Source organism: Trachurus trachurus (assembly GCF_905171665.1).
Source record: "Trachurus trachurus genome assembly, chromosome: 18".
Taxonomy (NCBI): Eukaryota; Metazoa; Chordata; class Actinopteri; order Carangiformes; family Carangidae; genus Trachurus; species Trachurus trachurus.
The window spans coordinates 10,708,499-10,830,394 of NC_139909.1; the positions used below are offsets into that span (position 1 = coordinate 10,708,499).

Below are 121,896 nucleotides of genomic sequence, written 5' to 3' on the forward strand. Positions count from 1 at the left end.
TAGCTACAACCCCATCCTGCAGACACTGGTGTTTATTTACAGGAAAACAGGAAGAAATCATAGGCCACATATGGAGTGGATGCTGATTCCTCCTCCACCTCCTCCTCCTTCTCTTCCTCCCTTGTTATTTAATGTGAAACCTGTTTACGGCCAAATCCGATCACGTTACTACATCATCACCACCACCATCATCATCATCATGTTTTAACAGAAGAAGGAGGAGGAGGAGGGGGAGGAGGAGGAGGAGGGAATACGTGTCCATCCACACAGCATGGCAGCGTGGAAAACGCAATCCGCTGCAATCCGCACAGACAGAGCAGGAATAATAAGAGGCCATGTTTGAACAGATGTGAAGCGTTTCTGGCGCATTAAGATCCTCATGTTCACGTCTCTAAAAGCTTCTAGATGATTCCAGGAGGAGTAGCCTATGGGGAGTCCGTGTTGTGGTGTTGGTGTTGTTTATGATCCACACTGTACTGTATTGTAGCCTACTGTTGTTTGCTGAGTAATGAGTCATATCTGTAGCTTGTTGGGAAATGACACGATGGGCTACTGCGGCCCCCAAACTCATAGAAACCATTGGTGCATGCATGGTGATAGTGGTGAGTTGTGCTGTTGATCATAGTGGTCACTGCTGGCTGCAGATGTGTGGAGCCAACATCTGTAAAACTAGATACCTATAATGAATTTGTGCTGGTGTTTGTCCAGTGAGAACACAACAGTTATGCTGCTATAGACTTTTACTCAATAAGATGATCTCAGTCGGACTTCAGAAGCAGTTACAGATATTGGATTTTAATCCTGTTATTCCTGTAGAAAGGAAAATACATTCATTTTCAATTTAACACACCTCTTTACAAAGCAAAATTAAATTTCCGGCACTAACATATCTGTAGTCTCTGCCACATCTGGGCAGAATCTGGCTTGTTATTGTTTCATGGCAGCAAGATTTTCTTTATGTGAATTAGTCCAGATGTGGTAGACTACCATATGGGCCAGATTTGGGCCGTGGATCCAGGTGTAGCCTTCAAAAGAAAACAAGCCTCTGATCCAAGTTAGGAACCAGCTAATATTGCCGAGCAAAACACTACGTTGCTAATATTAGCCAGTGTTGTCTGATCTTACAGTAAGATATCTAGGCTTTACTGTGTTAGGCTATATTACATTCCTTGTTCAGTTCATTGGTTGTGCTGGTTTTCTACATTAAAGTACCAGACTAACTTTAAACATATCAACAAATGCAGTTTATTTACAGTTAGTGTCTCTCTGCAAAGGTATTGAAACAATATAATCGGGTAACAGATAAAAGATAAACACTCTAGTAGTGGTACTACTTATTCAACAAAACAAAACAAAAGGATATCAATATTCAAAGTATTCATAAGATCTATAGCATTGGCACCAGTAACAGAGTAGCTTGTAAATAGTAGTAGTAGTAATCATAACTAGATAGTTTTATCAGCAGTAGTTAGCTCAGTTGTAATAGTGTAGTATTACTAGGACTTAGCACAGGCAGTAGTAGCACACTGAGGAGGAGGTATTTTAGGGTTAGCTAAGTTGGTAGCTACTACATCATTTTCTGTGTCTTAAGTGTCTTTGGTTACAGAACCAGTAGCATGGTACTTCGAATAACTGGTGATATATTTCGGTCATTGTTGTTATATACAAATGTAAAAACAACCTGTAACAGAGGAAACTCAAGTTTCAGAATTACTGCTAAACCCAACATAGGAGCGCTAACCTCCAAGTAACAGACAGATACACAACAAAAGCCTGCAATGGAGACAGTTTGATTGTGAAACTGCAGTAAGTACCGCAGGATGATAATAATCTCCAAAACCACAGCTTCAAACCTGAACTTGTGTGTGTGTGTGTGGTAGTGAGATGAGGTAACACAGCAGCGGCCCACCTGTCAGGCTCTCACAGAGCCTGGGGTCAAACTGAGAGGAGGTGAACCTGCAGCAACAGAAAGGGGAAATTCAAAACAACACGAAAATAGTTTGGAGCTGCTGGTGGAAAAAATGTTGTTGTGAAGTGGCTCCTTGAGCTCCGGTTCAAACCTGTTTCAATAATATGAAGCAGAGTCAAGTCGGATTCAACTTCAAGGGTTGAAACTGAGGGAAAGGCTTAGAAAGGTCCCTTAAGGCTTACCTAGAAAGACCGCTGTTTGTTTCATATGTGAATGAGGACATTGTACTGATGCTGACCTCAACTAAAACACCTGATAGAAACATGCATTTACATGTAGCATTACCAAGACTTCACCCTGCATCGTGATTGGATGTCAGTAGGCAAATTAGGTTGGCAGACCTGTCCGCAGCCGAATGTGATACTGGTACAACATTCAAGCCAACAGCAAAGTAAACTCAGGCCACGTGTTTGTTTACTTTTGACCCAAGAAACCTGTGAGTACTACTTGTGCCAGCTCAGCTACACCTGTTGGTCAGGTAATCGTCTTCTTGGTCCCACAAGAAGCATTACTGCTGAACAACTCTACCTCTTAGAGACAGCTTGAACGAAGCAGATAGAGGCAGAGTTAGGTGGACCTTTCCTTAGAAATACAATCAGTCGATAGTCAAACAGGTTGTAAACAAACCCCCAGGTTAGCCAAACTTACTTAGAATAGTTCAAAGGAAATAAAGTCCAGTTATTACCCAGAGTTTGCATCCAAAACAGATCACAGAACAAGTCCTACTTCAAATTTGACCGAGCGCAAGTTCATCTGAGTTGCAAATATCCTTTGAATTACATCATTGAGTATGATGTAAGATTTGGTTTTGTTTTTTGGCCAGATGTAAACATTTCACACCAACTCTCTGTTGTTTCAGTTTCCATGAGGTGGATGTTACATCAGCCATTGTTTCTGTTTTTAGCCAAGCCTTTGTTTTTCTGGAGCTGCACGGTTCAAGATGCTGACTTATTTCCAGTCATCATCACAATCACCAACTGCGATGCTCTGTGAGGCAGCTCACGAGCTGTTGTCATACTTGATGTTGCATGGCAACAAGTATGATGTAACCATATGGCGTGTCACCCGAGCCCACAGCTGAGCTTTGGAGTTGTAGGATCTCAGCACCAACCGATCGTTGGGTCACCAACGTCTCCCACGATCCTTTGGGCTACAGGACGAAGGCTGATTTTCACTGCAAAAACTCAAAATCTTACAGAGAATATTTGTCTTAATTCTAGTCAAAAATGTAATTTCTAGTCAAAACAAATCTCATTATACTTAAAATAAGACTCATCACATAAAAAGTAGCTTGTTTTTAGGCACTTTTTTACTTTTTTCAAACATATTTTCACTTGTAGAAAAATCTGATAGTGGAGCAAGTTTTTCTTTCTTATTACAAGCTCAAAAAACTGCTTCCACTGGCAGATTTTTCTACTAATTTCAAATAAAAATTAGTTTGAAACAAGTGAAAATTATCTTAAAAACAAGTTCATTTTTTAGGTGATGAGTCTTATTTTAAGTGGAAAGAGATTAGTTTTGACTAGAAATGAGACATTTTGTCAAGAAATAAGACAAATATTCTTGGAAAGATTTTGAGTTTTTGCAGTGTACTATTCCTTTTTATTCATGTTAAATGTCGGTGGTGGTGACCTTCAGGAGGCCGTGATGGCGGCTCGTTGGTGTGGGTGGTGGGTCGGACTCTCTCAGCTGAAGGGCAGTGACGGGTGCTAATGTGTAGAGGAGAAAACAAAGGTGGCTTCCTGTCACCTCCGCCTCCACTCCCAGGGTGAGGCCAGGCAACAAACAGGGTCATGTGATCTGGTCTTCTGGGATGTTCAGGTAGATCTAATGAGAGCTACAAGTGCAATATCATCTCTCTCTCTCTCCTTCCATTTCTTTTTCTTCCTTTCTCTCTCTTTCTTTTTGCATTTCCTCTCTTTTCGTTCTTGCTCCCCCCCCCCCCTCCTCATTTTCTACGGGCTTATTGCGCCTCAGACAGCAGGGATATTTAGGAGCAGACAGGACTGCAGGACACATACTCCATCACAGCACCGCAGCAGACACACACACACACACACACTAATATATCACCACCGTTGCCGGCTATATAACACTGGATGGGTTTCTCATCACAGAGAGGAAACTTCTGGATTGTGTTAATTTCTGTCTCGAACACACAGATCACAAAAGCACATAATTAACATGCTGCAGATATGATCGTTATCTTATGTAATATTTATCCATTTTGACTAAATATCTTCAAAACCGACGAATTCCCATCAGCCTCAGCTCCAGTCTGTGTTTCAGTGCTAATTAACAGCAATGCTAGCACACTACATGGTAAACATAGCCTACCTGCTAAATATAAACATGATCTTCAGGGGCCACATCCTTGTTGGTGTGGTTTCACCATCGCACTGCAGAGCGCGCCGCCTGTCGCTAAGCAACCTTGACAACATGCACTTACCTTTTTTTCTTGTATAACTTGAAGTTATAAGGTCCCTTGGTTTTGTGCTGTTGAACTGAGCTGAAACACAGTGTTTTAATTTGAACGTGTTGATCATCAGACTCTCTGTTGGAGGTGTTGTTTGCTTTTGTTTCTGCTGTGCAATCAATCTTGTGATAGTTTGTTTGTAATCTTGGGGTTAGAGGGTCAGGGTTGGCTAGGGAACCAGTGCATTGTGGGATGCTGCAGGCTGTTAGCATAGCTATAGTCTCTCTATCTAGTCTAATGACCTGAGCAGCATCATTTACAAAAATGAACTTTTTCAATCTCAAAAGTCAGCGTAAAGCCACCATACTATTCCTGCAAAGGACAAATAAAGTTGAATCTGAATCTACTTTCTGCTAACTTTGGTAGATGGTAGAGTTCAAGGCTCGAGAGCTGGTCTGTCAGGTCAGATGACCAATCATTTCAAAATTTCAGGACAGAGCAGCCAATTGGCATCGCACTCAAACGTAACCTTATCACCTTATTCCCACTTTATCCCCAGGCCTCCTTTGCGAAACCAGACCCTGATGGCAATGAAACTGTTAAAGTGAACCATCAAAGTTGGAAGAAATATCCAATCACCATAAAACAGAGGTCTGAAATTTCTATTTCCAAGGCTATAACTGTAATTTTACACGACAATAGTCATAATATTGTAAGAATTGTAAGAAGAGTCTCAGATTCTTCGCAATCTTTTCATTGTCCCGATGCTACTGGTGATGATGATGATGATGATGATGAGCTAAAACATTAAGGATCTCCGTCTTTATGAATCATGTCCTAATCCTAACCTAGAACTTCACAGGAGGCTCCACATACGTTCCTCGTTTTAAAGCTTCCGATATTTAACCTCTAAATCAAGACAAAGCCCAAAATTAAAAACTTTATTCTCATCATATTACAACATTTTTCTTGCGAAATTGCTGCTTAATTCTCATTTTAAGACATAAAGTTCACATTGCGAACTTTAAACAAAAACTTTTTTGCTGAAATTTAAGATTTTCCTCCATAAATGTGACCCTAACTCTGTCGCTGTGTCATGTGATATCATATAATATGATACAGAAATGCGGATTATCAATCATAATTTCAGAAAATCAGTGATCTAACCACAGCTAGCTCCAGTGTGGAGGTTGATAGTTTTAGTACCATTACTGTAAGCTTTGACCGGTCGACACCAAACCTCTTCATATTGAATTTAACAATAATAATAATGAACTGTATATTCGTCATACAGGAAATGCAGCCGTGAGGTTTTACAACAAACAGACAAAACGACCGGCACCAACATGAATGGACATCAAATGAAGATAAAAACATGAATCAGAGGTGTGGGTGATAGCGAGGGTCACATTCATCCTCCCCAAAAATAACACGACAGGTGATGTTAAAGAGAAAAAAAATAATGAATGAAAGGAAAAAGTGAGCAGGATAAATGGTGAGTGGAGGCTGGATGTCACGGTGGGGGAGGGGGGATGAAAGTTCATAACTCCAGCCTGTAGGATTTGTACAATATGAAGAGTTACATAACGCAGAGCGCTCTGATCTCTCTCAAACATGAAAACACATCATCCGTGTGCCGTTGAAGACACAGCGAGGCTCCGACGTCACCACGGAGACGCTGGAAAATCTTTATTGAAACAGGTTGAAAGGGACAAATAGTGTTTTGTCACAAGGTCATAATTCACAGCGCAGTTCATTTGTCAGCCGGAGTATATTTAGCTCTCTGTTCATTTGTTTCTGGGAGAGACAAATTTGACTCTCTCTCTCTCTCTCTCTCTCTCTCTCTCTCTCTCTCTCTCTCTCTCTCTCTCTCTCTCTCTCTCTCTCTCTCTTTCTCTCCCACACACTCCACACTCGCTCGCCCTTCCCCTGGAGTGGGTGGTGAGAGAGTGAAGGAGAGGAAAGCCATAAAAAGAAAAGAGAACCACAACCATCCAAAATTAAAAATAACATCTTTTTTTCTTTCTTTTTTTTAAACAACACAGGCTGGAGAGAGAGAATATGGAAAACCATTGATAATATCAATTCTGGTTTATAGACGTAACGTTTGACTGGTTGTTTAAAGTCAACAGTTCATCCGTAAAAGTCAAAATAAAACTTGGTGAAACATGGTCACGAGTCTGTTTGTTTAAAGCAACAGTTCAAAACCAAAACAAATTGAATCTACTTTTAGAAAAACAGCAAACACTGCTGGAAAGAAGAAAAAAAAATCCCCTGAACCAGTGAATCTATTTTTACTTGATTAATGATCTTTTTGCTTTCAAACTGAATTATGTCGTGATCTTAAAGATTTTATGTAGCTGGAAATTATTAGCATCGATTTTCCTGCGCTGTGTTTCCTCAAGTTTTCAACAGCAGATACTGTAATGGATGGAGGAGCAGTGGCGTTGGCTCGGCCGCTCCGTCAGGACACAACTACATCCTGTGATGTCACGTGTTGGCTTGTTAGTCATTAGCAGACAGGCTAACAAGCTAACAAGTCCCAAGCTGGTTAGCATCCCCACTGCAGTATACTGTAATGGTTATTACAATAATGGCACCATTTCTTCACCATACTCCTATGCAAATGTAATACATGTAGGCCTATATACAGTGGATTTGTGTTATGCACTTGTCATAACACAGTATGTGATGATTATATAGGGCTGCCTGCAACTAACGATTATTTTCAATATCGATTAACCTATCAATTATTTAAATGATTATTCGATTTGTAGTTTGGTCAATAAAATGTTAAAAAATGTCAATCAGTGTTTCCCCAACCACAAGGAGACGTGGTCAAATGTCTTGTTTTGTCCACAAACCAAAGAGAGACTCAGTTTATTGTCATAAAAGAACAAAGAAACCTGAAATATTCACATTTACTGTAAGAAGCTGGAAATCAGAGAATTTGGACTACCCCAAAACTACCCAAACCGATTAAACGATTATCAAAATAGTTGACAATTAATTTTATAATCGATTATTGTTCGATTAATCGATTACAGTAATTGTTGCTGCTTTAATTATATATGAAGCCTATTAGAAACTGGAACCATTTACAACTGTAAAAACATATTATATATTGACATTTTATTATATTATGAAAGATATTGCATATGACAGGAAGTGTGGGCCCAGTATAGCTATTAGTTTTACCCTATAACGAAGAATGACACGTGTCTGTATGTAGCGTGTATGTAGTGTGATAGTGATGTTGCATTGTCTGACATGAATATGAATATTGCATTATAATAGTAACGATGTGCTGTGTAGTGACACAGGTCGTTGCGTTGTAACGTTGTGGTTCAGTGTGTATGTGAGTGTTGTGGTCCTGGTTGGCTGGTTTTGTGTAGTTTATACAGGGGGCGGTGTTATATGCAACTGTGTGTGTAGTGTGTATAGTGTGTAGTGTGTGTGTGTGTGTGTGTGTGTGTGTGTGTGTGTGTGTGTGTGTGTGTGTGTGTGTGTGTGTGTGTGTGTGTGCAGACCCTCCAGCCACTCCACTGTGCTCCTATGGACTGAATTCTCTTCATCTATTTCTTTCTATTATCCTCTGCTTCCTTTGTCTTCCTTTGTCAGACAGCTTTTCTTTGTTTCACTCCTCCCTCTTCTCACTCTCTCCCTCCTCTCCCTCCACCTCTCTTCTCTCCCTCCACCTCTCCCTCCTCTCTCTCTCTCTCCACCCCCAGGATGTGGCTGTGGGTTGATTAGAAAATGCGTGGCACAGAATAGGCAATCCATCACCCTGCCAAAGCTCGCCACTTCCGCACATGCGCCGCCGGTCGACACACACACACACACACACACACACACACACACACACACACACACACACCATCATCTCACTCTGCTCTTCCTCATTCCCCCTCATCATCCTCACAGATACCTTCCTAAGTGTTTGCTTTAATGTTTTGTTTAATGTTTCCTTCACCTCTTTTCGCCCTTCAAACCCTCTCCTCCTCCTCTTTCTCCTCCTCCTTCTCTTCATCCTCCTCCTCCTCCTCCTCCTCCTCCTCCTCCTCCTCCTCCTCCTCCTCCTCCTCCTCCTCCTCCTCCTCCTCATCTGCATCCACTCGTTCACCCCTGGCAGCCGCGGCTCTTTTGTTTTTATGGATTATCCCGGTGGTAATTTCCTCACTTCGATTATTTACAGTGGAGAGTCGGGAGGAGAGAGGAGAGAGGAGAGAGGAGAGAGAGGAGAGAGGAGCGCGGCCTCATTTACAATCAAATATTTATTAAGCTCTCGTATGTTCTGACAGGAGGACGATCATCATCATCATCCTCTTCATCTCTGCTGTTCTGCTGTGCTACAGGCTTTTTTCACCAACAAATCATCTTTATAGTGAAAAAAAAAAAAACTACTGAGACCACAGAGGAAATCTGTACTTTGTGTTCTTCTCACTGCTGCTTCTTTTAGACCTACTGTACAGCAAGGTTGTTGTTTTTTTCATATGAGTTGCGTCAGCCAATCAGGATGCAGGATGTGCAGCTCCACAACACACACCTGTGATTGTAGCAGTAGTATGTACCTGCACTTCTAGGATATGTGTGAATAGGAGGAGGAGGCTGATTATTTTTGTATAGATAAGGAGATTCTCATCTTTAGTCTCATCATAATCATCACATTGAACAGACTGTGCAACAAAAAGACCGATTCAGCTGTTTGATTGGTTGTTGTGATATTCTTGAACTATACAGCGTTTTCTCTCGAAATATAAAAAAGTTAATTTTTGTAATTTCATGACTTCACTTTCTTACAGTAATAATGTGACTTTATTCCTCTAATTTCAAGAGTTTAGTCTCAAAACTTCAAATTATTCCCGTAGATTTCTGTATCTGTTATGTCACTCTGTGTCCTTTATAGATTTCAGTGGTAATTTCAAAAACTGTAAATCCCCACTTACAAATTTTATCTGAAATATATTCAAACATTTTATTTATTAGGGATGTTTTTTCTGCTCAGAGGCACAAGAATCTATGTAAACACTAGGTGTTGTATATGTTGTGGTTATCAGGTTAAATCACTAAACTTGACTTGTCCAAATCCAAAAGCCAGAATATTAATACCTCAAACTCAACATTATGGCTTTTTACATTTTTAATAATTACTGTAATATTATGACTTTATTCTCCTATTATTATGAGTCTATTCACAAAACTTAGATCTCATTCCCTTAAATTTCTGTATCTATTTATTCATTCTTATGTCATTTTTTTATCCTCCATAGATTTCAGTCGTAATCTGAAATGCTGTAAATCCCCATTTCTTTTAATATTATGACTCAATTCTGACATTATTCTCCAAACATTATGGGTTTATTTGCAAAACTTCCATCTTTTTTTTCCCTTCAGTGTGACATTAACACTTCATCCTATGATAGGATGGATCCAGTCAGGACACAGGGGTGTTTTTATGTCTTCTCAGAGAAGCACTGATCGAATGCAGCAGATTGATTTAAGGTTCAGTGCCAGTGGATAAAACTCAGTGGGTGAATGATCCTCATTAAATACAGTTTTTGTTTTCATCAGCGTCATCAGCATCTGGACTCATGTCATCGGCTTTAACTGGTAAAACAGTGAGTTGACCAATAGAGACAAAAGACAGAAGATAAAAACCCAGTTCCTTCTGTCCGCTCGTCCTCCCATGAGTCCATTCTGCATCACTACCACCGCTCGATATCCAGCCGGGGCAACAGAGAGCTCCGGGTAATGAAATGGCCACCGGCCGCCTGAATCTGCCTCCTGCCATCCATCATCAGCTGATGACGAGGTCTTCTCCTCATCGGGCCTCGTTAGGATTCGATCACCTCTAATGATGACACTTCATTTAACGGGCTGTGAGGTTTTCTTTTTTTTCTTTCTGTGCGGATGCTGCTGACACAGAGATTCGAACAGGAAGGAGGAGGAGGAGGAGTGAGTCCAAACTCGGGACAGTGTTTTGAGTATTATCATGTTTACGCTCCCGGAGTGATTATCTAATCTGCTCAAAGGGAGAACAAAGCTTGTAGGGCTTTGTCATGCTTTTGCACTGCTATAGCTCTCCACTGTGTGGGTGGTCTCGCCCACTTTTGATTAATAATAGGTTTGAGCATTAAGAACGGGCTCAGAACCTGAGTGCAGAGACAGGGACTGAGCTTTGTTTGACTTGTGTAAAATGAATGTCAAAATATCCACACAGTGACTCAGAGGTAGAAGTGATCCCACTCTTTACAGCATAATATCCACATCCAGCTGAAAAGCATATTGAGAGATTCTCTGCTCGGTTGCCAGGTCCTTTTAATGCTTGTCTCCGGGTGTTTTATCGGTGTATTATGAATTTCTTAAGATCGTATGTGTTTTAATGCCAGGCCTTTTTTGTCGAATGTGACAGTTTGTGCTCTATAGGTTCGACACGCTCCTGTAGAAATGAAAGGCAGCGATGGTGAACCGGTTTGGCGGCTTAAAGGCTGCACAGTTCCTCTGCTTTTGTTGGGAAATCGGAGACGTGGCAGTTTGTCAATTGATGGTTATCTGGTTGTTAACTGTAAGAGCCCGTGAAGAGGCCGTGGCCCCCCCTGAAGTGCAATTCATCACCGTGGCTAAAATGGTGCATCGCATCATCACATCACCGAGTATTAACAGGGGGCTCAGAGATGCAGGTATCAGTTTATCTGCACTCGTGCAAACAGCTTGATCACTTGTGCCCATCCAATCCTATTAGGACGGGCCGGCCGCTCCGTAAAGGCCCCGGGTCAGCAAATAGAAAGCACTTCAGCTGCATAAAAGAGGATGACAATTACAAGAAGAGCCAACGACACGGAGACCGCGGAGCTGGCCACCTGCTCTGTGCTGCAGGAACAACACACATCCAGACTGATAGAGCTGGATTTGACTTTATGGAGTCAGATGCAAACACAGATGCAAAACTGAAGGCTGTAAATGATGAGGTGAATCCCATCATTGTGACATTGCTGTGTCCAGATGACAATGATGAGTTGGCAAAACAACAGAGGGAAACTGTTAGCTAACAAACATGTGTTGCTAGTTGCATTTGATGTTTCAAAAGATAGCAGAGTACCAGACTTATTTGCAGTACAAAGATCAACAGAGGTCAAATCTGTCCAGTCCAGTAACAATGATCTATCTGTTCTAGCAAGACAACAGCCAGTGTTTACTGAGAGCTAATGCTAGTAGGGGAGAGTGGGGTAATGTGAGACACCGGGTAATGTGAGACACCCCCTATATCTAGAAAACGGAACACATTTATGCTCATCTGACCATTATGTTTTCAAGCCCCTTCCATTTCCCCATGGTCATGAAGGAGAGGACCTCATGATGCTGTGGAAAGCATGTTTTTTTCACAAAAATATGATTTTTGCATGTAAAAGTAAATTTTCTTGCTGTCAACTTAATCAACTGTTGTGCCAAAGCAAATTGATTCACGTAAAAAAACTTATATGATACATGATGATGAACTACCAACACATAAAACCATGTGATGATGCTGGCTGAAAATTAACCTGAATTTCTAAGAGAGGTCGTTTTTTCTAAAATGGGGGTGTTGGGGTAAAGTGAGACAAATGCTGCGGGGTAAAGTGAGACCATGGATGTATTATAATAAATCCATGAGTGAGCACACCACACACAAGGATTTACACTAGAATCTCGTCCCCCAAGCCAGAAATCTCGCGTGATCAAACATGATCTGTAGCCACACTGCTTTGTTATGCCATGTGCTCTCAGTCAGCTCACTTCTTTATTGGTTACATTCAATTTTAGTCACATTCCACTTTGTCGGCTTCCCCACACACAAGAGGACTTTTGATCAAAATGGTCACGATTGTCGGGGCCTACAATCTGACCCCCAGACTATCTAAATGGTTCTATCTGTCATTTGAATGTTAATTAAAACATTCTGTGTTGTATTTGATTTTGTTCTTGAGTCACTTTGTGTTTAGAAAAAAAAAAGTGCTTAATTGACCAATCCCCATGATTCTGTTACTAGTCCGACATTAGTTTTGGGAAGTGTGGTTGACAAGCTAGCTGTCAGGACTCTAGCTGTTACAACATGTGTTGTTATGGTAGTTTCAGAGTGGAAAAAGTAAGTGGATCAGTTTACCCCATTGATTTCTCTGGTTTGTCTCAGTTTACCCCTGAGCTGGGGTAAAGTGAGACACGAGACCACTTTTTTTAAAACAATCATATTTTCACTGGCCTTCGTCCTGAATACATTCTGATAATTTCCATTGCTAGGAAACATCCTGAATTAATGGGAAATGTGTAAATTTTACTGATAAATCATTTTAGCTCGCTTAGAGGGGAGCAAATGTAAAAAGTGTCTCACTTTACCCCACTCTCCCCTAGTAGCAACTACCAGTAAACAACAAGACTCCCTATATGTTTGATGATGCAACTACAGTATGATGTAATGTTTCAACGGTCTGTGGTTGCTGATGTAAATAACAGCAGTTACAAGCTCACGTGCAAAACTGAGCTTTACTTGTCAATGTATTAGTTTGACCAAACATGGGAAAGTTAGCTCCACACAGATCCAACATATCATAGGAGCTCTTTTATTTACAGAGGACGTGACTACAAACCAAAATCTTGGTTTTATTCGATGTTACGTCATCATGTCAAGGTTAAATTTCTTCATCTACTACTGTATATCACAATATCTCCTCTCTGTCTTTCTCTTCCAGCAGTGAGCCCCAGTTGTGGCCGGTGGGCATGGTTTTGGAGGGCAGCTCAGAGGCGCTGTGTCCCCCCCCATCTCTGGAGCTGCGCCCATCCTGCAACAAGAGCCAGTCCTCGCCTCCTCTGAGCACAAGCTCGCAACCGCACGACGGAGTCTTCCCTGAGGACAAGGAGCCCGTCAAGTACGGCGAGCTCATCGTCTTAGGGTGAGATACCGAGAGTGTGTCCACTGCTGTACATCGTCTTTACGTTATGTTTGGATGGTACAAGACTGGGATGGTCAGTTCCTGGTCTTTGAGTCAACCTCTGACTGAGTAGGGTAGACCTGGTCCAGTGAGATCCAGTCTAAGTTTGGCTTTTGAAGAACTGAATCTACAAGAGTTCAAGTGTCCATTTGATTCCCATTACCTGAGATTGGACCCAGGTCTGCAATCAAAACAACATTGGCAAACAAGGCTTTAATAAAAACAGACCAACCCCAATCATCCATTGGTGGATCTCTGAACAGGCCAACTATGGACAAGCTCAAGGGTTCAAAAGGCCCCAAAATGTTTTAGCAAGCCTTTAAACCTGTCCAGCATCCAACAGATTGTCCAACCTCTTGACCCGTGATGGCAATTTATTGATTTTAATAATGTTGGTTTACGTGCAAGCAGGAGTCAAGCTAACTATGAGTTGCAGGCCCTTAGCTTCATATTTACTGTCAAACAGTAAAGATCAATCTGTTCTATCTCTTTTCATACTAAGGTAATCACACCCTAATTTTAGCATCCTATTTGAGCTGTCCCTTTATGGATCTGCCTCACCAGTTGGATTTGAGATGCTATGGAGAAGCCGAACAGATGGATTTCTTGGCTCAGAGAACCAGACCATTAGTTTGCTGAGTAAGTTGCCCACAATGGACAGTAATAAGAAAAAGCTCTTTAGTACTTATCCACTGCTAAATCTGTGGCCGGCTTCAAGGACACCAGCTTCTGAGTAGCCTCTTAATATTCTGGATTAGTGTGACAATAACGCCGTAATCACAATAAGCCCTTTCATTCCTCTCATTGGGCAGACTGGGCACCAGTCAGGTGAACGACTCTTTGCCCAATCAGCTGTAAAATACCTTACAGAAGACCGTTATCTCAGTCAATTAGTCTGAGGGAAAAAGAGCTAATTCGACTCCAAACAAAGATCTTCATTCACACCGAGGCCAATTTAGACCTTAAACTCCACGAGGAACAAACAAAAAGGCAGACGAATGGATGTGTTGTATAGATTGCATACAAGTGTGAAGGAGGGATATCTCTCCCACAGGGATGGTGTGGTGCTATTCCAGGCACAGAGACACAGACATATGCTGCCACTCCTCGACCTATTGATCCATGCACTGATGGATGATGAGAACGACTCGCTTGTCCGTCCATGTGATTACAGAGAGAGGGGGAGATTACCTGTCACTGACGTTTTACAGCATCTGTCCAATCATGGCTTCTCCGGGTGCCACTGCAGGACACGACTGGAGGGAGCGGGGGTTGATTATTAAAATGAAACACTCATATCGCTGATAACCAGTCAAGACAAAACGTGTTTTATTTGGACTTCTCGTGTCCCACCGACCAGGAACCAATCTGGGTTTATGAAATCAGACTCAGCCCTTATTGACCTGACTGATTGAATCAGGTTCACTATGGACAGTGGGTTATAAACAGGCACATAATGTATTAAATCTGTTCAATATAATACAATAAAAGGAGGATATTGGATTCCCTGATGTAGTCGTTTGGTTTAAATGTTATTTCAAGTGATCATATTCGGAGCGCAAATATTAATCTGGAGCATTCTCATGTTTAGTGACCTAGTGGTTTCCAGTAAGACTAGGGTTCAATCTGCAAGTCTGATCTTTCACAAGAGGTTGTGACTGTGGTGTTTGTGTGATTTGTACCACTGAAGTTTTATAAATCTGTGTCCAGAGTCACTGAAGAAAATAGGAAATAATCAGTAGATCAGATACTGGTGATACAGGAGATACTCATTGTAAATGAGCAACTCCACATCCCCTCTTGTTCGACCTCCTTGATCTTCTGATGAACAAAATACCACTTACTTGATAAACACATCACCATCTGTCTCAGTTCTTCCTCCTTCTTTCATCTTCTCTACATCACTGTCTGTTTGAGGCTAAAAGAATAAAGTCTAGGGCTCATGGTAATTTGACCTGAGGTGTTACACAGCAGAGCTTTCAATGCAAATACCGTTGGTCGTCAATGTTTGACCACATCCAACCCTTGGTTCACTTGCCCGCCTTTTCATGTCGTCCTGCTCTTCCCCTGCTCTGGAAACCAAAAACCCTTAATTAAGGAAAAGAATTATGGGATATCTAATGCATACTACTCATAACATATCCTAGTTGGGATATATAGGAATGATATAGGAGAGCTGTATCATGTGATGTTTCTGAAACCAAGGCACCCTAAAGGAAACATAGATGTTACTGGGATAAGTTAATACATTAAAACTGTAAAACTGTTTAATTCAATTGATGTGACAGTTAAGTGCATTTTATTCTTCTGATTCACAGGCACAATGGGTCTCTGGCCAATGGGGACAAGGGTCGCAGAAGAAGTCGTCTGGCCCTTTACAAGAGGCCGAAAGCCAATGGGGTCAAACCGGATGTTATCCACAATGTGTCAACACCTCTGGTGTCAAAGGTGAGCAATCAGAGTACAGTTACTATAGTGCAAGAAAATTATACAACAAAGTTCATCTGTAATGGAAGTATCATCATTTCTAATGAACAATGAAATCACAGTAAAGGATATAAAGCTGAAATTGAGCCGATGAACTTGGAGATAACTACTGAGCATTAAAGCAGTGGGGTATTATGGCGTTCCCCTGCAACAGGAAATGTTCTGTGGGTAGATGTTCCTGGAGGAAAGTCCTTCATGTCTCCTTGTCATGTGACCGGGGATCATGTTTTTTTCCATCGACAGGCACTCAGCAACAAAAGCCAGCACAGCATCTCCTACACACTGTCACGGAGCCACTCTGTCATTGTGGAGTACACCCATGACACCAACACAGACATGTTTCAGGTCAGTGTATGTGCACACACACACACACACACACACACACACACACACACACACGTGCCAACTCAACACTCTTAACTGTGACCTACTGTAGAAATAGAACAGCAGGAGTGACAACAGAGGTGTGTTCAACGTGACCTGGCTCATTGTATCAGCACGTGAAATTAAATCAGATTTACATTTATTAAAGCAATGGATGATGATTCCGTCTATTTGTTGGATACAGAATGTTTATTATTGATGCAGGTGGTGAAATTGTATCTTTCTATCATGTTTAATTGTGGGATTTTAGATGTTTAGATGTTTAGATGCTAATTGAAAGACTTAATTGTCTGTGTGGGCTGACTTCCTGTTGGAGACGCACTCTAGTGGCCAGTTAGAGGAACTGCAGCTCGCGTCACTTCAGTGTTTCAGATTTTTGCTAAAAATCACATTTTCCCATCGTCTTTTTTTAGAAACATTGGATTCTTGGAGGTTATACATTTGTAGGACTTTCTCGTGTTCAGTTTCCATGACAACATCACAATATTTTCCATCCAAATTGGAGAAACACTAATGCACACATGCAAAATCTAAGTAGGATGTTTCTAGCTAATGCAGTGAGAGAGCTTTTTGACATCTTTGAAGTCCAGTATTTAGCTCTTAGATGCATCCACATGCCAATCAGTTGGTTGTTTTCAGAGATCACACAGCTAGCTTGTTTTAAACCTGTGCTCTTTAGCGGTCCGAGCTAGGCTAATGCAGTAATTAACATCCAGATGAGGTCAGCATCAGTCGTCCTCTTGCTTCCTTCACCTTTATTTACCTTCTGCTGTTCCTCGGAGGTGCCAACAGTAAGTGAACCTGTGAGCGCTGCTGCAGAGAGTCAATGAGCAGAATAACACACAGAGCTCTGAGGCAGCACAGAGGTAATCTGTTGGCAGATTTGTCAGACGACTGGAGAATGCAGCGTCATGAGAGTAAAAGAGAGAGAGAGCGAGGGCATCAGAGAGAAACAGAGGGAGGAGAGAGAGTCTGAGCCAGGAGGGAAGACAAAAAGACTGAGGAGATAAGATACACAAGAGAAGATGAGTCACACATCGTCTGCTCTCGGCATCTCCACCACCTTCTCTCATCATCAAGGAGATCCACACTGACGCCCAGTCCGTCCACGTCTGTCTGTGCTGCATTCAGGGCCTCGTTCACCTATTTTACAAACACACACACACACACACACACACACACTCCTTCACTTAACCTTTAGATTCATCTTTCAATGCACCTGATACGGTTTTGGTTGATATATCTGCAGCGGTGTGAATAACACAGTACAATGACAGTTCGGTTTGACTTTTCTTAAAGGTGAAAATGAAACCAGTTCAGTCCAGGTTAGTGCTTCAGTGAACTTACTGCTGCAGTCTGAAGGTGTTTTCCTTGTTAAAGTAAACTGAGTGTAGTTGTTAAGAGCTAAAGTTGACTTGTTTTCAGTTCTTGAAGGTGTTGTACTTCTCGTCCTAAAGGCTTCTTCGTTTCTAGAAACAGATGAGTCCCAAGTATTTGACCTTTGTTGGGGTTGACACCTTGGTGGTGGTACGGAGAGTCATTGAACTCACCATCATGTGGGTTGTTAGAGTCACCTGGGCCGAGGTCTGACTCATCAGTGAGTCATTGCCCTCATGTGGCGTCTAGGATCACATGGGTCAAGGTGTGAACACGAGTTTAACACCATTTGTTAACCAGCAGTCGCTTGCAAGCTGCCGCTACAATCCAGATTTTATAACCACAGCATCGTCTGATAGTTTCACCAAGTCAGAGACAAAGATTGAGCCATTACTGCAGCTCAATTTACTGTAAAATGGTCAGGTAGTTCATAATTAGAGACGGTCTAGACCATCTCTTCATGAAATATTCACAAAGACCCAACAGTTCCAATGGAGAAAATGGAAATAATTGCAGGAAAAACGTCTTTTTAAGAGGCAGAAACCTTGAGACGAACCAGACTAATGGTGGAAGGACACTTGACTCGACCGGTACTGGAGAGTTTTGAAAGTTGGAAGTTGCTAAATATAGTAACATCAAGCTTTAGATATGGTACGGTCCTTTTTAGGGATGTCTGAAGTTACATTACAACCTTCTTCCAAGCATGAATATCAGGATATACTGTACTGTGATGTTTGCAACCACAGGTGAGACGGATATGGTTGTTCTTGCCTCTTTTAAAGGAGGTAATCTTAAACAAGGGGGTCTCATGGTCTCAATACAATAATAATAACAGACAATAAAACAATAGTAAAATACCAGAGGAAAATGATAAAACAGTTAAGAATTAGTTTAAACCAAAATATTGGGTAAAGAGGTATGTTTTAAGACGGGACTTAAAAATGGGCTTTATGCACAGCTCCACTACTTCCTGAAATAAGCCAGCTCCTTTATTTCCTTACATTATTGGACCAACTGATTAATCCAGGTGTGTCTGACCTCACAACACTGGTCAGGCACACCTGGATTAATCAGTTGGTCCAATAATTTAAGACAGGAAATAAAGGAGCTGGCTTATTTCAGGAAGTAGTGGAGCTGTGCATAAAGCCCATTGCAGTGGATGTAGCTTCTTTGATATTTAGTGGGAGGCCGTTCCATAAAAAGGATTATATTGTCTGACTACATCCGTCCTCTCCTGGTTCCTGCAGATCGGCCGGTCCACAGAGAGCATGATCGACTTCGTGGTGACGGACACAGCGGGCAGCGGCAGCAGTCAGGGTGGAGGTGCAGCCGGGGAGGGAGGAGGAGGAGGCGGAGGAGGAGGAGGAGGAGGAGGAGGAGGAGGTGGAGGTCAGTCGGCTCAGAGCACCATCTCCCGCTACGCCTGTCGCATCATGTGTGAACGCAGCGCTCCCTACACGGCCCGCATCTACGCCGCCGGCTTCGACTCCTCCAAGAACATCTTCCTGGGGGTGAGTTGCTCCTCTCTGCTGCTCACGAGGGTAACCGTGGCAACCGTAGTGAGAGCGACAGCAGCAGGGACACGACTGTGTAGTGCCCCCACTGCTGCTGCCACTGCCGCCCACGGGTGACATCATAGCTGTGAGGATGCATAAGTGTCAGTGCACGTGACCTGGTCTGAGGAAGTGTGTGTGTTTGTGTAAGGGATGTGTGTGTTAGTCATGTGTGCGTTATGAAAGATCTTTGTGGCCCTGAAGTGTTGCTTCTGTTTGTGATACTGTTTGAAGCTGCAGATTCCTACATTTGTAGTAGTCAGTGAACGTGACACATGTAAGAAGTCTTATAAACTATATATATAGTTAACATTTTATACCATATGTAAATTAATTCATTATAAATATGACAGCTGGTATTTCATAAACATTCACATATAGAGGATGTGTATACGTTGTAATTGAATTGAATTGAATTGAATTAACTTTATTGATTCCCCCAAGGAGGGAAATCTGTTTGTACCAGCACCACACAACAATAAAAAGCAAATACACAATATACACTGCTCAAAAGAATAAAGGGAACACTTAAACAACACATCTTAGATCTCAATTAATGAAATATTGCAGTTTAAATCATTATTCAATATATAGTAGAGTGTGTTGAGAACAAAATAACATAAAAATGATCAGTGTAAATCAAAATTATCATCCCAGGTTGATTTCACACAGGTGTGATATACTTGGAGTTATAACGTGTTGTTTAAGTGTTCCCTTTATTTTTTTGAGCAGTGTATATAAAAATAGACAGATAAATACTCTCGGCACACACACAACATTCATTCATTAAAAATATTACACATCAACCTTGTAAGTGACATAGTATATGGCGACATAATGAGATGCAGCGGCAGTATACTGTATCTCATTTATATTTATGTAACCCGTTTTTACCGAATTATTAATGAACACATTTTTACTTCAGTGTGTTGTTTTGGTTGTGAGAGTCTCCGTCCTTCGGCTGAAGCTGCTGGAACAAAGTGACTCTGAGTGCAGACCAATAAAAACCTCTTCTCATGACGACATGACGTCATCTAATGCAACATTCATCAGGACCTCGACAAGTAGGCCAGCAGTCAGAGAGATGACGTCAACAGGCAGAGCTCAACACACACTAACACACACACCAAAAACAGTGGATACGTGGAACAAATATTTCCTTTTATTAAAAACCAGATCTTTGCTGTTTCTCTGTGGTGTGACTTCTGACCTCTGAGCAGATAAAGCTGTCATTGTTCCATAAATAAATAATATACGCTTAAAGAAGCAGTGCTGCAGATTCTCCATTATAACAGATCCACTTATCTTCTTTATGGTCTGTTGGTTTTCAGCACGTCTGCATAGTAGAGTCTTGTTAATGGCTGTTTTCCCGACTCAAACTGCACAACAACCCAGACTCACGTTTGGTTTTATAAGATGGATGAGATTTACTTTGTTGCGATTTAAAGGGACGACCCATGTACAGCATCAATATCAAGACTAAAACACAGCAGGATTTCTTTTAGATTTTAAATTTTAATACCATTTCCAGCTGAAAGCTCGTCCCTAAGCGTAAAAGCCAAAGAATGAACTGAAAGATGTTTTTTTTTTTTAAAGCATCCTGTAGAGCTGATGCCCTGTGGATTCATTCGTTGCAGAGATTAAACTCTTACACGTCGTAATTCAAACCAATTTAAAGTGAAACACTGATGAGTACAGCAGTGCAGTAATTCTTGGTCTGAAAAACAACAATGAATTTTCCTCCAGAGCAACAGAAACCTTTGCAGAGCCTCATCGTGCAGTGTCCTCCCGATCCTTTTGTGTTGAAATCAGGGTAAACATGCCAGAAACCTGCTGTTTCATTTAATGAGAGCTAATTTGTGTTCATAATACGACACCCCCAACTCCTTTTTCTCTCAGGAACAGGTTTATTCTTATGCATGGGTGTATCTCTGCGCATTAGTCAGTACAGTAGTCGTTCTGTACCGAGCTAAATATAGAAGCAGAACAAAAGCAACGTTGGCTGTTTTTCCTCTGACATCCACCTCCACTACATCCCCGTGTGCCTCCCCATCATCCCCCTAACCTCTGCATCTGCCTGCTCTGTGTGTGTGTGTGTGTGTGTGTATCTGTGTGTGTGTGTGTGTGGTGGTCTCTAAGGAGCGAGCTGCCAAATGGAGGACGTCGGACGGCTTGATGGACGGCCTCACCACCAACGGGGTGCTGGTGATGCATCCAGCGGGAGAGTTTGTGTCTGAGCCGGCTCCGGGCGTCTGGAGGGAAATCTCGGTTTGCGGCAACGTCTTCGCCCTGAGGGAGACCCGCTCGGCCCAGCAGAGAGGAAAACTGGTAAGCTGAGGCGCCGTCGATGGGAGACGAGTTCTATTTTTGGTCACAAGACTTAAGGCTGTTGACCTTGACTTGACCCCGAGAAGTTGAAGCTGCAGGGATGAAAAATGGTCCATCACATGTAGAAGAGATTGAAGGATGTATAGAGGCGTGTTTCCACTGCAGGAACTTAGGGGTAATTTTATGGGGCCGGTGGAAGGCAACTGGACGTCGTTACGGGTCTTGAAGACATCTCGCCTCTAATACATGAATAAACCTTTTGGGCCAGAACCAAAACCCCCCAAAAAAGTTCAGTTGCCTTCAGTTGCAACGCTTAACTTTTTGATTTTTTTTTTTTTTTAAACAAATTTTAACATTTTTCTCTAGAATTAAAAAAAAAAAAAAAAAAACCTTGAAATGTTATTCTAGAAAATTTTTAACTTTTTTTTAAAGAAATCTTACCACATTTTTCTTGACCTTTTTTTTGAAATTTTTTTTACTTTTTTGGAGAAATTGTAACACTTTTTCCCAGAAATGTCTCTATAATCTTTCCAAAAAATCACGCCATTGGCCGTAATTTGAACATACATTGACTAAAAAAGTAACGTTATTCAGTCTCAGAACAAATATTTGTGTATTTCTGGTGTTTGCTTCAAAATTTTATCCAATTTGTTTCAATTTAGGGGTCCTTGATGTAAAAATAAGTTTGAGAACCACTGCTCTAGAAGATCCAGTCAAACACCTTAGGTGTGAAAGATGTTGAGGTTACTGGTCGTGCCTTGATGACGACTCTTATCGTAACCTCAATTTGGAAACAAGTGAAAATCTAATGAAAAGACAAATATCACTGAGCTCCTCAACAAAACATCGGTTCTAGGTATCAGTCTCTTGAGTTGGAGGTTGGATCAGATACGCAGATTCTCTGATAATAACTGTGATTCTTCCCTCTTTCCTCTTCCCCCCCCGGCTGTGTTTCCTACTTCTGTGCTCCTCTTGAGGTTGAAAATGAGTCCAACACCCTTCAGGACGGCTCTCTGATCGATCTCTGTGGGGCCACCCTGCTGTGGAGGACCCCCGCCGGACTGCGCCACACCCCCACCCTCAAACAGCTGGAGTCCCTTCGCCAGGAGCTGAACGCCGCCCGGCCGCAGTGTCCCGTGGGCTTCAACACCCTGGCCTTCCCCAGCCTGGCCCAGCGCGAGATCGTCGACAAGAAGCAGCCCTGGGTCTACGTCAACTGCGGGCATGTGCATGGCTACCACAACTGGGGCTACCGCAAAGAGAAAGGCCCCGCCGGCCCCGGGGGCACGGCGCCCGCCAGCACCGGGGAGAGGGAGTGCCCCATGTGCCGGCGAGTGGGGCCCTACGTGCCGCTGTGGCTGGGCTGCGAGGGGGGGTTGTACCTGGATGCCGGACCGCCCACTCATGCTTTCTGCCCCTGTGGCCACGTATGCTCAGAAAAGACAGTGGTGGGGTGGAGCCAGATCCCGTTGCCCCACGGCACCCACGCTTTCCACGCTGCCTGCCCCTTCTGTGGCACCTGGTTGACGGGGGAGCAGGGCCACATCAAACTCATCTTCCAAGGCCCCGTTGACTGAAGCCCCCAGACCCTTCGGAGCCGCCGCCACCACCACCACCATTGGTCTGGACGGGAGGTAGAGCTGCTCTAATTTCTGTGTGCTAGAACAAACATCTGAACACTCAAAGTGTGAGTGAGTTTAAAGGAGGAATCACTGATGCCAAGTACAGAGAAAGGACTGTTGATGTGACGAACTGAGAACGACATGCAATAGTAGACGCCAAGGCACATGGACTATGAGGTGTATGGAGAAGATGTAAATAAACTGTGTTGAAATGAACGCGTTGTTTAGTTCTTTTATTGACTTCTCTACGAATGTAGCTGGAGAAACATCAAAGGATCATTTAGTTTTAGACCGGTTTTCAAACTTTAGCTGCAAGGCGATGCAACATTATCCTTGGTTGTTAGGAGTTCCTAGTTTGCTGGACTGGCTTCTAGGGGAGACACAACGATTGGTTGGTTGTGGCTAGATGGCGTACATGAGCTGCAGGAAGTGACGTCCTAGAAAACATGCATTCTTTACTTAGCTGTGCCTAAACCTAATCAATGGCTTCCCTTACTTTTTGTTTTTTTCCCCCTATTTTACACCTGTACATGTCAGTTTTACTAAACTTAACCAGTCGGGAGTTCTCAACGAGATTTGGTACGATTCTATGTCACTTCCTGCTGCTCATGTATGCCATCTAGCCACAACCGGGGGGGGGTTACGCAGTATCGATAAAACATCTCTGTGCTGTCCTGAGATCTCAAACGCGCCATCTGTGCAGTGCTCAGAGCAGATCTGTGACTTTTTAAACAGAGATAACGAGACTCAAGTGAGGGTTATGGCTTAACAACTCGACTGCAGCGAGTCGTCCGTGAACTCTGAGAGAGTTTTGTGTTAATTTTCTAAAAAAAAGTGTCCAAATGGGAACAAAAGACAAGAGCAGTCCAGGGAACTGCCACTATCAGTTCTCCTATTCATTGAGCTGTTTGTGTTTTGTCTCTTTGCAGGAGTGCATTTAGCTCTTTAGGACCGTCGTGGTTTTACCCTCATGCAACCAACCCCCTTATCGCCTGACTCGACCGGTCCGCAACACTGGTGGAAGGGGTTTACTGTACTATGACATTGTTGCAGCAAAGGCACTTCACGCTGCGATTGGCCGGCTGCGCTGGAGGTTGAGAGGTTGCTGTTTCTGCTGCTGTGTGCAGTTAATCCCAACATTTACACCTTCCAGTATAGCTGCATAAAAGCACGAAGCAGAGACCGACCACCTGGTACACTACAGTACCTGCGTAAGTAAGCCTCGACACTCGAGTAGGCGATCCGATCCGATCTGATCTGCACCCACACGTGTCTCCATAAACTTGCAAGTTTTGCTTTTTTTTCTTTTCTTTTCTTTTCTTTTTTTTCTCCCCTGCACAAACATGAAGGCCCCCTGTCCCTGCTGCGAGACGCCCTCCTCCCTCCGTAGGTGCAGCAGCCGGCACGCAGGTCACGCACTAGTAAGCTGCAGACTCCACAGAGTGACTCTAAGCCTTGCTCCCAGTTTGCAGCGCCCCCATTGTGCTAAAAATAACTCAAGGTCATCAGCAGCCCTGTGAGGAGAGAGAGGCAGAGGCAGCTGTGAACGGAAAGCACATTACCTTTTCAACACCCCACAAGGATGTTCCACAAGTTGCACCTTTAAATATGTTTCAGCAGCAACCATGTAGATAAACGTGGTGTTTTTTTGTTTTTTTTTGGACTGGATATGAGCAGATAAGGTTTGTATATCTCATCATGTCTGAGCTCTGACTGCAGGCGACAGCTACAACCACTCCACGACCTGCCACAGGATTTTAATATCAGTGCCAGAACCAGAGCCCCCTAACAACAACAACTGGCACTATTCAATGTCAAGTAGCCTATCTCTTCGTTTTGCCTTTCCAGCGTTTCCAGCTGACACGGTGACGTAGCGGAGCGGAGCTGCCTGCACGTACAGACAGATCTTCACTGTGTGGGTGTATGTGTGTGTGTGTGTGGTTATTTAAAGGTCCAGAGGGAGAGGCAGGGGTACAAACCAAGGGCGTCCGCCATGTGGACGAGAGGAAATCTACAGTGTGTTCGCCGAGGCAACAGTGTGGTCGGGATTCAATTACAGTTCTTCACTCAATGGGATAATGAAATGGAAGATATAATAACGTCAACACATCCATTCATCAGCTTAAAAATAAATAAACACTAATCTAATAATGTTTTAATGGTACATTCACCAACATCGGTGCAATTATTTGTACTTCTCCAACCATACAGGGGCCTCACGTCGAGGGTTATAAGCAGATTCATGTGAATCAGCAGCAGCAGCAGCATCATCACTCTGTGTATTCTTTGATGCTGCCACTAGGGGGCACCAATATTTTCAAATACATAGATACTAAAGGCTTCATTTGTCTGATCAAGGTCCAAAAAACAAGAATTTAAAACATCTGAATTAGAAAATATTAATAAATGCTTGATAACCTTTTACTATGCATCAGATCTGAATTACACTGACTCTCTTCACAGATGTTTATGTCTCTGTAACCGATGGCAAATGTGACGATGGCCTCAAGGCTTAAAGGGAAACTATACTATATGTTAAAAATATTTTTAACAGTGAAACTTTACAATCACACTCAACGATTACAAGCACCACAGAAAATCACATTATTAAACTGAACAAATCCACATTGATACTGACTGGACTGATCATAACTGTCGATTAGCAGAAAATCAGTTTTGTCTTGTCTTTGTAAATAATATTTTTTTCTATTATCATTTGTTTTCTGTTTAAAGTTCAGAGTCATTTTGAGGACAGCTGTTTCAGGTGCTTTTAGTGAGAAACATAAACATATTTATTTTGAGATCAGTGGTTTTCAAACTTAAAACGCCCTAAAAACACACAAATTAAACCACAGACCTCAGATTTGTTTCTGTGTGTTTTATTACATGAAGTGTTTGAAAGCTACAATCAAATTTTCCGTCAAACAATGTGTTACTTATGGATGGAAATATGGTGAATATTATTTTTTCCTGTGGACTTCCGGGAACAACTTCAAGCATGGAGGACTCAATCTGCCATAATAAGAAATGTAACATATAAAATTAATGATGCAAATGTTACACTGTTCCATTTAAGGACAAAATATACTAAATATATTTCTAAAAAAAATAATTAAGTCAAAATAAAAGACAATATTTTAACATTAATCTAAACAGAAGTTTCAGTGATGGAGCTCATTATTGGTAAAAAAAAAACAACAACCAAAAAAACCATTGTACCAGTTTCATGTCTTCAGGTACAGGTGAGTAAAAACACCACAGCAGCTCTCGTGTTGATGTCGATGTTTTTCATCATTTTATTATATAGATATATATATATTTATAATATTTACAGAAAAAAAAGAAGAAAAAAGAAAAGAAAACATGATCAAACTGAGCAGAGACAGCGCCGAGCAGAAAGAAGACAGAGGGTGAGTGACAGGAAGTTCTCGCCCAGTGCTTTTTTTGTTGTTGCTGCTGTTGTAGTTTTTTTTATTTTAATCATTATTATTATTATTAACAAACACCTGGTGAGGGTCTTTATTGAGCCAATGAACAGCGACGAATGAACAGGTGTGCAAACGACGAGATACAAACCCAAACCGATACAAAAAAAAGAGAACTGAAGAGAAAAAAGTCAAGCAGTTTCATCAGAATCACATTCAAAAGCAAAATACCCCCCGATAAACCCTCCCCCAACTCCCACTCCCACCCAGTTGCCCCCTCCCCCAAACTCCCCTAGACCAGACAACACAGTAGAGTATTCAATGACACAGTAAAATCAGTAGAACATCAAGACTCGTTAAAAAAAAAAAGGAAATAAATCAGTCATCAAAATGTCCAGTATACGTACGTACGACGTGTGTGTGTATGTGTTTGTGTGTTAAAATGCTTTTTGTTCTGCATCTACTCAAGTGAGACCAACAACACACGTCTTGAAAAGCTGGGGAATGTTACACACGACCCCCCTCCCCGCTATGTGAACACACACACACACACACACACACACACACACACACACACAGACACACACACACACACACTGCCTCCCTCTCGCTCCCCCCCCCCCCTCGACTGTGAGTTTCTACTACTACAGCGTTCGTTCCAGTTCAGCTCGAGGAAAAGTTAAAAATAAACGTGTAAACCGACGCCGATGAAGCTTCTCTGACCAGAAGACACACACGGAGGAGGAGGATGATGATGATGATGATGATGAAGATGAGGACGATGATGAAGAAAGAAAAAAAAATTTGCATTTTATCGCAGCTACATTTTTCTTGGTGGTTAGTTACGTCATCGAGTCGTAGTACCTGAAACACTCAGGTGAGAACAAGGAGGGAGAGGAGGTTCACGACGACGACGTTGGAGCAGGGAGTTTCATATCCGGTCCGAAAAACCTTACGACCAGTCAGTCCCTGAACGTCCGGACGCCTTTGAACGCAACACAAACACACAAACAGACACACACGCAATAGACACGATCAGACTGAGTCCAAAAAAAAAAAGTCTTCAACAAGGTCCTGATGCTTCTTCTCGCACCGTCTCAGGTTGATAAAAGGCGTCGCCGAGCTCTGACGTCAAACTAAGACGAGTCCGATCGCTAAAGGGAGAAACTAAGCGGCTCTAGTTTGATCCTACTGGACTTCCTCCTCATCCTCCTCCTCCTCCTAAACATCTGAACTCAAGGTCCACTTACTGAGCCTCCTCCAGAGCTTTCTGCTGCTTATCAGAGGACAAGTTTCCGTTTTTTGTTTTGTTTGTTTTTTTTTCAGCTAAACCATCATGAAAGCTTCAGTCGGCTTTACTTCACGAAAAAACGTTACATCTGCTTCTCGTGGCTTCCTCAGGCCCGTGTACGCAAACCGAGACCGAGACAATCGGAGTAAAACAAGAGGCACAAACCGGACGAGCGACGCGGAGGAGAGAAGAAAACGACGACCTCCTTAAAGGAAGGAAAGAAGGAAGCAAGGAAGGAAGGACGTTATTCGTTAAGCCCCGCCCACTTTTGAAACAGACACGCCCCCCCACCCAACACGACACCACCACCGCCACCACATCTCCATCCCGGCTTCATCTGCACACAAATCAAATAAACGATAAAACTACAACAATAATAAAACAGTAATTATAAGATCAATGCAGGATATTGCCAATTAACTTCTATTACTACACACACTCTCTCTCTTTCTTTCTCTCTCACTCACACACACACACACACACACCCCCTCCCCCCTCCTCCCCCTCCTCCCCCTCCTCCATCTGCCCTCTGACTCCTGTCATGTGTAGTGTCACGGTGGTTGGTGGAGGTCACGGCGCTGAATGTTACAGCGTTTTGTCACATTTCATCTTCTTCTTCCTGCGCACGAAACAAAGCTTTTCGACGACTGAAAAGACAAACTAACAGTTCATGTTACAGCTTCTTCCTCCTCTTCCTCCTCCTCCTCTTCTTCCTCAGCTCTAACACCCCCATGTGAAACTAACCGGGCCTCCTCCTCCTCCTCTTCCTCCTGGTGTAACGACGGGGGTCACACCGAGGTTAGACGACGACCCTTCACTAACATTAACTGGCTCTGAGCTCAGTCTGAGTCAAAGAGTCTGAACACATTTGTACTTTTTTGAGAGCTTCAAGGTGTGTTCACACAAATAAACACAGGTGTATGTGTATGTGTATATGTGTGTGTGTTTTTGTGTGTGTTTGTACACAAAGTCAACAACGGAGAGACGAGTCGGAGCATCGTCGACGTACAGAGAAACTCTTGAGTTGCTGTTAAATCTGTACAGATGAATCGATTTAATGTGAATAAATGAGGTTAAGACTTAACTGAAGAGCCTGGAGCAGAGGAGGAAGAGGAGGGAGAAGAGGAGGGGGGAGAAGAGGGGGAGGAAGAGGAGGAAGAGGAGGCTTCCCCTGGATCCTCATCAATAAATGGCACCGATGAGTCAGAGCTGCTGCTATTCAGGAACACAGGAACACCTCCTACTGTTGTACACTGCACCTACAGCGCACCTGTGTGTGTGTGTGTGTGTGTGTGTCTGTGTGTGTGTGTGTCAACTCTAAACTTCATCTTCTCCTCTAAATCATCCCCCCCTCCCCCTCTCTCCATGTGTTTTCTCTCTGTCCTCTCAGTGTCTCCCTCACTGCCTCCTTCTTCTTTTTCTCCTCCACCACTGCAAAAACTCAAAATCTTACCAGGAATATCTATATCTTATTTCTAGTCAAAACATATCTCATTATACTTAAAATAAGACTCATCACATTAAAAAGTAGCTTGTTTTTTAGACACTTTTTCCTTCTTTCAAGCAGATTTTCACTGGAAATATGTAGAAAAATCTGATAGTGGAGCAAGTTTTTCTTTCTTATTACAATGCACAAAAAACCTGCTTTCACTGGCAGATTTTTCTAGTTATTTCAAGTGAAAATTAGTTTGAAACGAGTGAAAATTATCTAAAAACAAGTTAATTTTTAGGTGATGAGTCTTATTTTAAGTGAAAAGAGTTTAGTTTTGACTAGAAATGAGACATTTTGACAAGAAATAAGACAAATATTCTTGGAAAGGTTTTGGGTTTTTGCAGTGTCTGGTGTTTGACGAATCATGATGATGAAGGAGCCGGTGTGTTACAGTGTGTTACGATGAGGTGATGATGATGATGGTGGTGGGGGGAGGGGTCACAGAAGGAGAAGACAAGGGGCCGATGTCAGTGTGAAGGTGGTGGTGGCGGTGGCGGTGGCGGCGCAGCTCGTCCTCTCTAACAGCAGCCTCCTCCCGACTGCCGGACGGGCGTGCTCTCGATCTTGAGGTTGGGCTTGTCGCCGCCGGCCGTGGCCCCGGGGCCCATGCGCTTCTTGATCTCGGCGGCCATGGTCATGAAGGCCTGCTCCACGTTGGTGGCGTTCTTGGCGCTCGTCTCCAGGAACGGGATCGCCAGGGAGTCAGCGAACTCCTGAAATTTTAAATAAAAGGTTTGATTGAAGATGAGCTAAATCAGGGTTCCTACAGCTTAAGCCAAGTTAAATTTAAGACTTTTGAAGACTTTTTTAAAGCCACTTGAAATTAAATTTAAGACCGACTTCATAATAAACACAAATGCAGGAGAAAAAAAAGAAAAACCCCACATCAATTACATAGGGTTAGGGACAATTTTACCCACTTTCCTATGTGATCCAAGGTAAAGTGACTGCTACATGAACATTGGATTGTGTCTCTTTCCAGCTGTCCTTTCAAAATAAATGCATAAAAAGTCCGGAAAAAAAAACACTGATTCGGGAGCTGGTGGCGGTGAGAAATTTAGCGTTGACGGCCGCCACTAACTTCTCTATGTCGGAATGTTACCAATTATTTTGAGATTTGAGACTAATTACAACCATAAAATACCACTTACCATGTGTTAACATTTTTAAGACTCTGGAAAAATTGATTTAAGACATTTTAATGCCAATGAAGGCCTTGTTTTTAGATTAATGAATTCAATACCTTTTAAGACTTTTTAAGGATCCGTAAGAACCCTGTAAATGTAGCCTGTTGGCGTTATATTATTATGAATTATGAATTTGTCCTAATTAACAGAATCATGTTCTTGTAACTGTGACACAGGAAGGAAACGCCCACTTCCTGTTTGTTCTCTCACGCTGACGCAGCAGTCCTACCTTGGCCGTCGTGTAGTCGACCACCTTCTTAGTGGTCAGGTCGCACTTGTTTCCCACCAGGAGCTTGTTGACGTTTTCGCTGGCGTAGCGGTCGATTTCCTGGAGCCACTGCTTCACGTTGTTGTACGACTCCTGCACAGAGAGAGAGAGAGAAGAGATGACGGCGTCAGTATCAGACTCAAAACTGGAGCTCAGCACAGTTTACCAACTGTTTAACCACATACTGGGTCAACTCTGAGAGACAGCTGACAGCTGTTACAGCTGCTACAGCTGCTACATCTGTTTACAAGGCTTTTCTTTTTAAGGTATGGTAAGGTTAAGGACGGTAAGGTGAGGGATGGTAAGGTTAAGGACGGTAAGGTAAGGTAAGGTAAGGTAAGGTTAAGGACGGTAAGGTAAGGTTAAGGACAGTAAGATAAGGTAAGGTAAAGGACGGTAAGGTAAGGTAAAGGACAGTAAGGTAAGGTTAAGGACAGTAAGATAAGGTAAGGTAAAGGACGGTAAGGTAAGGTTAAGGACAGTGAAGGACAGTAAGGTAAGGTAAGGCAACGTTAAGGACAGTAAGGTTAAGGACGGTAAGGTAAAGGAAGTAAGGTAAGGTTAAGGACGGTAAGATAAGGTAAGGTAAAGGACGGTAAGGTAAGGTTAAGGACGGTAAGATTAAGGACGGTAAGGTAAGGTAAAGGACGGTAAGGTAAAGTAAGGTAAAGGACAGTAAGGTAAGGGACGGTAAAGTAAAGGACGGTAAGGTAAAGAAAGGGACTGTAAGGTAAAGTAAGGTAAGGTAGGGTGAGTAAGGTAAGGTTGGGTAAGGGACGGTAAGATAAGGTTAAGGACGGTAAGGTAAGGTAAGGTAGGGTAAGGGACGGTAAGGTAAGGTAAGGTTGGGTAAGGGACGGTAAGGTAAGGTAAAGGACAGTAAGGTAAAGGATGGTAAGGTAAAGTAAGGTAAAGGACAGTAAGGTACGGTACGGTAAGGTAAGGTAAGGTAAGGTAAGGTAAGGTAAGGTACGGTAAGGTAAGGTAAGGTAAAGGACGGTGAGGTAAGGAAAGGGACTGTAAGGTAAAGTAGGGTAAGGTAGGGTGAGTAAGGTAAGGTTGGGTAAGGGACGGTAAGGTAAGGTTAAGCACAGTAAGGTAAGGGACGGTACGGTATGGTAAGGTAAAGGACGGTAAGGTAAAGTAAAGGACAGTAAAGTAAGGTAAAGGACAGTAAGGTACGGTACGGTAAGGTAAGGTACGGTAAAGTAAGGTAAGGTAAAGGACAGTAAGGTAAGGTAAGGGACGGTAAGGTAAAGGACGGTAAGGTTAAGGACAGTAAGGTAAGGTAAGGACAGAAAGGTAAGGTAAGGTTAAGGACAGTAAGGTAAAGGACAGTAAGGTAAGGAAAGGGACTGTAAGGTAAAGTAAGATAAGGTTAAGGACGGTAAGGTAAGGTAGGGTAAGTAAGGTAAGGTAAGATTGGGTAAGGTAAGGTAAGATAAGGTAAGGTAAAGGGCTGCAAAGTCTTTCTAAAGACGTGACCTCACCTGATCTGTGACATCATAGACGACGATGATGCCGTGGGCTCCTCGGTAGTAACTGGAGGTGATGGTGCGAAACCTCTCCTGACCTGCAGTGTCCCACTGAGACACGGACACACACGGAGACAAACACAGGGACACAGGAGAAGACAGAGGGGATCGAACATTAGAGTCTGTTCCTCAGCACAGACAGAACAGACACATGGGACAGTGAGAGGGAGCAGGAAGTCGACATCGGACACAAGTTCACAGGTTACGATTTAGTTAAGAGGAAGAAATTAAACTCAGGATTAAGATCAAGATAAGGGACAACAGCTATTAGAAACAACTGTGGAGGGTTTTTAATGTGAAATAATTAATAGTAATAGAGTTAATAACAGCAGCAGAGTGGAGTTAATGTGAAGTTGAACAGTTCGGTTCAGCCTCAGTGTTTCTGTTTCTGTTCGTTTGGCCCAAAAATCTAACGAGGGAATCGTCACTTTTCTATTTTGGGGCTTTTATGACAAATAAAAACAGAAACTTTGATGTGATGTTGTTGGCAGCAGCTCTGTGCCAAAGTCTAACAGCTTTATAGTCATTAATCTATTTCTGTGTGTGTGTGTGTTTGTGTGTTGGACGGACAGATGGACTCGAACCTCCAGGGTCAAAAAGAATAATAATCCAATATAAATACATTCACTCTGACTGACAAATATGATTTTGTATTTTTATTATTCATGTTTTTAGAATTATTATTGTTAGATAATATTATCATGTATTATGTTGTTGTGTAAAATGAATTCTATCACTATTCCTCTATAAAACTACAGTCATATCATTATACATGTGGGATGTGATATTAAATCAATAATGTAATTGAAACTGTAAGTGATTGATCCAACAATAAAGGTGCAAAGGTGCACCGTCAGCAGCGTTGTGTCCAACAAATCATATTCACACAATGTAAAGACACTCAACAAAAATCACATCATCCATTTTGCACAGAAGTGAAAGTGAAATTTACAATTTTTGCCCATATAATATATATTTATCACATCGATTAGCTCTATTTTTCCCCAATATATATCAAATCTTTAATTTTATAATACCAATATTAGCATATTTAGGTTCATACTAAGCGTATCTTTATTACATTCTCCATATATAATAAGGGGGTAGTATGTATTTAGCTATATCATTCATAACTACTCACTGTGCTCTCTGGTAAAAGACCGATGCATACAAACCTAAATCACACACATCATATTCTCTGTATTTGTGTGTGTGTGTAACCGTTTATTTACATGTCTGGTATTAACGTGCATCATTTGTTATGCAAAGTCACTGCTCACATGTTACACAACAGAAGTATCACTGTTAGAGCCACGGTCACAAAGAGGCCGGTGTCGTTCACTCTGGTTTGGTCAGTGAAGGAGTTATGATGTGGTGTCATGTGAACTCAATCAGCCTCGTACAGCCGCTTCCTTCTCATGACATAAAGCTCAGACATCCCAGTTTGTAAACGGAGAAGAAAACACAAGGAAAAGACTGTGTTTTATCGGTTCAGGCTGATCTGAGAGCAGCAGTATACGTAGGTCTCAGTCTGTTCCCTTAACTACAACCGGCTCCAGTTACAGCTCGGCCTCTCTCCTCTCTCTAGTGTGTTTTCATAACAATGGTTGGACTTAAGCCCTGGCTCAGGTGAGGCTTGTGTGTGTGCACTGCAAAAACTCAAAATCTTACCAAGAATATTTGTCTTAGTTCTAGTCAAAATGTCATTTCTAGTCAAAACAAATCTCATCACATAAAAGTAACTTGTTTTTAGACACTTTTTACTTCTTTCAAGCATATTTTCACTTGAAATAAGTAGAAAAATCTGATAGTGGAGCAAGTTTTTCTTTCTTACTAAAAGCACAAAAAAACTTGCTTTCACTGGCAGATTGTTTTACTTATTTCAAGTGAAAATCTGATTGAAACAAGTGAAAATGATCTAAAAACAAGTTCATTTTAAAGCAGAAGTGAGTGATATATTTGTGTTAATATAAGTCTTGAATAGTTATATCTTCCGACAGCAATCACTTACATAGAGTGTTTGGACCGAAACACGGGTCTGTCAGTCACTCTGCTCTGCTCTGAGTCGAGGAGAAAACATTTATCGTATCCTACAGTTTTTATCCAATGAGGAGAGAGAACGGCATGCAGGGCTGTGTGTGCAGCCAAGGAACGCCGTGAATGTGGTGACGTAGGGACGAGGACTGTTATGGTGCGTTCAAGGAAACTCGTTTTTTTCCGACCTGTGACGTCGTACCAGTTCGATCTGGTACATAGACTGTACAAAAAGACGTACTGGTACGATTTCACGGGTCGGAAGTTACGAGTGGCCGTTATAGTGACTTTCACCGGTAAAACAGGTCGGAAAAACACGAGTGGGTTGCCTGGAACGCTACAAAGTCGTAAGTTGTGACTTGAAGCTGTAATTTATGATTTCAAAAGCCTACCTGGAACGCAGCATTAGCGAAAACGACCGGACCACTTACTTCTGCTTTAAGGTGATGAGTCTTGTTTTAAGTGGAAAGAGATTAGTTTTGACTAGAAATTAGACATTTTGACTAGAAATAAGACAAATAGTCTTGGAAAGGTTTTGAGTTTTTGCTGTGTATGCATGTGTGTGTGTGTGTGTTCTCACAATCTGCAGCTTGATGGTCTTGCCGTCCAGCTCGATGGTGCGGATCTTGAAGTCCACTCCGATGGTGCTGATGTAGCTCTCTGTGTAGGTGTCGTCCTGTGAGCAGAGGGAGGAAGAGAGGGGTCAGACCAGATGTTAGAGGTCAGACCAGATGTGTGAGGTCAGACCAGATGTTAGAGGTCAGACCAGATGTTAGAGGTCAGACCAGATGTGTGAGGTCAGACCAGATGTTTGGCGTTCAGAGAGGCGGAGGGAGGACTTACGGCGAAGCGCAGCAGCAGACAGGACTTCCCTACTCCAGAGTCTCCGATGAGCAGGAGCTTGAACAGATAGTCACTGAAACACACACACAGCAGTTGGTTAAAGTCACACAACCTGACACACACACCGACGATGTCACAGGTCAGACTGCTACACACACAGATGAACCAACACATTGTTGACGATGAGAAGATGTGACTTCCTGGTCCTCACAAACGTGTTGCTTAGCTACAGCTGCGTTTTTTTTTTAGGTTTTTTTTAGACAGCGTCACTCAAACAGGAGGAAATCAACGAGCGTTTGTTGGGACTATTTCCAGCGGAGGATTGATCCACATTCGGAGCTGACGACAGTAGTGTGTGTGTGTGTGTTCACTGGTGTGTTTGTTGGTGAAACAGGCTCTGATTGGTTTAGAGAAAAGTATTGATTACTGACAAGTCGATGTCGGATTAATGGGACATTTTATAACCGATCATTATCAGAAACGTGTGTTCTCCCTCTCCACACTGAGGCTGCATCATCTAACACCACTCTAGTCTGTACCTGAGATCATCTCTATTTAAATCAGTGTAAACTTAGTGCAACACGACTTCATTCATAAACTATGAGCACGATAAGGTTGTTTGTTTTGCTTTCGCATGACTGTAACTCAAGATAAGGTTATCAGAGACTTTGTGGTTCACTAAAATGGGACAATTTTCTGTTAGGATACATTTACTGTATATGCTCGTTTTTTTTAAATAATCTCTTGTTTCATTGTCCTTCTATTGGCCTTTAAAAACCTACTATCTGAGGATATTACGCTTAAAGGGATGGTTCAACATTTAGGCAAATTGGCCCATTGCCATAATCCCTATAGTCATAGCAGTAGGTTCGTTACCTTTAATTGTCGGTGCAAGCTATTTTTAGAACGGCGGAGCAGAGCCGCGAGCTGCTCAGAGCTACGCTACGGAGGCTAATGGGATTTCTTGGTTTCCCTCATCAAACTCATCAAATACACAATCCAACAACTCCAAAATGCTCTGGTGGACAAGTTGTGACCTGCACATTCACCACGCTATGAGATAATAACAGAATGTTACCAGACAGAGTTGTTTTAGAGGTAAATGCAGAGACTGCTTGCTGCAAAACTGCCCCCGACGGGAACGGGCATCAGTGGTTTTGCATGAATTTACCTCTAAAACAACTCTGTCTGTGGTGAATGTGCAGGTCACAACTTGTCCACCAGCGCGTTTTGGAGTTGTTGGATTGTGTATTTGATGAGGGGAACCAAGAAATCCCATTAGCCTCCGTAGCATAGCTCTGAGCAGCTCACGGCTCTGCTCCGCCGTTCTAAAAACAGCTTACACCGACAATTAAAAGTAACAAACCTACTGCTATGACTATAGGGATTAGGACAATGGGCCAATTTGCCAAAATGCTGAACTATCCCTTTAAATATTACTTAAAAATCACATTTCTGCCGCATTTTTCTGATTTGTTGTCAATAACAAAGTTTTATACGTAAATAAAAGTATAAATCCCACAGCGTTAGGGAGGTTGTGGAGCAACAAACTGTAAACAAGAGGTGAAGCAGCAGCTGATCTGATCTGGAACCTGCAGCAGGTTGATCAGGTCGTACCTGAGCTCAACGGGCGTAAACACGACTTTCTGTCCTCTGATCCTCACTACCGACACTGACACAGACACAGACTGTCCCGACAAAAATAAATAATAAATAAATAAAAAACAACCCCTCCGACCCTCCGACCAACCACGGGGCAGAAAACAACCTCCCCCAGACAGCTGTAGAGAAATTACCCAACACCACCCGACCAGGGCTATTCTTGTGTCATAGGAAACTGAGACTGTGTGTGTGTTTATCACAGCCCGACACTCAATCGACTGACAATATGTCACTAATGTTGCAGCAGCAGCAGCAGCAGCAGCGTTGTTGCAAAATCAGCCCAGGTCACATTTCCACACGGCTGCGTGTTGATGTGGTGCGATGCCGCCGCCGCCGATCCTCGGCCTGATGTGGCAGCAAACGTGACAACACAATCACTGCAGCAACAGCATCACTGAGACAGGATGTTGTGTGTGTCATGTGATGTGTTCAAAACTTGTGCCAAAACACTTTTACTTTGTAGAAGATGATCAGGTTTTTCTGCTCACACACGTTCTCCTCTCACAAAAGATTTAAAATGTTCAACGACATCCTGAAAGTTGTTCAGAGATAAAAACTATCAACACACCAGAGCTGAAACTTCTGGTATTTCTGACAATAACGTAAAAACACCAGTGCAGCTAAACTTCCACCACGTCTAATAAGGAGGAGGAGGAGGAGGAGGGTGTTTGGAAAATACCTGACAATCTGGCACCAGATGATAAACCCCCTTTTTTAACTCTCAGGTTTCACATCACCTGACTCATAACTGTCCTTGTTGAGATTATAGTAAATAACCGGGTTTCGAAATCAGTCCACCAAGACTGGACGTTAAGAACAAGACAGCAGTGGATGAATGTTCATTGAACAGAACATTTAATCACTTTCACATAGGAAAATATAGATATAAATGATCATCATTGTAGGGCTGGGGTTTTTCCAGATTCATATCAACCCTAATTGAAAAGATCTGACATCGATTCATAAAATCAATCAATCTTTTAATGTCTGCAATTTGCTTCCTCTGTTAGATCTGCATGATAGAGTTGCACGGTTAGTGGGTCGTATTAAATAAATGTGCATTAATGTAACTGCTTTTGGGTCAATTCTTAAAGCAAACAATTGATATTTTTGATAAAGCACCAGGTTAGAGAGCTACATCTTTCTTAGTTCTGAGAAAATCTCTTTCATAACCGAGCAAAATTGGTGTTTAAGACTGAAATATCTCTAAATTAATTAATATCTAATTAAATCGGAACCCCAAATTGATCCTATTGAAACCAGTCCACCAAGACTGGATGTTAAAAACAAGACAGCAGTGGATGAATGTTAATTAAAAAGCTAATTTAAGTCACTTTTACATATACAGTACATAGATATAAATGCCCATAGTCATTATTCATTTATAATTGGTTTTGCAAGTATGTTTAAATTTAAATAATGTGGGCCAGGTGCATTATGCCATGACACCACGTGGGTGTAATTGTAGGTAATATAGAAGGTATATTTAACCAGAGACGAGCTGAGCCAGTGTGTCAGTAAACACACACACACACACACACACAGCAGGGACATTAAAGTGTGTGTCTGCTAAGGGTGTGGGACGTTCACGGAGCTCGTTAGACCGGGTTTTTTTGGAGGATGTGCTACTGCCGACAGAGGGGACGCCGGCGTGGTGTGTCCACCTCCACCTTTCACAGGGTCGTCCGTCCAACAGCTGCTACCTGTCGTATCACCTGTCCTTACAGCCTGCAGCCAACTGGGCTTCAGATATCAGCACAGATAGCACATTAGTTACAACATGATTGAGAAACAGGCCGGTGAGACGTTCAAAGCACGTCGGTGAATAAATAGCGGGGAAAAGTGCAATATAACATTAATAAACAGAGATATGCCGAATTTGGTGACCTGTACGGACAGATAGGAGGTTAAATAATATATGTAGATTATGCAACTGGGCCCATAAAGGCAGAGGACGTGTCTTTAAGATAAAAAAAAAAACACATGGGGGGTGAAGTTGTTTACCCAGGTCAGAGGTCACACACACAGCCCTCATCTGTTACCGGACAAATGAAAAATGTCCAAAACAACCCCATCATTTACGTTTCACTGAAACTTTATTTTGTTTTTTGAGTCTCTGAAACATATTGATGATAATAATAATGAGAAATGTTCATCAGCCATTTAATTTTCTTCAGAATACCTTATTTAAGTTTGTCTGCCACTTTATATAGATTCTATTGTTCCTATTTGTTCATTTATTTAATTATCTTTTATTATTATTATTTCATTTTGTTTGTCAATGTTCTTTTTCGTCTCTTATTTCATGCTGTCCCATTTGTGTTATTGCTATTAGGAAATATCTGTTTGTATGTATTGTATACCTACTGTTGCACTTTGTTCATTGTTGGACACATAAATAAAGATTCGTTTGGAAGAGAAAAAAAAAGGAAAAATGTATCTGTTACCGTGCTACTTCACGCATTGTTACCGTTTTCCAGTCTAATCTACGGCTGCAGTCTCAAACACATTTTTCTTTTTCTTTTTTCAAACGACACCAGGATGCTTCGTTAGCTTTTTTGTGTGTGTGTTTTTTTTTTTTACATTTGTCACGGCTCGACAACAACAACGACGACGGCGAAGGAGCTGTCAGCTGACGACGTCCACAGACAAACCGACACATTAAAGGAGCTGGTCCGCGCCCTGTTAGCTCGTAGCTAATGCTGCCATTCATTTCAACGGCTGTTAGCTTAGCATTACCTCCGTGGAGTAAAGCTAACGTTACACCACACACACACAAAAAAAAACCCACAGCTAATGTTTAATGCTAAGTTTCTGACGCATTTTGATAAAAGGTAGCTAAACAAAAAGACGAAACACAAAATAAGGTGTTTTTACAGTGGGGATGTTTGATGTTAAACTCACTATTCAGGATTCATGGTTTCACTCTGGATGTTTTTCTGTCGGTGACTCGACTCTTCCTTCCTAGTACTCCGGCAACAAAAAAAGAAAAGAAAAAAAAAGATGACTAGAAAGGTCCGGTTATTATCCGAGGCACTTAAATGGGCTGCTGTTGTACCGTCCCCTGTTCGGCCTGGTTCATATATCCTCGATTCTTGCGGACATATCCCTGTTTTCTGCCCGGTAAAGGTGTAAAGTATATTAACTGCCTTTTTTCTCTCTCACACAGCTCCTCAGTGTCCGTTGCTAGCGAGTAGTTTTAAGATGAAGGCCGCGCAGGTGCGGAAGTGACGTAGAGTAACGTGTCCCTAAAGAAAAATGACTGACGTCGACGTCATGGGATTTGTAGTTTATTGGAGAAGTCGAGCTAAACAGACAACAAAAGCACCAAAAATATATCTATTTATTGTATTTTTAGGCCCGGGTGAAACAGTCAATATTGAAATGATCATATAAATAAAGGTTGTCTAAGAATTTAAACTAAAATCCCACGTTAAAGTCTTATAATTTTGTCACATGACCATACTGGGATTTGTAGTTCATTATAGAAATCAAGCTAAACAGACAACAAAAGCACCAAAAATATATCTATTCATGTATTTTCAGGCCCGGGTGGAACAGTCAATATTGAAATGATCATATAAGTAAAGGTTGTCTCAGAATTTCATCTAAAATCCCACGTTAAAGTCTTATAATTTTGTCACATGACCGTACTGGGATTTGTAGTTCATTATAGAAATCAAGCTAAACAGACAACAAAAGCACCAAAAATATATCTATTTGTGTATTTTTAGGCCCGGGTGAAACAGTCAATATTGAAATGATCATATAAATAGAGGTTGTCTAAGAATTTCATCCAAAATCCCACGTTAAAGCCTTATAATTTTGTCACATGACCATACTGGGATTTGTAGTTCATTATAGAAATCAAGCTAAACAGACAACAAAAGCACCAAAAATATATCTATTTGTGTATGAAACAGTCAATATTGACATGATCATATAAATAAAGGTTGACTAAGTATTTAATCCAAAATCCCATGTTAAATTGTGTCCTATGAAATCAAGCTAAACAGACAACAAAAGCACCAAAAATATATCTATTTGTGTATTATTAGGCCCAGGTGAAACAGTCAATATTGACATGATTATATAGATAAAGGTTGACAAAGTATTTAATTCAAAATCCCCTGTCCAATCCAATTAATATTGACATGATGATCATATAAATAAAGGGGGTTTAGGGATTTGTAGTTCATTATAAAGCAAGCTAAACAGACTACAAAAGGACATAAAATGTCTATTCATGTTATGTTAGGTATTTCGACTGTTAGGCAAAATTAACATTGACATGATCATGTAAATAAAGCTAATGCCCATGTCCACCAGGATACACTGTGTCCAAATGAACATTAGTTATGAAATACAGTCATAATTTGTCAGATCTCTTATCTTCTCCAGTTTCATAATAATGTCACTTCTTCCTGTTTGATGTTTTGTCTACTCACCATTTAAGATTAAGATTTGCTTCGATTCTTGATGAATCAGTTTCAGATAAACACAAACATTTCATAATTTTGATTTTTGACACGTTATTTTAAACCATCCACAATGTTCTCAATTGTAAAAATAAACGGATTTATTTTCTTTGCAAGTGCAAACATATTATAGGCTTACATGTGCAAAACAGTTGGCAAGAATAAAAAAATATCAACATTTTAAACAAACACAAACTGACCCCAGATCAGTGTCATCAGTCCTCTTTTCAGTCACAGTCGTTGTCACCACAGTCCAGTAAATAACAATGAATCAACATAGATTGTTACTGTTTCACCAGAAATGAGACAGTGGTGACTAAAGATGGTTCATACTACACAACCTCTTCACTTAAAGTCACATTTGTATGCACATTGTAACAAAGCAGACATTTTACATCTCATACAGCCCTGACTGAACCACTTAAAACAATTAGCAAATGTAATATTTTGTGCAAATATAGCTAACTGCGAGAAAATGCAAATATCTTGGTATTGTATTAATCAATAATCAGACCTTTAAAAAATGAGATTATTTGGATATTGTCCAGCTCAGATTCTCTACTTATATCTTTCATTTAAAAGCTTCCATACCTCTTTTTTAGAAACAGACAATCTCTGGTAAACATATGGAACTCCGATATATACAATATATAAAAAAAAAAAGGTGCAAAGTCAAGTAAAAATGCTTTAGTTTTTGTGGCTTAATTTTCAGATTCAGCTTGAGAGGACACAAAGGTGACCAATCAGAGTCCAGAGGAAGCCTGAAAATACCCCTGAGTTTTTTATGCACATACTTTAATGTCTCCATCTAGTTTCGAGGCGAGGCGTCCACTTCAATACAGCATTAAACCTCATCATCATCATCATCATTATCCATCTTCACTGCTGAGCCGGCGATGTACTTCAGATATCCGTCCTCTTCGTCCTCCACATCCTCCACTCTGGCTGCAGCGACGGCCACAGGATGGGGCAGGTAGACGTTTTTCCCTCTCCCCCCTGAGTTTTCAGCCTGGGGCTCTGGACAGGCAGCAGCAGCACCACCAGCACCACCAGCAGCAGCAGCAGCAGCAGCAGCAGCCACCTCCAGCCCCTGGTTGATGTAGCTGGCCTCCTGGCTGGCCTCCAGGGCCGGCAGCTCTGACAGAAGACCCTTCAGCTTCTCACCCAGCTCCTCGAAGCCAGGCCTCCGGTTGGGCTCCGTGTTCCAGCAGCTCTGCATGACTTCATAACTGTGGGGTGAGACAGAGGCAGGGTTCAGTGTATGTCATTATAAATATTGTAGATAAGAATGGGCTTTATGCACACTTCACTACTTCCTGAAATAAGCCAGCTCCTTTATTTCCTGTCTTACATTATTGGACCAGCTGATTAATCCAGGTGTGTGTGACCATTGTTGTGAAGTCAGACACACCTGGATTAATCAGTTGGTCCAATAATGTAAGACAGGAAATAAAGGAGCTGGCTTATTTCAGGAAGTAGTGGAGCCGTGCATAAAGCCCATTAGGACTCTGAAAATCTGTCTGAAAACCTTTCATATTGATTTTGTATCAAACCTCTACAGGTGCCGAACAATAGCATACAAATAAGCTAAAGAATCTGGGACTGTCCCCATTTTTTTTTTTGTGAAGAACTTTTTATTGAAGCACAGCAAATACAGCAACATCCGTACAATTTTTTTTAAACATAATACCCCCCACCCACCTCCCACTCCCCTGGCAGCATCCCTCCCTCCCCTCTCAGGTCTCCCCTGGACCAGTCAAATATTATCAAGTGTCAACAATACATTGTAGTAGGGGTGTCCCTTTGTTCACAACCCAAGAAGTTTATCCTTTATCTGCGCAGCTGCACCTAACCACGTCTCCAAAGTGGAGGCTTTAGCATTTTTAATCCGTGCAGTAGACAACTCAAGTAACACTATATTGTGAAAATAAATCAACCATTTCCTAGCACTAAGATCATGAGGTGGTAGCCATCTTTGCACTAGGAGTTTTTTGGCAGCTGTGAGGCCGCTCAGCAATAGTTTACGCTGTTTCTCACTTATATGTATTTGAGAATCATCATTAAGGAGGAGTAAAATTGGATTGCATGTTATGGACTGGCCCCATATTTAATACTAAATAGCATCTTATATCAAAAGTTCCCTGATTTGACAGCACCGCCATTTGTCTGTTCAGGTTTAGAAATCTCATCCAAGAGCTCTGGACTCACAGTTTTTCGTCACAGTCCTCGGGCGGTTTAAGTCGAAATCCAGACCGCATGTGGTCCAGAAGCTCGTGGTTTTGGATTCCGGGGTAAGGAGTCCTCCCTCGGGACACAATCTCCCACATGGTCACGCCGAATGACCACTAAGAGGACACAAAATTATAGGTTAGGTAAATATTTAAACCAAGAAATCAGACTCGTACATCCGATTTCAAAGACGTTCGTTGCATAAAACAAGGAGCCTGAACTCACCACGTCACTTTTGGTGGTGTACACGGACTCGGACAGGCTCTCCATGGCCATCCACTTGATTGGCACACGGATAGCCACTTTCTGGCGATAATAATTGCTGCTGTAGATGTTCTTAGACAGGCCAAAGTCAGCCACACACACCCTAAGGTCATCGCCCAGCCTGTGTATAATAAAAAAAAACAGTTTGAACAGTGCATTAGCATGATGAGCACAGGTACAGCTCGGCCACAGTCACTCAGCCTGTGTCACTGCTTCCTTTTAAGACTCAAAACCGTGGTTGAATACCAATAACTGAGGACAGAGACACAGTCAGAGAGGAACAAGGACGCCTTGATGTGCAGCAGCTCCTCCTGCTCTGATGACTCTTTCCCCCTCAGTCTCGCCCTCTGGTGGACTCACATGCAGTTGCGTGCAGCCAAGTCCCTGTGCAGAAACCCCTTGGAGCTCAGGTAGGTCATCCCCGCGGCGATGTCGATCATGAAGCGCAGGAGACTCTGATGGGGAACAAACTGGAAGAGAGAGGAGAGAGAGAACAACGTGTCTTGTAATTTATTCTGTTTTTGTGAACATGTTATTGTGCAGCATGGTGTGAGGATCGTTTTGTTTGTGCTGCTACACCCTCTGGCCTCACAGTGATGCCACAACACTGGGAACTGAAAGTCGACAACTGAAGTTCCTAGAAATTGCTGCCTGCCAACGCTACAAACATTCACGCTGCTGATCTCAGACATCTCTATCTAGATCGATATCTCAGAACTTGTTGTTCCTTTGGAGGACCACATGGTTTAAAGTTCCTGTTACGCCTCAGCTTTGTCGGCCCCAAGGCAAGGGGCATAACAATGGATCTCCAACAACCACCGAAACACCCACACAAAGACACTTTAAGGAAGGAAAAGGTTTAAGAAAAAATAATAAGGGTGACACAATCAAGACAGGGCAATAACTAAATAAAACAAAAACCAAGCTGAGAGGCAGCAAGCCCAGCAGTCCCCATGTGTACTGCCTTTGAGGGAGAAACCATAACAGTTCTCATTGAGGCACCCACAACCAACCTCAACAACAGATCATCAGGACGCTCTCCTCAAGCCCCAAAATCTGACTTAAAGCAGATATCAGCTTCACGGCCGTTTCGGCTAATGCTGCGTTCAAGGCAGGCTTTTGAAACCGTAAGTTACAGCTTCAAGTCACAACTACGACTTGGTAGCGTTCCAGGTAACCCGTAGCTCGTGTTTTTACCATCCTGTTGTCTGTGAAAGTTCCCTATAATGGCCACTCGTAACTTCCGACCCGTGAACTCGTACCAGATCGAACTGGTATGACTTCACAGGAAGGAAAAACACAAAGTACGAGTTTCTTTGAACGCACCATGAGTTAGCAGCCCCCGCCCTTGTCAGGCATCAATTGGTCCTTGTGCTACGTCACCACATTCACGCGCATCCCTTGGCTGCACACACAGCCCTTCATGCCGTTCTCTCTCCTCATTGGATAACACTTGTATCCCACAAGGAAAATTTTCTCCTCGGGTTACAGCAGAGCAGAGTGACGGAGAGACTCGTGTTTAGGCTGAAATACTTCATGTAAGTGATTGCTGACGGAAAATAGGACTATTTAGGACTTATATTAACAAAAACATTCCACTGATATCTGCTTTAAGTTGGTAACTGCAGCTTTAAAGGGATAGTTCAACATTTTTGGCAAATTGGGCCATTGCTATAATCCCTATAGTCATAGCAGTAGGTTTGTTTTAATTGTCAGTGCAAGCTATTTTTAGAACGGCGGAGCAGAGCCGTGAGCTGCTCAGAGCTACGCTACGGAGGCTAATGGGATTTCTTGGTTTCCCTCATCAAACTCATCAAATACACAATCCAACAACTCCAAAACGCTCTGGTAGACAAGTTGTGACCTGCACATTCACCACGCTATGAGATAATAACACAACGTTACCAGACAGAGTTGTTTTAGAGGGAAATTCAGAGACTCCTTGCCGAAAAACTGACTCCAACGGGCACGCGCATCACCGGTTTCGCATGAATTTACCTCTAAAACAACTCTGTCTGGTTACGTTCTGTTATTATCTCATAGCGTGGTGAATGTGCAGGTCACAACTTGTCCACCAGAGCGTTTTGGAGTTGTTGGATTGTGTATTTGATGAGTTTTAATGAGGGAAACCAAGAAATCCCATGAGCCTCCGTAGCGTAGCTCTGAGCAGCTCACGGCTCTGCTCCGCCGTTCTAAAAATAGCTTACACCGCCAACTAAAGGTAACAAATCTACTGCTAAGACTATAGGGATTATGGAAGTGGGCCAATTTGCCAAAATGTTGAACTGTCCCTTTAAGCAATATGATGTCATTACTGCTCACCATGGTTGGAAAACCTGGCTAAGTCTGAGAAGTTGCAGGGCATTGATAACACCCTGGAAACTGAGATTGTCCAACCATCAGGGGAGACGACTCACATCCTAATGGGCCTTTGAGTCAATACTTTATTTCCATCCCTTATACAGAAAGCAAAAAGAGGAGGTGCTGTAGTTTGTTTGATGACCATGTTTGGGCCATGTAACTGGAATCAAACTCAGCTGGTGCTTAGGGTTAAAACTATGAGGGAATGAATCAGTCCTCTGTAATATCACTATTGTAGTGTGTATCTGTGTATGTAAGAATGTGCAGTAACATGGTTGTACATGGTTGTGCTGACTGTATCTCACCATAGGAATATCACCATAGCGTGTAGCAATGAGGAAGCGGCGCAAGTCTCCATGTTTCATGTAGGGCAGGATGACCAGAGGGACGGGCAGAGGAGAGTCCTGCTCCCTCTGAAGAGTGACCCCTGCAGGACAAACACAAACTCATGTCCAAAAAGCTCTGCTGCATTGGAAAAAGTTTGCAGGTACAATAAGGAAAGGTCCTCAAGAAGCAGATACAAACTTTGTCTGATTTAAGTTTGCACACTTGTTAGCGGTATAACTTCAAAGGATTACTGGATGTTGTTTGAGGTATTCTTCCAGAAACTATGGTTCATGTCGTCCTTCTTGAATAAAGAGTCTCAATTTCTCTGCCAAGCTATTTCCTAACCCTTAGCTCCAGTCCGACTCCTAACCTTTGAACAAGAGATAGATAGATAGATAGATAGATAGATAGATAGATAGATAGATAGATAGATAGATAGATAGATAGATAGATAGATAGATAGATAGATAGATAGATAGATAGATAGATAGATAGATAGATAGATAGATAGAACATACCGAGAAGTCTGACCACATTTTCATGATCAAAGTTCTTCATGATATCGGCCTCGGTCAAGAACTCGTGCAAGTCTTCCTCACGATGGAGTCCAACTGGGTGCAGATGATAGAGAAAAATTACAAACAAAGATTAAAAAAAAAAAAAAAAAAAAAAAAAAAAAAAGCCAAATACTGATACACAGTGTGCACTTTCAGTTTCATTTTGTGCCAACCTCTCATTGTTTTCACAGCGACTTTGATGTCCAATCCTTCCTCCGGTGTAAAAACCCCCTCATAGACTGAGCCAAACTCTCCTGGAGAACAGGAAAAAAACAGTTCACATCTTTCTATCATTAGAAAAATATCCACTCAATCATTATTTCCATTTCTGATGAAAGTTTGGGACTTTCTAGTTTCTACTGAGGTGGTGATGATGGTGGTTATGCAGTTGGTTTGGTTTATCAGTGTTCATAAGTGAACTGACCTTTGCCGAGCTCCTTGCCCAGAGTCAGTTGGTTTCTCTCCACCAGGACTTCCTTCAGACTGGCCAGCAGCCGGTCACTGATCCCCTCCAACATCTGGGCCACTCCCTCCTCAACTGAAGCACACATCAAAAGACTTGTTTGGTAAATAAATATCTTCCTAATATGACAGGAAGATGCAGAGAGAAAAGATCAACATCTCATCTAAGTTGACCAAATGAAAAAAGTAGCTCCTGTAGCTTTGGTAAAACTCAAGGCTAAACTCATTTGGCATTAGATAATCAACTGTAGACTAAATAAAATAAAAAAATGTAAAACTTAAAGGGATAGTTCACCCAAAATTCAAATTTCACTCATTATCTATTTACCCTCATGTCGACTAAGGGCTGGGAGAAGTTTCAGAGTCCTCCGTGCCTTTTCGGAGTTACAGCGGGGCTCGGCGCAGCACTGCATGTCCATATGACGGTTGCGAACGGATACCACTTCTCTTCATCCAAAAAGACACACCAAAAAAGAGTGTATTTTCCCAATACACCATCCAAATACCTCCACACAGCTCGTCTGTAATGTCCGCCTTGTATTGAAGCCCCAACATGAGAAATTGTCCCGAAAAAAATTTAATAAGTCCATATTTTAAGCTTGTTTGCAGCGGAAGCTCCTCTTCCTGGTCCGTCCAAATCTTGCGAGAATTTGAATTTTGGGTGAACTATCCCTTTAAAACACAGATGTCCTTATTGTACTGTGATACATTGGCTTCCTGACATCCAGTCCAGAGTCTTTACCAACATCATGATGGCTCGTTTTAAGGTCTGATCACAGTAATGCCCCATAACTACGACACTTACCGTTGTCCTGCTGCACTACGGCCACTGGACGTCGGTAGGAAATGTCAGGATTTACTGGGAGAAGCTCCACAAAGTCTGGTTGTAACCTGCAGGGAAATCAATATTATTGAAAGTAGGATTGTCATCATGTTTTCACCACACATGAGAAAACATAATTTTGTTTAGTCTCTCATCATTAGAAAATGTTTATATATAAAATCCAGTTGTAAAAGACCTTTTGCAAAAAAAATGATGACAAGATGAAGGAAGAAGTAAACGACGGAGGCTGAGAAACAGAAGATGTTTTACCGGAGTTTAGTGTAGTTTCGGCGCAGCAGGCACACGGCCATGGGGATGACGGCCGTAAGCAGCAGAATACCAAATAAAACACCGACTGTGACCCACATGGGGAGACGTTCCTGCTGCTGAGGAGCTGCTGTTCCCTGCTTTGAGATGTTGTTGGTGGCTGGAGTCACTGTGATAAACACAGGAGGCTCTCTCCCTGGAAGAAACAATTGATTCATGTGGCTCAGAAACCAATGTTTTTTTCTCCAGTTTCTTCATTTATTCCCCTTTTTTTAACCCCTTAAAGGGATAGTTCACTCAAAATTGAAATTACTGCATGTCCGTGTGACGGTTGCAAATGGATACCACTTTTCTTCGTAACAAAAAGACACACCAAAAAACATCCAAATACCTCCATGCTGCTTGTGTATAATGTCCATCTTGTATTGAACCCCCGAAATGCGAAATAGTTACGAAAATAAATAAATAAGTCGGTGTCAGTGATCGCTGACGCCGGCGCAAATCTCGCGAGATTTGGACGGACCAGGAAGAGGAGCTTCTGCTACAAACAAGCTTGAAATATAGACTTGTTTAATTTTTTTCGGAACAATTTCGCATTTCAGGGCTTCAATACAAGACGGACATTACATACGAGCAGCATGGAGGTATTTGGATGTTTTTTGGTGTGTCTTTTTGTTACGAAGACAGTTGGTATCCATTTGCAACCGTTATATGGACATGCACTGCTACGCCGAGACCCCCTGTAACTCAGAGAAGCCACGGAGGACTCTGAAACTTCTCCCAGCCCTTAGTCAACATGAGGGTGAGTAGATAATGAGTGAGATTTCAATTTTGGGTGAACTATCCCTTTAAAGGACAGTCTTCCCCAGTCCAATATGATGTGGACGTTGACATAGCTGACATTTTGGTCACCCATCTGTTTCTCAAAAAGGCCAAACCCTTAAATATACACAATTCAAACCCTCAATAAAAATGTAAACAGGTGAGTTATATAGATAGGACAAGTAGTAGCAGTGTAAAAATAAACCCTGATCAGGCTTACGTACATCTGTGAATGGTCACAGTGGCGGTGGATGCCGGTGGCGCCCCGTGCAGGCTGGATATGGCGTTCAGGGCTTGAACCGACAGCCTGTAGCCACAGTGAGGGTCCACGCCCGTGATGCTGACCGAGGTGTTGGTGGTAAACCCCGACGCACCGGGAACGACCATCATGCCGTCTGCACACAGCTTCCATGGACCGCCGGCCTGCACTTCCTTCTCACACTTGACCCGATACGTCACTTCCTGTCGGCCGCCCCGGTCCAGAGGAGGGTCCCACGTCAGAGTCAGCACCGAGTCGTTGTAGTGGTGGGCGGTGAGGTTCACGGGAGCAGAGGGGGGCTCTGGGTCAAGACGGGGAAGAAACATCAATAAACCTATACAGAAATGTAATATATGACCCTATATTAAAGATATACATTTCTCACATTGAGGCTTTAATGTTTAAAGGAGTATTATCCCAAATCCAAATCCTTAATTCGGCCACTAGATGGAGCCAGGCGGAGCTTATCAGATATAAACAAGTGGGCAGCTGTCAGAGAGAGAGAGCAGCTTCGTTTAGTCCCCCCCGCCCCCCCTCCTTCTCCCTCCCCCCTCCTCCTCCCTCACCAGGCTGAATGAACGTGCAATCGCGGGAAAAAGAAAACTCGCTAGTGGAAGCGGCAGCTCTACGTCGCGCACAACCACAACGACAACAACAGCAACTGAAACGTCCTCCTCCTTAATAACGCTGAGAGGACAGCTGAAGAAAGACACAGGGACGTGGAGACAAAGTGTTCTACCAGCGATTCAGTGACTGTGAGCAGCCTGACACTGCTACATTACTTACTGTTGCATATTTGTCCGGTTCGGAGGTCGGATTTGCGAGTTCCGAGTGCATTTTAACGCAGCAAGCGTCGGGCCGGCTTGGATCATAACAAAGACAAATGCTGCATTTGCCTCACGGACACTATACTGTTGGCGATTTTTTTTGTAAATTTAGTTATGGCTCCCCCCGACCCATCTTTTGCATATTTCATCTTATTTTATGCTATTACTGCTGTATTTGCGATAATGCTCCTTTAATCCAATGAGCTATTATTTATTAAAGTTCACCCAAAATTCAAATTTCACTCATTATCTACTCACCCTCATGTCGACTAAAGGCTGGGAGAATTTTCAGAGTCCTCCGTGCCCTCTCTGAGTTACAGCGGGGGTCCACGCAGCAGTATTTGTCCATATAATGGTTGTGAATGGTGCTCACTTTTCTTCGTCCGAAAAGACACACCAAAAAACATCCAAATACCTCCCTGCTGCTCGTCTGTAATGTCCCTCTTGTATTGAAGCCCCGACATGAGAAACTGTTCCGCCGGTCAGTGCAAATCACGCGAGATTTGCACTGACACAGGAAGAGCAGTGAACTGAGACACTAGGAACTTCCGCTACAAACAAGCTTAAAATATAGACTTATTTAACTTTTTTCGGAACAATTTCTCATGTTGGGGCTTCAATACAAGAGGGACATTACAGACGAGCACTATGGAGGTATTTGGATGTTTTTTGGTGTGTCTTTTTGGACGAAAAAAAGTGAGCCCCATTCACAACCGTTATATGGACAAATACTGCTGCGCGGACCCCCCCGTAACTCAGAGAAGGTACGGAGGACTCTGAAACTTCTCCCAGCCCTTAGTCGACATGAGGGTGAGTAGATAATGAGTGAAATTTGAATTTTGGCTGAACTATCCCTTTAAACTAGTAGGCTGACACCAGTTGATTCCCAGTAAATTCAGTCAGTGTCTTACTGGTGCAGCCGTGGTCGTCGGGTTCAGTCGGCAGGCGGCTGAAGCCTTGCAGACAGTCGCACCTCTCCGATCCCTCGCCGCGCGTCCTGGTGTTCGCCGGGCACAGGCGGCATCCTGCGCTGTCATTGGCCGGTTTGTAGTGGCCCATCCTACAGGCTGGTGGTGAGAAGAGAGAGAAGTTTGTACTGGGAACGGATCACAGATCATTTAAAGATTATAGGGTGAAGATACAGGAAAAACACAAACATACTAACATACATGGAAATCTACAATATAGGTTTCATGTTATTATTACACATATGACATATGTTTTTACTATATATTCAATGTATGCACATATCATTGTGTAAGGGCTGCAGCATTGCATCATTGTCTGTGACTGTTTTGCACAACATTCAGTTTGTTTCCTGTTTCTATGTCTTTTATGTGTATGCTGTGGAGTGCTTTGACTGTTTTATGCTTTGTTGTCTTGGAGAGGCCGAAGACAAATTTCCACTACAATAAAGTCTTTCTAATCTAATCTAATCTAATCTAGAGTTCTAGTACAACTGGGATCCAGAAACTGACCCCAGACTTCAGATCCTGATCCTGATCCAATCAATATCCAAAATAAAATTTGAAAAGAAGCCACTATGTCACTTGTTCCACTGGCTTTGACACTGACACGACACTGTGGGCGACATCTGTGCTGAGCAATGCAGGAAACATCACAAAATAACATAAAAGGAAGGAAATGGATAATGGAAAAGAAGAAGTGAAAGTCGTGGCTCATTGTGTACTGGAGAAGACGCTATTCTGGTCTTCTAAGAACTACAATGGCCACTGAGACAGACACCGCCAGTCGTTGATTGACGACCCGTTCAGTTTCAGTGTTGCTGCTACAGCTGTTAAATAAAAACAAGACTAAAAGGATATTAAATTATAGCCAAAACCCTTATTTTAAAGTTTCAATATGGATATGGATTGTTAAAAGTTAATAAAGTGGAATGAAATTTACATAAAACAGTTTTTTATTACTACATTGACAAGTCAAAAAAGATAATTAAATTTCTTTTAAATGTATTTAAATATATTATAATGACTGATTTGTTTTGCTCATCTGAAGGTCACATGGTGAGATTTATAAAAACACGCACTATTGTTGTGAAATTGAACCCTACAGAAATGATCAGTTTTGAAACTGTGCAGCTTTATGCCACTTTATGATGTCACAGTGAAGTTGACCTTTGACCTTTTGGACATAATATAGGTATTTAAAGCAGAAGTAAGCGATCCGGTCGTTTTGGCTAACTTCCTGTCATCAGATGGAGTTAGCAGTCCCCGCCCTCGTCCCTACGTCATCACTCATCACATTCACGCGCATCCCTTGGCTGCACACACAGAGAGGACCGCCCCTTTATGCCGTTCTCTCTCCTCATTAGATATAGGTTGTAGGATACAAGGAAAGTTTTCTCCTCGGCTTACAGCAGAGCAGAGTGACTGACAGACCCGTGTTTCAGACCAAACACTCTATAGAAGTGATTGCTGTCGGAGGATATAACTATTTAAGACTTATATTAACACAAATATTTCGCTTACTTCTGCTTTAAAGATTAAGATTTATCGTCACAAAGATAAACGCCAATAAAAGTATTTTTTTCCTCTTAGTAAATAAACAGTGTGATATGAAAGATTAAAGCAGAAGTGAGCAGAATATTTGTGTTAATATAAGTCTTAAATAGTTATATCTTCCGACAGCACTTACAGTGTTTGGTCTGAAACACGGGTCTGTCAGTCACTCTGCTCTGCTGTAAGCCGAGGAGAAAACTTTCCTTGTATCCTACAACCTTTATCCAATGAGGAGAGAGAACGGCATAAAGGGGCGGTCCTCTCTGTGTGTGCAGCCAAGGGATGCGCGTGAATGTGGTGAACGAGGGCGGGGACTGCTAACTCCATCGGCTGACAGGAAGTTAGCCAAAACCACCGGATCGCTTACTTCTGCTTTAATTGAATATGTAATAGCTAATAACTGCTCCATACCTTGACAGGTGTCACCCACGACGTCATGTCCAGGCCGACAGGTGCAGCCCCCCTGCAGTGGCCCCCACTCCCCATCCATGGTGCACTCTCTGCGCGGTGGAGAAACCTCCATAGCTCCCGTCACACAGGAGCCGACCCGAGGGCCCGACCCGGCCCCCGCACTCCCAAACCTGACCAGGTGACCGACCACGTTGGGACACCTCCTGTAGTACACTCTGAGGGAGCTCACAAACACACACCTCCCTGAGTAGGAGAGGGCGAGCTGGAAGCCCCCGTGCCTGAAGGGGCCGAGGCTCAGGGCCCGGCTGACGTTCAGGTAGGGGGCCTTCTGGTCGGGCGGCGGGTCGGGCAACGGCCGGGACGTCTGCAGCTCCTCCACGTCGTCACCCTCCTGAAACTTTGAGATGGGTGCGTTCGTGTCGTAGAGGTGAACTCGCAGTGGGTGCAGCTCACCGGACGGCTCTTCTTCCTGGGCAAAGGTGACGTCCATCAGCAGATGGTGGACGTCGTCCAGCTCCTTCCATGGGCTCAAAAAACTTCTCATTGTTTTTGTCGCGCAAGCTTGAAACACAGGTATCGCATCCTTTGTCCCGAATTTAATGTTGATCTTATTCCACTGGAGAGAGAGACATGTCATTATAAATCTTACAGCATATAATATAATATAATATAATATAATATAATATAATATACAGTAATATGTATCTTCTAACATGACCCTGGTATATCTGCTTTGTTTGCTTAATATTACAATAATATTGATATTGTCATCGTGATTTTTATTTTGACTTTGTTGACACTTCCTCTTCATTTTCATTCACTCATATAATATAATATAATATATTATATTATATTATATTATATTATATTATATGTATCTTCTAACATGACCCTGGTATATATGCTTTGTTCGCTAATATTGTCATCATGATTTTTATTTTGACTTTGTTGGCACTTCCTCTTCATTTTCATTCACTCATATTAATATAATATAATATAATATAATATAATATAATATAATATAATATAATATAATATAATATAATATAATATAATATAATACGGCTCTTCTAACATACCGGCTTTGTTCGCTTAATATTAGAATAATATCAATATTGTCATCATGATTTTTATTTTGACTTTGGTGACACTTCCTCTTAATTTTCATTTCACTTATATAATATAATGTAACAGAATGATTTATTTAAGTTTTTATCATAAAATACAGACTTACTTCTCTGCGTGGGGAAGACGTCCATGCCTCTGGTCTCTGGTCAGACCTTAAAATCTCCACTAAACACAGGAGATAAGATAAAGTCAGAGTTACAGTCACTCTGCTGAGTCATCTGAAACACCATGGACTTCCTGTTCCAGATGTTTTTCTCTGTCTCAGACTGAACATCGACACAGTCATAAACACATTCAGAGTGAAATTTAGATCTAAGTTGATTTAAAATGAAAGCACGAAGCAGCTCCTCATTCCACACGTATTCCCAAACGCCTTCATCTATCATGTCTTCATCAGGGCGGCATCTTGGGTCGTTTCCTCTTTCTTATGAAACAGGAAGCGAAGGCTAATTATCACCACCCTGACAATGTTCACCAAAAAGTAAATATTTACACATTTTTACCAAAAGCTGAGCTTGTGGTTGAGAACAAAAATATGTCTGCTATTGGTGGTAACTGGTGATTTATGTTTTTCTTTCTCGCTCTCTATTCTTGCTGTAGAAAGTGTTAAATCTGAATTAGTTTGAATTGCACATGGCGTCCCACAAGGCTCAGTCCCGGTAACTATTATTTACTCTTTATTAAACATATTTATTTATTATTATCACATCTATTCATCCATTGAATATATATATATATATACTGTATGTATTATGTTGCGTTCACATGGAATCCGGCAGACGGCAGAACAACCGGTACAACAGAATGACACGGCGGCAAAACGATACACACATGATAATACTGTACGTATGTTGCTATGTTGATGGCGTATTGTTTACAACAAATTCTTGTGTATTTTTTATGTTATTATCATAGCTATACATATATGGCTATAAAATTGTAATATAATATTGTATTATAAGCATCCACTAAAATTAAATCTGGTTTTCCGTCTGCTGGATTCCATGTGAACGCAGCATTAGTGACATAATATTATATATATTTTTATTTCTAGACATAAATAATACAATATGAAATCGTTGCAATTTCTAACTTTCTCACTTATAATGATTACATGTATGACATACATATTTTTATTTTATATGTACACATAAATCATATATGAAAATTCAATCTGTGTATAATATTATAGTTGTCTATGGGGAACAACAATAGTTCATTTGGTCATTGTGGGTGTTTTGTCTCAAACCGTTAACTTCTGTTTTTACTCAATTTACTTGATTTTGTTATTACAGTATTTATTAATTGTACTAACAGAGCTGTAGCGCAACATTATGGAATAATGTTTTCACCTCATGTAATAGTTTAGTTTACTTAAAGATTATTTCAGTCTTTGGTTTGACATATAGCCGCATTTTGTAATAATCTGCCTCATTTCATAATAAAATTCTTGAAGGCAATATGTAATAAACTTTGCCACATTTTGTAGTAAGTTGTTACATATTGCAGCAGTTATGGCAAAATGGATGTCTTAATTAGAAAAAATCATTATACCAACAGAACTTTGACTTTGAGCATACCAGCATGAATCGTAAATAACGATTAATTAAAAAAAAACTAATAGGATAAGTGCAACACCTGCAACTTACTACAATATACATATTGTGATCAAGAATTTTATTACGAAATGTGGCAGACCAAAGACCGAAATAAACTAACCTAAACTATTACGAGGTGAAAATGTAATACATTATTACAAAATGCGGCGTTATTACAAAATGTGGTGCAACAAGAGCATAATTTATATTCTGATTTTAATTTTGCTTTTCCACATTACTGATTGATGATTTATGATTTTCAATTAAAATATAATTGAATAATGACATTGTCATTTGGGTAAACATGAGCTGTGTGGTTTCACTGTGATGGTTCTGACTTTTCCCACAATGTTTTTCATTTTGAGGTTGTGTTACATTAGCTCATCACAGTTGTTTTTTGCTTTCTAGTTGCATTTTAACATTTTATCAGCACATTCTTCCAACGTGACTCTCACTGGGCTGGACCTCCGAGGGCAGGTTCAGCTAGGAAGCACAGTTACTGTACACACATAATATACTTTTTTTTTTATTAAGACTTTTTATCACTGAATTAGAACCACAGTGAGTTGTCCCATAGTTTCCTGAGCCACTTCCTGTTAACCGCTGGAATGCGCCTCAGAGTTTCACAAAAAAATAACAAATGTGTTTTGTTTTTCACCCATCCTGACATTAAAACACCTGAACACTTACCTTCTTCTGCCTGAGTTTCCCACATCCACAGTAGGATCAGAGCGGTCCAGATGATCCACAGTTGTTTGGTCCACGTAGCCATGGTTCAGAGCAGCTGGGTCATAATTTACTGCTGCTGCTGCTGCTGCTGCTGCTGGTGCTGCTGCTGCCTACATCTGAGCTGTCACTCAGCTGTCTGGGTTTTCAGGAACGTCGTCATGAAAGTTGTGAAATGAGCCTCCTCCTCTGGAAAACACGCCCCCACCCACACCCTCCAGACCTTCAGACCCAGAGATCTTTGTGCTGCTGTTACAATCAACAATGTCTTCGTCCCCTGGAAGTTACATTCCTCTTCAATGATACATACCCATGTTTGGGTATTTGGTTCTTATCTGTGTATCATGTTTATATATTGTAAAATTGCGATAAAGGGTCTTGTTATTATTTGCCAATTTAGTTGTTTTTTTTTATTTTTTTATTCCTTCGGCGCCCTTTCTATTGATTTTGATTGTTCAAATCGAGTACAAATATCGAACAGGTTGTGTGAAGAATTCAAACAATGTCCAAATACAAAACAATTAAAATAAAAATATAAAGAGCATGTTTTTTATAAGATACAGAGATGAAAACTGGGGTACGAAAAGACACTAGGTGATACATGGTGGATAGATAGATAGATAGATAGATAGATAGATAGATAGATAGATAGATAGATAGATAGATAGATAGATAGATAGATAGATAGATAGATAGATAGATAGATAGATAGATAGATAGATAGATAGATAGATAGATAGATAGATAGATAGATAGATAGATAGATAGATAGATATTGCTATTTTTATAACTTAGTATATATTGAATTAACATAGGGAGAAGGGGTGGGATTTAATAAGCTTTGGCTTCTTCCCACTCCTTTTGAACATTAATAAATGTTAAGTCTTGTTGTCATTTTGTGTTGTTCTTGTATTTATTGTCGTTTGTTTGTTGTTTTTATTCTGTTCTTTTTTATTCTATGTTCAAATAAACTTGTTGCAATATACTCCTGATGAACTGTGAACTTAGTCGTACTGTCTGTAAGTGTGGTCTGTTGGTTGTGCGTGTGTGTGTATGGTTTTTAAACAGTTTGACTGCAGGATGCACAGCACTGATTGTCCAAGACAAATTTACCTCCGGGGACAATAAAGTTTATTTTGATTTGATTTTTATTGACAACAGTAAAACGTTTCGTGGGGAAATTTTTTGAGCCGCTGCACAAACCTTTGCTAACCAAACTACAGAAACATGACATGAAAGTAACTTAACTGCATTTTATTGCAATGAAATGTAATTATGAATGTACAAAAGCCTGTAAAGTTTATACTTGTACTTATACTACTTATAACTGACTGTGATTGGGTTGTGCCTTGACTTTATCTGACCTCAGCTAATAGAGAGAACATGTAAATTTAATTGGGGAAATACTTTTTTGTTCTGTTTTTTAATACTTTTAAGAGATAAATTAAGAAGAATAAATTGTTATACCATGTCGTGATAAACCATTTTATTTTCTATTGGCTGGTGCAAGCGTTTCACAGGAATCTAATCTTTTCGGTCCATTATTGAGCAATTTCAAACTTCCTCATTCTTTCTTTAGACTTGTTGACACCTAGGAATTTTTCGCTGTCATCACCCACTTTTAATGACAGAAGTTCACACATGATAAAATAATTAAAAGTTGCACTTTTTTTTTACCTAGATGATAAAGTTTCTAAAATGGTTTATTAGTTGTTCATTCATTAGCTTATTGACATGGAAAATTTGCTTTTATAGATCAGCATTTACAGATCCTATATCACTGCCACAGAAACAAACGGACACATTCACCGTCGTTGTTTCACATTTACGTTGAGTTTCTTGATTTGAATACTCGGTATAAAGGGAAGTTTAATCTGCTGCATAAAGTGACTTTACATAAAACTGAACCTCTATGAGTTTGCAGATTCAGTTTGTATCTTATCTTATTAAAACACACAGATCATTTCCTATCTCAAAAACAAATTTCAAACAGATATAGCTGCTGAATTTGCCAAGATGTTACCAACGTTCACGACCTTCCCTAATCAGTTGACCCTATGGACACCCTCTTACACTTGTGTCGTCCATATGTATAGAGTGAACATCTGGAGGCTCATTGAAACATCTGGTCCACAGATACAAGGGTGTACAGTAGGAACCTTCAGCTTGTTGGGACTGCGTTGCACCGGGGACACATTTAAGGACATGTGTTGAGCCTCCAGATTATATTTTAGATTATAAATACAGACAAACAGAAAGTGTAACCAACAGCAAAAAGCTTATTCAGCTGCTTTCATTTATCTGTCCACCCATCAAGTTGGCAACATTATGATGTCACAGGGAAGTTGACATTTGAGACGTCGCTGAGTGTGAAGTGACCTTTGACCTTTCACTATCAAATTCTAACCAGTGAATCTGAATTTCCCTCATGGTGTGATTTGTAAATATTTGAAGTTATTTACACTACATAAATAATGTGCATATTCATTATTGTGTTTAGTTAACAGTGTTTGTGTAATTACTCTTACTACATCACAAATTGCCTGTCTGGACTCTACTGAGCTTCCTCCGGTTCATTCCTCTTCTTCTAATCACTGTAAAGATATTTTCAGGTGTTTTATATCATGTTTGTGGTCAAATAAGCGACAGTCGTATATCGTCTCCTCCCATTAATAATGAAGCTCCGTTCTGGTTTCCAGTTTCTGTTACTCAATCTCCTGTTTCCTCCCTCTCTCATCTTTCTCCTCCTTATAATCAGCTGACTTCAGGTGTTCGACAGCCAATCGGGTCTCACCACAATCTAATCCCAGCCAATCAAGTTGTCCATTCAGCCCAAACTCAACCAGATCTCCAGCTTCTCCTGTTCCTTTATCTTCTGACCACCTACTACCAGTGTCAAACTACTAAAATCAGATGAGCAGGAACTGAAATCCACTGTGGATTGAGTCTGAAAGTCATTAGTCAGACAGATGTGGTTCTTCATTTCATTTCAACAGAAATAAAACACAGAAAATAAAGCTACACACACCGACACACACAAGGTTTAGATGCATTCAAATCTTTTATATTTGTAAAACTTTACAAATAGTGCAAATTTAACATGAAACCAGACGTGCAACGCTCGGGCATGACTGCATCATGAGAACTGCAAACTTTTACACACGAATAAAAACCAAAGGTGTCGCTGTCCCGTCACTGAAAACACTCGGACTGAAGTAAAAACATGAAACTGATCAGTGCAAAGACAAGGAGGAGGTGAAAAACGCCAATTCACTTTTAGCCAGTTGTAATATTTGCCTTTATCGTGTTGATGAGAAGAATTGGCTTTATTTATTTTGAAGGAACATTCACATCTTTACCTTGCACCTCAGAAAACTACATTTGTGTAACGTAAAAGTCAAAATAAATAACTTTTTTTTTGTTTAAATACTTAAAACTTCAGAGCATTTTCCTTATTTATGGCAACAAAAAAATCCTATATGTACAGGTTCCTGTTTCAAATGCTACAGTAACAAATGAAGGCTAAGAGCTTTGGTTAAAACACATTTTAAAACTTAAAATTAATTAAATAAGTTACTGATTTTGGAGGGGGGGTGGGGGTTCCTTGCCCTTGCACCTTCTTGGCACCTGTGGTTAAAAACGCCTTCACACCCAGCAGGCCCAGTGGGTGTCAAATGGGTTAAACCATATTTCAAACACCTACAGAGGTTTTACCTTCTATTTCCCCAAACAGACACATTTTAAGCTTTTGAGAAAAGATAAAGCAAAACAACAAAAACAAACACATCCGAACACGCGTGCAGAGCGACGAGACCCACGTTCACTTCCAATGGACTCACCACAGTCACAAAACAAAAAAACACACCCTGCTGTAAAGTTAGGTAAGGCAACTCTGGTGACTAATCTCTGCTTCTTTAAAGTGTGTCGTCGTGTCATCGGAGGTTGGATCGACCTCAACCACACCGTAACCTCACAGTGGTTTCGTCTTTTTACTGTTTTAATCCTAAACGTAACCGTTCAGATCATGGATTCAACACTGAACCCACCGGCACTACTACTGGTTTTTGGGTTGTTTTTGGTTTTTTCAGCAGCTCCGACCCAAACGTGGAAGCACTGGTGTCAAATCTTCAAGAAGCCACGACAATCAAAATCAATCTTTCTTTCTTTTTGGCTCATATTGGTACAAAAAAAAAAAAAACTGTCAACAATCAAACACACTTCACATTCACGACAGTCACTGAAACACAGACACTGCAAAGCAAACAGTCCGATGCCTCCAGCAGCTCCTGAGCCTCCTGCGGGGGGTTTGGTACATGGATGATGTGTCGGAACCAACTCGATCACCTGAATCACCTTTGGTCATAAAATGCAGCCCACGTCTTTCTTTCTTTTTTTTTTTTTTTACGACACTCCAAAAGGAAAGCAAAACAAAAACACAAACACACACAATCTGAACACGGACGACATGTCTCAGACTCTCAGTTCCTGTCTGTTAAACCGAGACTGACTTTTTTTTTTTTTAAAACCCAGTCAGTCTGATCAGAAGACATCGCTGTCCCATCCCTTGGTTCTGTCTCGACCCACTTCCTGTCAGATCGGCCGCCCGGACGCTACGCTACATGGCGTCAACAGGTCGACACACTATATCACTGCATGACACACTTCTCCTTCTGCTGTTTGGCATACTTCCTCCTCCGCTGCTCCAGACCTCGCTCCAGGCGCTCGTCCTCCTCCAGAGCTCTGAGGACGAGGACAGAGGACAGCAAGGGCTTTAGTCTACTTGCCAACAATGAGTACCCGGAAATGTTGAGTACCCCAAAGTTTTATGTTAGAAATATATAGTATGGGTCCCCAGTATTCAGAAACTGCCGGATGCTAACTTATATATATTGGGCAATTAGCATAACAGACATAATTAGCATAAATTAGCATAATTGCCTATATGGGCAATATTTCAACAAAATTGACTTGGCTGATCTGGGCAATATTGGAGTGGTTTTAGGGGTTATTGATGATGCTGAATCCATTTCTGACATTTTCAAAATTCAAAATGGCTGTCTAAACCGGAAGTGACCAGATGAAATCCATCAAAATCGGCCCACTGGCGGTTAAAATCTGGTCACTTCCGGTTTAGACAGCCATTTTGAATTATGAATGAATTGAATTATGTCAGAAATGGATTCAGCATCATCAATAACCCCTAAAACCATTCCAATATTGCCCAGATCAGCCAAGTCAATTTTGTTGAAATATTGCCCATATAGGCAATTATGCTAATTTATGCTAATTATGTCAGTTATGCTAATTGCCCAATACATATAAGTTAGCATCCGGCAGTTTCTGAATACGGGGGACCCATACTATATATTTCTAACATAAAACTTTGGGGTACTCAACATTTCCGGGTTCACAATGGGGCCCTATGGGCTGGCAAGTAGACTACTTGCTCATTGGCTGTTTAATTTTACATAAATATTTGACTGAGTATTTAAATAAAGTACAACTAAAATATGTTCTGAAATGTGTATTCTCATTTAAAATATAAAAAATAAAAACACTCCATCTGCACCAAGCTGTCATGTGATGAGATTTGCACTTTGCTTCCATCTAGTGGTTGAACAAAGGAAAGACAGCTTTGCATGCTGGGATACGCATGTACACATGGACCAGTGTCATGTTGAATGCTAATGGAGGCAGAAAAAGAAAAAAGGCCTCGTTAAGACTTTCACAGTGCAGTGAGTGTGTCAGTCTCACCCTCTCTCTTGAGCGTCAATGTTGTGCACCAGTTCGTCTCTCTGGTTGACCAGTGACACCAGCTCCTGGAGCAGCAGCTGCTCTCTGTGTTTATGGGCCTGACTCTTCTGCCACTCTGCACCACAGACACACACACAACAGCAACAGAGGAGAGAGGTAGATGTGTAAGTTATGTCATTCAGGAGTGAAATTTAATTGATTCATTTAGTGGTTTTGTTTTTGTAACTTTGTAACTGGAGAGTTAGAGGTAAAGTTGTACCTTCGATCGCCATCATGTCTCTCAGCTCTTTGTTCAACAACTCAAATCTTCTCTCCAGATCTTGTTCTTCCAGCCTGTCAATCACAATAGATGCATTAGTGTCCAAGTCCAAGTCATTCACGTGCAGGTTTGCTAAACCTTATTCAGCTAAACCTTTAGTCCTTAAGTCCATTTATCTTGCTCCAGAGCTTTTAGCTAACCCTAACCCTTCTTGGTCAATTGAGTTTGCTAAATTTCAATGGAGACAGCTTCTCGGGCAGTATTTAAGGATCTCCAGAGAAACTGAGAAACCTCCAACATCTGATGAAGATGCATTTGAAAGCTCCACAAATAGAGGATTTGTGAGATTTTTACTCAAATACTCCAGAGTCATCTTGTAACCAGTCGGACCAGTTGCTTTTATGCAGTCTTCTTCAAGTGGAGTCTTAAGGGCTTCAATTTTGAAATGTATTTTAAACCAACAGGGATGAGATGTCCTGAAAACTCTCAAAACCATAAGGTAAGGTTTGAAAAATTTCTCCACTTCCCAGACAACTGGAGAATCAAAAGCTCCAGAACTTTCTCTGAATGGACTTAGTGGTGTGTGAATACTGAGCTGTGACTTCTACAGTTTATACTGGACATTTCTAACGTTTCTAAGAGTGTGTGTGTGTGTGGCGGACGTCTTACAGCAGCTGCAGATTATCCTGCCTCCTGATCAGAGCATTCTTCTTGTTGACTAACGTGAACCACTCCTGGATCAACCTCTCCTCCTCTACCTTGTCACTACCTGTCAGAGGGAATCACATCACTGAATTAGCTTGTTTCCTCAACAACAACAAAATCCACCTGTGGCCATGAACTTCTTCTCTGAGATCCATTTCCAGCTGGATTTATTTAGTATCTCACCTGTTTCCATGAGTTGTCTGAGTTTCCTCTCCACCACACCTGCTCTGTTATCAATGTGATTTTGTTCTGCTTCCAGGGCCTCCATCTGACTCAGGACATACTGACTCTGGTCCTGGACGCAATATCACACAAGACAAATAATGAACAACGAGCAGAATAAAATAAAGAAAACATGTTTCACAGGAAAACCGTCATTCTTACAAATTTGGACACAAATTTGAATCCAGAGACAGCTCTAGGGATTGAACCGTACAATGACAAACATAGCTGTGAACTGACCTGGCCTTCTGGTCTTCCCTCTTCAACCACAGACTCTGTTCTCTCTGCTAAACAAAATTGAAAAAAAATTGAAAAAACATCTGTATAAACTGCTTAATAAATTAAAACAAAAAAAGAAGACAAAAAAAGTCAGGTTTAAAAAAAAAAAATCAAGAACTCACCACCTTCTGATTTCCTGCGGCTAGTAACACCCTGCTCTTGCCCTGCAATGACCTGCAAGTACAAAAAAGTTTCTCATACATCAGATAAAAGTAAGGAAAATAATTAGGTTAAATGGTTAAAGTCAATAAGACATCATATTACAGATGTTATGTCTTCATCCACTGATCCACTTCTCCTCTGTGACCTTCGTTTCTTCACCAGATCAGCATCTTTGACATGAGAGAAACCCTTTGATAGTAGACTGGTCCTTGGTGGTGCCACAGGAGACTGAGCCCCACCTGCACCAGCACCCTGCAACCGTTTAGTTCTGGGAGGGGGGACCACATCCCTACTGGTTTTACTGTCCTTCTCTGCAGAGGTTGTAGTCCCATTAGTCTCCAGACTGATACCCCCCTCCTGGAGCCTCTGCGCGCAGTATCGAACAGTCGCCTCTGGGTCCTCCGGAGTGTCCCGCTCTCCTGCTACCGCATAGCTGGACTCGCTGCTGTCCTTGTCTATGTGGAGCACGCTGAGCTGCTGGCCTGTGAAATGGGTGCGGATCTGGTTGAGGTAGGTCATGACGATGAGGCGGTCAGGCACTGCTAGCATGACCATGTCCGAGGGCTCCATCAGCCTGGAAATGCCAAGATCTGCAAAGCCGTCAAAAGCCTGTAATATGGATAAAAAGAGATGGAAGGATTATATCAGGACTTAGCATCAAACAAATGAAAAAATCACCAGATAACTAATCATCAATTACCTTTTTGTTGTTGGGTTTGATGTTGTATGGGTCCAGCATTTCATAATTACTAGAAAAAGAAAAAGAAGATAAGATTAACACACCAGACATTGTACACAGTAGGAGTAGCTTTTTTCAATTGTTTCATACATCTTTTCTGGGTGGAAATGGTGTAATATGGCGCAGAAGGCCAGGCCGTTTCTCCAAGAGGTGCTGAAGTTGGTGATCTTTACTCCTTTGTGACTCTGGGTGACTTCTTGACACCACTCCAGCAGAGACTGGCTGGACTCCACTAAGGTGGGACTGGCCTTTGAGCTCTAAAACAAAATACAGATATTTGTTATTCATTCATTTATTTATTGCCATTTTGGGAAGAAGAAAGCCAAAGGATTAACATATTTAACACAAACTCACTGAGCACAGTGTTAGGACCCTGTATGCCTTACTATAGTCATTCAGATAACACACTCTTTACAACATAAGTGAGAACATGAGATAGGCTCTTAACAAGCTTGTCACTAGCTACTCCCTGCCTACTTTGGTGCAAAGCAGGTAAAGCCATTTTAGATTTTGGCAAGTGTTGACAAGTCGAAACATACCTCAGGAGAAGCTGCCCCATCTGGAAGTCCTTTTTTCTCTGTTGTTGGTTCACCACCTAGATGGTGGCCAGAACCACTCAAACACTTCTTGCCAGGAGTCCCAGGTACACCTGAAGGATCTTCTGCTCCCTCCGTTTGTCTGAAAACACATGAATGAACAAAGCAGACTGATTTAAAGATTCTGAAATCCATTTGCTCATGAGCAGATATACAGAGGTGGTATAATGAGTAATTAAAATGGGAAAATGAGAATGAGGATTATGCAAAATATACAGATATCTAAATTATGAGTGCAACCCAATTTCCTTAATGAAAACTGACTCATCTTACCTTTCATCCTCTAAACAACCAGTGGCTACATCTACAGACACAAAGCCAAAGTCCAACTCTTCATCCCTCATCTCCTTCTTTGAGGTTATTTCCACTGGTTCACTGTCTTTATCATTCTCTACATGGAGCCAGTCTTCCTGAGAGGATGCAACAGTGGAAGCAAGGCACTTATCAACCTCTGCTCCCAGAACTTTTTCAATGTCCTCCTGGTTGGGTAGAGTCTCCGTAACCTTCTCTGAATCATCAGCAACTACCGGTTTATCTGTAAAAGTCCAGCCTTCAATGATTTCATCCTCTGCTTTCTCTGTAGCTTCCACAGAATCAGGCCGAGGAAAGTGGTCTTCTTGCATTGCTGCTAACACTTCGTTTTCCACCTCTGATATAACATTTTCCCCTTGGATTGTGACAAACCCTCCTTCTGAGATCACACTTGAATCAAGCGATACCGGCCCCTCCTTTGTTTCCTTGCTGGTGTCAGATGTGTCCTCTGAGTTTCTCTGAGATGATTCAATTTCCACTGAGAGTAAACTGTCCACAGGAGGTGTGCCATCTGAATAGGTCGCACTGAGACGTTTCTTTGCCCGTGGCATTGGAAGAGGTAAGCTTGACTGTTCATTCTGTTGGACTGTTTCATGACCAGTTGAATCAGTTGCTATTACAGTGTCATCTGGGAAGGAGTCACTGAGACGTTTCTTTACCCTTGGTTTTGGTACGGGCAAACTTGAGGCTTCAGGGGTCTTCTGTGAAGAACCACCATCCTGTACTTGTACTTGTCCACTGCTCTCAATGGTCAATCTGCTTCTCCTCAACCGTACACCAGCCACTTCCTCTGTAGATGCAGAAGGTTGAGTGACCAGAGAAGGGTCTTTGCTTTCTTCTGTTGTTGGGGAAATAGATGAGGGACCCTCTTGCTTTGCTTCCTGGGCCTCTCCATTGGAAGCTTGGCATGTTTTCTCTGTAGCTGTGAAATCATCTGGGAAGGAACCACTGAAACGTTTCTTCGCACGACGTCTTGGGACAGGAAGAGTTGTTTGTTTGTCCCTCTTAGAATCGGCTATCTCTGGTGGGTTTTCTGAGTTCTGAGAAGATGAGATCTTGGCTGTATCAACATCTGTGTGGTCAGCTTTCTTTGACTGCTTTATCTCTTCCATATCACCTGGTGTGATGTTGTCACTGTCAACAATTTTGTGAGATTTGCTTGAAGGCACTTTCTTGCAACGCTGTGGAAGACGTATCATCTTGATGATTGATAGAGAAGCAGTCTCTGGCTCTGTCTTTGGGGTGATGCTTTCAATTTCCTTTGTTTCCAATGGAGAAGGTAACATAGAAGTAAATTGGTCAGCAGTATTAATATCTTTCTTTGGCTCTTCCTGGTCTCTGTAGACTTGTTCTGTGCTCTTTGTCTGTAGAGATGTGATCCCAACAAAATCTCTTTCTAGGGAGTGTTGTTTGATTTCCTCAGGTTGTGAAGGGATTATTTCAGTGGTTGTTTTATGGGGTTCCTCGATGTTCTGAATAGATTCAAGACCACCTGAGACATCAGAGCTTCTCTCACCACCAAGACAAGGATCAGATGTTTCCAAAGCAGAACTAACTTGGGCTTTCAAATCTTGTTGGTCATTAGCTATCTTCTCTCTTGTGGTACTGTCTTTTTTCCTCAGGGGTTTGCAAGGGGCAGTCTTCTGTGGGGTTTCAGGTGGCAAGCTACCATCTCTTCTTTTTATACGAGGAGGAGGAGTGACATTCACAGGTATTTGAACCGACTCTGCTTGCCCATCTTGTGCATGTCCACCTTTAGATGATGGTACTTGAGCACGAACACTTTCTTGGTCGTGACCATTCTGTGTTATGCCTAGAGGGATGCTACTCTCTTCTTTATTTATGCTCAAAGACGGAGCATCTGCTGGTTGTGTGGGAACTGTCTCACCCATTGAAGCTTTCCTTAGAGACTGGACTGGAAGATTTTCAGTAAGGAGCTTGGTAGACAAAGCATCAGGTTTTTGTTTGCGGTCTGGAGTTAAACTATCCTTCCTTCTGACAGGTCGTACTGGAGTCATATCCTTTTCTTGATTAGACCCTTTGTGTTTAGGTTGTGGCACTTTTCTCTTCGTTTTTCTGCCTCTCTGAGGAACAGCAATGTCAGCTTCTGGTCCAGCTGCACTACTGTTTTGATCATCTGAAGGTTTGTCTAAGAGTACCTCTCTATGTTCGATTGCATCTGTGAGTGATTCATTTGATGTGGGCTGTGTGGAGGTAGTAGAAATTTCTTCCATGCTTGTTTGTTTGGGGCTTAAGGAAAAGAAAGGAACAACTTCAGAATTTGCCGTTCTTGACTTGGTCATACAATAGTGCCATGCACTCTATCTCCAATCAACTATTAATCTGCTAGACTTAAAAAGCAGCAACCAATCCTGTTACACACTGTAAAATATCAATGGCCATCATTTTCAATATTCATCTTTACGTTCATGCACACTATCATTACAACAATACAGCAGCACATGAAGAACAAGAGGACAACAGTTACCTTAGTATACAACACCTATATGCATCACTGCATAAAAAGCAACATTACTATTCCCCATCACAAGGCCAATCCTTACATTTATTGCAAAAAGCTGACCAACACAATTCCCTGAGTAGTAAGCGCTCGTAAGCAGAACAAGAGACAATGTTATCACCAGAAATGCAGGACATAAATACTGTCACACCGTGCAACCAAGGTCGGTCAGTGCACCAGAACTCACCCTTTGTCCAGCTGTGAGGAAGATGACACATTTTTAACCTCATCCAGTTCTGCCCCAGTCTTGTCTCTTGCTAACAAACTTTCTGTTTGAGCAGAGTCCTGCCCTGTGAGTGATCTCTCTTTATGCCATTGATCAAGAGGGGCCTCTTGTTCCTCAGCTTGTTCACCTTCTTCTTTTGATATTTCAGTGATATCTGCCTCCGTCAACGGCGGCCATTTCTTCATGCTCGCGCAAACTAAAAAGCCATTATCGCTGTCTGACGTTGGTGATGGAGAAACTGATCGACCATCTACCAAGTTCCACATGTAAGGTTCAACACTTGTTGGATATTCAACAGTTCGTTTGTTGTGACTGTCTTCAATTTGACCCTCTGTCTTCTGTACAGGAGAAGTGCTGTCTGCAAAATGCAGAAAAAACTCATCTGAAGGGCTCGCTCGTTTCTCCATTAGGTCCTTATAGGAGATAGTCTTGGGTTCGTGATCCCCCTCAGATAAAGCAGAGCTAGATGGCCCCAATATGGATGCTACTGTTTCATAACTGTGAGAAATGGATATTGGAGTGTGTAAGTGACACCTGAAACCATGCAAAAACAATGGTTTCAATAAACATGCATCTAATTCAAGAAACCATGAGTATTGGAGATACTGAAATGAAACAAATGAAAAAGCAGTCCAATTTCACCTTTGGATCTAACTTAACAACACCAAGGCGAGAATATACTTACAGAACAATAAGAAGACAACCCTTAAAGTTTTTATAACATGCTCTTAACTTTCATCAATTAGATTAAAATGGAAATAAACCCCAAATCCAAACAAACACAGTTCATGAGGATATTACTGAAGTTTGATCTCTGTGAGTACAAAAACGTTTTCAAAGGCCACGGCATTTTAATTGATGCACACCATATATCATGCTAGACACCACTCGTTTCCATTCGTCTTACACTTACCCTTTATGGAAAACACCCACAATTGCCTTTACTAATCCTGATGACTCTTCTTCCTTTGCTGGCAAGGAGACTTCTGAATGCTTTTCTGTTACTGTTCCCTCTGCTTCCAATACTTCCCAACCCAAGACTCTCAAGGGCTCTGAGGTGTCCAGTGGTTTCTTCACTGTTTGGATCTCCTCAGCTGCTACTCTCTCTACTTGTGATTGGCTGGGGACCCAAATATAAACGATTTTAAGGCATGATCTGCATACCTCAGGCACCAACACAAAAACACACAGAGATGCTGAAATTTACCATGCACTGAGTTATCAATTTATTTAAGCTATGAATTATTAGTCCAGGCAGTCCCTGTAAAGCAAGCACTAAATTGGCTCCTCTCACAGCAAACACTCCAAAAGCACTAGGCTCTTCAACTTACCCATCCTCTACAGAAAGGTCTACATTTTGCTTTGCTTCGCCTTTGAATTTCTCCACTGTCATAAAAACAAACATTATAAAAATACAAACAGAAACAAGACAAAGAGAGACGAAATGTGGCCTTGGTGTCAACAATGTAAATCTCACCATTCACAAGTTCTGTACTGGAACTGCTGACAGTTGTACAAGGAACACCAGGATTTTGTTCTTCATGGAGAATTGAGTGCATATGAGGCAGTTCATGTGATGTCTGCTTTACAGCAGAGGGCATTGCTGGAGTAGCCAATGTTTTTTTCTCTGTTGGATTCAATTGCAAAATGCTGGGGAAACCAGGAAGATGAGCCAAATGTGGACATGATGGAGCCATTGCTACCATGCATTTCATTTCATCTTGTTCATGTTTCTGTTTTGCTGGAACTGTTGCAATAAGACAACGCCTCTCATTGTGCACCTTATCAAACAAGGACTTGCTCTGTCTAGTTTGTATTTTCACATGTTCAAAGCTAAGCATCCGTGCTGATGGAAAACCTGGAACACATGAAACACATGGAGCAGATGTGTATAAGCTGACCATGTTATGTGGTCTGTTTACAACCTGAGCAGAAGGAAAACCACGTACTCTGGCCTTTTTTGGGCAGGTTGTCACTAATGTCACCATGCCTTTAATGTTGTCGTGATGTAGCTGGTCGTGTCCAGCAAATCCCATTATCATGTCTATCCTCTTCTTCTGTGGCTTTATCAAAATGGGTTTCGTTTTACTTGGCCACTCTGTGCTTGTGGCTGTAGACAATGATGCAAATCCTTTGAGACTTGAAACTCTGCAACAGCAAGGTACAAAACTTATCATATTGGGTTTAATCTTGGACTTGGTTTGAGGTGCAGAGGGAAACCCTGGAATCTTGGATGCCTCTGGGCAAGATGGTGCTAAGGCCAGCATCATTTTTGCCATTTCTCCATCTTGATTTGGGGTGTGTATCACAAACTCTGTCTTCTTCGGAACCCTGTCACACAAGATGTGTGGATCAAGCCACTGGAATTCTGAGGCCTCTTTGAAGGATGCAAATCCTGGTAATCTGCATACTTGGGGGCAAACTGGTACAAGACTGAGCATATTGTACTGAGGGCAAGACGGGAATCCTGAAATCTTTGATGCCCGTGGGCAAGAAGGAACCAAAGCAAGCATGTTGTGTGGGTTGTCTTTGGTAATTGGTGAGCTGTTAATTGTGAATGGGCTTTTCTTTTGAGGCCTGTCCATCAATGAACCCAGTTCAACAACCCATCCTTTTTCCCCAGGCCCTTCAACTGATGGAAATCCAGGTATGGAAGAAACTAGAGGACACAGAGGAAGGAGGTTGACTATATTTGGCCCATAATACACCGTTTTTGGATTTGGGATAGATGGGAAACCAGGAATACTTGACACTTTAGGGCAAGATGGTACACAGGAAACCATATTTTTCATTCTCTTTACTTTCTCGTTTGATGTATTAATTATGGTGCATCTATTTGGTAGTCTCTTCAACAATGACCCCTTGTCTGTTACCCACCCTGTATTCATGTCCGTTACAACTGATGGGAATCCAGGTATTTTGGAAGTGTGGGAGCACATTGTGGAGAGGCTGATAATATCTAGTGTAGCATACACACTTGGGGGATTTGGATGAGAGGGGAATCCTGCCACCCGTGCCTTTTCCGGACAGGATGGTGCAAGGGAAACCATATTTTTCATTTTCTTTATTTTCTCGTTTGATGTATTAATTATGGTGCATCTATTTGGTAGTCTCTTCAACAATGACTCCTTGTCTGTTACCCACCCTGTATTCATGTCCGTTACAACTGATGGGAATCCAGGTATTTTGGAAGTGTGGGAGCACATTGTGGAGAGGCTGATAATATCTAGTGTAGCATACACACTTGGGGGATTTGGATTAGAGGGGAATCCTGCCATCCGTGCCTTTTCCGGACAGGATGGTGCAAGGCAAACCATATTTTTCATTCTCTTTACTTTCTCGTTTGATGTATTAATTATGGTGCATCTATTTGGTAGTCTCTTCAACAATGACCCCTTGTCTGTTACCCACCCTGTATTCATATCCATTACAACTGATGGGAATCCAGGTATTTTGGAAGTGTGGGAGCACATTGTGGAGAGGCTGATAATATCTAGTGTAGCATACACACTTGGGGGATTTGGATGAGAGGGGAATCCTGCCACCCGTGCCTTTTCCGGACAGGATGGTGCAAGGGAAACCATTGCTTTCATTGCTCTTCCACTCTTTTCACATCTGCCAGACAGTGACACCTGCTTTTCTTTCATTCTTGGCTCAAATAGTGGTTCCTTGCTCATTGTCCAGTCTTTTGAATTACCCAATGATGGAAATCCAGGTATTCGTGACACTTTTGAACATGAACATGAAAGACTGACCATATTTGTCATGTCAACAGGAGGAATTGTTCTTGGATTTTGTGTAGAAGGAAAGCCAGAGATTCTGGATTTTCTTGGGCAACTTTGCACAAGAGAAACAACTCCTTTCATGTCTTCTTGTGTTTTATTGTTATTCAGAATTATAACAGGATCCTCTTTAATTTTCTTCTCCCATAATGACAAATGGAAAGTGTTCCAGTCTTTGCTATCAGCTTCCTGCACTGATGGAAAACCAGCCACACTGGAGACAGCAGGACAGGATGGAAGGAGAGTGATGCTACAAGACCTATAACACATCATTGTAGGTTCAAGAACAGATGGAAATCCAGGGATATGAGCCTGTTTTGGACAAGTTTGGGCTAAAGATGACATGGCCTTAATTTCTTCATTATAAGGTATATCTTCGATAATGGCTTTGTTCATTTTTGGCAGTGTTACGCCAAAGGGTTTGTGATCTGCAGCCCAGTTTTTGTTTAAATAAGGCTCCATTAATGATGGCAAACCTTCAACACAAGATCTTTTTGTGCAGGAGCTTAAAAGGCTTATCATGTCTGGTTCATGATGTACTGTAGTTGGTTGAGAAACTGGTATGGAGGTTGGAACTAAAGTTCCCATTTGTACACTGTGCTGTGGTACAGATGGGAACCCTGGATTTCTGGTGTGTCTTGGACAAGTTGGTACAAGTAAAACCATTTCCTTCTTGTTCTTTTCATCCTCAGTCGATGCACTTGGCAGTAATATGTCCTGTGTGTCCTGTGACTGTTTCTCCCAGACAGGCTTTTGATCTACAAGCCACTGTTTTTCTTCTTTTGGGCGCAATTTGGATGGCATGCCAACAATGTTTGTCATACTGGGACAGGTCTCCACAAAAGATGACTGTTTGTTTTTATCCACCATTTCTTCTGCTTGTCCTTTTTCAAGAGCACACTCAGTGATCATGATTTCCTTGTCCTTTGATGGATTGTGCTGAGCAGACATGCTATCCAGTACGCATTCATGCTTTTGTTTTACAGTGGTAGGAATCTCAAGTATGTCACTAACTGCAGCGGGCAACAGATCTGCCATTTCAGTTTCTGTCTTTGTCTTCATTTCATCATCAGTCTCTATCATTGTGGAAGTGTAAGGAGCAGTACTGAATAACAGGGCAGCACTGACCAATTCTCTCATCATTTCCATTTCTTCTTCTGATGTCACCGTAGTCGCCTTTGGCAGCTCCTCCCATTGTATGGCTGTGTTTGCAGGATCGGTTTCTAACTGCTGCTCAGTGTTATCTATTTTGGTCTGGGATGGGGGTTGTGCTCCAACTTGGCCTGATGGCTGTAGTGAAACGAGGTTTGTGTCTCTAAAGAGAAGGTAAATACAACATTGTTGTCAAAGTTTACTGTAAGAGTGTGTCAAATGAATAGAATATTGAATCTACAGTATGGTATTCCATTAGAGCATTCCCATTCCCAACACTGTAAGACTTTGGTTTGAGTACAGATTTCTTCTAGTCTCATGCAAACTCAACAAATGCTATTAATTCAAAACTTATGCAAGCTCTTCAAAAAGCAGCACTCTAAGCAAAACTTCATGCCACACCATTTATCCACAACTACTGCTGCAACAACCAGTGCTGTAAAGTCAGCATTAATACCAGGTGAAAAAAATTCTTCAAATTCTGTACAGTTCCTCTTAGCGTCAAGAGTTGTGCCATTTACATGTAAATAGCAAGTAACTAAAAATTAAAATTTAAGTAAACATCTTCAAAGAGAAGAATTACTCTCACACAGATGCATGGATGCTGTTACATGCCTTTTGTATTGACTTACATCATGCATCAGACATAATTACAAATAGATCAAAATGACAAAAGCAATTGCAACCTATTACTCCCTCACACTTGCTGACTCTCAGAGCATACAGCTTCAATCTTTGGGGTCATATGCCCTATTCGCACGGGATTAGTATTACCTGGGGACGTCTGGTAATTTGTAAATTACCCCCCCACGTCTGTGTTTCTTGCGGTGCATTCGCACGGGATAAGTGATGTCTGTATTTTTATTCGAATTTACTGACATTAAGGCTCCGATATGACGTCAAAGCTGTGCACGTCGTAACATCCGCTGCTGCATGGACCGCGGAACGCATCTGGACGGGGGGGGGGCGGGCATAACTTCAAGTCAAGCGGGGAGAGGGGGGGGGGGTATCTTGTACCGGGGGTTATTGTTACCAAGGATCCGGAAATAAAAGTAGCGAAGCTCCGGACAGAGTTGCGGTGATTGTATCCACTTTATGAAACATTATAAAAACACATGAGTCACAACAACAGATTTTCCGGGATCGATCAAATCCATTGGATCATCATGCTGATTATCCATACCAGAGGTAGACTGCCGGTTCTCACAGCCCGGACTTCTGACAATAGTTTTTTGTTTTTGTTTTTTTGGAGGGTGTGTGTGTGTGTGCGCCGAGCGGACCCGTCTAGAGAGACACGCGTCTATATGGGACTGGCTTTTTATTTAATTTAGAACAAACCTTATGCTCAGATAAGATGGAAATATAGGCTATAGTCTAATATAATAAAATGGTTCTGTTGTTTGGCCACTGTTTAAAAGAGTCAGAATATAAGGAAAGAATCGTATCCAGAGCAGCATCATTTACAAGCTTAATCAGCACCAATCAAACTTCTTCTAAATAAACGTAAACATTCAATAACTCGGGTCAGGTCAGACCGCAGGCTTCTTTTTTTTTCTTCATCACAGGAGAAATAAGGCGTGCGCTGCGCTCACCTCGCTTCTCTCTGCGGTGCCCTGGTTGTGATTTGTCTGCTGCCTTGAATCTGCCTTTTATACGTGCGCGTTCACAGATTCACAGGCATGACGTATTGATAAACAATGCACTTGATAGACTCACGAATTCAAATTCGAAATGCAGCAGTTATCGGCAGCAGTGAAGGTGTGTGTGGTGGTGACTTGGCTCTTAAAAACACAGATACAACAAAAAATGCCCCTCAATTACTGAGATGCAGATTCGCACGGGACTAGTTTTACCACGGGACGTCGGTCTTTGGTGAAATATAGTAGGTAATTTGCGGGGGAATTTTTACTTACTTTTTTACTGACATGGCGCATTCACACGGGATTAAGATCACAGACGTCCTCCGCAATTATTACAAATTACCTGAGGTCCCCAGGTAATACTAATCCCGTGCGAATAGGGCTATAGAGTGTTATAATGTCATTCCCTGACTGTACTGAAAATCTTTTATTTTACTTATTTAAGGGTATAAAACCATGAACTGCCACAGTGAATTCAGTAGTCTCTGTTTCACTGGTTACAGTATATACCTTATCATACACTTGTCTGCATTCCTTGAGTATCCTTTTGACAATGACATCTGTCAAATTTTAGTCACCACAGAATAACTCAAAGCTCCAGAAATGGCACAAACAACATAAAGAGTTGGTCAGATGGTGTTGAGACAGTGCAAATGCAACACGTTTTCATCACTATGCAAACCAAGACAACATACCTCTTCCTAACACTTAACAATAATGGCATGTCAGGAATGGAGTGCCACATTCTGCAATGCAAGTTTCTGTAAACAGAATCACAGAGCAAATGTTTCAAAAACCAAATCCACTGACATCTCAGACAGAAGTCCAATTCCAAATCTACAACTCACTCACCCTTCTTCTAGAACAGCTGCTTCTTCAGCCTCAGTCCAATATCCCTGTTCACCTTTATGCATCTCCGAAGGTAAGCACACCTCCAATTGTGTTTTCTTTGTGTCAATATCTAGTTTAGTGGGAATGGTTTCATCCCATCTAGTGGATGGCTGATCCACTGGGATTTCAAAGGTTGATGATGGCAAGTCTCTGACAATGTCCTCAACAGGACAGGTTGAAGACACAATTGTCACTGTTGGTTGTACATCCTTGATTACATCTTGGCAAGGTAAGATTAACTGCACAGATTTCTCTCCATCAGAAACCTTACAAGGGGATAGTTGTTTCAATGACAGCTCTGGACTCCTCAATTGTGGTGTTTTAAATGGCCACCCTTGTCCTGACTGGTGCACATGTGTTGATGGTATCCCAGGAACAGAGGCTTTATTTGGGCAAGAAGGCACAATATTCACTATATTTGGAAGATCATCTATGTAACTAAAACCAATGTTTGAAAAGGAGGGTTCAAAAGAATGAATTGGCAACATGTACTTTTTGTGATATTTACAACAGCTTTGCGTGTTTATCATCACCACTGGCCAGTCTACTACTTTAGAATCAGATTTAACTGACACTCTTGAGGGGAAACCAATGATACCTGACTGCATCGGGCAGCATGGTGTCAACTGAACCATGTTATGATTTTTCTCTACAATAGCATTAACTGCTTGGGGGGCAGATGGAAATCCAGGATTCAGGGCTTGTCTTGGGCATGATGGGCGCGTACTCAACATTGTTACCCTGTCTCGACATGACATTTCCTTCACTGTCAAATCTTGGTAAACAACTCCATACTTTCCATTTAATGGCTTTCTCCAAACATCATCCCTGTTCACATACCAACAATCAAGCACTTTCCCACAATCCTTTGCAGGTAGACCTAGAATTCTACCCTGTTTTGGTAAAGTAGCTAAGGTTCTCAACATGCTAGGAGTCTCTTTCACCAGAGCTTCCACTGCTCTCTCTCCTACCTTTGAGGGAATACCAGGAATATTAGAGTGTTTGGGACAGGGTGGCAACATTGACACCATTATTCTGAGTATTCCCCTCTCCCTGAAATATGTTTTATGGTTGTATATTATTGACACTCTTCCAGGGTTTGTCAATGGCTTTTCCCATACTGGGCTTTTGTCTGCATACCACTCTGCTGTGTCAGATTCACTGCGGGTTCTAGATGGTATTCCACAAACTCTGGAGTGTCTTGAACAAGTAGGCAGCAGATTTATGATACTTGGTGTATCTGCTGACGTCTGATGTCGTACTGATGGAAGGTCTGGTACACAGGTTGTCCGTGGGAAGAGGGGCAATATGGATACCATAGTTTCAATCCCTTTGCAATCATGATAAAACTCATTAAGACCCTCTAAATAAAATGGAACGGCAGACTTCACCTTGGAAAGTGGTATTCTTTCCCTAACCCACTCTACCTGTTTAGTGGAGTCTGTCAGTGGCATTCCAGGTATTCTTGATTCCTTTGTACAACTAGGCAACATATTTACCATAGTGTGGCCATCAGCTAATGTCAGGGTCAGAGCAGAGGGAAACCCAGGTACACTAGCACTATCAGGGCAAGATGGTAATAGTGCACTCATTCTTTCAACAGTGATCTTATCAAAACATGAACCTGCACTTAGAATCTGCACTTCTCTTTTGACAAATGAACTCTCCCATTGTACGCTTTTAGAAGCCAACCATTCCTTGCAGCTGGACAAACACAGTTGTTGTCCAGTCTTTGAAGGCCAGCCAGCTATTCCACTTTGTCTGGGGCAAGATGGCATTACATTGACCATACTAGGCTCTTGCCGTGGAGCAGAAGGTATGCCAAAGATATTCGATTTTTGTGGGCAACTTATCAACATACCAACCATTCTACCATCTTTAATGATTTCTGTGTATTTTTGTGTGCACTCAACAATGTACACTTGTGTATTCTTCCCTGCCATCTTATTAATTAGTCTTCTTCTCAAAGCATGCCATTCTTTGTTATCTGAATTGTTTGGATCTTGACAAGGCATACCAGGAATTTGGGTTTGTTTAGGGCACATCGATACAAGGCTAACAATATTCGGTAACATCTTCTGGGGTGCTATGGGCATACCCACAAGGGAAGATCTTTTAGGACATGTGGGCAACATTGCCACTGAGTTGTACGGTTCTCTTTTGTCTACATCATGAGCAACACCTGGGGAAATATTTTGAATCAGGACCTCAGACTTACTCAATGATTTTGTCCACATAATATTCCTTAATACAACCAAATCTTCACCTTGAGTACTAACTGGCTCCTTAGAGGGTAAACCAATGACACTGGTTTTTCTTGGGCAAGTTGGAAAAAAGTCTGCCATGTTAGGATCTTGCCTTGGTCTAAATGGAATATTGGGTTGTTTTTGTGGGACAGAAGGGAAACCAGGAAGGGCTGCCTTCCGGGGACAGGATGGCAACATATTTACCATATATTTTATACTTTCTTTGTCCACATGTGACTGTTCATAAACCAGAACGGTATTATTTCTCAATGGTTTATCTGATACCAATCCTCCTAAGAAGTTCCACCTTTCGTTATATGCCACAATTCTCTCTTTAAATGGCATTCCTTCAATTGTTGTCTGTTTGGGGTATGTGGGGAGACTTCTGGCCATACTGGGAGTGTTAGAAGCCTTTGGCAGTGGTGCAGATGGAAAGCCTGGGACACTGGCCTTTCTAGAACATGTTGGCAACATGGACACCATGGCTTTAACCATAATAGTATCACTGACATCTTGTTCCTGAATAAAGGCTTCTTTTATCTGCAATGTTTTTTTCCACAGAGAGCATCTGTCCCAAACACTCATTTCATATCCATCCACTGATTCAATAGACGCTGAACCTGGAACCCTGCTAATTTTGGGACATGTTGGTAAGAGGTTGGTCATATTTGCCTCGCATTTAAAAGTAGATGGGAATCCAGGAATACTGGCAGACCTTGAGCATGATGGTGCCATGTTGACCATTTTTGCAGATCCTGCACTACTTTCATAACCAGAACTAACATTATCTAAGTACAGGAGTAATGGTAATCTTTTGGGGAACTTTTGAAAAAGTATCCTCCTGTCGTCTGGCTCAGCCAATACTTGTGTTTGATGTAAAGATGGCATGCCAGGAATCTTAGAATATTGTGAACAGCTTGACAGTAACTTAGTCATGCTCACTGTTTCTTCAATCTGAGTTTTAGGCTGTAAAGTTGATACCTGGGAATTATAACTCCCTCCTGGACACAGTGGACCAAGTTCCGCCTTAGAGACATACATACCCTTTTCTTCAACACTAACTAAAGAGCTTGATGACACCTGCATAACTCTTATATCTCTTTGGCACAATGGCCTCACATTTTCAGTTCTCCCTTCCTCCATACGATTCTCTGACTCCAAACCACACACACCAAAGCTATTTGTTGAAGACCCTACAAATTTCACACTAGATTCTTCTCTTTGATTTTGTAAATTCTTTGTTGTTGCCTGTCGATCTGAGAGAAACTCAAGGTGAGAGTCCAATGTTGAAGTGACTTGGTCCATGGTGGTTGTGCTGCATGTGATTTTCTTATCCACAGTGGGTATTGGGGCAGCAGGGGAAATGTTTTCTCTCTGTGGCTTCTCCCACTGTGAGTTTGTTGTAATGGGCCATTCTACAGTCTGAGCCTCTGGTGTTTTATTCATCACCACTGGAGGAAAAGTAGAATTGGCATCTCTGACACAAGATGACACTGAGGCAGTCAAGCTCTCATTTCTGAAGGAGTAGAGTAGATTGATGTCAGGACAAAAATACACACTTGTGCACTAAAGAGAGCTGTTAAATTAAATCTATTCAATCTTTAGTCGTCATAATTTGCTTGTGCATTTATTTAGTGTTAACACTGATTAGAACTAAAGACTACAAAAAATGTAGGCATCAACTGACAGAGCGCCATGCCACACTTACCCCAAATCCATAGTTATGGCTTCTGTTTTGTGCGACATTCCTATCCTTCCTATTGGTTTTCTGTCAGCAGTTGTAGCAATTTTAGGCACATGAAACAAAGGTCCTGGGAGGGATCCTGAAGTAGGTTGGGGGTCGGCAGGAGAATAGGGGAAGTGTTGACCAGGCTCTGGTTGGGCTATCGTATTCCCTAACTGAATGGACATCTTAGACTGGTGACTCGTCGGTTGATCCAGAAGCTCCTTCATTGGAGTGCATGTTGGATCATGAGAATCAGAGTATGGAATAGGAGCAGTAGCATAGGGAGGAACTGTCGGTTGGGCATAGGGTAATGTCCTTGTCGGCCTTGATTCTGGCTGGTGCATCTGTGTTTTTGGCATCTCAAAATATTTTTGCCCTGGGGCTGAGGGTGTTCTCGGGCTAAGGGCCAGAAGTGAGGACATGCTCTCAGGTCTATGGGATAAACAGACATTGTGACGTAAGGAAAGTCTTCACCACTGTAACATCCAGACCATTTTCAAAAAATTCTGCTGAGCAGCATACAAGCAGGTGAGCAATGTGAGGATGAGCTACTAAAATCCTACGTGGTAAAAACATATGGCAGGAAATTCAAACCAGTTACCAAACAAACAGACATTTAAGTCATAGAACGAACGACAAGGTCTTGGCAAGCAGCAGCATCCCTTTAAAATAATACAAGGAAAGAACACCACCAGATGTGGCACTTGCTAAATCAACACGTTTCTCTTATTTAAATTTCAACGTCTGAGGAAAAGTCTTTCTCATGCACAGCCAAAGCAATGCCATTTTTCTGCAGCCATGAAAAGTTGCTACAAGACTATAAGCAGTAGAAGCTTGTCAGAAGAAGTCAACTGAGGACACTGAGGTCTTTACTTCACTAGATTGTCAGAAGACACAATTACCTTAATTACAGATACAGTTCAAGAGCAATTTGGCACTTTGTTCACCTTAGAAGATTCCCTGAAGCTCTTTCAAGTCAAACAAATGTAGTGTGTGATTGTCGGTTGAAGTATTGAAAGTCAAACTTCCTAATAAGTTAATGGCAAATGCAAACCAAAACATGCTATTTAATGTTGTTTAAAGAGTAGCACATAGCAAAGAAACAGGTTAAAACCTTATGATCTTTTCAGTCAGTTTTACAGGAAGCACATTCAGAAACAAGCTATTTCCAGTCCACTTCCTTCTTATGATAATATTTGGCTCTCTTTACAACCCACATACAAGCATACGGTAGCTGTCCATTTCTTATATTAATCTCTGAATTGTTCTGTTGAGATAAACCTCAAAATAACTCAGATGAGCTATCCAGTGCGGTCCAAGACATAGACCTCAAATGAAGAGAGGCATTGACAAGTTGTTGCTGTCTTTTAAATAGTTTATTTATTGCTAATGTTCTGCAATTCAACTCACATGAATTTCAAGATGGACTCTTCAGCACTTTTCTACACTGATAATTTATTCATCTGTTTCTGAATTAATCCATTACAGCCGTGCTAACCACACCACACGTTTCAAACCACCAAACATGACAAAAGGCCGTCTTCTACATTCACTCACCCTGCTGTTGGCTTGACCACCTTGATTCCAAAGTGCACGTCTTTTTTCCACTCTGAAGCCCTTATTGAATCCGGCCTCCAGCTGGTAAAGGTATCAGGACCAGGACCTAAACAATATAACAATAAGTTAAACATTTAACAATTGCATGTAGTTATCACCAATCCGAATTTACTTAATTTTGTGCTCCCTGCTCACTTGTAGGTGTTGTGTTCTGGTTGTCCTCTTCATTCAGTGTGCTCAATTGTCTTGCGAATTCTGAAAGGAAAGAAAAACATAAACGAAATTCATTAAAAAAAAACACATAATAACCTGAAAATGTATATTCATGTGTCTTCACAGCAGCAATGTATGTGGAATCAAATGTTTAGCTGCTTAACCTGAAACATCCAGTAGGGGGAGACATTTGCCACACATAGAGATGGACACTGTCACTGATTTTAATGCTAAATGTAATTACACAGGAACAACATGGCTCTTGTTCCTTTTTTTATTTTGTACCTGCGTCTTGGTCACTGGGGGAGGCTACAGCAGTTTGGGGTATATGAGGTTGAGGAGGAAGAGGAAGAGGAGGCCCGGAGAGAGCAAGAGCAGAGGAAGGTGAGGGGTCTACTGAAGGGGTGACGTCTGGTTTCCAGGAAGGAACAAACCCAGACCCTCCTTGAGGTTTCTGCTCTAATGACTGATCAACGGGCAGAGAGGAAGAAGCTGACAGGGAGGAAATGGAGGCAGAGGAATGATGGGAGGGAGGTGAGGAAAGAGGCAGAGGACAGGGAATAAAGGGAAATCAGTAACTCAAAGTGATGAGTGGGGTTTCCATGATCAGACAAGCCGGGCAGAATCAAAAAGTTGGCGACTTTCAAACACATTCTGTGAGCACACACCATCACCTGTGAAAACTGCCAGTGAAGATGCAAGTAAATCAACACAACACACCACAAAACACCGGTGATCGGCCAATTTGACGATAGAACATCATACCTTTTTCTTAACCTCCTTTCAGGTATGTAATATTTCTAGTCTATGTTTGAATCTGTTGAAAGTTTGTGTGATTCAGACAGAGGAGGACTATCATGCTCATCCCCATTGATCACTATGAAATAATAATCAAACGTCTTCACTAGTATCAGCAGATTAAGGATTGTGTTTCCATATAGAAATGTAATATATGATATTGTAAATTTCTCTCATTGTCACAATACAATTTCATGTGTATCTATATTATCCAACCCGGAAAGTTAAGAGCTTACATTGGGATTCTTCTTTGCTTTATGAACAGCTAGGTGCAAAACATTCACAATTTCATCAAAAATAACTGGATATTCAAAGAAAATTTGTAATATAAAGGGGACAACTGGTCTTTCAAGGGCTTCAATGTCAATCTACGTCCATAAAAGTTGTCAAGAGTCTAGTTGCAAGTCAAATCAGTTGATATGTAATCTGTAATTAGGCACAGTCAGACCCTAAACCCTGGAATTACATATCATCTCCGCACTAGACTGATGAACCAAAGCTGCTATGTTAGTAAATCAAACGTTAGAGCAGATGAAGAAACACAGGCTGATCAACATGGTTGGATGTCGGGTTTGAGTCAAAGGCGTTAAGGGCGGAGCAGCATTACATGGCATCTCTAGTCTCTGTTTTTTCTGCAGCACTGCAGGCTGTCCCTGGTCGCTGCCAGAGAGGCGTAGAAACTTAGGAGACAGGTGTGTCTGAGCTAGAGGGGCCTGAGACTTCGGAGGCCTCCATTCACTCTGCCAGGAGGCTGGGGAAAAGAGGAGAAGGAAAAAGGACAGAGGGAAAACACAAAACAGGTGAAAGGTGAACAGAAAAGAAAAGAGAGAAGGAATCTGGCCTGAGCTCTGTCTCATGTCCCTGTACCTGTCTCAGGGGCGGAGGGCAGACTGGTGGGTCGGGTGAGGACCGAACCAGACTCCCCCATAGAGGAGGGTCGAGCTTTGGGCTGTCTGGGAGCGACAGGAGGAGGTGGTGGAGGCAGGAGAGGGAAGGAGCTGAGAGGAGCTGCTGATGATGAGGAGGAGGAGGAGGAAATAGAGGAAAAGGAAGGAACGCTCTGTGCTCTCCACACACTCGGACATGCTGAGAGAGGAAGATAAAACTAGAATTACAACCTCGTCATCGCATCCCTCCGAACAACTGCATCTGTGAAGCTAATGCTGTTAACGGTATCATCAAAATATTGTCAGAAGACACTCGAAGACACTATACTTTTAGTAAACGGAAGATAAATTGCTGTATTTTCAAAACTCTAAAAACTTTAGCTAGCTTAAAAAGTGTAACCAATTATCCATAGAAGCTCATTTAGCTCGGTCTCCATTGGAAAACAATCCAAAAACCCTAGTTTGACTTGTCTGGTTTCCCAATGAAGGCAAAGAAGACCTGCTACAAAACACATTTTGCTGATTTTACAGGAAAGATTCATAACTTCAATAGTTATCGTAATATATCATCTCCAATAATTACTGTTAAGTGCCAAAGCAAAACTGAAAACTGTGATTAAACCTACAGTATGTACCATATTTTGGATCTTCTGCTGTTTGAACTACTCAGTACCTGTTTGTGAGGTATCAGATAAAGAGGGAGCATGGAGAGACTGATCAGAGGACGGGGGGGAGGAGGGGGAGGTAGAAAAGCCCAGGGCCTCCAAGCCCTCGGCTGGATGGGAGTCACAGTGGAAGCTATGAGGCCGTCGAGGAGCTGTTACAGCCACTAAAAGGACAGCAGAGAGGTGTATATAGATATAGTATATATATAGATGCATACAGGAAGTGGTAGAAAGAGAGGAGGAAAGAGAGAAGCAGGAAGATAAACCAAAAGACAGGAAAACAATGAGTGAAGCTAGAAATACATGAAACACTATCGGCCAACTACACTACAAACACACAGACACAGACAAATGTAATGGTATGCCCATTGTAAGAATAAAATAAGTGATGGGTGTTGATTTTCTATTTGAATGTTTGCTTTAAATTGAATAAAATTTAAATTTAAATTGAGTGATCATTATTCCTTGTATTGTTTTTATTTATTATAGTGTTTATGATGAACTATATTGTATTTTTACAACTGTACAGCACTTTGGTCGACTGAGGTTGTTTTAAATGTGCTTTATAAATAAACTGTGACTTGACTTGACCTGTAAGTACTAACATAACTACATTATACATGGTTACAGTTGAGCCATTGAGTTATAATAGAGTAGAGTAGAACATTTAACAGAACATCGTCGACGAAAATAGAAACACGGCATCAAAAGATCTGAAGAACTGCAGCAGCAGCGTCAAAGAACCACACTGTTATTTTACTATGTCGGTAAAAATAACTATAACGTAACGATCTGAAACTAATACCTGAGTCTAGTTTACAGTAAATACAAGATACTCTAAGATCTCTTTATTTTAATTTCAGGCAAAACCTTCCTGTGTTTTCCCTGGAGAACTCAAGTCTTCATCATGGTTCGGACCGCACCCATCTTTTAAACTCTGCCTTCGTTTTAATCTCAGCTCCACAGCCTCAAAGTTTCTCGACCGTATCTGGCAGGTTGTGACACTATCACCGTGACAAGAATGTGTCGACAGATGGACGAGGCAGATAAACACTGTGGTTCTACCAGAACCGCATTTTGCCACAATGACACACACACATTGTCACAGCTGGTGAAAGGCTCAAAAAGAAACTGCATTTACAAAAATACTGAACTATTCCATACGGAGCAACTTTTTCAGTATATTTACTCATATCAATTGAGAAACTGAAACTGCTCTACAGTCGTACGGTTATTTCAATTATTGCTACAGCACAATTCTTTCGACATTAAAAACATCCCGCAGCTATCGCTTTCACTTTAACTGTCCTCATTTCCTCTTTTGTCAGTCAAGAAACCCAAAATTAGACTCATAAGTGTCAATGAAAGTCAACACTTTCTGCTGAGGTGTAAAATGAAAATTTGAAAAAAATCTAATTTAGTGGTTATCTATGAGTTATTGATGTTATCTTAACAGCAAATGGAAACCACTGAAAATGCAATACAAAATTTACTTTTACAATAAGCTTATATTCATACTACAATACAACTACACACCAAACACTTGTATTTACTCCATCTACTACAAAATATTACAATTAATTAGGATGAATGCTGAATTCCCGTGCCCGAATGCCCGTTTTAAATATATATGAGTAGACTTCAGCCTTTCAATTTCTTCATACTAATCTTCAACACTTCAAGTAATTTCCAACTTTTCATACAGCCTCCTTCTTACATGTTTTACTTTTACTTCAGATATTGTTTCATCTTTTCAAGATTGCTTCAGCAATTTCTTCACTTAATTCAGCTCATTCAGCTTCCAGCTTTCACCCGTATTTCCTTCAGGAAATGCATTCTCTAGTTTAAGTTTATTGTGCTTAAGGTGCGTTCACACCGTTAATTTAGGACTGAAACTCTGGGTACAACTCGGCTCAGTGTCAGTTTTAAATCTAATCCAAATTTTGAATTCATATTGACACTAAAATACATTTGATCCTCAGAGTTGTGTTTCAAAGTACCAACATGTGAAAAAAATGCATCAAACCAACACAAAAAAAAGAAAAGATCTGTTCACCTGTTGCTGCACCTGGCTGGAAAATTTTGGGCAGTGCAGGAGGGTGAGCACGAGTAAAGGCCGGTAACGAGAAGGCGTAGGCGGAGGGCCGAGCCGGCTGCTGGTTAGTGCTTGGTGCTCGAGTGTGGGTTTGTAATAAAGAGGGTGGGACAGAGGGGTCGGGGGGTTCGGGCAGAGGAGGGCGAAATGAGGCCGAGATGGTGGAGGAAACACCAGAGGACGTTTTCCAATCCATCTCTGAGGCGACTGAGTGGAAGACAAGAGATGAGAGCGTAGGATGGAAACGAGTTGAAATTAAAGAGTGGACAGTGATAATCAGATTAGTGTCGGAAACAATGAAAGACTATTTATAGACTATTATAGTGTGATTGATCTGAATCAATCAGAGAGAGCAGGAAACAGAGAGACGATACCTGTGGGGCCTGAGTCAACTGCAGGCCTCCAAGCCAGGTCGTGTATTCTCGAAGCAGTAGGAGGAAGAGAAGCTGTTTTAGAAAAAAAGATAAACAGAGCAGCAGAGAGATTAAAGGAAAAGAGAAGTGAGATCTAAATAAGAGAGAAAAAGAGGAAGCAGAAGGTTTGAGAAAGCATAACGGGTTCAGGTGAGACGGGACGCCTCAGCTGACATGGAGCTGAGACTGATCCAGAATTAATGAAGGATCTAAATCTGGAGCAGAACTTTATTTAGAACAGATTTTCTTTAAAGGTGTGAGCAGGTTAACGCTGCTGTTTGTGTTGTTCGTGGCTGTGTGTCGAAATCTATCAACACAAACATTATGTAACACTATTACATTTACAAATACAGATTTTAGCAACAACAAAATTACAGATTTACCCCAAGACAGGATATTGCTGTATAATTACTATGGCTTCTTTTTTTTCTTTTTTTTTTATCTCAATGGGACTTACTGGTAAGATAAATTAAATTATAATCTTTAAAATAAATAATAATTTGGGTTTTCCTATACCTACCTTCCTCCAAAATTATAAATTACAAATTATAAAATGAAAACATAATCAAATTGTGTATTATCAAACTGAATTTAATTCAATTAAAGAATAAACTTATATATTATTCTCATTCAATTTATAATTATTATCAAAAATATAATTCCCTTACAGAAAAAACACATGAGCTTCACATGTGAAAAATTTTGCACATAGGAATCATGTTATTTTCATGTGATCACATGACATGTAGAGCACATGTGAATCTTTTTTTTTTTTTTTTTTGAGCACATGTGAATCACAGTTCATGTGGCTTTTCTGTAAGGGAATTATATATATATATATGTTTTTTTTTTTTTTTCTTTTGGGAAAATCGTCACAGAAAAAAACATTCCTGAGCCGAAAATCCCAGAGAGCCAAGTGAAAAAATATTTTACAAGGTGTCCTACTTTTCCAAGTTTTTTTCCGTAATAAAAAAAACAAACTGCAAAACATTTTTAGCCTTTCAGGGCTTCCTTACCCTCGACCAGTTTCCCATTTTGCTTACTGGATATGTGACATTTGTACAAATTCTGCAGTGAACTCTCACCTGTCACTGCTGTACTTTGAAGCTAAATGACTCTTATTGTTGCGTAATCAATCAATCATCATTGTGGTATTGATTGATTGATTGATTGAAAACTTTATTGAACAACATTAGACAAGTGTTCAAAGGGATAAAAAACACAATAAAGCCCAAAGGTCGCTGGTCTTACCGGTAAAATGAGCTGCATGTCCGGTCCCGAAGCTGGACCGCCTGTCGTCTCCGCCCTCGTCGTCGCTGTCGTTAAAATCGTCGAGGTTACCGATGTCGCTCTGCTTCATGCTCATCAGACTCGCCAGACTCTGCATGTCCTCGTCTCTGTGGACAGAAGAGGAAGAGGAAGAGGAAGAAGAGTGAGGATCTGCTGCTGTTTCCTCTCGGTGTTTTTGATTTGATTTGATTTGATTTGATTTGGATCCCCATTATGATGTAGTTTACATCAACTATTCTTCCTGGGGTCCGATCAGTGTAACAATAAAAATAATAGGATAAAAATAAAAATAAAATTCAGAAATACACAATCAAAACATAACAAAAGATTTACATAGACAACATACAGTATATAAAAGTAACAGCTTATAGCCAATAATCTAAACATCGATCGGCTGCCGAGCTGATGAACTCACGTGGCCTTCCCCTCTTTGAGAAAGACGCAGGACAGCGTGAGTTTGAGCGTCGCCTCCACCACTTTGACCGACAGCGGTTTGAGCTTCAGCGTGATGTCGTACTGGGCCGGGGTGGCGCTGGCGTACTTCTTCATGTTGACGTCCACCGACGCCAGCACCTTCCTCCGGCCTTTAGTCTCCTGGTGAAACACAACAACATGGACACGATGGTCAAACAAACTTAACCGGAAGAAAGGGAGGAAGGAAGGAAGGAAGGAAGGAAGGAAGGAAGGAAGGAAGGAAGGAAGGAAGGAAGGAAGGAAGGAAGGGAAAAAGGAAGGACAGAAAGATGGAAGGAGGGAACAGATGTGTTCAAGGGAGGAAGAAGAAAGGAAGAAGGGAGGAAAGAAGGAAGGGAAAAGGAAGGAAAGAAAGATGGAGGGTCAATTGGTTCAAAAGAGGAAGGAAGAAGAAGTGAGGACGAAGGGAAGGAAGGAAGGAAGGAAGGAAGGAAGGAAGGAAGGAAGGAAGGGAAAAAGGATTGTGGAAAGAAGGAAGGGAAAAAGGAAGGACAGAAAGATGGAGGGAGGGAACAGATTCGTTCAAGGAAGGAAGAAGGGAAAGAAGGAAGGAAAGAAGGAAGGATGGAGGAAGGGAACAAATTGGGTCAACAGGAGGGTTAAACTAAATCAATAATGTGTACAGTAAGCTTCACATAGAGAGAGTGGACTCACATTTTCAATGACGAAGGTCCAGTCTTTGTCTTCAAACTCTTCTGCAGTCGCTTCCTGTTGAACAACAAGTCAACAAGTCATCGCTTCATGTCTGAACCAAGTCACTGCTCAAACACATTAACAACAACTCTCTGGCTCTCTCTGTTTATATTCACCACAGCAGTGTATCGGCCACATACATTATTTATTACCTATTTATTATTATGTTTACATTACATTTATCTATCTATCTATCTATCTATCTATCTATCTATCTATCTATCTATCTATCTATCTATCTATCTATCTATCTATCTATCTATCTATCTATCTATCGTAGGCCTGTGTTTATGCTTATAGTATATGTTGAAATTATAAGTAACAAAAGTCTGAGAGCAGTTTTCTAGAACTTAAATAAACATCAAAATTAATGGGAAAAGAGGTTTTTTTTGGGGGGGTTTTTTACAAACTGATGAAGATGAGCTTCCTTCAGTTTTGGAAAGGTCAAAGGTTAGATAGAAAATCAAAGAACAGGTTGGACAATCAATAGACTTGCCCTTTTCTTACATTATTATCAGCATCAGCTTCCCTAAGGGAATTCAATCAATCTATCAATCAATCAATCTATACCACTATATGACAAGACTGCTCTTGTAAACAGTCCATTAATTGTTAACACTATCTATCTATCTATCTATCTATCTATCTATCTATCTATCTATCTATCTATCTATCTATCTATCTATCTATCTATCTATCTATCTATCTACTCACCTTGAAGAGAGTGACATTGATGTCTAAACCCTCAGGAACCTGCCAGACCACCAGGCCTCTGTAGGGGTTCTTGATCCCCGGCTGCCAACTGTGGAGCTGTGGAGTCGGGATAAACACAGGGATTCAGACACCAAAGCCTCAGCAGAGCGCCGCTGTTTTAAATCCACTTCAACATACAGTACTGAACCATCAACATCTCAGTGTTTCTAAAATGTCTCTCTCTCTCTCACCTTCGTGCTGTGACGTCGGCTCCTCCTGATCCACACCACTCGTAGTTTGTCCGGTTGCCTGAAATCACAGCAGAGAAGAAATATAATTGTTTTGGCCCTTTAATAGGACATTTTATATTGGCATAAGTATTAACGATGTGCACTTATATCACAGAAGTGGAGCTGGCTGCACTGTTTTCTACAGGAAATGGCTGGGACTAAAGGGATTATTGTGATTATAATGTGTTGCATCACTCACGTGCTGACTGACTGACTGACTGCGCTCTCTGGACCGAGCCGTCTAATGTGCTTTTTCCGTAACAGCCGATTCATCAGCTATCGGCTTTTTCCTGCTCCAAAATAGTTATTATGTCTGCCTTTGAGAATCAGTCGACCTCTGATGCTGATGTTAAAGGGATAGTTCAACATTTTGGGCAAATTGGCCCATTGCCATAATCCCTATGGTCATAGCAGTAGGTTTGTTACCTTTATTTCCCTCATCAAACTCATCAAATACACAATCCAACAACTCCACAACGCTCTGGTGGACAAGTTTTGACCTGCACATTCACCACGCTATGAGATAATAACAGAACGTTACCAGACAGAGTTGTTTTAGAGGTAAATTCATGCAAAACCGCTGATGCGCGTTCCCGTCGGGGGCAGTTTTTCAGTAAGCAGTCTCTGTATTTCCCTCACAACAACAACTCTGTCTGGTAACTTTCTGTTATTATCTCATAGCGTGGTGAATGTGCAGGTCACAACTAGTCCACCAGAGCGTTGTGGAGTTGTTGGATTGTGAATTTGATGAGTTTGATGAGGGAAACCAAGAAATCCCATTAGCCTCCGTAGCGTAGCTCTGAGCAGCTCACGGCTCTGCTCCGCCGTTCTAAAAACATCTTGCACCAACAATTAAAGGTAACGAACCTACTGCTATGACTATAGGGATTATGGCAATGGGCCAATTTGCCAAAAAAAATGTTGAACTATCCCTTTAAGAAACTAAAGAGGTCACTATCCCACATTTATTGGACTGGAACCACTGAACGTCTCAGCTGTGGTTCGTCTCCAGATAATCTGATCCAAGTCTGTCAAGAATTTGGACCAAAGTCTCGGCTGTAAACCAACTGGTCGTACTGAAGGAAAAGTCAGAGGACCACAGCTGTGAGTGGGACTCATCACCAGGGACCACAAGTGTCTTCTTCAGATTGTGTTACACCCACTAGCTGCTGAGATATATTTCAGTGTGGACCAAAAAGCTTGGACTCACGACTGTCCTTCTAATACTTGTGTACATATTTATTTTATTGTATTATGTCTTCTCTGTCGTTTTATGGCTGCATCAACTGAAGCAACAAGTTGATTATCATCTGATTTAATTTCAGTCCGATGACAGCGACTGAGGAAAAGTCCAGGCCCTGGAGATCCTGGTCAATAATCAATTGATTGAGCACAGACACACGCTCATCTGTGTGTGTGTGTGTGTGTGTGTGCTGTCAACACACAGGGGGGGAGGGGAGAGGTCATGAGAAAATGAAAACCTCGTGATGGTGATAGGAAAGTGTGACCATGAGGATAAACATCTCCACACGAGAATGTGTGCGTGCGTGCGTGTGTGTGTGTGCGTGTGTGTGTGTTTGTGTGTGTGTGAGTGTAACATATGGTATGTAACATATCTCATGGTATTCCTCCTCAGATTTGCAACATCAGCAGAGGCAAACCAGGCATGTTTGAGCCCCCCAAGGGTAAAAAGGGCCCCCCACACTGCAAAAACTCAAATATCTTACGAAGAATATTTGTCTTATTTCTAGTCAAAATGTCATTTCTAGTCAAAACAAATCTCATTATACTGAAATAAGAAACACCACATAAAAGTAGCTTGTTTTTAGACAGTTTTTACTTCTTTCAAGGTGATTTTCACTTGAAATAAGTAGAAAAATCTGATAGTGGAGCAAGTTTTTCTTTCTTATAACAAGCACAAAAAACTTGCTTTCACTGGCAGATTTTTCTACTTATTTTAAGTGAAAATGTGTTTGAAACAAGTGAAAATTATCTAAAAACAAGTTGATTTTTAGGTGATGAGTCTTATTTTAAGGTCAAAGAGATTAGTTTTGACTGGAAATTTGACATTTTGACAAGAAAAAGGACACAAATTCTTGGAAAGATTTTGAGTTTTTGCAGTGAAGTGGCCCCTCATATTTTTCTGACAACTACAGTATAAACCTCCTCACTGCTGCTGCTAATGATGATGTGTGCTGTAGTTAGCATGTAGCATGTGAGGCATTCAGGGACATCCGGACAGAATAAAAACACACACATACACATGTTTACACAAAACAATAAATGATCAAGCAATAAACATAAACAACAACAGGAAGTGAAGATAACGTATGAAGATTTCCCATGGGTTTTTTTTAGGGGCTTTGATTCCACCAGGTGCGGCCATGTTTATGTTCCTGGTGTTACTAGGAACAGGACTGTTTACTTCATGGCTTCAAATATAAATTGGAAAGATGAGTACTGCTATTTCTATTTCCACCTCGGTCAGAGTTCCCACTGTATCTGACTGGACAGTAACCATCCAATCAGGAAGCATCAACATACCAATCAGAGTACTGGAGGTCCTGCAAGGTGAGAACCCTAACCCTAACCCAAGATGGATGATCCAGCTGTGTTTAATTCTATTTAGCAGATGTTTACAGATGTTCACTATCAGATCTATGCGGAAGGACAATGGACGGACTGGAGCCGTCATCACATTGATACATGATGAACCAAACAAAAATGGAGGATGAAAGATCGCAGCATCTTTCAAGAACCAACTCTAAAACTGTTTTATACCAAGTCCGAAAAGTAGAAGCCAAGTTATAATAAGCCAGAGAACTCTCCTTAAACCAAAACACTTCTACTTAGAGGAGGACTTCAGGTGTTGTATTAAGTGTCCGACTGGTCAAACTTCTGTGGAGAGGAGTAAGAGTGACAGACTGAACAGAAATAGCCGCCTGCCAGGCTGAACTTCACACGGGCTTAATAGCAATCCTCCACCTGCTGCACTATTTATCACAGGCGTGTTTCAGTGTTGTTGCAACAGGCTGACCTACAAGTGTACCGCAGTGTTTTTAGCTCCTGCAGTCAGCAGATTAGTGGTTTGCCGAGAGCAGGAGATCAGGACCGGGGGTTGAATAATGTCACACACACACAGGTAACACACTCACTCACTCACACCAGACCTGGAGGTTTGTTTGACTTTACTTCAGTAGACTGTGTTTGAAGCAGTTTCCTCCCCCGGGGAGTTTTCCCAGGCTGCCTCCGCCCTCTGATCCTCCTCCTCCTCCTCTTCCTCCAGATCATTAGCCAATCAGATCATGGAGACAGCCAATCCAGTTCATCCACATTTTACACATTCTCGTCAAAACAAAAGCGCTGTTTGTGATGTCACCTCTGAGTGAGAGTTATTTCTCTTCAACTTAAAACCCCCAACAAACCTCTGATTCTTCTTATTCAGACTGTATGAATCTGTTGAAGGTTCATATTTCATCAGAGCTTCAGAAACACTTCCCCACACCTCCAGTTCTCCAACACCTGATGGTGCAGAGGTCCGAAATTTCCATGAGTACAGTCAGATATATGTGAGTCCTTTTCATTGTACTGATGTTGTTTCGTCATGTCATTGTCATTGTTTTTTTCCAAACGTGCACAGGCTTGGGTTGCACTGGCTAATATCAACTTTGTGTTTCTCTTTTAATTGCCCCAAGGGAACAAATGAAGGCTCCTGAATTGAATTGAATTGTACTGAATTAAATTGGACTGAACCCAAATGGATTGGATCGAACCAGATCGGATTGAATCAAACTGAACTGAACTGAACTGAACTGAGCAGAGCTGGATTAGATTGGACCAGATCAGATCAAACTAAACTGAACTGGATTGATTTAAATTGAACTAAACTGAATTGATGATTGCCGGACCTTATAGCCTACTGTTTTAGATGTGGGTCTTTCCACCTTTGGATTTCAATGTTGACTCTGATCAAGGTCAAAGATGATCAAGAGAAATTTGCTAAAAGGCCGGTACATATACAGTACATGAAGAGGTAATGAGTCCTAATGATCAGGGGGAGGACAACCTGCACATAGACTGATCAATTTCATCCAATGAGAGGTTTGTAGGATCCCTGGGTGGAGATCCAAACCTTTAAAAGTCAAGCCCTACCCAGATTTATCATCTTCTGATAGTATACCAAGTCATGACAGAGGGCTGAGAGGGTGTTAGTTTGATTGATTTATGTGATTTCAGAGTTTGTGAGTCATAATTCTGAATTGGTAACGGCAAAGCTAGAAAAAAAAACATAGGATCCAGTAGGAGAACATAAGAATATAAGAAATGTCTCAAGAAACCAAAGAGACTTTCAACTCAGACCTAGAAAGAAAAAAAAGGAAACAACCACTCTCACTTCACTACACATTTTGTTGGCATATCATTTACTGCTGTGAGTGTGAACTGTATCGGTTCTCACACCCCGTGGCTCAGCGCACATGACGGGACCATGAACACGGAGACGTGCTGATACTGGTCCGTGTGGATGATACATCTTGGAAATTGCATAAACAGAGTGACAGGAAGGAGAAGGTGGGCCACTAAAACAAGCCAGGGCTGGAAGAGTGGAAACACATGCTGACTGCAGCCTGAGTAATGACGAAGGCATTAAAGGAACTCCTCAAACACAAACACAGCGGCACAAAGTGAGGCCTGCGTGAGTGGTCGCTGAGGATTCTGGGTAGGTAGATAAACACAAGGTGTTAAGAAGTGACAACAGTTTAGTTTCCTTCTGGACACCTTAAGTATGAAAACCATTCAACGACTTCAAGTTGTCTCCAGATGTGTCATGATGATTATTCACCAATTGCACAAATAAATGCAGAATGGCCTTGATGGTTTTTGTTGACCAACACAAGAAAGTGAGTATTTTGCTGTTAGATTCATCTCAAATCTCTTTGTAGCTTCACAAGACCGAGAAGAACCAGGAGATGCAAAGAGTGTACGATCTTATATCGTTGAGGGTCCGACTTTGGCACATGACCTCCCCCTCAGATGATCCATAGAGGCCACGTCGTTAGAAGAAACAGCACTTATCTAAAATCAAAAGTTGATCGCTGCTAACCAGACAACTGTCAGTTGTTAGTGCTGTTAGTGATAGCGATCTCTGTCCTTGTTCTGCTCTGCAACTCCTGTGAGTTTAGCTTGTTCTCTGCAAAAGCAGAACAAAAACATTGTGTCACCAGCAGCCTCAGTCCAAGTCAAGATGGTGGAGTTAACAGTCTGCAGGCCGACCAGGCGGCGCTCCACCGCCACTCCTCCCAGTTCGTGTAGATCAGGATTAAGATGGTGGACTGCTGCTCCAGCCAAAACGATTGTGATATGATCTTTTTTTTGCAAGATCGCCAATAAAATAACAGGTCAAAACTTGAGTTGGCAGAGTTTTCACAAACACAGCCCTCTACCTGGAAGTCAACACCCAGGGTGGCATGGACTGTCACATGACAAGGTACATTATGAAGTAAACAAAGTAGAAAAACAACTGGACAGACAGCTGTAAAGAACTTGTAATATCCAATATTTTCGAATATCAGGCTACTCTACCCCTCCAAAGTCCGTGGGTCGGACTTAAGAAACAGTGCCACCAGTGTGCTGACTGTTTTATTGTCATTCAGGATATGTTAATATTTTGTCACTTTCCAAATTCAATGGAAATGATGAATGATGCCATACAATACAATATCCTGAAGAATTAAAAGTTCATTGTTCGTTGAAAAAGTGTGATCATGCTGTTCACCATTGTAGCAGTGACATAAAAAGTCTTAACAGTAACAGAACAATGATATAATTCAGTGCAGCCAATAAGAATTCAAAAAGGTCCAACATCAGCAGTGAACATCTGGACTGAACCGCTCCGGGCCCTGAACCCTCAGAGGCCCCAAAAGCCCCAGATTCAGATCCTGTGCATCGCTTGGTCCCATTGTTGGGTCAAATGATCACTGCAGTTGACGTCTTGCTGAGATTATTCTTAGATCAATGTGTACAGGACATCAATGACTTTGACTCTTGTTGTCAATCCTCCGCTGACCACAAGGTTTCAGCTGTTCACATCAGATACCAAAAACACTGAGCTGACACATAACAGGCGTGTTACTCTATTGTGGCCGGATTCCCATCTCAGTAAAGTGGGTCACTGCTCCGGACTCTCTCACATACACCAAGGGGCCCTAGGGGGGGTCGCATTGCATGTATTTGTTTAACGTTATTTGACTAATTGCAATTGTATAGGTTGTGGTGTTGGTTTGCCGGACTGGCCATTGAAGGAATTTGAATTTATGACCTCATTGTTGTCTGTTTAGGTTCTCAGTCATTGAGGTCATGGTGGTCATTCAGTGCTGAAGTTAAAGGCAAATTGGCTTCCTCTCTGTTCAAGAGTCTGTTTTTGGAGCGATCCATCTATGTCCAACTGGAACGAGTAGGTGGTTAACGACACCAATCATCAGCCGCCTTTGTAGGTGGTTTAACCCCAATTCACTCCTTGACCCATGTGGTCCTAATGACTCACATGAGGTCAGGGTGGGCCAACAACTGACCGATGAGTCACACCTTGTCTCAGGTGACCCCGACGACTCAGCAAGCACATTACTCGGCCAAGTCAACGGTCCAGAGTCAGAGTCAGAGTCAGAGTCAGCACAGCGCTTCGGCATGTGAGTAACAGAGCACATTTTAATCACAATAACCCCTTTTGTCCCCGTGGAAAAGACCATGACAATGCAGTTAGTTTGGCTGGAGAAAAGCTGCACTTCCTCGATATAGGAGGCAGATTACTTTGTACTCTAGAAACCATCTCAGGTACAGGTCAAGTGTTGCCCTGACCTTAGACCTTGGTGCTATAAGATGATGTCGCCTCACTCTAACAGGTGGAAAGTGAGCAGTGATTGACCACTATCGGAAGCCGATAATTCTTCCGATAAGGACAGTTTCTAAAATCTCCTATCAATCTGATTGGTAGCTTAACCACTGAGAGGGTTCAAGTGAGTCCCCAACTTTTTCTCAAAATTTTACCACATTTCTTTTCCAGAAATATGACATTTTTTCCCAGACATTTCTTGAAATTTTTCAAAAAAATTCAGTAATGCAGTAATTTGAACATACATTGACTGAAACAGGTAACGTTATTCAGTCTCAGAACAAATATTTGTGTATTTCTGGTGTTTATTTCAAATTTTTGCCCAATGGGGGGGTCCGTGGTCTAATTTGTTGATGTAAAAGAGTTTGAGAACCACTGCATTGGGGATCTTAGATCTGAAGGAGCCTTTCATATCAGAGCTCAGACTTCTCCCAGAACTGAAAGAAAAAGTATTTCCCTCCAACTCCTATTTAATGACCTCATTGTAGTAAAATCCTGGCTCTCTGGACCTGCTGGTGCTGATGATGCAGACGACCACATCACATCCTCTCAGCACTGACTGACTGTCCCTAGATGATCACCCACCCTACAGACATGACAGTACACATGGTGCTTCACCACACAGTCACAACAAGTATAGGCTGAATATTAAATCTAAAAAAAAAGGAAAGAAAAAACAACGCGGAAGTAGTGGGGCGTGATCAGTCTGGAGAGAAAAATATGGTTCTTCTTTCCCACGCAGCTGATCAAGACCTTACGCCCAGCAGGCGGTCGGTCGGTCCGATGACCATCAATCAAGATGATGGGTTTAAGACACAGCAACAACCTGACATGTTTCTTCTTCTTAATGTCTGCCATTTTGTTTTGAGGCGTGTGTAGATAAGTTTACCAAGAGAAAACTGTTAAAAATGTGTGAATGGAGTTTGGCATCACTTCCTCTGCAGTTATATAAACACAAACCTGCGTAAGGACAAATTAAAAGACAGTCACTGGGCTACTCACCATTTCTTAGTGCACTCCACCATCAGCTCCTGGAAGGAGGCGGCGAACTGGAACTTGGCCGCCTTCTTCCCGACCCGCTGCAGCCGCTTCCACACCGAAGTCATGGTCGGAATCGGACCCAGTCGGGGAACAACTCCTCTACTGTGTCCGCAAGCAAGAGCCGAGAAAGTCGCATCAAACCCGGGGGAACAGATGCCTGTACAGTCCCTGCGCTGGGACCTGAGCGGAGAAACTCCACCTGCTCCGCTGACAGCAGCAGCTCCCTCCCTCTGTTCCTCCTCACCGACCCGGCGTCCAGTCCGGCGCTCGGACAGGCTGCAAAACAAACACACGCCGCCCGTCGCCTCCTCGCATCAGCGCGCGGAGCGTCAAGGTAACGAGCTCCACACCGGAACACGGTACGTCATGACTTTCAAAGTAAAAGCCCTAGCTGTCAAAGAAGACGTAAAATAAAATAACATATCTGCACAAGTATTTTTAATGACTGGCCTAAAAAATATGACAATTTAACATTCAAACCCCAATAATACTGTATTATTAAATGATTAAATGAAGAATATAGAAGAATATAAGATATTTGGTCTCAATTTGATTTTATTTTATTTTATTAAGATCCCCATTAGCTGCTACACCTGGTAACTACTCTTCCTGGGGTCCATTAAAAGCCACATAACACACATGAAATAAGACTAAACTTCCAAATAGCCTAATATGAAAAGCGGCATAGTACAACAATAATTATAAAGATGGTAGTAATAATATAATAATATTGTCTACTATCCTACATCCTAATTTGTGCATTTTATTTCCATGTTGTAGGCCTACTGCACATCCTACATGAAATTACAAGATATCTAGCTATCAAATATGAACAAAATACGTACATATTTACTCATAATACTAGGCTATAGCCTATATTCTTTAAAATATTTAAATGTGCAATCTTGCTACAATTTCAAAAAATTGGCAACAAAATAAAAATACAAATTTCTGTTTTAATCAGTTTAATTTCCCTATTTCTCTGAAGAAAAAAAATATGATTTTGTCAATTTTTATCAGATAATAATTTGGTCTAAAGCTGGTAAAATATCAGAATTGAAATACTTGAATGAATCCCATTATTAAATTATATTATGTTATCCAGATCCCCAGCTTCAGTTTAATTTATTTATAAGGGACAGTGTACAGTTCAAACATAAATGTTGCCATCTGATGCACTGTACCAGATTATAGCTTTAAACTAATTTGCATCTGTAGTCCCATTATTAGCATCTGTAGTCCCATTTGGCTTCTTGGCGTGTTCTGGCTAATAAATAATATATTTCTGTATATATAGAAAGATTAGACTATTAAAGGAACAGAGGTCATTGTTATCTAATGGCAACACTTTTTTTCTTTTGCTTGAAAGGTTGTACTTCCTGTTTCACCACATCTTATTTTTCGAGCTTGATGCAGCTTAAACTGTTTCTGGACCATTTGCTTTGCTGTGCATGTGAGTCCCAACTGCAATGGTCGAGCAGGATAATCTAATAATAACTACAGGATGCTGTAGATATGCAAAGCTTGAGCCAAAGTCACCGAAGCATGAAGCCGCTGATAAAAATATAAAGCGTGTTTAGCTGGAGGCCTCAGGCTGCTGTGTGTTATGTTCCTATAGATGAATATCAGCGTGACTTCAGACAGACCTCATATAGGCTACAGACATGATATTAAATGAGATTTTCTGCTTTAGATGATTAGTCAGGTCTACACCAACAGAGATGACTGTTTACACTGAGCTCCCTGATGTTGAGGGATATCATCAAGGGCCGAGGCCAAACAGAAATTACCTGTGAGCCTGTCGGGGAAAGGTCTCAGTGTCACGAGTCCCCCCCACCACCACCCCCGTCCTCAGCTGGAGGGACTTTTCCAGTTTAACCCTGAAGTCTATTTATAATCTCTCACTGACACATAGAGCAGCTGGGAATATAGTGTTGCCTTCAGGAACACAGATAAACATCCTGTTCACACTCTGAATCACCCACGTTCATTTAAATATCTCATATTATCAACATTTTATATTTTCATTTGATCCAAAAATCACTGGCCACTGTGTTCCCCTGAGAACTGGGTCAGTCTTATCTTGATCCAAACATTCAATCCATCGCAGGGACAGGGAGGACTGTTTACATCGGCCTGTGCAGTCGTGCTGCTCAGGAATCAGACTTTAGTTGTTGTGGCGCTGCATTTAAACATCTGTCCTCCTCGTTCTGATATGATCAGGAGGAAACACAATGATCATTCTTTTCTCCAACGCTGCTGTGATGCATGAACGCCAGCCAGGCTGCATGGCAGAGCTGGAAAACAATAAATGGATGGGTGATGGTGCTTTTAAAATAAACTCGACACAGATATATTGTTTCTGTCTCAGTAGAAACGTGCTTTTCTTCACATGTGCACTTAAAAATGTTAAATACCAAAGATGTTCTTATGTGCAAATGTATGTGTGCTGAATTTACATGTATGAAGTATATTTAAGGGGGTTAGGGTACAAAATAAAAGCATATATAGATATATGTCTAGCCTCTACAAATATGTAGGCCTATGTATAATATGATATATATGAATATATTAAAACAGTAGGGTCCGCAGTCTGAGACACTTTCCCAGACATTCTTTAAAAAAAAAAGAATAACATACACAAACATAATACAAGTTATATACACCTGCATGTATAAATATATACTGTCACCATATACTATTACAGCAAGTTAAATCATATAAAAATTCAAGATATTTCAAATATATGTAGATACACACACTTTACTACGCATATTTCATATGTTAATGTTTTATATCCTAATGTGTCCAGTGTTTTGTGATGATGTGACGTTTTGACCTTTGACCAACAAACTTGAACCGGTTCATTCTTGAGTCCAAGTGATTGTTTTTGTCGAATTTGTGGGATGTTACTGAGATATTACAACCTGGAAACAATACATTTTTAATACTAATACATTTTTTATTTCTAACACACTTTTCATAAAACAATCTCAAAGTGCTACAAGGTAAAAAATCTGTGCAAATAGCACATAAAATCAGCAGTGATATGCTCTTTTTTTGTCTTCAGTCTCCGGTGTGGTGCAATACGAAACATTAAAATAAAAACTGTTGATGTTAATTCTAGGTCTCACTATACTTCTGTAATCAGCATTGCGTTTGAATATCAAAAATGTATACATCATAACCCCTGAGCTGCAGCACAATAGAACATTTTTTCAAACAAACAAAAAACAAAACTACGTACTATGTCCCAATAAAATGTGCCCATGCCCTGTGGGACGCCACCACCTCATGATGTAACACTGTTTCCTCTAATGAGCGTAGCAGCGTCGCTCCATCGCCATCGCCACTCTGGGAAACAGCTGCGTCTGGGTGGGTAAAAATACTAAAGAAAAAGGAAAACAAGAATGGAGGAAGAGCGGAGAACAGTGGGGGAGGACGAGGATGAGGAGGGTGGGGAGGGGAGGAGGGTCGGGGTTTCTCCACATCTGGGAATAGCAGTTTTTCTAAACTTGGTGTTTTGCCAGAGCTCCGTTTTGGTGATGTTGTGTTTATCTGAGGAACTATTTCTGGGAGCTGCGTTTCCTGAAGCCTGTGGTTCAGTGACAGCTCCTGAAGCAGGGGGTGAGGTCAGCGGTGAGGGTGAGGATGGGGGGGGGGGGGGGTTGTCATGGTGGCAGCAGCAGCTACAAGGTAAAGTCAGTCGTTTTCCTTTAAAATTATGCATAAAATTTACCCGGCAAAAAAACATTAGAACGATTCAAACTCGATATTGTATACTCCTGTGAGTTCTGTGGTTTGTTTGATGAATCCATTGTACATTTATTTTTTCATTGTTTATATTCTCAAATCTTTTGGTTGAATGTACGAAACTTCCTTGAAAGAAAAACTGGTCACTCAATACACCTACATGAAAGGACCATTTTCTTTATTTTGATAATAACCAAATGGATAATGATTTTTTTTTTTTTTTTGTACAACTTGTTTTATTTTTAGGAAAATTTCATAAACACAAAAGAAAATGGACTGACGGAAAACCAAACTTTGCACTTTTTTTTAAAGAACTTTTTCAGTATGGCACCGATACCAAAGGACTTAAAATACCAAAAGCGTTAAAAACTAATTTTATTTTGGATAAATATTTATTTAATTAATATGATCTTCTTTACTTCAATGTTTTTTATATATATACATGGTAATCATAAACTCTTTGTATATTTATATATATATATATTTTTTTTTTTCCCCTGTCACAACAGTATTGTTCTGTACATAAGTGTTAATAAAGTTTAAAAAATAAATAAATAAATAAAGTCAGTCGTTTAACAATCCACTTCCTGTCTGCGGGCCGAGGCCACCCATCGGCTGCTGGAGTTGCATCCTGTTTTGGAGTCGAGGGCATTACGACATACAATGAGTCCACAACATGAGCCTCTTTATGTTCTGCCTGCCCCCATCTTTATGAATGAACATAAAGACATAAAGAGAGGGGGGGTGCGAAGCCTCCGCCCTGACAAAAAGATTACAGATACTGATCATCACAGGAGGAGGAAGTGTCACCGGAGACCAAAGTGTGGGAAGCATCTTTACAGTAGCTGCTGCTGACACATGAGACTAAATAGGCCTAGTTTTGTCTCTCGTCTTTGTTGTGAATAAAGTTTCCAACCTGTAACTCTATAGTTTTCAGTCTATTGGTGGTTTTCCACTATTGATTTGAACCAGACAGAGGATTTCAGTAAATGTTGGACAGTTGGAGACGTCCTGTCCTGGTGTCCACTGAGTGAAACAGTTTTAATCCTCTGGTCAGTTTGTTATGAAGGAGGAGGAGGACGACGACGCCTCAGTAGATAATTCAGCTGCAGGTCAAAACCTCCTAAACATCTGGTTCATAAATTGTGAGAGAAACATCTAAAACATCCAACTCTCCCCTGATGAGCCCCATGCAGCATCGGTTAAACAGTGACTTGTGTTTGTTTTGAGAAAACTTTTAAGCTTAAAGAGATAGCTTGACATTTTGGCAAATTGGCCCATTGCCATAATCCCTATAGTTTTAGGAGTAGGGTCGTTACCTTTATTTGTCGGTGCAAGCTATTTTTAGAAGAGCTACGCTACGGAGGCTAATGGGATTTCTTGGTTTCCCTCATCAAACTCATCAAATACACAATCCAACAACTCCAAAACGCTCTGGTGGACAAGTTGTGACCTGCACATTCACCACGTTATGAGATAATAACAGAACGTTACCAGACAGAGTTGTTTTAGAGGTAAATGCTGAGACTGCTTGCTGAAAAACTGTCCCCGACGGGAACGTGCATCAGCAGTTTTGCATGAATTTCCCTCTAAAACAACTCTGTCTGGTAACGTTGTGTTATTATCTCATAGCGTGGTGAATGTGCAGGTCACAACTTGTCCACCAGAGCGTTTTGGAGTTGTTGGATTGTGTATTTGATGAGTTTGATGAGTTTGATGAGGGAAACCAAGAAATCCCATTAGCTTCCGTAGCGTAGCTCTGAGCAGCTCGTGGCTCTGCTCCACCGTTCTAAAAATAGCTTGCACCGACAATTAAAGGTAATGAACCTACTGCTATGACTATAGGGACTATGTCAATGGGCCAATTTGCCAAAATGTTGAACTATCCCTTAAAGTTTCATTATATTATCTGATTTGACACACGTTTAGTTCAAGGACCGTTGGAAAGTTGAAAATCTGACGATATTTTCTGCTTTTACACTGTAAAAACGTCTTTATTCTGTGTTTTTATTGGTTATAATCAGTCGTTCTGTTTGTTGAGGAGGGTGAGGTCGAACTGGAAGACCACAGTTCCCACGATCCCATTCTATTTTACAACGTCACCCAATGGCGTCTTGGGATATTGTTTTGATTGAGAGACTCAGACTGTGTGTTTGAAGTATATAGATATAACACATAAAGGTCATTACAGTGTTTTCTACTGTATATGAGGCTTTTGCATGAATTATAATCTGAGTCGAACATCATCGGGGAATCTGAGGTCCCAACTTCTGTCATAGTCATCAAACCATCTGTGTATAAACTTAAATCCTGAACACAAGAAGACAATCAGTCATTGTAGGTTTCAGGAGGAACATGCTCTTGATATTTACCACCACCGGGGGGGTTGTAATCAGATCTCTGCTGGTATCATGGCCCACACTTCCATCTATGACCTTTGTAAATATAGCCCAGCTAAAGCCAAACACCTGTGAGCTGTCCGTCAGCAGCACAGAGAGGGCGACGGGCAGCGAGAGCATGTCACAACATTAATAAGAAGGTCACAGGACTTCATGCTGTCCCTGCAACCGTGACGCAACAGTCTGCAGTGGAGGTACACGGCTGACCTGAAGGATTACTATGATATTATTATGGACTTATACGTCATCAGAGGATGGTTTAAGGATATTATTTATTATTTTTCATTTTTTACTCAACCTCCAGGGCCGAAAAATGAAGCTAACACCGAACTGCAGTTCCTCTAATGGCCACTAGAATGTGTCTGAAACAGGAAGTCAGTTAAAGTGCTTTACAATTATGTGCAACACAAGAACATCAATGACAAAAAATATATAAAAAGAGAGGAAAAGACAGAGAGAAAGAACATTTAAACCAACACTAAGGAACTTTTCAACCTTCATATAATATTTTCATAACTTTTGTGATGGTACATCGACTTACAACAGGTTGAATGACACCTCTGTCATGGCCTGAGGGGGTCTGTATCACCTTCACTGGCACTAAGCAACTTTGAGGAGCATGGTAGGAACCCGGCTCTCTCTTAAGTTTCACTTTCACTTTTGCGAGTCACCACGAGGAGGGAGCAGGCAATGCAGCACCTTTCTGTCGGATTTCTCAGTGTGTTTACTGAGAAATGATCCGAGAAATGATCCGCTGCTAACAGAAACTTAGTTTGGACGTCTTCTGTTAATTTCCATGCGCTAGTGCTCATGGGAAATGGAGTCTTCCTTCAGGCAAAACACTACCGCTTTGGGCCACTGGCGCCGCCAAACTCAACCAAAACTGAAAGTTCTTTAGTACTGCTTTAACATTTAAAGCAACATTGCGGAGTTTATCGGCCTTAAAATAATGTTTCCAGACTCATTTCAATGGTAGAAAAATGGTTAATAGGATGAATGGTGCTGCCGCTGCAGCCTAAGCTGGGTCGCGTCGGCTGAAATTGTAATGTAAATGTTGTTTATGCACACAAAACTCTTGAAACGTGCTCTCTGACTGGCTGGATTTTCCATTCGAGCTGCCGCACAAACATGGCAGCGCAAGATGGCGACACTCTCTAAAGCAAGACCCTTGCTATATGTACAGTATATAGAAGAATAATTATAAGGCTACGAAAACCAAACAAATTTTATTTTATAGCGATTATACACTTATCCAAATATATTCATGGGTAGTATATTCAGATTTTGCCAATAAACCTTGCCAATTAATACACACTGAACCTTTAATATGACCCATTTATCATACAAAACAGTAACTTATCCGGCTTTAAAGTTGCCAAACAGTAGCAGTTGTCATAGCAATAGGTTGATAGTGAAAGTTTTAGTGATGGCTGCAGCTTTAACCCAACAGTCGATCATGTGACCACGAACACAAATGTTCTTCGTTGTTGGACGTTGTGTGTTGGAGGCAGGACAGGACAGGACAGACCGGGGGGACGGGGTGGAAGAGGGGGGGCAACAGTTGTCCGTGTGGTATTTTGACACAGTGTCTGATGACCGGCCATCACAAGGTTGTCATGACTCCACCACCACAACCTCCTCCTCCTCCTCCTCCTCCTCCTCCTCCTCCTCCTCCGTCATCTCTGTGCTGCCGACTGCAGGAGAGGATGATGCAGGACGATGGAGGCAGCCAACAGTGACTCAGCTGAGGTCACAAGAAGTCACATTCAAACGCCACTGAACTTTCCTCTGTCCACGTTTTATATTTGTGTTTTTTTTTTTTTACTCATCCTCACATCACATGTATGGGGCACCGTTAGTAAAGCGACTCACACTGAAAATAACAGCAACATTTTGTCACATTTAGCTTCAAACAATGATGGAAAAAAGTGGTGTGAATTTTTGAAAGTCACTTTTTTTTAGCACATTTAGCCTATACTTTGTTAACTCAGAAATATATTAAATAGTTAAATCTAAATCTAAATGTTAAATCTAGGCTAAATCTAAATCTAAATAAAGTGTGTCCAAGAAAATTTCCGTTGGTAGATGATATAGTATTTAACATAGGAGAGATAACATAATATTATTGAACGGCCCCATCACTAAACCTACGTATCATGTCATGGGTTGGCTGTACAGTGTAATAAAGGTTGCATTTAATTTATACAAACTGTGACAGCATTACTATTTATTACTATTTATTGTAGCTACTGACGGAAATTAGCTCAGACACGCTTCATAAATCTAAATGTTAAAATACACACATAACATATTAACATTAACATATCACACATGTCTCATTTACAGCTGAGTGACACAGTAAACAAACACACAGTACAAATATAGTCTAATCTACATGTCATAAATCATATTTCTATAGAGGAGCATTAGGGCCAACAACAGACTTTTCTTTTTCTTTTTAGATTCTGAGATTAAAACTAAGAAATTCTGCAGACAAAAGTCAAATTTTGAGTTTTTTTTGTTTTTCTCTGAAATGATTACTGACTTTTAACTCAAAATCTCTGTTTTTGGCCCTAATTCTCTTCTTTACATTTTTTTTTACTTCATTAGACTGACATTTCCCAACATGTGTGTTTTACTCACTTCCTGTCTGAACAGCTCTCACCTCCTCAACCTGCAGCTGCCGGTGTGTTTCCCTAAGGTGGAGGTGCTGCTGTCGTCACCCCCCACTCCCTGCTGCTGAGTCAGCTTCTGGTGTTTATGTTAATCCTGGTTACTGCTCAATCTGAGGAACTGAAATTAATTATTTAAATTACTTATTAAGCCTTTATTTTGAACATGTAAAGTAAAAGAAACTGGCATAAGACAAAGCAAAGGAAGTAAAAACCTTAGGCTACTATATGATCCTACCCCTTGTATATAGGGTCACATTTTTGTTTTTACATTATTCATAGTTAAAGGCTGCAACAAGGAAATGTATAAAACATGTATCTCTGCCCTCGGTGTGAACGAACACTCAGCATGTTGAGGAGCTGAGCGAACAAGACGGATGACCTCATATCGTCCCTGTGTGTGTGTGTGTGTGTGTGTGTGTGTGTGTGTGTGTGTGTGTGTGTGTGTGTGTGTGTGTGTGTGTGTGTGTGTGTGTGTGTGTGTGTGTGTGTGTGTGTGTGTGTGTAGGGAGGGGCGGCGGGAGCTGGCAGTGCTGGGCACAGGCTCAGATTCAGACTCAGATTCAGACTCACAGTCGTCGTCCTCAGAGACAAACAGAGACGCAGTGGGACACACAACACAACACAACACAACACAACCGGCCTGTGTTGGTTGGAGCTGCGTCCGTCCACGCAGTGCATCATGGGAAATGTAGGAACCAGGGCTGTGATGTCTGTGCACCAGCTTCTGTTTTGTTTTTTTGTTATAATTTGGCACAAACCTTCACTACAGGACTCAGAGATGAACTGTTTAGATTTTGCTGATCGAACGTCAGCGGTCGTTGTCACAGGATCCTCATGAAACAATATCTCTGTTATTTCACTGAGGTGTTAGATTTGGGTCGACGGAGGTCAAAGGTCAGACTTTCTGTGATCTCATGTTCTTTTAAAGGTCACACAAAACGGTTACACATTATAATGCAGTAAGTACACACTATTAAGCATTAGTTAAGCATTAATAAACACTGAATTCTTCATTTATAACGCATGAATACTCATTAGTTTGTAGTTTATAAATACAGTTAGTGCTTATCAATGGTGTTTATAAACTACATACTAATGAGTATTCATGCGTTATTAATGATTAATTCAGTATTTAATGCTTAATGGTGTGTACTTATTATAAAGAGTTACCCACAAAACAAATCAATTCACTAATTATGGCACAGTTTAACTCAAAATGTCCTAACAGCCTTATAACAGGCCTGTAATTTTATTTAGTCTTATTCTATTTTATCTTATTTTAGTCTGTTCTTATTCTGCTTTTATTTTAGTAATAATATTTTTATTCACTTTGTGCCTATTTATCTCAAAATTCATGGGTTTGTAACAAAGAATAATTTCCCTCCGGGGACAAACAGAGTAATTCAGAATCTGAATCTGAATCACACCCGAGTTAAAAGCACCTGTGATAATAAGGCTCGATAAGCCCCGCCTCCTCTTATCAGTGCTCAGCTTTTGTTCACTATCATTTACACACTAATATTAACAAGTGTCACATTTAGTTGTATGTAATAAGGAAACTGAGCGTCTCCTCAGATCTATGTGAGTTTCCAGTGACACCTGCTGGTGAAGTCGGGGAACTGCTGCTTCTTCAACATCGATCCTAAACCTGAACTTTTCAGTTTTCATTGAACTTTAAATGTTGAATCTTAAAGGCCCCATGGCATGAAAAATGTGATTTTGGTTATTTTTTCGTGCTTGGGGAGGTCTCTGGGCCACGTATATACTGTCCAATGCATCAAACTGGTCATAAACGGAGAAACACACACCGCCCATTTGTAGGAACATTCTCTTTGAGACGAGCAGATAGCACTTCCTCCTTTCTGTGATGTCACACACAAGGTAACTCCGCCCACCGTGACCAGTTGTTTTTTTTCAATTTTTATGAATGCAGCTTAGGTTTCAGTTACTTGCCTGTGATTGGCCCGACCACACACCACTCAAACACAGTGAGCCAATCAGAGGAGAGGTTCTCATTCTCTCTTCTGATTGGCCAAATGACCTGTGCCTGCTAGAACTCCAGAAAGAGGCAACAGAAAGGGGCAGTATAGACGATATTAAGCAGATCACAGGTACTCAAAACCAATGATACATCTTGTTAGGGATATCAGCAGGTAAATAAACCCAGAGAAAAGTGCACAGCATGGGGCCTTTAATATTTGGATTTTTTTTTTCAGTGTCAGAGTCTGTAGATGTAAAACTAACAATTATTTTAGATGTTTTTCATCAGGACAGTTTGCTACTGAACAGGTCGATCCGATATTTCTAAACTCAAGAAGACAAAACATGAAGGTTTCAAAAGTACAACAGTTATTTTTATTCTATCAAAACTTTACAATCTTTTATCAATACTAAATATTTTACACGTCACAACTTCACCTCCATCATCATCAGCTGCTCCACAGGAAACTAATCAATACTTTTGATGATTAATAATTAATAAATGACTTTGTTTGCTTGCTTTTTCTTCACATGATTGAAAATATACTGTCACTTTAGATTCAGGAACCCTCTGATAGATGAAAAATAACCAATCGATTAATCAATCAATAGAGGAAACAGGAACCTGAGATGAATGAATCCGGTCGAGTCAAAACATACAGCAGCGGAAAAAAAGTTCATAAACTCAAAGTCTTTTCTTCAGCAGTGAAGAACCGAACGAAACATTTTCAGGTTTCAAACAAAATCTGGAGAAAATAAACATTAATATTTAAAGGGATAGTTCAACATTTTGGGCAAATCGGCCCATTGCCATAATCCCTATAGTCATAGCGGTAGGTTCGTTACCCTTAATTGTCGGTGCAAGCTGTTTTTAGAATGGCGGAGCAGAGCCGCGAGCGAAACGTTACGGGACAGAGTTATTTTCGAGGTAAATTCATGCAAAACCGCTGATGTGCCTTGCCTTCAGGGACAGTTTTTCAGCAAGAAGTCTCTGCATTTCCCTCTAAAACAACTCTGTCTGGTAACGTTGTGTTATTATCTCATAGTGTGGTGAATGTGCAGGTCACAACTTGTCCACCAGAGCGTTTTGGAGTTGTTGGATTGTGTATTTGATGAGTTTGATGAGGGAAACCAAGAAACCCCACTAGCCTCCGTAGCGTAGCTCTGAGCAGCTTGCGGATCTGCTCCGCTGTTCTAAAAACAGCTTGCACCGACAATTAAAGGTAATGAACCTACTGCTATGACTATAGGGATTTGCCAAAATGTTGAACTATCCCTTTAACAAAGTGGAGAAAAAAAAGGACATTTATAGAAACACTAAACATGTTTGACCCTTTTTTTTTTCTTGTCTTCAAACAGATGAAGGTCTGTTCTTCTTCAGTCAGTGGTGAGAAACTGCATCTTTACAGTTTAACTAACAGAGTTCATGTTGAATGAATGAATGAATGAATGAATGAGGCGTTCAGGTGCCTTCTCTCCTCTCCTCTCCTCTCTCTACAGCGGCAGGTGGAGGGAGTAATGCGAACACGCCCAGCGCCGCACCGGCTTCCCCACGCGGCCGATGACGGGCAGTTTGTGTGCGTAGGCGCGCGGCGGGACGGCGGGGAGCGGCGGCGTCGGGGCGAACGTGGTCTGGAAGGGGCGGCGGCCCTGGCAGCGCCGGCCCATCTGACGGCCGCCGATCAGGAAGGAGATGGCCGGAGGTCCCGACTGAGGAGCCGTGAAACGAGCTTTGGGGAAAACGTCGCGGGACAAACCGGCCGAGCGCTGACCGGACCGAGACGAGGACGATCTGGAGCGCTGCACGGAGGAGGAGGAGGAGGAAGAGGAGCGAGTGAGGGACCTGACGGAGGAGAGAGAGAGATACACAGGTTTTTGTATCATTAAAAAAAGTTACAAAAGTATGAGTATTAGGACCACTTTGAGAAAATGTTTTTTTCACAGATTAAGTCATAATTTTACGAGAAAAAAAAAATCTAAATTTTACGAGAAAGTCATAATAAGCAAAACATAATAAGTTTCTTCTCAATTTAAAAAAAAACGTTTTACTATTTACTATTTTTACCACTTTTTTTTATTATTGTTTGACTTTTTTTATTTTACCACTTTTCCTAGAATTTCTTTGAGAAATGTTACCAGTTTCTTCTGAAATTTTACCACTTTTTCTGAGAAATTTTACCAGATTTTTCAACAACAACAAAAAAAGCAAAATGTTACTTTTTTTTTTTTTCTAAAATTTTTTTCTAAAATTTTTAAACCTTTTTTGTTCATTTTTTGTGAGAATTTTTACCACTTTTTTCTAGAAATGTTTCAACTTTTTGGAGAAATTGTACCACTTTTTTCCAGAAATTTCTCTATGATCTTTCAAAAATGTACGCCTAATTTATACGTACATTGATTGTTTGTGTATTTCTGGGGTCCGAGGTCTAATTTGTGTCAATTTTGGGGTCCTTGATATAAAAAATTTTGAGAACCACCGGTCTATGTGATACAAGTAGCTATTGTACAGTTCACCCACCTAAAAAGCAGTATACCCACTACAAAAATTAGACTACACCACTGGTGAGAAAATGTGAAGCGTTCAAGAGGTTTGAAGACTTTTACGTTAAATAATCAATAAAGTCGATCGGTCGGCTCCTCTTACCTTCCTGGTCCGGTGGCTGCCAGACTCGGGGGGGCGGGGTCGGTGCGCGGGCTGCCGTCGTGCCGGGGGCTGATGTTGAGGTTGGCGGTGAGCTGGGGCATCTTGCGGGCGGTGTCGGGGTTGTTGGCGTTGGCGTTGGCGGCGCCCGGCGGCTCCTTGCGGGCGTCTCCGGGCAGCGCGGGGCCGCAGGGCGCGAAGCCGCCGGCGACGCCCCCGGGGCCGGTGCTGAAGCGCACGGCGAGGCTGTCCCCGAAGAACGAGTACAGCTCGCAGTACATGGCCGGCAGCGGCACCGGCGTCCACTCCTCCCAGGGGCAGCCGGCGCCGCCCGCCTGCAGGTGCGTGGCGATGCCCAGCGCCGCCTCCGACAGCGGCTCGGCCGGCGGGCTGAGGCCGGGGGACGAGCTCAGCCTGCAGCCGCCGGCCGCGCCCAGCGAGCCGGGCTGAGAGCCGCCGCCGCCGCTGCTGCTGCCGCCACCGTCCGCCGGCTGGGACAGAGACTGAGCCTTCATCTTCAGGAGACGCTCCACCGCCACCTGGACAGGACGAGGACAGGGAATTATTACAACTTTATTTATATATTAATTTTTTTGTTTTTTTTATTTAAGGAGGACAATGCACATTAATGGACATAATAAAATGTAAAAGTGCCAGTGTTAGCCAACGGCTAGTTTCCGACTGTAGTCCTCCTGACAAGGTGTTAAAAGCCATTAAAATAAACACAAGGACATAACAACAGAATTCATAAAACAGGAAAAACACACATGTATCCAACAGAAACCAACAGACAAAAAAACTACAAAGAGAGACAATTAACATGACGCTACTATGACAAAAGAAATAAGATGGATGGATAAGTGGATAAGATGGATGAGGATGCAACAATGCAAGACCAGGACAGGGTTTCTTGATGGAGTTGTGCTAGAATGGATTGGGAACACAACGAAACCAAAATATAGTACAGTGTGATAAAGTGCTACAGTGCGCAATAAAAAACTGTCAGGGATGGATAGATGAAATGGGGGTGTAGCAATGCAAGAACCTGTCTGTTTGTTCTTGCTTTGTCCTTCTTTTTTTGTTTTTATACATATATACAATGTATATGTCATCATGACGCGGCGTGATGATGCTAAAATACTAATAAAAAAAGAAATAAGAAAAGAAACAACTTCATTTTTTTGGTTTATGTTTTATCTTCTTTTGTCTTTCTTGTATATTTGTATTAAAAAAGAAAAAAAGGACAATGAATGAATGAATGAATTAAATGTCATCATGATGTGGAGTGATGTGATGATGTCCTGCTAAAATACTAATTTAAAAAAGAAAGAAAAAAAACAACTTTATTTAAAAAGCTGCTTTATAAATAGACTTTAATAGATAAATATACTATATATATTTTTATTATTTAGACGGGGAACAAAGTGGATTTATATATTGTTGTATATCAACATTGAACCAGTGTGGAGCACTTTTGATTTCACAAACGTCTTATTTAAAACCTCAAAAACTATTTACAAAGTATTTTAGTAAACAATAAGACTAAAGACGAAGAGGAAACAGATGTTGCGCTGAAACACACACAGTAAATGTAACATAAGGATGATATGGAGACAATAAAAAGATAAAGACAGCATCATTTAAAAGCCTATAAAGTCTATAAAGGTGACTTTTAAGAGGAAATCTGAAATGAATCAGGATGTGTGTGTGTGTGTGTGTGTGTGTGTGTGTGTGTGTGTGAGCACTGACCAGGATGGCTCCGTACACTTTGTGTCCGTCGGCTTTGACCTGAGCGTTGGACACGGAGTAGTCGTCCAGGACGGCCTGCAGGTTGGCCCAGTAGGCCGGAAGGTGAGGAAACAGGACTCTCTCCACCGCCTGGCCAGGAAACACACAGAAACACACACACATGTATTTATTATTTAGCAGAAACACACAAAAACATAATGTAGATTATTTCAGTTTTATTTTCTGGTCTAAACCTGGAGTTCAGTGACCGGGACTTTCCTGACTCCAGACAAGAGATCACTTTGATTTTTCCACGTTTTAAACCTTATTTTATATATTTGTTGATATTTTTAGTCATTCAAATATAAAATAGTGATTTATGGCCCCATTATTAGCCAATCTATGTTTTACACTGGACCTGAACCGACTGCAGGTAAACACAGTGTTAAATAACCCTCAGCTTCACCTTTAACCCTCTATAGAGCGCTCAGTTAAATACTTTACCTGATATGGTTCTTCACTCTTCGAAGGTAATAGCCTACTTTTTCAAGAGGTATATAAATTATATATATCTATATAAAATATAGGAATAAAGTTTAATGCATTTTAATAATACATCAAAATGTGTTAAAAAAAATGCAATACTTAAGTATTTAGCTTGAACTTCAATAACTCATTTTACTTGCCAAAAACAAGTTACCAGTTGCCCGATAAAGGGTTAACACAGATAATACAAAGTAGAGCTGTCAAAACGAACTTCCCTATTTGAACAGAATTCAAATTATTAAAAAAATGAGATCATTTGAAGGGGAAAACGGACGTTTGAACGTGTTCCTTCCCCAACGACACAAACGGGGTAGTAAAAATGTCGATAAAACAAACAATTTTGTAGAATATAATTTGTATATTTTACATAAGCAGCATTAGAAATTTAAATCTGGTTTGGGGGGAAGATCTCCAGGAGGCAGTGAACGCACCTTCCAGCCCAGAGCGTGGAGCCCGACCACGGCGCCGTAGTGGGAGCAGAGCGGCCGGACCGGGTCGGACAGGACCTTCTGCAGCGAGAGCAGGATCTGGTGGTAGAGACCGCTGACTAGGTCGCCGTGCGTCCTGCAGGAGAGGAGGAGGAGGAGGAGGAGGAGGAGGAGGAGGAGTCAGAGCTACAACATTACAAATTCAGCTGGGCCAGACATTTTCAGCATTTTATGGTTTTAAACTAACATAAATTATGTATATGGAAAAAGAAGTACTGTTTATTCATTGTTTCCCTTTAAAAAATTTGACACAGGCACATCAAAAAGTGCATAAAAAACCTTAACTGAACAGAAACTGAGGTAGTGGCAAAATACTTAACTCACTTAACACTTTATAATAGGTACACACTATTAAGCATTAATAAATACTGAATTCTTCATTTATAACACATGAATACTCATTAGCATGTAATTTATAAATACAGTTAGTGCTTATCAGTGATGAGTAAAACATTTTTAACTGTGATTATAAACTACATACTAATGAGAATTCATGTGTTATAAATGATGAATTCAGTATTTAAAGCTTAATAGCATGTACTTAGTATAAAGTGTTAACCCTTAACTCCACTTTTAAAATGAAAAATGAAAATCTTGATCAAATCAAAGTGCATAAAAAACTAAAAAAGTGCCCGATATAAGCAATAATTAGCTTCCCTTATGATTTACAATAGGTGGGCTTTACTGTAAACATTTCTAAGGCTCGTGGGTTCAGGTTTTTTATTTTATATTTCTGGACTGTGTTTCCGTAGCGTCGTGGTCCTCACCAGAAGATGTGGCTGAGCAGCAGCGCGGCGTAGTCCCTCAGCGTCCAGTGGTCGTTGAGCGGGTTGATGGAGGCGGCCAGCGGCTCCAGGATGCAGTACATGACGCTGGACACGAGGCTGCGCACGTACGAGCCCAAGTACAGGAACGGGTTCTGGACCAGAGACTTCACCATGTGGAGGAGCCGGTTCAGCTGCTCCAGGTCGTGGCTCACCGACTTCACCTGGAGCACACGGAGATGGAGAGAGAGATGGAGACAGAGAGAGAGAGAGAGAGAGAGACACACAGTATTTGATTTATTACTCTTTAAATGAGGAAGAGGAAGAAGAAGAGGAGGAGGTGGAGGAGGGAGAGGGGGAGTTAGAGTAAGAAGAAGAGGAGGAGGAGATGAAGAGGAGGAGGAAGAGGAGGGGGAAGAAGAGGAGAGGAAGAGGAGAAGGGGGAGGAGGAAGAAGAAAAGGATGAAGAGGAAGAGAAGAGAAGAGAAGAGAAGAGGAAGAAGAAGAGGAGGAGGAGTCAAGAAGAGGATGAAGAGGAGAAGGAGATGAAGAGGAGGAAAAAGAAGATGAAGAGGAGGAGGAAGAAGAGCAGGGGGAAGAAGAAGAAGAAGAAGAAGAAGAAGAAGAAGAAGAAGAAGAAGAAGAAGAAGAAGAAGAAGAAGAAGAAGAAGAAGAAGAGGAGTTGGAGGAAGAGGAAGAAGAGGAGGAGGATGAAGAGGATGAGGAAGAGGAAGAAGAAGAGGAAGAGGAGAAGGGGGAGGAGGGAGAAGAGGAGTTGGAGGAAGAAGAAGAGGAGGAAGAGGATGAAGAGGAGGAGGAAGAAGAAGAAGAGGAGGAGGATGAAGAGGAGGAGGAGGAGGAAGAAGGAGAAGAGGAGGAGGAAGAAGAGGATGTGGAGGATGAAAGGAGGAAGAGGAAGAAGAGGAGGAGGAAGAAGAAGAGGAAGAGGAGGAGGATGAAGAAGAGGAGGAGGAGAAAGAAGAAGAGGAAGAGGAGGAGGAGGAAGATGAAGAGTTTCATTTAATTGTTTTTCACTTTGGACTTTTATTTTGAAAAGCCGTCTATAAATAAAAGTATAATCAGACTCACTCCACTGATGACGTAAACGAAGTACGGCAGCAGGGCGGCGATCTTGGAGTTGGACTGGAGGTCCAGCAGCGCCACCTGAAACACACACAACACACACACACACACAACACACGTCACACACTGCTGACACACACACAGGAAGCGGTTTCAGGTGCTGTTAAAGCAGCGTGAGAGTTGGACCTTCATCAGGTGAGGGTCTTCTCCCAGGATGGCGCGGGTGATCTGCTGGTAATACTTCAGCAGGTCGTCGGACAGAGTCTGGACCGCCGTGGGCACTGAGGTACACAATGATGTCATCGATCAGTAATCAATAACATTATTAACATTAATCAGGTTTAAACCAAATAATAATAATACATTTTATTTATAATGCACTTTACATTTAAGCAATCTCAAAGTGCTACAGTACAAGCTTAATTTAAGTTAATAAAAGTTAAGACCAAGTATTAGACAGGTCCCAACACTACAGACTAAAGACTGGAGTATCATTAAAGGTACATGACAAACACTTTCATCCATTACTGGTGCATTTTAGATAGATAGATAAAAAAAAAACTTTATTGATCACTTGGGGAAATCCCTTCAGAAATTCAAACAGAAAATTTTGGAAATTTCTTCAGTGTTGGCATCAGTCGATCAATATCTGTGTGTTCTTAAATGAAGATTTTTAATTTCCTCTCTCACCTGTCCCCTGAGGCTCCAGGTTTCCTTTCCCATCCAGGTACGAGACGTTCACTGACAGGTAGAGAAAACAGGAGAAACAACTGATGAGACACAAAAAAACCTTCTGATTCAAAACAAAAACTTTTTAAAAAATTCTGATTTTTCCTTTTTTTTTTGCCTTGTTGTTGTTGTAGTTGAGCTTTTTCTGCTCTTGTATTGTTTTTATGGCCTAGAAATCTAGCTGCACCCTAGCGGCAGAAAATATATTTGCTCCGTAGGTAGGTCTAGAAACGAGCCATAGGAACTTCTTGAGTCTTGAACACGTCGAACACCGTTTGTGTTGACCAATCACAGCGCTCTATCTAGAGAGTCGTTGGGCGGCTTAACACCATGACGACATACATTTTAATTGGCTTGTCAGGCTAACGTCATCCTGCTCTTTGCTCTGATTAGTCGTAGCGCTACCCTATTGCATGCAGAGGCAGTTTGAAAGACAGCCTTCATCCCGCCCCCTGGATTGAGCCGAGGTCTACCGGTCGTTGCCAGACTAGACATGTTAATTTTACATTTTATTATGTCCATTAATGTGCATTGTCCTCCTTAAATAAAAATAAAATAAAATAAATAAATAAATAAAAAATAATGATATAGTCTGGCTTGTCAGGCTATTGTTTTTATGTTTTCTGATGGAAACTAATAAAAAGTTGAAGAAAAAAAGAAAAAAGAAAATGCCTACATCCCAAAATGTCAAAAGTCTCCGTTGGGAGAAAACACTAAAATAGGGTTAGAAGAAGCCAAAAAAAAAAAAAAAAAAAAAAAATTCAAAACTTTAGGTCAGTGGGTCAGTGGATCGGTGGGTCGGTCAGTGAGTAAGTCAGGTGGTCAGTCGTACCTCGGACCATGGTCTCGGCGCAGCCTTTGGGGATGTTGGTGGCCAGAGCCAACTCCACCAGGTTGATGTCTCGATCCTCCACGAAGAACAACTCTCCTTCCTTCGCCGAGCGGAAAGGCAGCGCGTCCTGAGCGCCGTAACCACAGACCGCCTGAAGGAAGAGGAGAGAGAGGGATGAGAGTGATGAGAGTGAAGGAGGAGGAGGAGGAGGAGGAGGAGGAGGAGGAGGAGGAGGAGGAGGAGGAGAGAGATGAGAGTGAAGGAGGAGGAGGAGGAGGAGGTGGAGGAGGAGAGAGAGGGATGAGAGTGAAGGAGGGGGGGAGGAGGAGAGAGACGAGAGTGAAGGAGGAGGAGGAGGAGGAGGAGGAGGAGGAGGAGGAGGAGGAGGAGAGAGAGGGATGAGAGTGAAGGAGGGGGGGGAGGAGAGAGAGGAGGAGGAGAGAGAGGAGAGTGAAGGAGGAGGAGGAGTAGGAGGAGGAGGAGAGAGAGGAGAGTGAAGGAGGAGGAGGAGTAGGAGGAGGAGGAGAGAGAGGAGAGTGAAGGAGGAGGAGGAGGAGGAGGAGGAGAGAGAGGAGAGTGAAGGAGGAGGAGGAGTAGGAGGAGGAGGAGAGAGAGGAGAGTGAAGGAGGAGGAGGAGGAGGAGGAGGAGAGAGAGGAGAGTGAAGGAGGAGGAGGAGTAGGAGGAGGAGGAGAGAGAGGAGAGTGAAGGAGGAGGAGGAGGAGGAGAGAGAGGAGAGTGAAGGAGGAGGAGGAGTAGGAGGAGGAGGAGAGAGAGGAGAGTGAAGGAGGAGGAGGAGGAGGAGGAGAGAGAGGAGAGTGAAGGAGGAGGAGGAGGAGGAGGAGGAGAGAGAGGAGAGTGAAGGAGGAGGAGGAGGAGGAGGAGGAGAGAGAGGAGAGTGAAGGAGGAGGAGGAGTAGGAGGAGGAGGAGAGAGAGGAGAGTGAAGGAGGAGGAGGAGTAGGAGGAGGAGGAGAGAGAGGAGAGTGAAGGAGGAGGAGGAGTAGGAGGAGGAGGAGAGAGAGGAGAGTGAAGGAGGAGGAGGAGTAGGAGGAGGAGAGAGAGGAGAGTGAAGGAGGAGGAGGAGGAGGAGGAGAGAGAGGAGAGTGAAGGAGGAGGAGGAGGAGGAGGAGGAGAGAGAGGAGAGTGAAGGAGGAGGAGGAGTAGGAGGAGGAGGAGAGAGAGGAGAGTGAAGGAGGAGGAGGAGTAGGAGGAGGAGGAGAGAGAGGAGAGTGAAGGAGGAGGAGAGAGAGAGTGAAGGAGGAGGAGGAGAGACGAGAGTGAAGGAGGAGGAGGAGGAGGAGGAGGAGGAGGGGGAAGAAGAGGAGGAAGAGACAAAGAAGGAATAGGGGGAGGAGAAGGAAGAAGAATAGGAGCATGAGGAGGAGGAAGAAGAAGATGGAAGAGGAAGAGGAGGGAAAGAGGAAGAAGAAGAAGAGTAAGAGGAGTAGGAGGAAGAAGAGGAGAAGGAGGGTGAGGATGGAGGAGGAAGAGGAGGAGAAGGAGGAAGAAGAGGAGCAGCAGGAGGAGGAGGAGAAAGAGGAAGATGAGGAGGAAGAGCAGGAGGAGGAGGAGAGGGAAGAAGAAAAGGAAGAAGAAAGAGAAAAGGAGGTGGAGGAGGAGGAATAAGGGGAGGAGGAGGGGGAGGAAGAAAAGTAAGAGGAAGAAGAGGGAGAAGAAGAGAAGGAGGAGGAGAAAGAGGAGGACGAGGAGGAAGAGGAAGAAGAGGAGGAGGGGGAGAAAGAAAAGGAAGAGGGAGAAGAGGAAGATGAAGAGGAGGAGAAGGAGGAAGAAGAGGAGGAGGAGGAGGAAGGAGAAGAGGAGGAGGAGGAGGAGGAGGAGAAAGAGGTGGACTAACTGTGAAGCAGCAGCTCTCACCTCCACGTTGCTCCAGTGCAGAGCTCTGTTGAAGTCCTCCACCGTCAGCTTCCTCCTCTTGGCGTGTCGCATGAACTGGGAGCTGCTCTGTGGACCAACAACAACACAAACAACGTCAATATACTGTATAAATATAATGGAATAAAACCAGTACTTTATTGTTCCTTTGCAGGAAATGATGGTGTCATAGCAGCACCAATAGACTAGAATAAAAATAAAAGATAAGATCACTTAGAAGAAATAAAATAACTTAGGCTAGCAATAGTACTAAAAGAAAAAACTAAAAATCTGTTCAGGTCTGAATCATGACTCATGACCCTGATGTGATGTTTCACATGATATCTGGATGCTCAGTAGTTTGGTTTGTGTTTTTTGCTTCAATAATCTCGGGTTATCAGGGTAAAAATGACTCCTGACACGTATCAACAGACCTGAGTCGCCTCTCGGAGCCGGTAACACACGTCTTCAGCCAGCAGAGCCGCCACATCGTCGCCCAGCTCCACGCCCGTGCTCTCCGCCATGAACTTGACCGACTCCCTGGAGATCTCGGCGAAGCGGCGCTCCTCCCGGTCGGCCATGGTCACAGAGAGACCGCTGCACACTGACACACACAAAACACCTCCATGTTTATACTCAAACATCACGGTGTGGTTTTTAACCTTGTTACATGGTCTGGATCGACTTTGTCTTGATTTCACAAAACCAGAGTCAAGCTAAGATGAACCCCAGATTTAAACATCTTCAGTTTTGCTGTGTTTGTTAATACAGGTGCATCTCAATAAATCTGAATATCATGGAAAAGTCCATTTCCAGTAGTTCAAGGCCAACATTTCCATATTAAAAATGCTTCTTTTTTTTAATTGGTCTTTTAGGTCTTTATTAACGGAAAGCCATAATCATGAAAATTAGAAGAAATTAAATAAATATAGACTTGAAATCTTTCATTCTGTGTGTAATACAGGGCTCCAGACTAACTTGTTTTATCAGTAGGAGCACAGTGGCTCCTAACTTCAAATTTTAGGGGCAGAAGCAGAAAATTATTGGGCTTAAATCGACTTGCAAAGCAAATATTCACATTTCCTCTTCACTCATGATCCTCACACACATTCCGCATTTCACCAGTGTCAAAAAAAGAAAAAGAAAAAGAAGAAGGTAAACTTACTGGGTGCACATGTGACAGTAGATGAAAGATGTACTTGCGTTGTCTCAAATTTTAGGGGCAAAATGCCTAAATTAGTCTGGAGCCCTGGTGCAATGGATCTATATATAGTGTAGTTTCACTTTTTGAATTGAATTACTACTGATGTAAATAACCTTTCCATGATACTCTAATCTATTGAGATGCACCTGTATGTACAATAGTAACAACCATCAACACATTTCCAATAGATTCACTTTCCCTCAGTCTTTGTATACGTTAGCATGCTAGCAGAATGACACCTGGGCTCCGTCTATTACCTGGAATAGATTATTTATATGCGCAGCAGAAATTAACATATTCTGCCAGAAAGTGAAGTAAAACAGTTGAACTGCAGCTGTTTGGTGTTGAATGATTTATATGTGAACAAACCAGTAGGAAACAACTCGATAATAGGTCTGAACTATCTGTGGTTGTAGCTTAGTTAGTTAGTTAGCTCGGAGATGCTAAGCTAACACACAGTAGGCTAGGAGCTGCAGACCAAATACGATGCAGCTTGTTTATTGTTATTTTATTTTATTTAATGTAACTTCTTACCTTGGCGGTGAGAACAGCGGGAGGCTCAGCACCTTTCAGTCCGAGGGAGAGTTGTTTACATCGGCGGAGCTGCTTCTGGCTACACAAGGAGACGAGTCAAACTCTGCCTCACATGGAGGCGAAAACACTGCTGCAAATACAAAAAATACTAAAAAATAAACGGTGAGGAGTTAAATAGGAAAAGAAAAAGTCACTAACTTTCAAAATGGCTCCTCGTAGGTGAGATTAACGTTAGTTTGATAACAAAACATCCAGTTTATCAACTCGGTTCACTTGACGTTGCTACAGTTACATGTTGACATTTTACTGTTACTGCTGCTCAGTGACGCGCCAGGAGGAGACGGCCGCTGATTGGTCGGAGAAATGACGTCACGTCAAGGAGCATTCGAAATACTCACCGGATGTAGTGTAGTATAAAACCGTATAAAAACCCATAGATAAAACCATATTATACAACTTCACAAAAAAAAAATGTTTGGAGCCCGATGGGCTTTATGCACAGCTCCACTACTTCCTGAAATAAGACAGCTCCTTTATTTCCTGTTTTACATTATTGGACCAATTGATT

At 41.7% G+C, this 121,896-nt stretch overlaps 5 protein-coding genes across 11 annotated transcripts; 1 reads left to right on the forward strand and 4 right to left on the reverse strand.

The window, feature by feature from the left end:
* Window positions 1-13,112: 13,112 nt before the first annotated feature.
* Window positions 13,113-23,054, forward strand: peli3 (pellino E3 ubiquitin protein ligase family member 3; the record flags this gene model as incomplete). Its single annotated transcript, XM_083993220.1, has 6 exons — window positions 13,113-13,309; window positions 15,667-15,796; window positions 16,079-16,180; window positions 18,844-19,107; window positions 21,289-21,477; window positions 22,455-23,054. The coding sequence occupies exons 1-6, from the start codon at window positions 13,137-13,139 to the stop codon at window positions 23,052-23,054; spliced, it is 1,458 nt and encodes a 485-aa protein (XP_083849346.1). The 5' UTR covers window positions 13,113-13,136.
* A 6,495-nt stretch (window positions 23,055-29,549) lies between these two features.
* Window positions 29,550-40,045, reverse strand: rab1ba (zRAB1B, member RAS oncogene family a). Its single transcript, XM_083993454.1, has 6 exons — window positions 39,741-40,045; window positions 35,175-35,247; window positions 34,912-35,007; window positions 32,253-32,348; window positions 30,724-30,855; window positions 29,550-30,020 (listed from the first exon to the last, which is right to left on the reverse strand). The coding sequence occupies exons 1-6, from the start codon at window positions 39,752-39,754 to the stop codon at window positions 29,826-29,828; spliced, it is 606 nt and encodes a 201-aa protein (XP_083849580.1). The 5' UTR covers window positions 39,755-40,045; the 3' UTR covers window positions 29,550-29,825.
* A 1,927-nt stretch (window positions 40,046-41,972) lies between these two features.
* LOC311001420 (tyrosine-protein kinase receptor TYRO3) lies at window positions 41,973-56,960 on the reverse strand. The gene is made up of 15 exons (XM_083992508.1): window positions 56,859-56,960; window positions 54,677-54,735; window positions 53,443-54,058; window positions 51,424-51,579; window positions 49,651-49,986; window positions 48,608-48,800; window positions 48,320-48,405; window positions 47,477-47,590; window positions 47,226-47,306; window positions 47,014-47,106; window positions 46,474-46,595; window positions 44,168-44,277; window positions 43,769-43,928; window positions 43,523-43,659; window positions 41,973-42,543 (listed from the first exon to the last, which is right to left on the reverse strand). The coding sequence occupies exons 1-15, from the start codon at window positions 56,938-56,940 to the stop codon at window positions 42,159-42,161; spliced, it is 2,730 nt and encodes a 909-aa protein (XP_083848634.1). The 5' UTR covers window positions 56,941-56,960; the 3' UTR covers window positions 41,973-42,158.
* Window positions 56,961-59,484: 2,524 nt separating this feature from the next.
* On the reverse strand, window positions 59,485-98,366 carry ehbp1l1a (EH domain binding protein 1-like 1a). 7 transcript variants are annotated; one of them, XM_083993519.1, is made up of 33 exons: window positions 98,063-98,350; window positions 90,136-90,193; window positions 89,906-90,001; window positions 89,153-89,206; window positions 88,440-88,618; window positions 87,986-88,131; window positions 86,696-86,767; window positions 86,283-86,528; window positions 84,235-84,390; window positions 83,542-83,760; window positions 83,282-83,425; window positions 82,162-82,368; window positions 81,859-81,918; window positions 81,664-81,769; window positions 80,089-80,538; window positions 76,096-79,896; window positions 75,939-76,004; window positions 70,147-73,766; window positions 70,001-70,055; window positions 69,583-69,789; window positions 68,631-69,167; window positions 65,884-68,172; window positions 65,554-65,692; window positions 65,105-65,271; window positions 64,976-65,024; window positions 64,378-64,884; window positions 64,236-64,287; window positions 64,075-64,118; window positions 63,796-63,907; window positions 63,577-63,676; window positions 62,908-62,981; window positions 62,649-62,763; window positions 59,485-61,634 (listed from the first exon to the last, which is right to left on the reverse strand). In XM_083993519.1, the coding sequence occupies exons 1-33, from the start codon at window positions 98,164-98,166 to the stop codon at window positions 61,541-61,543; spliced, it is 14,325 nt and encodes a 4,774-aa protein (XP_083849645.1). In that variant the 5' UTR covers window positions 98,167-98,350; the 3' UTR covers window positions 59,485-61,540. The 7 variants fall into 7 exon arrangements, with proteins under 7 accessions (XP_083849645.1, XP_083849644.1, XP_083849647.1 ...); XM_083993518.1 differs by having other exon boundaries at window positions 64,075-64,121; window positions 98,063-98,349; XM_083993521.1 differs by lacking the exons at window positions 70,001-70,055; window positions 70,147-73,766 and having other exon boundaries at window positions 64,075-64,121; window positions 98,063-98,364.
* Window positions 98,367-110,181: 11,815 nt separating this feature from the next.
* taf6l (TAF6-like RNA polymerase II, p300/CBP-associated factor (PCAF)-associated factor) lies at window positions 110,182-121,625 on the reverse strand. Its single transcript, XM_083993483.1, has 12 exons — window positions 121,329-121,625; window positions 120,025-120,194; window positions 119,594-119,680; window positions 117,720-117,870; window positions 116,849-116,899; window positions 116,345-116,439; window positions 116,165-116,239; window positions 115,079-115,299; window positions 114,255-114,387; window positions 113,299-113,427; window positions 111,553-112,088; window positions 110,182-110,751 (listed from the first exon to the last, which is right to left on the reverse strand). Exons 2-12 carry the CDS (start codon window positions 120,169-120,171, stop codon window positions 110,403-110,405), a joined length of 1,974 nt encoding a protein of 657 aa, XP_083849609.1. The 5' UTR covers window positions 120,172-120,194; window positions 121,329-121,625; the 3' UTR covers window positions 110,182-110,402.
* Between the last annotated feature and the right edge of the window lie 271 nt (window positions 121,626-121,896).

Coding starts and splice junctions, on each gene's coding strand:
- taf6l (XM_083993483.1), bottom strand. CDS start 120,171: ATGGCCGACCGGGAGGAGCGCCGCTTCGCCGAGATCTCCAGGGAGTCG. Junction 117,871..119,593: donor TGCACTGGAGCAACGTGGAG/GTGAGAGCTGCT, acceptor CTCTTCCTTCAG/GCGGTCTGTGGTTACGGCGC. Junction 110,752..111,552: donor GCAGCCACCGGACCAGGAAG/GTAAGAGGAGCC, acceptor CTCCTCCGTCAG/GTCCCTCACTCGCTCCTCTT.
- ehbp1l1a (XM_083993518.1), bottom strand. CDS start 98,166: ATGACTTCGGTGTGGAAGCGGCTGCAGCGGGTCGGGAAGAAGGCGGCC. Junction 90,002..90,135: donor GCCGACGTCACAGCACGAAG/GTGAGAGAGAGA, acceptor CCGACTCCACAG/CTCCACAGTTGGCAGCCGGG. Junction 64,122..64,235: donor CCGCAGGAAATCAGAAGGTG/GTGAGTTCTTGA, acceptor AATTTTGTTTAG/CAGAGAGAACAGAGTCTGTG.
- LOC311001420 (XM_083992508.1), bottom strand. CDS start 56,940: ATGGCTACGTGGACCAAACAACTGTGGATCATCTGGACCGCTCTGATC. Junction 48,406..48,607: donor CGAAACTACACTAAACTCCG/GTAAAACATCTT, acceptor ATTTCCCTGCAG/GTTACAACCAGACTTTGTGG. Junction 47,307..47,476: donor GGGCAAGGAGCTCGGCAAAG/GTCAGTTCACTT, acceptor CCTGTTCTCCAG/GAGAGTTTGGCTCAGTCTAT.
- rab1ba (XM_083993454.1), bottom strand. Junction 35,008..35,174: donor GTCTGCTGCTGCGCTTCGCC/GTAAGTCCTCCC, acceptor CTCTGCTCACAG/GACGACACCTACACAGAGAG. Junction 30,856..32,252: donor TCTATGATGTCACAGATCAG/GTGAGGTCACGT, acceptor CTCTCTGTGCAG/GAGTCGTACAACAACGTGAA.